Source organism: Agelaius phoeniceus, chromosome 25 (genome assembly GCF_051311805.1).
Source record: "Agelaius phoeniceus isolate bAgePho1 chromosome 25, bAgePho1.hap1, whole genome shotgun sequence".
Classification (NCBI taxonomy): Eukaryota; Metazoa; Chordata; class Aves; order Passeriformes; family Icteridae; genus Agelaius; species Agelaius phoeniceus.
In genome coordinates this window covers 4735922-4875990 of record NC_135289.1, presented here as the reverse complement: position 1 = coordinate 4875990, position 140069 = coordinate 4735922, and the positions used below count along the sequence as shown (strand labels likewise).

Here is a 140069-nt window from a genome sequence, read left to right as displayed (position 1 = left end):
AAGCAGAGCAATGCCACCCCCCAGCAGGGAAAGAGCTCTTGGTGTCAGCCCCTACAACCAAAACCAACAACTGATCTCCCTCTAAATCAATGTGGCTGGAAAAAATTTCACTAAAATATGGGTTCAATCTCTTTCCAGCAGTATTCTAAGCTGAATTTTCAGGGGATGTTCAAGACATTCTGGGTGATTTGGTGCCTAACTCCAGCTGCACAAACAACTCTGTTTTTAAGGGAAAAGGTTCTGCCTTCCATAGAAAACCCAGGGAATCTGTAAGTCACCGCTGTGCCACAAAGCATCCCTTGTGCAGGCTCAGAAGTTTATTTTTGAAACACGCCCTCTCCACCTTTTCCCCGCTCTTTAGCCAGTTATATTCAGAAAAAATAAATTGCATCAGAGAAATGAAGCATTTTTTCCCGTGTTGGGCAGCTGGGCTGGAGCCAGCCTCGACCCTCCTGTGCCTGTGAGCAATGAGATCCACGGGAGCTGGGCCAGGAGGGGACGTTTGGAGGGCAGGGAGCTGTCTCAGCTGAGCACAGATCCTGGTGACATCCATGGGGACGCCTGGCAGCCGTCAAGGACCTTCAAACCCTGTTTTGTCTCTTGGATTTTTCCGCCTTTCCGCAATCCTCCCAGTTTTTCTGTGATTTTTCGTTTGCTCGTTCAGTGAACATCGTGTTAGGAGGGAGTGAGATGGAATCTGGGGCTGCAGGGGTTTGACTGACACAGCCCAGGAGCAAACAGTGAGGGATGGGATGTGGTGCTGTTCACAGGGTCCCAGGAGGAGGGAAGAGATGAGGATCTTACTCCATGTTTCAGAAGGCTGATTTATTATTTTATGATATATATTATATTAAAAGAAAATTATATAATAAAACTATACTAAAAGAATAGAAAAAAAGAATTTCATCAGAAGGCTTATAAGGAATAGAAAAGAATGGAATGAAAACAAAATCTTGTGACTGACCAGAGAGTCTGAGACAGCTGGGCTGTGATTGGCCATTAATTAAAAACAACTACATGAGACCAATCAAAGATGCACCTGTTGTTGCATTCCACAGCAGCAGATAATTATTGTTTTTCTTTTCATTTCTGAGGCGTCTCAGCTTCTCAGGAGAAAAATCCTTAGCAAAAGGATTTTTCATAAAATGTGTCCATGACAGGAGGAGGCATTGCCATCATGGTGTGCTCCAGTGGGACGCTTGGTCCCTCAGTCAGGTCCTGATGGAAAGAGCCACCATTTATTAAATTATAGAATCCCAGAGTGGTTTGGGTAGAAAGGAGCCTTAAATCTCATCCCACTGCCATGGGTGGGGACACCTGCCACTATCCCAGGTTGCTCCAAGCACCCTCCTACCTGGCCTGGATGGGGCAGCCACAACTTCTCTGGGCAACCTGTGCATCAACACCTTGAGCTTGGGGCCAAACCAGCCCTTGGGGAGCAAGGCTTGTTCTTCAGAGCACCCCAGACCTCAAAGGACGAACAGGGTTGGGCAGCCCAACCCAGGTGTGGGTACCCCCAACCCCCCTGCAACTATGAAACCCAAAAACCCAAACTGAGGGACATCTGCCTGCACCAAAATCACACAGCAGGTGTTGCACCATGGTGGTTAAACTGCTGGTGGTTAAAGCAGGAAACACACAGGAAGAGGAAACCAAGAAGGGAGAGAAAATCCTCTTTTGGAGTTCACATTTTTGTTCCTTCTAACACACACAGGAGCAAAGTCACTGTGGTAGAATTGCCCTGAAGCCATCAGACTTCCATTAGAGTTTGATGAAATCGTGGAAGGAAACAGAGGGACTCTGCCTGGCTGCAATGAGAGCCACAACAGAGACCAGGATGCTCCTGAGGGCTGGATCCCCCAGCAATCCTGTCCTTGGCCTTTTGGGCTCAAAGGCAGTGACTAAACAGAAAATTCAAACCTGCACAGGTCACCAGGCCAAACACATTCGTGCAGCCCCAGCTTCCTGGCCTCTGTTCATTAGTTAATGTTTGGGCAGTGGTTTGAGAGAAAAGAAACCACACCCTGAATACAGGTCTGATATTGTCATCATTCAGCTGGAAATCCAGAGGAAATTCTCCTCTGCCTTCTCTTCTGCCTCAGGATCCGTCTGTCTGTCCTCCCCATCCTCAGGGCCAGCTTAACCCTTGATCACCAGTGCTGGGAACTGGTTTGTTATAAAAACCCCTCCCTCAGCTGCCAGGTTGTTATTGAAGGGTCATTTTGTGCAGGCAAGATGAATTTATTTGCAAGCACAGGTGGGGACTTCAGCTTTAGCTGCAACATCTGGGTGCTGGTAGAGCTGCAGAGCCTGCAGGTAAAGCTGGAACTCCCAAATGCTCCCAGAGGCTTCATTTCTAGCTGGAAAACCCAAACCAGAAAAAAAATGGAGCAAAGGAATTTGTCTGCAAAGGGCTCAGATACCTGAGCTCTGCAGCTCAAACCTGTGATTTGTTTTTAATCAGATTTCCTGCTTGTCAGCTGCAGCACTTCTGGGGAAAACCCCTGAAGCCCCAAGGCTGAAAATGCAAGGCTGAAAATGGGGTGCAGGGGAGCAGATGAGTAATTGTTCATGTTCCTAATCATCCTGTTGGGACTGGGGTGTGATGGGTGACAGTCCAGGCAGGAGGTGCCCCACAGGTACCACAGGCCAGGTTCTCTTTGCTGACCCATGTCCTTTCTAACAAGAGCCAGCAACAACAAATTCATTCTGAAACAATTACCACAAGATTCCCCCAAGTGACTTTTCTTACACAATCTCCAAACCACCATGTTCCTTTTTTTTTCCTTTTTTTTCTCTAAATGACAATATATCCCATTTGGGGGTGGGGGTTTTTTTTGGGGGGCGGAATGAAGGATTTCTGCAGCCTGGCCTTTTGGTTTGCTTTGATATATTCAGAAAACCATGTCCTGGCAGGGCTTGGGGACACCGGCAAGGCTGATCCGCTCTGTCACCTGTGACAGTCACCCCAGCAACAGCTCGGCTGCCAGCAGAGGCAGGAGAGGATGCTGACTCACTGCCTGCTTCTCTTGTGCAGCTCACCCTTCACAGAAAGCCTTGCTGAAGCCTTGCTCTTCCTTTCCTTTCACCCCTGCCCTTAAAAAAATGAATTGAGAAACCTTAATTATAAACGGAGACGCAAGGAAAGAAAAGCGGCAGCCGCTAGCAAAGAGAAGTGTTATTCCACTGTGAAATTCAGCTGGGTTCCAAAGGCAGGGCTCACTGCTCATGCACTGGAGTCACTGCACGCAGAAATTACTGTGAGATGGAAGGGTTTGCTGCAAATATAGATCACAGAATGATTAACAGCCTGGAGGCAGCAAGGGAGGGGAGGAAACTTGAGGGGCCTTCTTAAAACAGGAACTCTCCCCAAAATGACCAAGTCTCCTCTTCCCTTTAACCCTGTTTCTTTCTGCTGCTTCCTTTCCTTTTCAGTGTAAATCTGGTGATTTCAGCATAAATCTGGTGATTTCTCTGCTGCTTTGTTCCTCTTCTTCTCTTGGGGAAGCACAAAATGAGATCCAGAACAGCCTAGAGGAGTGAAAGTCACTTCACTTTGTCTTTTTCTCACAGTTTTTCCTCCTGGTAAAGTCATTTTGGCCGGTCAGTGATGTGAGCAGAGTGAAGGGAGAGGATGGAGATGCTGGTGGGAGCAGGACCAGGGGTGGTTGGGAGAGGGGATGTCATGGAATTCCCCACCAGGACATGCTTCTGCAGCTTCCCACTGGCCAGCAAAGCTCTATGACACCCCCTCCTCATCTCAACTGGGAGATTTTTTAATTGCCAGGATTTCTTTCTGCATTGGATTCCTGCATGTGGTCCCTCCTGAGGAGCATCCAGGTAGCCCAGACACACGGTGATGCTGCCCTTGCAGATGTGGCCAGGTGTGGGCTGGGTTCCCTCTGTGCTGCTCCCACCTCCTGTCACCCAGCAGGGATGGAAGATCTTCTGTTCCTCTCAGAGGGTGAATTCCCAGCCCTCATGCAGCACAGAGCAAGAGAAAACCCTGCACAAGATATTATCATTGTTAATATCTTCCAAACCCTCAGGAGGTGCCTGAAGGTGCCAGGGAGGGGGAGAAGCAGAGGATGAGTTGTGACTCACAGCTGGGAAATGCATGAGGGTGGCAGAGCCTGTTAGAGAAAATCAACCCAAAAAATCCCTCCTTGCTCAACAGTTGTCATAAGCCAGAATTCAAGAGGGAAATCCTGCTAAATCCTGCTGCTCCTCCAACACACAGAGCACCTTCAGCACTGAGAATGCAGCAGTGCCAGGGCCCAGGGCATGGGCAATGTAGGGCTGGGGAGATGCTGAGGGACTGAGGAAGCTCTGCTGGCCAGAGAGACCCCACACACACCCCACACACACCCCACACACACCTTTCCTCCCAATCCCCCCCTTGGAGGTGACAACCACCACCTGTAGACACCTTCCCAAAAGCCCCTGTGCCAAAAGGGAACAGGGAACCCTGCATTGGAGCCCCCCTGTCATCCCAGGCTCACCCTGAGGCTGCCCTTGTCCCGAGCCCAGAGCACTGAGTGCCACATTTAGGATTCACTGCACACTCCAGGGATGGGCATTCCAAACCTCCCTGGGCAGTTCCAAGGCCTGAGCCCCCTTTCCATGGGGAAATTCCTGCTGTGTCCACCCTGAGCCTGCCCTGGCCCAGCCTGAGGCTGTTCCCTCTCCTGTCCCTGTCCCTGTTCCCTGGGAGCAGAGCCTGACCCCCCTGGCTGTCCCCTCCTGTCACAGGCATCTTTTATGGAAAAGCCTTTCCTTAGGATTTTTCCTCCTAAGAAGCTGAGAGGCCTCAGGAACAAAATGTAACCAATGGTTATCTGCTGCTGTGGAATGCAACAGGTGCATCTGGGATTGGGCTCATGTGGATGTTTCTAATTAATGGCCAATCACAGGCAGCTGGCTCAGACTCTGGTCAGAGACAGAAGCCTTTGTTATGATTCCTTCTTTTTCTATTCTTAGCCAGCCTTCTGATGAATTCCTTTCTTCTATTCTTTTAGCATAGTTTTAATATAATATATATCATAAAATAATAAATCTATTATTATTATTTCTATTCTTAGCTAGCCTACTGATGAAATCCTTTCTTCTCTTCTTTTAGTATAGTTTTAATATAATATATATCATAAAATAATAAATCAAGCCTTCTGAAACATGGAGTCAGATCCTCATCTCTTCCCTCATCCTCAGACCCCTGTGAACACGGTCACACCCTCCTGTCAGGAGCTGTGCAGAGCCACAAGGGCCCCCTGAGCCTCCTTTGCTCCAGGCTGAGCCCCTTGCCCAGCTCCCTCAGCCACTCCTGGTGCTCCAGCCCCTTCCCTGGACACACTCCAGCCCCTCAATGTCTTTCTTGTCATCAGAAACCCAAAACTGAGCCCAGATTGGAGGTGAGGCCTCAGCAGTGCCAAGGGCAGAGGGACAATCAGTGCCCTGGGCCTGCTGGGCACACTGTGCCTGACCAGGTGCCTTTGGCCTTGTTGCATTTTATTAGAAATGAATGTGCTCCAGTGATGCTCTTTAGTACCACAGAATCCCAGAATCACTGAGGTTGGGGAAAACCTGCAAGGTCAACGACTCCAACCTGTGCCTGATCTCCCCCTTGTCACCCAGCCCACAGGACTGGGTACCACATGCAGTCATTTCATGGTCACCTCCAGGGATGGGGACTCCACCAGCTCCCTGGGCAGCCCCTTCCAATGCCCAAACACCCTTTCCATGAAGAAATTCCTCCTGATGTCCAGCCTGCACCTTCCCTGGCACAGCCTGAGGCTGTGCGCTCTCATCCCGTCGCTCATTGCCTGGAAGAAGCAGCCAACTCCCATCTTGCTACAGCCTCCTTTCAGGTGGAGAAATCATCTCCCTTCAGACTGAGATGCTGCTGGCAGATCCACCTCCTGCTCCTGCTCCTGGCACGGGCAATGACTCAGAGAATGTGTTTTTCACCTGCTGCCTCCTGCACAGGGCTGCAGCTGTACCTGCCTGTGCCCATGTCTGCTGCAGGCCTTCCACGGGGGTTTTTAATAGCTCTGCCATGGCAGCAAAGAGGGTGAGAAGTGTCTCTGCAGCTGAACTGGAAATGCTTTTTAATGAGGATGATTCATGGTAGCTGCCAGCCCTGGTGTCAGCCCCTGCACTGCTGCCCCTCACTGACATTTCATCACCAGGAGCTCGGCAGAAAAGCTCCCAGCTGCTGGAGTCTGCAGCATGGAGGAGGCAGGGAACTGGGACCTGAGACTGATGTCTGCTCATCTGAATCCAAAACAAAGAGTTATTGGATGGGTTGAGCTGCTAAGTTTGCAGGAATGGCCCAAAACTGATGTGAGCAATAATGCAACCTCCTCCTCCACCTGCCCAGCTCAAGGACAGGGATAAAGTCACAAAGTGGGGACAGGAAAAGTCCTGGACCTGGGTTTTGGAGGCTGCTTCACCATTTAAGGATACCTGAGCTGCAAATCAGGGAAAAGCCAGGAGGCTCAAGCCAGGGTGCCCAGAGCAGCTGTGGCTGCCCCTGGATCCCTGGCAGTGCCCAAGGCCAGGCTGGACAGGGCTCAGAGCACCTGGGACAGTGGAAGGTGTCCCTGCCATGGCTGGGGTGGGAGGAGATGGGCTTTGAGGTCCCTTCAGCCCAATCATTCCATGAATCAATGCCCACATCTGGTCCAGCCCATCATTCCTTAGCCCAGGAAATAGACTGATTCAACAGTCCATGAAACCATTCCTGAGTCCAGGAACAGAGAACTGGGACTGTTTCTCAAGGTGATGCAGAAAATCTGGGGGGAAAAGGACTAAACCAATGTTCCCCAATCCCTGTCACCAAGGCCCTGCAATGTCCTGTGGTGCCTCAGTTTCCCCATCTGTTTTTAAAAGGGTGGCAGGTATTGACATTCCTTCCTGGAGTACCCCGAAATCTAGAGATGTGTTTAGGGGTGGCAATTATAATTATTCACACCCTCCTAATGGATCTTTACAGCCCATCAGGGCTGTGTCTGGATTCTTACGTTTGTTAGAAAGAGATAAAAGCTTTCTTCGCTGATGGTGTGAAGACTTTCGGGCTCTCTTTGATGTGCTGTGGCTTAATAGCCCCTTCGTTTGATTAATTTTCATTTCTGCCGTCGGTCTGTGAGAGCTGCCACATTCACAGACTTTGTGAATGGATTGGAGGAGACGGAGCAGCGATTCCCCCGCCCGAGCTGCTCCCGTTCTCATTAATACCAATCCCTGCAGGGTGAGCTCCCAGCCCGGCGCTCGTGTGCGAGGCAGCCCAAAATAGCAGCGTTTATAAGAACAATAAATAACAATAAATGACAATAAATAACAATAAATAACGGGGCAGGCACTCGGAACCATGAAATGCCTCTGACGGATCTGGGGCGGGAGGGGTCGGGGTGTGGATGAGTGCGGGAAGGTCCCAAAACGCAAGTGACAGCAATAATCGAGGCTTTTGTCAGAGTGTGAGTGCTCACAGAAATTGAATCGCTGCCTTGTTACATACAGACCGATTTAGACCCTCATTATGCGTTTGGCAAGTACTTGGCATAACGAATCAATTTAAAACGGCACATGAGACACAAGTAATTCATAATGAAACTCCAAATCAAGATTACAAGGCAAGACTAAGCCTCCTCAGCAGAAATGAGCGGGATGGAGATGAGGGGAGGGTGGGAGGAGGCTGGAGGAAGCCTCTGCCACTGTCCCCCAGGTGGATTTGGGTCCAGCATTTCCCTCTGCTGGGGGCTCTGCACCCCAGAATTGCACACCTGGTGTTCCTATTTCCAGAAATATTTTACTCTCCTTTCACAGCCGAGGGAGGTGAGGTCTGGTCTGTGGTCACTGCTGGGTGTCCCTGGCTCTGTCACATCTTCATCTTTCTATTGAAGAAACAGCCAGCCTCAAATTCAACCAGCTCTTCTCCTCAGTACTCCCATAAAAGCCCCTGCTCCACATGGCCTAGGAGCTCTGTCATCCCCCTCTGCTGATCCCAAATATTTCCCCACCCCTCAAAAATGAAAAATCACAGTTCTACTGTGAGAAAAATCACAGTTTGTGCTGTTACAACAATCACAGTTTCTACTGTTCTACTGTTTACAGCAGTGAGATGGGGAAAGACATATCGAGGAGTCATGTGGGAGGGATGAGCTACCCACAGCAGGATTGGGGTGTAAATGAAGCCCAGAAAGGCTCCACAAACATCCCAAAATCATAAATCCATCCGAAAGGACAGGGAAGCAGTCCAAAGGACTTGGGGCAGGGCAGAGCCTGGCATAAACTGTGCTCAAGCCTGGCTTTACATGCCCGAGGCAGGCAAGGAATGAACCAGCACATTCTCAGAGCATCCGTCTGCTCAGGATTTACCTCCGTGCATTTTAGGAATTATCCAGCTGGGATTAAAAAATGCCTCCCACCCCTTATTATTTAAATACAGGTTTTCAGGCTAACAGGAAAAAAAAAATAGAAAGAAAGAAAGAAAGAAAGACAGAGACAAGGCTTTGCTCAAGTAGAGCTGAATAATTAGGGATGACTAACAAGATGTCCTGTGGGAAAGCAGAGAGGAGACTCTTGCCAGGATGCAGGCCCTGGCTGATAAAACCTGCTGCCTCTCCAGGATGGGTCACCTGGGGTTTCTGGGGCACTGCTGGCAGCCTCTGTCCTTCTGAGGTCCAACCTGGCTGCTCTGGCCCAGCCCTGGGGAGCTGCTGAGCCCAGGGGGCTGCGCTGGGCTGGCCCTGCCCTTTGCTCCTGCTCCTCTGGAGAGGCCCCAGACAAACAGAATCATGAAGGCATCACAGAATCATCCCATGGAATCATCCCATGGAATCATCACGGAATCATCCCATGGAATCATCCCCATGGAATCATCATGGAATCATCACAGAATCATCCCATTGAATCATCATGGAATCATCCCATGGAATCATCCCATGGAATCATCATGGAACCATCCCATGGCATCATCCCATGGAATTATCATGGAATCATCCCATGGAATCATCCCATGGAATCATCATGGAACCATCCCATGGAATCATCATGGAACCATCCCATGGAATCATCCCATGGCATCATCCCACGGAATCATCCCATGGAACCATCCCATGGAATCATCACAGAATCATCCCATGGAATCATCCCATGGAATCATCCCATGGAATCATCATGGAATCATCCCATGGAATCATCATGGAACCATCCCATGGAATCATCCCATGGAATCATCCTATGGAACCATCCCATGGAATCATCATGGAATCATCCCATGGAATCATCATGGAACCATCCCATGGAATCATCCCATGGAATCATCCCATGGAATCATCATGGAACCATCCCATGGAATCATCCCATGGAATCATCCCATGGAACCATCCCATGGAATCATCATGGAATCATCCCATGGAATCATGATTTGGGCTGAAAGGGACCTTAAAGCTCATCCCATTGTCGCCATGATATTTTATGAAAAATCCCTTTGCCGGGATTTTTCTCCTGAGAAGCTGAGAAGCCTCAGAGGAAAAGAAAAACAATCATTATCTGCTGCTGTGGAATGCAACAGGTGCATCCTTGCTTGGTCTCATGTGGTTGTTTTTAATTAATGGCCAATCACAGTCCAGCTGTCTCAGACTCTGGTCAGTCACAAGATTTTATTATCATTCTTTTCCTTTCCTTGCATGCCTTCTGATGAAATCCTTTCTTCTATTCTTTTAGTAAGTTCTAATATATAATTTTCTTTTAATATAATATATATCATAAAATAATAAATCAGCCTTCTGAAACATGGAGTCAAGATTCTCATCTCTTCCCTCCTCCTGGGACCCCTGTGAACACCACCACATCCCATCCCACCCCTGCCACAGGCAGGGACACCTTCCACTGTCCCAGGTTTGCTCCAAGCCCTGTCCAAACTGGAAATACACACCAGAGCCAAGTGGGTGCTGGGAGCATTGGGAATTCCAGCTTGCCTGAGACACTCGAGTTACTCAGGCTCATCCCAAAAGCTCATCCCAGCAGATTTACACCCAAGTGATGCTCCCTGCAGTAATTCCTGGTTAGAAGAATTAGAGCTGCTGTTATAGGGTGACAAAAGGATGGTGCTAAGCTCTTGAAAGGCAAGTGCAACCCTTAATCTGTGTTATAATGTAAATCAGACTATGAAAAATATTTGGGATCCTCTGATATTCGCACTGCTGCTGAAGCTGCTACCCAGTGTGGGTATTAGGGGGGTCTGCAGCAGCAGCTTCAATCTTTTTTTTTTTTTAAGATCTCAGAAAAAAATATAAAAATTAGAGCTTTGTGTGTCCAGAGCATTCAATGCATGAGACTGAAAAGAACAGTATCACATCCAGTGTCATTGTGGAATAATTTTGGCTGAAAGGCATTTCTGGAGGGATGTTGTGCACAGGAACACTTAAAACATGCAAGAATTGTACAGAAATATTAATAGAGACTTGTATGTTGTGATAAATCAATATTTATTGCATTAAGTTTCATGAAATAGATTTATTTTTTAAATTAACGCTGAAGTTCTTAGAGGTTCAGGATTTGTTCTGCAAAGTGAAGGTGTGAAGTTACAAGATCCTTTACGAAGTTATTTTGCTTATTTTCCAACATAAACACCTAAATATCCCCTGCTCAGTGTTGTATCGACAGTGCCATGGCCTATACAGGTGTTGTCTTGGACAATATAAAATTTTGGTGGGATGGGCTGTTCCTGAAGTCACAGCAATCTCCCAAAATTTTGGCAAAATTAAGGCTTCTCCTGCCCAGGTCCTGCCTACAACTCCCAGCTGGATCCATAAGGTTCTATACAACAAATGTGCACAATCAGCTCTTTCCTGTCCTCACATTTTCCCCAAATTATTCTTTTTTTGCTGAAAACACTTTGCTACATTTCTGTGCTCAAGGCAGGCTTTTTCTGCTTCTTCTAAAATCTGCTACAACTCAACAGAAGATGAGAGAAATTCATTCCCCAAAATGTGTTCACAATTCTTCTACCCAAAACACTTCCTAGAACTCAAAACTAGAATGAAGCACTCCAATTTTATCCAAGTCTGCCAATTCTTATAGATTTATTTACAAAGCTGCAATTCGCAGGAAACCACGAGAAAAATGGGGAAGAAAAAAAAATCAAAGGGGGAAATAATGGGAAATTACAAACTTGAGTCATGTCCTGCTCTAAGGGAACTTTGCAAATATGGAGTCTGGTTAAAAGTCTCAACTTAGAGCATCTCTGGTGAGATTGGAGTTGGGATAGAAAACAGGGGATTTGGTTAATTGAGCCAGCAAGGGAATGTGTGTGTGCACCCAGATGTGTTCACAGGGATAACTGTGTATTTTACCAGAAATTAATGTGCTCTGGTGATGTTCTTCATTAATATCACAGGATCCCAGGATGATCAAGGTTGGGAAAGACCTTTGGGATCATCAAATCTCACCTGTGCCCAATCCCCACCCTTTTCCCCAGCCCAGAGCACTGAGTGCCACATCCAGGCATTCACTGCACACTCCAGGGATGGGCATTCCAACCTCCCTGGGCAGTTCCAAGGCCTGAGCACCTTTTCCATGGGGAAATTCCTGCTGTGTCCACCCTGAGCCTGCCCTGGCCCAGCCTGAGGCTGTTCCCTCTCCTCCTGTCCCTGTTCCCTGGCTGTCCCCTCCTGTCAGGAGCTGTGCAGAGCCACAAGGGCCCCTCTGAGCCTCCTTTGCTCCAGGCTGAGCCCCTTGCCCAGCTCCCTCAGCCCCTCCTGGTGCTCCAGACCCTTCCCTGGACACACTCCAGCCCCTCAATGACTTTCTTGTCATCAGAAACCCAAAACTGAGCCCAGATTGGAGGTGAGGCCTCAGCAGTGCCAAGGGCAGAGGGACAATCAGTGCCCTGGGCCTGCTGGACACACTGTGCCTGACCCAAGCCAGGTGCCACTGGCCTCTTGGCCCCCTGGGCACACCTGGGCTCATGTCCAGCACCCCCAGGTCCTTTTCCAGCTTTCCAGCCCCTCTGCCCCTGGCCTGGAGTGTTCCAGTGGGGTTTTGTGAGCAGACTGTGAGCTCCTTGCTGTCACCATTCTGGAAGCTGCATCCAGGGGACACCACTGTCCCAGGCCCCAGGAGCTGGGTCCTCCACGGACACAGAGCTCAGTCCAGGGCCCTGTTATAAATAAGAAGCTTGACTAGGCCAATATTCAAGCAGCAATCAATTTATTAATTAATATGGTAAAGTATGAGCACTGCAGCGCTGGGTACAGTGGGGGAAGTTTTCCCTCCAACTGCACACCCATAGTTGAGGCTTACAGGTATTTATAGGGGTACTCATCAGCTTTTTCAGCAGTTTCTATTCCAATTCTTACTCATCAGCAGTTTCTATTCCCAATTTTTACATCACAATTCTATACACTATGGTGATTTAGTTTTTCTCAGGATGTATCCCAAAAGGAGCATCCCCAGATGGTGCTGGTCTGGTTTCCAAAAGAAGGAAGAAGAATCCCATGTGGTGAGGTCCAGCTCTCCAGATGTGGATCCACCTTTTAATTGCAAGGACTGTAAATCTCATAACAGTGATGTCCAGCTTCCCTTGGTTGAAACCATAAATCCTTGAGTTGATGTTCACCTTCCTTTCTCAAGCTGCTTTTCACTGTTTTGTTAAGGTGTAAGATAAGCATGTTTCCTTTATATATATTCCAAAGCTATAGTTTCAAGGATACAAGCAATTTTCTAAAATTATACTTCAAAAGGTTATTATTGCAGAACTCTTTAAGGCTTAGCTACAAGCAAAGAGCAACATCCTTAACACTTTAATTCCAATGCTCCTAAATCAACCAAGGTTAATTGCAAACAAAAGATGGGTTCAAAGGCCTTCTTCCATGCTTTACTTTCCTCAGTTTTTGTTAGAATTCACAACTGTCCCATGGTTGGTCTCCACACATATCACAATCACAAATACACACATTGCCTGTTTGTACCTGACACCAAACACAGCTTTGTATTTCACAGCCCTGGAGCCAACAGCAGCTGAAAGCCAAGGGCAGGCAGTGTGGGATGGGTGCCTCTGTGGCTGCAGCCCTGAGGAGAGCAGGTTTATGGGCTGTCACATAACCTCCTCCTGCCACTCCATGCCTATGTAGGACACACAGCCCCCGGGGAGGCTCCAGTGCTGATAAAGCATTCCTGATTTACTGAGTGCTGAGCTGCAACGTGTCCCTTGGCAGATGGGTAATCTGGGCCAAATTCTGCACTCAGGGGTAGCCTGCACACCTCTACAGCACTTCCCTGAGCCTCTGGATCCTGCTGAGCCAGGCAGGCAGCGTGGCCATGGAGCCTGTGCACTCTGGAATGGGCTCCTGTGTGTCCCAGGTGTCTGTGACAGGGCATGGGGACAGGGGGTGCAGCCACCACTGCACCCCCTCTTTGTGACAAGAAGCGTGTGGCCACGCCAGCACTGGGAAAGGCAGAAGGAAAAGGATGAGGGAAGTGTTCAGCAGCTCCCCAGTGGGTGGGTTTGGGGTTTTTGAGTTAAATGTTGGCTGTTAGAGGCAGATTTCAGTTCCTGCTTGTGGTACTGAGCATTTCTAGTGAATCCTCCTCAATTCCCTCTCCTTGAGGGGAGCCACTCCCAGCTGCACGTGTTCAGTGCAAATGAAGTGCAAATGATTAAAAACCCTTTTCTAAGGAATCAGAGAATCATTAGGGTTGGAAAAGACCCAAGATCATTGAGTCCAACTGTTAAAGGAGACCCTCCCCTTCCAGCCCCCACCATCTGCACCAATCGATGGCCTCTCCCTTGCTGGGCAAAGGAACTGACCTTATTGCCAGCTCTCCCTCCTGCAGAGCAAGGAGAGAAGGTGGCACAGCTTGGAGATCCAGCTGGGGCACAAGGCAGTGCCTTGGGCATTGTTAGAGCATCCTGGAAGATGCTCTAAACTGGGAGGGGTGACATTTTTGCCACTGTGTTCGGCAATGAGCTGCTCTAAAAATCTGACTTGCTATTAGAACAATAATAATAATAATTTATATATTTAAAAAAAAACCCAAAAAAACAAAAAAAAATCCTGCCCCTGGTAAAAGACTGCTCAGAAACACCAAGAGCCTTGGCTTTGCCATTTTTTGGGAAATGTCCCCCAGACTGTGACCACTAAGCACTGACTGAATCCATTCTCATTTGACAAAGAGTTCAAGGAAGTGTTCTGGGCTTCCCTGTCTGGTTGGGTGTTGGTACAACACAGATTTACCAGGAATGTTTCCTTTTGTGTTTAACATAAAAAAGCTTCTTGCCCTGTAATTCCTACATCAAGGCTGGCTTGCAGCAGAGCTGGAGGAGCCCTTCCATGTTACACCTCATCTCAGTGCAAAATTTCCATTACTTTTTCCATTCTCTCTTTATTCCCTGGCTGAGTTTATTTTGCTGCATCTTACAAATACTCCCATAGAGAGACACTCTTTGAACTGCAAATTTTAGGGCCTCAGCTCAAAACATGATGGAAACAGAGCCACAATTCAAAGGAGAGAAGAGGAGGAGCATCTCCCTGCCAAGTATTTTAGCACTTGAGCCTCCAGGATACAGAGACCCAGCTTAGCCCAGCCTCATATTAATTCTTTTTGAGATGCAGAGTTTGACTGAAAAATGCAATTTTGCTTAAGAAGAAAACTTTATCTCCATGAGCCAGCAAGGGAAAGGCTGTAGCAGAGCCATTGGCACGTCCTGGAGCAGACACAGCCATTCATCTCGGCCACCTGAGGACAAGGAGTTTGTCTTTTATCCTATTTTAACACCAGCTGGGCCCAAGTGGCAGAAAGACAGAACAAAGCTGTTGATTTAATTTCTATTTGTCTCTTTCAGTTTTGCTGGATGCTGAGCCCATTGCTTTGGACACATCCCATGAAGCTGCTGCTGCTCTTCTTGGGAACAGCTTCTGTGCATTATCCAAGCAGAGCAAGCTCAGCAGTGACCAAATCCTTTCTGGTTCTTTCACTAATCCCCCAATCTCTCAATTTTACCTAATAATCTCTATGTTCCCTATTTATACTGATCTGCTGACAGAATCTCCTGCTCTCCCTGTCTAGGAAAGCAGGGATTAGGTTGTGAATTTTTCAGTTGTGCAGGTGAGGTATTAAAAAAGCTGGCTTCACATTCACAATCTCATGTGTCCCTTTCTTTTGTTCTTCTTTTTGGAGACTGGCAGTTGTGTGAGCTCTGAGGTTTGGGGGCAAAACTGTCCCCTCAGCTCCCAGTCCCACGGGCAGAGGTGACACCCAGGAGCAACGCCAGGGATGAAGAGCTGAGGATCCCCTGCGTGACCATTTTGCTCCTCATCTCAGCCTGACCCAACCATAAATATATGAGGATCAAATAATAAGGAAAAAAAAAGGCAGTTTTTAGCTATTGCTAGGGGGTGGGAAGGTTTACACTGAGGATTGAAGAGCGATCTTTGCAGGTCCCTGGAGCTCAGCCAAGCATCACAAGCTCAGCCAGAAAACCTGCTGCCCTTGATTATTGGCTGTGCTGTAATACAGATGCTGCAGGATCTGGCTCTCTGCCTCACTGAACGGGAATTCTGTCCCTGGGGAGGCTGGGAAGGCACACAGCCACCCAACCCCACCCTTCACCTGCACTTCAGACACCCACACACAGCCCCTCCTCATCCTCCTGTGCCACATCCACAGCCTCAACACCACCCAGCTCCTGCTCCTGTGCTGGAAAGGGGTGACAAGCATGGAGGTGTTTTCCATAGGGCAGAAAACCTCCCAGATTCACCAAGTCTTCCCCCAGACACCTTCAGCTGCCAGCCAGACTCTCACAGAGCTGTGTGTATTAAAATCAGATGCAAATCTCTCTGCTGCAGAAATATTCGACAGATACAAGCCTTTGTTCTTTCCCAGGCATAATTGCAATTTGAGGAATGCTCTCATCTAAGAGAAATGTCTATTTAACCTCCGTGCTATCTAGAGCTGGTTAAACTCCACATGTCCATCTGCAGCAGCTGATAGGGAAACAATGAAGGAAGCTGATAACATCTTTCATTTCTCCTCAGTAACCCCACGGCCAGCCTGCTGCCAGCCAGCTCATTTGCCATTGTACAAGCACCAGCTGCATCCTTCCAAGCCCTAACAACCCACTTTTCTATCTATTCAAACCCTGTCATTTCCACCAACATCATTAACAACAAGATTTAGGACAAAATGTTTTGCACCTTGGTTTTTTTGTTCATTTTATAGTCACAGCTGGGAGAAGGAGGTTTGTTTTTTGCTTTGCAAAGGAAGCTGCTAAGAGAATGACAAGCCTTTGTTCTTCCTAGGGTGCTTGGAGAATTGGCACTTCCAGAATTTAAGTCCTTAGGAGGCCATTCAGACTCGGGGCTGTTAAGAAAATTGATTAGAAATTCCATTAAGCAAGTTGAATGAACTGAATCTGGCACCGTTGATTACCAGCCCTGCTTGCCTCAAACTGACATTTCCAAAAGCCTGACAGTTCCACGCTCCTTTTTTTTGTTGGTTTTTTTTTTTTTTTTTTTTTTTTGAGGAAAACCCTTTCTGCAAAGCTCAGCAAGGCAGCTGAAGAGCCCTGACACAGAAACCCAGGGCTGAGCCTCAGATCTGCTCCCCACAGCTGAGGTGTGTCTGTGACACTCAGGCAGTGTCAGGCTCTGGCTGTGGCAGAGCCTCCACCCAAAGCCAATCGCCCCTTGCCAGACTCACAGGACATCCTGCAAACTCTCCAGAAAGTGCTGGAAACGGAAGGGCAGCAAACAACCAAACCAACCCACCCTGCAACCCTCAGCAGAGACTGGCACCGGCATGGGGACAGGCCCTGAAGGGACAAACTGGCTCCAGCAGATATCCCAAGCTCCTGCCATGGATCCCACACCAAGGAGAGGCTGTTCCTCCTTGCCAGGGGTCCTGCTGAGCACAAGAGGTGCTCATAACTGCTGGAAGCTTCCCTGGAGAGCCTGGGATGCACTGCATCACCTCCAGCATCCAGCCTGTGTCCCTGAGGAGACACCTGGGGGCCTTTCCTCAGTCCTGCACACAATGGGACAAATCTGTGGGGTGATGCTGGTAACCCCCACCAGGACAGTGTCCTCTACTCAACACCCAAAAGCCCCACCAGGCTCTGCCCCCTCCTGTGTCAGGTCCTACACACCTACTGAAAGGCCATTTTTGTTCCAAAAAGCTCCAGCTGGAAGTGCTGACCCTGGGAAATGGAGACACAGGGTTTCCTGCAGCTCAGGAACTACAACCAGATCTCCCACATCTGACCTCAGTGTCCCTCAGTGACCACTAACCCACAGCCCCTCCCAGCCCCACAGGGCACACACGGCTGCTGGGACCTGACCACAACTCATTCTGGTTTCCTCAGCACAGGGATGGTAGAATTCTCCCCATTTCCATCCTGCAGCAGGATCTATTCCCAATTCCCAGCGCCAGGCCAACGCCTCTCACCAGGTGAGAGGTGATGAGGGAGGTGTGATCTCTATTTTAAGGTGCTGCTGTGAGACTGCTGTTTCTCTGTTTCTCCAGAAGCTCAGTGGTGTGAATGCAGTGTCAGGGAGAAGGTGGGGACGCTTCCTCCAGCCACACACTCAGCTGTGCAGGAGGAGCAGCGCTCTCATCTTCAGCTGAGTCACCACCGAAATGGGGAGAAAGCAGCCTTCCCTTCCCTTCCCTTCCCTTCCCTTCCCTTCCCTTCCCTTCCCTTCCCTTCCCTTCCCTTCCCTTCCCTTCCCTTCCCTTCCCTTCCCTTCCCTTCCCTTCCCTTCCCTTCCCTTCCCTTCCCTTCCCTTCCCTTCCCTTCCCTTCCCTTCCCTTCCCTTCCCTTCCCTTCCCTTCCCTTCCCCCCCATCCCTCTTCTCCTATCCCATCCCATCCCATCCCATCCTATTCTGTCTCCTCCTTTCCTTCCTTCCTTCCTTCCTTCCTTCCTTCCTTCCTTCCTTCCTTCCTTCCTTCCTTCCTTCCTTCCTTCCTTCCTTCCTTCCTTCCTTCCTTCCTTCCTTCCTTCCTTCCTTCCTTCCTTCCTTCCTTCCTTCCTTCCTTCCTTCCTTCCTTCCTTCCTTCCTTCCTTCCTTCCTTCCTTCCTTCCTTCCTTCCTTCCTTCCTTCCTTCCTCCCTCCCTCCCTCCCTCCCTCCCTCCCTCCCTCCCTCCCTCCCTCCCTCCTTTCCTCCCTCCCTCCCTCCCATTCCATGGTGTAGAGGAGAGGTTGGGATGGAGGAGGAGCTGATGATGTCCCAGGGCTGAGACATTTGAGTGCCCAGTACAACCTCCATGCCCTCTCCATGTTCACAGTGATTCCAGCACTCCCCTGTGCCCACCTGAGAGCACCACGTGCCAGGCCCAGTGCCCAGCTCAGAGGGGACAGCTCCCACCCCATTCCAGTTTGCCTTCCTGCCCACCCTTCCCAGTTCCACACCCAGAGGTGCAGCTGGACCATGGAGGGCAGCGATGTGGCCATGAACAGACACATTGTGCCAGCTCCTCCTGGCTGGCAGATATTTGGTGTTTGGGAGGGTTATTGGTACAGAGGCAAAGCTAAGCAGACAATGAACCTTCAGTGCTGCTTCAGGAAACTCCAAAATCCCATCCACAGGGCCTTGAGCCCAGCGGTGGCTGACGCCAGGCTGTTAAGCAGGCTTGTATTTATTTTTAATAACAATTCCTCCATTAAACCTGCAGTGATTTTTGAGGTTCCAGAGACAGGGATGTGAAAAAAGGGGATATTGAACCTGCAAGGCCAGGCAGCCATCTCCACTGTTTTCTTAACCCTCATCAAAATAATCCTAAAAACAAGGAAAAGCTTGTGTTCCTGACAGGGAGGGAACTACAAATGGCCCAGTACAGCAGTGGAGAAAGCCCTGCACACTGCCCTGCCCCTGGCTGCCAGGTAAAGCCACATTTATGGGATTAGATCAGCTAATCCCTGATAAATGCAGTTTTGCTGCACCATGTTTGGATTGAGAAAACAACCAAGCATAAAAACGTGGACAAAAAGCAGAGTTGAGGATATTTGAATCTCAACAGGGAGGGCAGGGAAAGGTAAACACTAAAATCCAGCAATTGATGGAAACAGAAAAACTGAGCCCAGGGGAGAATTCACGGTCGATGGAGGCAGTTGAGGGAAGGTTCCAGGGTTCCTGCTTTTACATTGGCTGTGATTTAATGCTCAGCTCCCTGACACCCTCCTAGGGAAAGAGAAAATGGTCTGAGGGCTTTGTTGGAGCTTGGGTTGGCCCCAAATCCTGGCAGAAATATGTTCAGATAAGGCTGTGGCACATATCAAGGGGTTTCCCCACCCCTACATGGAAAACTTGGATGGGGACACCCAGCAGTGCTCAGTCCCTGCTGCTGGTACTGAGAAGGAATTCAAGAACTTGTCCAATGCACCAGACACCCAGGGATGTCTCCAGTCCCCTCCACCACCTCCTGCTTTCTGCCATATCCCACCCTGTGCTTCCCCCATAGGGAAGCCCACAGCCAGGGATGTTCCTTCCCATCACAACACTGCAAATCTCAAACTGGAAAGAGCCTGACACTGCCCAGCACTGCCACAGCCACATGGAGAACACAAATCCCTTCTGCAGGCATGGCTGGACGTGTGTCAAACCCCACGAGACCTCACCAGACAGTGCTTTCCTCTCAGCCCTGCAGAGGCTGATTCTCTTGCTTTAATGGGACTTGACAGGGTTATTCCTTTCCCCAGGTACACTGTTGTGTCTTTTCCACTCTCTTCCTGCTTTTTGATGGTTGTGATGCTGTCAGCCTCATCCCTTTTCACAGCAGGGGCTGATGTTTGGAAGGGATGCCCTACAATACCAGGAACTGGGGAAAGGGGGAGGCGGGCAGGAATTACATATGAGATGCTGATTTCTTCCTTTTAATTGCAAAAGGGGGATCAGGTCCTGGCTCCCACCTTTCCCATAGGGCCAGTTCTTCATGAGGACTATGTATTCCCACAGATCCTTGCATAAGGACACCACGAATCACAATTACATCCACCAAAAATCCCAGACCCTCCAGATTTTAATGCAAACCAGGGTGCTGGGTGGTGGCAGGGGACCCTGTGACACTCACTGTTGTCACTGCAGAGTGGCATGGTTACACACAGCAGCCCAAGACCTGCGTGGCTTGAGATTTGCTTTGAGCAGAAACACCTCTGCCAGCTCCCATCCCCTTCTCCACGTCCCTTCTGAGCAGCAGCAGCCTGGTGAGCTCAGGCTGAGAGTGCCAGATGGAGGAGCTTCAGGCGAGCAAGCACGGTTGGATGGAATGTGCTGAACAATCCCATAGAAATCCTGGGCCCAGATCCTACATCTGCTCCCACAGCCCAGCAGTGCCTGGAGCCAGAGCCTCCGCGGGGTTCCCTGCGTGTGGGGAATCCCAGCCTGACACCGATACCAGGGTGGAGAGAGGAAACAGGAAATCGCACAATTCCTGTAAGAGCACCGTGAGATTGTACTCTGCTCGTGATGTAAACGACATGTGGAGCCACCAGAGACGTCAAGGCCATAAAACAGGGCTGGGCTGCTGCTCCCTGCTGGCAGAGGCTCCGTGTCACGCAGGGGACGCAGCTGGGCTCAGGTGTGGCTGCACAGCCTTACCCCATCTGCAGACCCCCAAACCACACCTGCAGCAGCAGGAGCACCCGAGGCACCCCCCTTTCTCTGTGTGTACGTTTTCTAGTCCACTGCAGCAGGGCAGGGAAGTCCCAGGAACTCCGGGCCTGGCGTCCTTCCAGCGCCGGGGGACCTGTCAGGGAGGGAGCTGCTGTGGATGCCGAGCGTGGCAGGATCCTTGGTGCAAACCCCAGCGTGCTATCTTTAGAAGGAGCACATGCTCTGCTCAATTCCTTCTGCTCTATTTGCCACGTGAAACCCTTCCCAGTGCACACTCACAGGATGTGGAGGGAGGAGGGGGCTCCCCGTGTCCTGCAGCCAGTGCTGACAAGTCCGGGAGCACCAAGCGGGTTGGCATTTAAGCTTTGACACCATAATGCATCTCCTCCTGCTGGGGACTTCGTTGTCACACATCAAGAGGCACAGGAGAAGGTCACTCCAGTGGGATGTGGAATAGAGGCACGTCCTGTACATCCCCTCCCATCACTTATGGTCAGCTCCAGGAGGGCTGGTGGAAGCCCTGGTGCAACAAGTGTCATGGAATCATGGAATGGTTTGAGTTAGAAGGGACTCAAAGATCATCCAGGCCCACCCCCTGACATGGGCAGGGACACCTTTCATTGTCCCAGGTGGCTCCAAGCCCCATCCAATGTGGTCTTGAACATTTCCAAGGATGGGGCAGCCACAGCTGCTCTGGGCAGCCTGTGCCAGGGCCTCATCATTCGCACATGGCAGAATTTTTTCTTAATATCTAATCTCACCTTACTCATTGTCAGTTTGAAGCCGTTCCCCCTTGTCCTGTCACTCCAGGCACCTGTAAATAGTCTCTCTCCGTGTTTCTTGTAGGTTCCCTTCAGGTACTGAAAGGCCACCATTAGGTCACCCCAAAGTGTTTTCTTCTCCAGGATAAATATATAGGATTTATCCTCAAATTCATGGTCCAGCATCCAGACCCATGCAAGTCTAGGAACTGAGGGTTTCCATGCCTTTACATACTCACATTTTTCAACCTTTTAATAACAGCTACACAAGTGTTCCCTATGGAAATCTGGAGGTCCCTGGAGGTAAGAACTACCTGGAAAAGCACCTCATCTTCTTGGGGTGGGTGCTGTTATAAGTGAGGTTCTTCCAGCAAGTTTCTCCATCCTTAATAGAGATTTTAACACCCTTTGGCTGGGGTCCAACCTCCACTTCCTGGTGGGTGGTTTTCACTGTTACACTCACCTAAAAATAGGTCAAAAGGTATTGCCTGATTAGAGTCTGCAGGAAAAGAGCTGATGGTTTCTGTGGGCTTGGGTGTGATCTCAGCCTTCTACCTCACAGTGCCTCAGACAGTGCCTGGGTTTGCAAACCTGGAAGAAATTATTGCAACAGAGAATTTCTGAGTTCAGACCAGCCAAAGGAGCATCATTATTCCCCCTAGACTTCAGGAACTGCCACACTTTATGGGAATCTGACCCCAAACCCCACATCAGGAATAAATAGCAATCATTTGCACCACTTGGGAAGGGGGACAGGGAAAGGAAATTCCTCTCTGGAGGGCCAAATTAAACCTTAGTGCAGCCACATATGAGAAATGGGAGTGAAGAGACACCCAGACTGTCCCCACATGCTCCCGTCTCTGAAAGCCTTCTCAGCCTGCCCCCACCTCTGGGGTTACAATCCAGCCAAACCACGTGAAGCAGAAAGAGAAAGAAATGTTTGGCAAGGAGTCGAGGCTGCTCTTCTGGGCTGCCAAACCTCATCAGAGCTGCCTGCGGGCAAAGCAGGGCTCTGCCACCTCCGCACAGCGCCGAGCACAGCCACCCACCAGCCTCACCGTGGCTCCAGGGCAGCAGGAAAATATGCTGCCAGCCGAGGTGAGGAGAAACTGCCTGATACTGCTGCCTTCAGGAGCCAGGAGGCTCTCCCAAGGCAGGATTCTGAACAGCAACACCATTCTCCATATTAAGACACCCCACCCTAAGTAGAGAGATGGTTCATTTATAGTTTCAGTGAATTAAAGTGCAACCGATACTGTGCTAGTGCGTGATTTCTCAGAGGGGTGACAAGGCTGTCACCCGTAATAACCTTGCCTGCTGTGTGTGACAGTCACCCAAGGCAGGAGAGCAGGGTTGGCCCTGCTTGGCAGGGCTGGCGAGACAGCTCCAGCTCCAGCTCTGGGCCATTGCATCAGCACGGGGATGCAATCACAGAGCTCAGTGCTTCTCAGTGCTGCTTATTGCTTCTCAGTGCTCCTCAGTGCTGCTCATTGCTCTTCAGTGCTCCTCGTTGCTGCTCAGTGCTTTGCATTGCTCCTCAGTGCTGCTCTGTGCTCCTCATTGCTCCCCATTCCTCGTTGCTGCTCCGTGCTCCTCAGTGCTACTCCCTGCTCCTCATTGCTCCTCAGTGCTGCTCATTGCTCCTCAGTGCTGCTCCATGCTCCTCAGTGCTACTCCCTGCTCCTCATTGCTCCTCAGTGCTCCTTAGTGCTCCTCATTGCTCCTCAGTGCTGCTCTGTGCTCCTCATTGCTCCTCAGTGCTACTCCGTGCTCCTCATTGCTCCTCAGTGCTGCTCTGTGCTCCTCATTGCTCCTCAGTGCTACTCCCTGCTCCTCATTGCTCCTCAGTGCTCCTCGTTCCTGCTCAGTGCTGCTCCGTGCTCCTCAGTGCTACTCCCTGCTCCTCATTGCTCCTCATTGCTCCTCAGTGCTCCTTAGTGCTCCTCATTGCTCCTCAGTGCTCCTCTGTGCTCCTCATTGCTCCTCAGTGCTGCTCTATGCTCCTCATTGCTCCTCATTGCTCCTCAGTGCTACTCTGTGCTCCTCATTGCTCCTCATTGCTCCTCATTGCTCCTCAGTGCTACTCCGTGCTCCTCATTGCTCCTCAGTGCTACTCCCTGCTCCTCATTGCTCCTCATTGCTCCTCATTGCTCCTCAGTGCTACTCTGTGCTCCTCATTGCTCCTCAGTGTTGTTCAGTGCAGCAAGAGATGCCCAGCAGAGTCCAAATCCCTCCTCTGCAAGACTCTGCTCCCTGCAAGGAGCCAGCCCCTGTTTGTTCTGTGGGGTTAAGCAAGGGAAGATGGGGATCCTAGGGGAGGAAGCAGCATCCATCCTCAGAGCTGGCAAAAAGAGAATTTGTGTCCTCTGATCCCCCAAGTTGCACAGAAAAGGAGTGCAGGGGGCTGAGTTGTTCTCCAAAATTGATACACTACATTTCTCACTGGGAGGGATAGGGGAAAGCACGGGGCTCTTTGCAGATATTTATTTTTATTTCCAAGAGGAAGAACAAAAGAGCCCCAGCAGGCTCCAGCAGCAGCCAGCCAGCAGAGCCACTGGCCAGGCAGGCAATTAACACATTGTCACTGAAGCAGGAGAACAGCCCTGATGGCTGGGACCGCCAGCAGCCTCTGGATTTTCTCTTTTGTTTGGGAGCCAAAGGAAAGCAGAGGAAGGAGCCTCCATCCTGCTGGCCAAGGGTCTGATTCCGCTTGGATCAGCACCCAGCCGCCCCATGCCCCCCGAGTGCCAGGCTGCTGCAGATGTCAGGTGGCAGAGGCCAGGCTGCCAGGGGCTGAAGGAAAGCAAGGAGCTCTCCTCTGCCTCTGCTTTGCCAGGGGATCTTAGAAAAGGCCACTGTCATCCCAAAATGTCCAGATGTGCCTCCAGCCAAGCGGGGTTGCCCTGACATTTCTTGCGGCTTCTTCCACCCACCACCAGAAATCCAAAGGGATAAAAATCAAAGTCTGGAGGAAGGAAGAGAAGAATTGTCTCTCGAGGCACTTCTACTAAAAATTGTTTAGGGAGTGCTGGTTTCCAATCTCTCCTGGCATTGAAAAGAGAAGCAGATCTGGGGTTCACCCAGTGCCAGCTGAACCTCTTCTCATAGAAGGCATCTCGACCCACTTTTTTGTTGGCCTTAATGCCACAATCCTGCTCCAACTGATAGAGAAACTCAGGCTGGGAGTGGGATTTCAAACAGTTATTTTCAGTCTCTGCAGGAATAAAGAGATTTTGGAGAGTCTCACAGTGCCTGAGCACCATGTGGAGGCAGCATCAGGAGCAGGATGGGGGAATTCTCACACCAGACTGGGAGCTGTGACAATTTGCACAATGGCAGCAATAAAAATCAAAGAATTAAGAGCCACTGAGGGAAGTGTGAAGCCCCTGAGATGGGGGAGGCCACAAGTCAGGGCTGTTTTTTTCAGATGGCACAGCAGTGAGTTTGGATCCTTCTGCCCAGAAGCCCTTTTGAACTTGGCTAAACCAAGCAGGAAAAGCTGAACAGGGGGAAGGGGATGCTTCATTAAATATTCATAGGAAAATGCATTTTTCTCCCTCATAAATAACAAAAATGTGTTCCTCCTCAATTAATATGCATCACTACTAACTTGTCTAATGAAGCCAAGCTCTGTCTGAGGAACTCAACGCTAATGCTTTCTGTCAGCTACATGCACCAGCACTCACAGATTATTTTTCAGTCATTTTTTTCCTGATTTTCCTCCCAAGGTGGGAGTTCCCAGCTTGTGTCTGCCCTAAAAAATGTGAGCCAAGGATCTAGAGAGACAATAAGAAAGAGCATCACGCTAGAGATACAATTGTGCTATACCAGGCAGTGCAACCCAGCCCTGGTGGGTTGGGGTTTTTCCTTAATTAGAAATATAAGAAATCCCTCTTGCAGGCCTATATTTGGACTAGGATATTTAAAGAGTTCCTCTTATGAAAAGAGGAAGACACGGAAATCCCCTGCAGAAGGAGGCTGACACCAGAAAATACAAAGATTATGGGGGGTAACATGTACTTCATATTTCCCATTTTGTCAGCCATGGGGTGGATGATGAGAGGAGGAGGATGCTGAAGTCCAGGTGCAAATCATCACAAGGCAGAGCTGAGATCCACCTGCATCACTTGAGACCTTCCCAGAGAGGGACCCAGACCTGAATTCAGATGGATTATGTGGATTACAGGGCTGCTTTCAAGAAAGATCAAGAAAAACATTTTACAAGGGCATATAATAAAATGACAGACCAAGAGGGAAAGGTTTCAAATTGAAAGAAAGTAGATCTAGATTAGATGATAGAAAGAAATTCTTCCCTGGGAAGGTGGTAAGGCACTGGCACATGTCTAACAGAGAAGCTGTGGCTTCCCATGCCTGGAAGTGTCCAAGGTCAGGTTGGAGCAATCTGGTCTAGTGGAGGGTGTCCCTGCCCAGATAGGGGCTGGAATTGGATGATCCTTAAGGTTCCTTCCAACCCAAACCATTCTGGGATTACAGGATTCCATGATTCTGTCTCTGATTCAGCTGAGACTCCACATCTCACTACAGGTCCTTCAGAAAGGCCTTTGAATCCTTGCTCTGCATCTTCCACATGAGCTCCCCTGTCTCTCCCGGAGTGTTTTCTGACTGTCTGGACCTGTCTTGTCACAAAAGGCCATCTGTCACTGCCATCCCTCGCCTCCTGAACGCTGCATGTCACTGCCTGGCTCCAGTCACTGTCACCCCAGCTGTGCTGCCGGGCCTGGCTGTGAACCCCGGCAGCGGGGTGCAGGCACGTGTGAGCACTGAGCTGTCCCTCCTGCTGGGACAGCCACCTCCAGGCAGCTGGGAAGGGAACTCCTGCCAGGGCAACACTCAGCAGAGCTGGGCTGGCAAAGGTGTTAAGCCCTGGAGATTCAGCTGCTCCACATGGGGCCACTCATGAGTCCTCAAAGCACCCCAAAACCTCCACGAGAGCAACGTGCAGGGACAACTGCAGTGTCCGTGTGGCATTCACACGCCCTGTGAACAGAGAGGAGCTGTGAGACAAGCAGAGAGAAGGAGAACACAATTCTTATGTCGCTTGCTGTGCCTGTGCTGTGCTAAAGTAGAATGCAATATGGAGATTGTTTACCCAAAGTGATGGTGTTTTGTTCCCTTGGCCTACCAGGGCCAGGTGTGTGTGTGTGTGGGACTGTCACGGGACAGTCAGGGGAGAATCAGGGATGAGTGCAGTTCTGAGCAAAAGTGAGTGCATGGCAGATTCAGTTGAGATGAAATGTATATAGTACAGTGTAATAAAGTAGCTCATTAGCCCTCTGATGAGGGAGTCAGATGCATCATTCTCTCTCCCCTTCATCAGAGTCGCCTTTGCTTTACAACATGTCCGTCCTGTCCTGCTGTCCCAGACTCCCTCTGCTTTGGCCACAGGCAGTGAGAGCACTTTGACAGAGATCCAGCTGCTGGCCATGCCCACCAGCACATCACCAGGGCCACTGCTGTCCCCTCCCATTGCTGCTCCACCCTCTCCAGCAGCCCCAAAGTGGTTGAGATGGGATTTTAATGACATCTTGCTTGCCCTTCTCTGTGCCCAGCTGCAGGCAAGAGGAAGAGAGCAAAATGCCAGCACCAGTTTCTTCCAAAGAGAAAATCTGGGGCCTTTGTAGTCAAAAAGCAGATGATGGACCACACACAGGCTGAAGCCCATGAGCAACTTCTGGAAATGCCATGCTGGTACCACCCTCCTCTTGTCTCCACTCCAGCCCCAGGGGGGAGAGTTATAAAAGGGGAGCAGAGAAATGCAGGAGCCAGTCCAGCACACAGCACCTCTAGAGATGAATATTTGAGTTGGTTTCCCAGTTTTTAGTTCAGGATGAAGAAAAGATGGCTTTGGGGATATCTCATTGCAGCCTTCCAGAGCCTGCAGGGCTTAAAGGAGTGAGAGAGAATTTTTAAATGGGCAGATAGTGACAGGACAAGGGGCAATTGTTTTAAACTGAGAGGACAGAGTTAGATTAGATATTACAAAGAAATTCTTTATTCAGAGGGTGGTGAGACCCTGGCACAGGGTGCCCAGAGAAGCTGTGGCTGTCCCATCCCTGGAAGTGTTCAAGACCAGGTTGGATGGGGCTTGCAGCACCCTGGGATAGTGGAAGGTGTCCTTGCTCATGGCAGGGGGGAGGCTGAAACTGGATGAGTCTTAAGGTCCTTTCCAAATCAAAACCCAAATCAATCTGGAATTTAACCCCTTAAAACCAGGCTTACACAGCAAAAGAGTGAAGTATAAATCTAATTCCCACCATCAGTTCACAGTACCCAATATTTGCAACACTACAGTGCCAGAGATTGACACATCAACAAAAAATAATTCCTGGTTTAAAATCACCTTACTCTCAGGATGACCTAGAATTGATGAATCACAAATTTTCTTTCACCAGCCCAGCCAAAACCTTGTATCTGCTTGAAAGAGCAGGCGATGCTACACAGGAGGAGAGCCAAGAGCAATACTTCTAATCCCGCGCTAACAAACATGACTCACCCATTTATTTTCACTGGTATGTTCATGGTTATTTTAAGCTTTGTCTAAAGAATGCCAGCTACTGTATAATAACTGCAATGAAAGATGGCAGTGTTTTTATTTTGCTTTACAACTAAAGATCTATTTTTAGCTCCTTTTAAATAATGCAAAGCGAAACTGGTTTGTAAATTATTTTAAAGACTTTGGCACCGATTTCCTAAAGCAGATCCACATGAGCAAGTCCCACCTCCAGACCAGAGTCCCCATGAGGGAAGACTGGTGGCCCAGGTGCCACAGGCTCTGCCCTTCCCTGGGAGTCAGCCTGGCTGCCAGGACACCCCAGGAAAATTCCACCTCACAGGTGAGGGTTTTTAAGAGGCAAAACTTTGCTTTGCAGAATGTTTTGTTCAAGTCTGAATCTAAACAGCTGCTGTTTTTCCCCAGGCTCTTCCCAGCACTTAGGAGGTGTAAGATTAATTCTTGGTGTGTTGGATCCATCCTTGCCCTGCTCCCTGTTGTGCTGGTTTGCAACCTGGAGCATTCCAGGGGGTCCTGTGGGGTTACACCATAAGCTCCCATCAGGCATCCATCTGCTCTGTGCTTCTCCATCTGCTCCCACAGCGAGGGGCTGGGTGTTGTCTGGGGGTTGCAGGCAGCAGGGAGGATGCAAGTCAGGACTCCTGGGCTCTGTTCCTACAGACAAATCAATGGAGGAGAGAAAAAATATCCACAGCCCGAGGCTGTCCTCCCTCTGTTAGAAATGGGGGAAAAGGAAAACAACATCCAACACCTATTCCAGCCCTGGAGAAACTTGGTACTTAGTAGTCAGAGCCCAAGGCTGAAAGAGCTTGTTGGGAAAAGGGGGAAATAGCACCTCCAGCTTCCTTCTCCTTGTCAAGATACAAAGACACTCACTTGACTCTCCCTGCTGGGAGAAGGGCTGCCTGGGGCTCAGCTGTGGAAAAGGACAAGCTGGGCCTGCTGGCTGCTCCTGCCTGTGGTGCCAGACACATGGCACATCTCCAAAGCCCCTGGGTACAGGAGCTGGGGAAGTGGGGGTTAAGTGCCTGTTCACATGGGTGATGAGTTTAATTTCACACATACAAATGCCTCTTATGGATTCCTTGGAGCTGGCAAACTCCGAGCTCCCCGGGGCCATGGCTGGTCGCTCTGACGTGGCCGTGGCAGGGTTCTCCCTAGGCCGGGTCTAAGCAAGCCACACTCAGGGTGATGGGTCTCCCTGGACACCCCCTTGCATGGCCAGTGGTTTGTCTGGCCCAGGGGGAGCTCCCTTCTCCCTCCAACACACCAATTTCCAGGGGTAAACCCAAATTCCTGTTTGCAAACAGGAGGAGAAGCATCTTTGAGACAAGAGGGGCTGAATTTCAGCTGAGTAAGGGAACAACCACACCCAACCACCCCTTCTCAAACCTTCCACAACCCTGAGTAAACACCATCCCATAGCTTCATTTCTCCTTCCCACAACTCCCCACAGTTGTATTTAGAATAAATCCCCTTTGCCATCACTAGGAGACAGAGGGATGGGGAAGGCTGTGACTGCTCACACGAAGGGCAGAGCTGTTCACACAGGGTGCTCTCAGCAGGGATGCTGCTCTTGGCTTTGCTCTCTGCTCCATGTTTATGCCAGCTCTGCTGGCAAATCTGCAATATGCTCCTGCCTCCAAGCAGACCCGAGCTTCCCTAAGAATTTTCCATCAGAAAGTCACTGTCAGGCTCCCAGAGCCACTCGCTCTTCTGCAGCTGTTTTCTGCCCTCTTGTGAAGCTCTGCAGAAATCCACAGCTACAGCTCTGCAGAAATCCACGATTCTGCTGAGCCACATTCCCTCATCTCCCAAGCAGAGACGTGAGGAGATGGTGACTGTCCCCAGCTCACATCACTAAGGATTTCCTGAGTGTGAACAAGGGCTTAAGGACCATCACCTCTCTCAAAGATGTGCATTGCTCCCATTTCAGCAATAACTCACACTGGGCTCAATCCTGTCTGAGCTGCAATCACCACTTTGAAATCCCTAAGCAGATCCCCCCTTGCACTACTGCCCTTGGCAGAGACAAAGCTCTCATTCTCTCCATCCAGCCCAGTGCTTCCCCAGGATCCTGTGGGATAAAGGCTCCACAATCCATGGATTCTAAAAGGCTGAGTGTCTCCACAGGCTGTTCCTACCAACAGCTCCTCAGGAGCACAGGCCAGCATTGCAGGGTTCATCCCTCCCTCCCCTGTTCCTGACTTTATTTTGGGAATTCTCTCCATGGGACACTGAACTTGGTGGTTTGTCTCAAGGGACAAGGCTGGGAAAGGACAGGGATGCAGTAAGCAACCTGAGGCTCAAAGTGTTCCTGCTCACCAGAGACAACAGTTATTTATCCAGGAGGAACCTTTGGCTCTGATCCACATTTGGTGCCAGTGTGGGCTGTACCACCTCAGCCCAAATTTCTATTTCAATCCTGTATCTCCCCTCTTGGCTCCACAGAGGGACAGACGGGATGTGACTCATGCAGACAGTGAGACAGAGCAGGGACAGAAGGGGAAGCAGTGCCTTGCTGGGCACATTGCCCTCCAAGCACAACCCCTCCATCTGAACCCCACCATCTGATCAACAAGTCATCTCCTTGTCCAGGGAAAGCAGGACAGGTCCAGCCAGCCAGGTCCCGCCACAAATCCATAGCTGCAATTCCCTTTGCCTAAAACCTGCAGTACTGCCCCCCAAAAGCAGCAGAACTGAGGCACAACAGGAGCTGTGACTCAAAAACCCCCAGCCCTGTTAGGGACCAGCAGATTCACCCACACGTCTTGGCCAAAAAAGCCCCCCAGGTCAAACCCCACACAGCATTCTGTGCTCTCCTCCTTCTCCAAAGTGCCAGTGACAGATGCCAAGGGCTCTCTGGGGTCCCCTTCATCTTGCCCAGGCATGTGATGCTCCCACACAGATTGTGACTGTTCCCATCAATTCCTTGACTCGGGCAGAATGACGCAGTACAAAGCACAGGCTGCACGGCCCCCTGCTCCTAAACCCCAGGGACAGCAGGAAAACAAACTCCATTTGGTCTGCTCCAGTCACTTGTCACAGCCATTGCAGGACTGCTCCTTAAACACAGCTTTCAGTCCAGATTATGATTGTATCCAACAGCACAACACCATCGCACTGAGCCTTTTTCCCTTCCAAGAGCTGCTTTTCAGCATCCAGGCTCTGAACCCCACAGGTGCTGCCAGGGATCTGCTTGTGTCGATGCCGGATCCATTCCCAAAGCTGCCAGTTGGATCCAGCACGTCCAGAGCCCCTTGCCAGATGGCACAGCCACCCTGCTCTGCTCCCAGACAAGCACTCAGCCACGCGCAGCCCAACCCGCTCCGACAAGTGAGACAGGAGGAAGGTCAAACCATCTGTTTGCCCAGGCTCAGTGCTGTATTTAAGGACAGAGTGTTTAAAGACTGGAAATTGGATCTTCGGTTTGTCCATTACACAAGTGCTTTTGTCTTGTTTCTGCACAGTCTCAGTGAGCTTGGAGTCCTTTGGGTGCTAAAGCTGATCAGAAATAGGAAAGCACCCAACAGCTACAGGAGCAGCACAGTTGTCCTCAAACTGATGCTCCTTCTCATGCCACATGACAGCCAGACTCAACTGTATTCCCACAACAGGAAAAAACATTCCGTTATTTTTTTTATATTTTAAGTTTCTGAAGCTCTTACTGCTAAAATATTTTGAATATTTTCAAATATTCAGTTGACATCAGTTTCCATCCCTTCCCAGAGCAGCAGCTGCTTCCTCTTACCACAAGCAGCTGGATTTCATGAGGCTGTAGCTATTGCCAAGAGTTTGGGGAGCTCTGACACACATGGACACATCCACTCAGGCTGATTAATTCCTTCTCCAATGAAGGAGATCTTTATTTTCCCTTGAAACATGTCACTTCTACACAGCTAAACCATATTATGAGTGCCCCAGTTTGAACTCCCAGTGCTTTGAACTGGAGAGCTGGACTACAAAACCTCCTTCTGTGCTCTCTCAAGCTGAGTTTTCATCAATTTCCCTGAGTACTCCAGCCACACTGGAGTTCCCAGCACTCGCAGCTGTGCCAGCATCCCACAGGGCTCCTGCTTGGCTCTGCTGTGTATTTATTTCAAGGCCAGGTTGGACAGGGCTTGGAGCAGCCTGGGATAGTGAAGATGTCCCTGCCATGGTAGGGGTGGAACAGGATGAGCTTTGAGGTCCTTTCCAAGCCAAACCATTCTGGGATTCTGTGATCTACTATTAAAGTGTTTTTCTGGTATTACAAGGTGATCCTAAGTGTTATAAATAACTATGTAGCTGTTGGCTTTTCCTATTATATATTGGCTTTTACAAATTATTTTGATATAGAACAAAATAATAATATAGATAGTATAATAATACAGATGGCAATAATAATATAGAACAAAATAATGATATAGAACAAAGTAATCTCTTTTTAACTGCTTTTAATATAGTATAATTTGTCAGCTTGTTATAGTTAATACCCTAATCTCTGTATAGATTTTATCTTTCACTATGATAAATATATTATAGTTCAGGCTTTCACAAAATATTAAAATAGAGGCTATGTGCTGTGTATTACAACATTAACTTTTGCAGAAGTAATTGTAGTTGTGAAATAATAAGTAATGCCTTTATTTTTGTAACTAACTGACAATAGTGAAATAGCTAATATTGATTGAAAGTACTTACAAAAATAGCTACAACATCTGTATGGTAAGATAATATTGAAAAGAACCAGGAAATAACACTGAAAGGGCAAAGAGGAATATACCACTAACCCTTCAGCTATCCATAACTCTCAAATCAGAGACCAGGGAGCCTTGTGAAGAAATAAAATACAAAATCACATCTACATTGTGGCACGTACTCTAAGAAGATGAGGTCAAGGGTGAAACTAAGCTAAAGAATTCCCAGAACATGTAAACTCAAAAGAATGTTTGGATAGGTATAATCTTCACAAATATGCATTTGACCAATGCAATGAAAAAGTGTATTAGAAGAAGTGTTATAGTTAACTGTGTGCATCTAGCTATGCACCCAGTGCTGTTACTTTTGCTTTATTCCTTATTATCCCTTATTAAACATTTAAAAATTTGAAAGAGCGAGCCTCATTTCTCACATAAGGGTCCACATAGGCTAAGGAATCTCTTCTAGGCTGAAATGAAGTTGTGCCTGCCCAAACACCTTCTAGCTGAAGGTGATCTGCTCAAACATCTCCTTATTGTGAGAAACGACCATTCACTTCAAAATTTCAAAGGTTTATTAAACCTCAACACTGAAAAAGGGAAAAGGGACAGCACTGAGTGCTTAACTGTCTATAAAAGGCTCTGCCTTTTATACCCCTGGTGTTGCAACAGCAAAATACATATTCATAAGTTCATTATACATATTCAAACATTTTCCTTATATATCTCTGGCCCCTCCCAAAGTCTGCCAGTTGAGTCTTCTTTGCCATCCATTTGGTGGAGACTTTCTTACTGATTAAAGGTGAGCTGCTGCCATGCCAAGTCTGCCCAGCAGCAAGGTTCACCCATTCCCAAGTGCCCTGTGCAAGGGCACATGCACACACCCTCCCTCCACATGCCCCTGACAACCAGGGTTGTGCCATGGCAACAACACATAGGGAGGAAAAGGGAACCATAAGGAAAACAGAGGGTGTCCAAAACCAACCTACAATAACAGAGTTACACATCAAAAGAACTTCAAATTTCAACAACACTTCCCTTAACACACACAATATTAATCCCTTAATTGCGAGAGCCAATCATCATTTTACCCATCCGTAACATCATCCTCAGCCTTTAGCAAAAAGTGGAATGAGATGAGCTTTAAGGCCCCTTCCCACACAAACCAGTCTGGGATTCTCTAAATCCTCCATTATTTTGGCTCCTAGCTGTGATCCTGCCTGCACAGCACCAGCCCCTCACTGCCCATGGAACTGTTAGTTGAGGTCTTGAGCAACGTGCCACTGCTTGAAGTCTGACAGCTACACGTTGGGTTCTGGGGCGATTCCTTGTCCCACAGAAACAAATTCCTCAGTCTTCCTCTTCAAAGGATTTGCACATCAGAAATATAAGTGGGTTAGCAACACACTGCATTCCCAGAACTGGGCAGCCCGGAGGTCACAGCTTTGTCATTGCAGCAGCTCCATGAGGGAAATGGTTTGGTGTCAGCTCAGTGTTCAATATTCCACCCTGAGGAGGCCAGAGAACTTCCTGGCAGGTGCCTGCCTGTCCCTGCTGTCTCCTGACTGAGCAGCTGAGGTGGCTCCTGCTTCATTTGAATCCCATAGGAGGAAGACCCTGCTTGGGCTATGGCCCTGGATTGTCAGGCACTCCAGTTGCTTTGTCTCATTTGCCTAATGGAGCTCCGAAGTGGCCCTCACTGGATGGTTTCTTTGCCCAAGCCCAAGCCTGGATTTGTCCCCAGTGCTGAGATGAAGAAATGAGGGACAGATGAGCAGGGTCCTGGGGCTCACAGTGGTTTCTGACCTGCTGATGGGGAAATACCAAATGCCACAAGGGTGTTTGGCCTGGTAAAACAACAGACTTAAAACACAGGGCAGCACTCAGGGACACACACAGCCTGTGTCCCATCCTGGGGCAGGGCAGAGAGGGGCCAAGAAACACCTTCTGCATTTCCACAGCACCATTTCCCAAGCGCTGTTTATGCCACCTGGCTCACTCCTACTCACATCACCTGCATTGCTTCTTTCCAAGCCCCACCTTTTTGGAGCCCTGGCTACCTCACTCTGACACAAACTGCACCCAAATACATTTTTCCTAACTCCTTGCTCCTTTCCAAAGACACCAGGGACAGTCCATGGCACTACCTGCTAGGAGGGAATAAGCAGCTGCACTCTTGGCTTCCCTCTGCTGTTCCACAATAAACACTGTTTACTTCTAGGTGCTGCAAGACTGGGTAAGAAGGTAAAACAAAGGGATTGACAAATGATCTCAATATTACACAGGTGCAATTAAGACTAAAACATGGCCTGTGTGGCGTGATCCATGGCTTTGGTTTGGGATTGGAATGCCAGAGCTCTCCAGCTGCATTTGGAAAGCAGTGCAGTAATGTGTCACATTTCTAGTTCCTTCTCATGCTGCTGACTGAGGGCAGGAGGCTTGAACCCAAGGCTTGAAGCACTGGCAATGCTGGTGCTCCTACAAGACCGCCTCTGGTATTTTCCCCAAGCCATGCAAGTGGGCATAAAGGTTGTCCTTAAGCTCAAGAGCTTTGTGTGCCTCACCCATGCTTTCCAAATGCCACTTCCCTCCTGCACCAGGAGCTACTTCTGAAGTTGACTCTTCTCTTTGCAGCCAATTCAGAGGGGATTCTTGCACTAAAGAGTAGCCAGGAAATTATTACCAGTGCATTTGTCCTCTTGATTAGGCATGGAATCTATTCCTTCCTCTTGTCTCCAGTCTTCAGTTTCATTTTTCTGCTCAGCAGCAGGACCTGCAAGGGGTGTGAAGGAGCTCAGTGCCTTGGCTCCTGGGTGCTGGCAGGCACTGCTGCCATGTGGAATTGGGGCTGCATTAACCCTGGGCTGATGCTTTGGGCTCAGTGGAGCCCACAGCCCTGCCAGCCCCAGCATGTCCAGCACAGCTGCTCTCTCATGCTCAGGGCTGTTTTGCAGCCCCCTCCCAGGGATCAGGGCTGCATCCAAATCCCTCCAGCACTGCCCCGGCACACGGCACGAGGGAGGGGAGCATCTCCTGGTGGCTTTGGAAGCATTTTGCCTGAAGATGTCGGGTAGATCTCCATGTATATCAAAGAGGAGAGTCCAGGTTGTTCTTGTCTGTGCTGGCCACTCGCCTCTGCCTTGCCCAGCTCTCAGCACTGCTTTTCCCACTAGCAGCTTCCCAATGGCTCACCCAGCTGCAAAGCTAAGAAGGCTTTGCCTTTCTACATGGATAACCAATACATGCCTTTGTCAGACTTTTCCCCCCCTTCTTTCCTTCTTTACTGACTTGTTGTTCTACTGTTACCTCAGCCATGTAGGAGGCAGGTGAAACCATGAGGTGTTACCTGGATTCTGTATTTTTACCCTTTTGTAAGCAAACTCAGGCCCTGAAATTGTGAAACAAGGAAAACAACTTAGGTTTTGATTTCTTTAGTAATCCAGCCACCTTCTCCAATCCCTGTGGTGGGGTTTGGCAACTTTGAAAATGGGGCAAGAGAGTTTTGAGCAGCAGCTTGCAAGACTCTTTTGTATGGGGGAATATTTGCAGGTTTCTACTGCCCAAGAGGCTGGAATTTTGTGCTGGAACTCCAGGGTATCCCTGAAGCAGTTCAGCACTTTGGGAAGCAGCTTTTCCCTCCCAAAGACCCAGTCCTGGGGCTCACCAGACCCCTGGGCTGCTCCCCCAACACATCAGTGTGACATGTGGCTGTCCCCATCGCCTGGGGCTGCCAGTGCTCACCTCAGGCACCTGCATTGCAGTAATCTCATTTTAATGAGCATTAGGACATCACATCATCCATTCTGCCCACTGCTGCCATGTCACTGGACCTTTGGCTCTGAGATTTATGCCAAACTGAGGCATATAAGACTGAGAGTGAGGTTGGAAAGAGAAACACAGCTGAGGTTTGGCTGGCCCTGGAAAACCCATTGAAGCTGTTGGGCAGCTCTTTTCTTATTGTTGGCGTGCTTGGAGTTAGCAGAGATGCTGAAAATAAGTGGAAAAGAGGGAAGACCTTACTCTATACTGTTTAGAGGATGTAGCTTCATGATTGTATACCAAGCTGGAGTGTTATCTGCTTTGCGGGAATTGTCTCCTGACATAATGAAATCTGCATACAGGATCTATGGAGCATCTTCAGGATCTATTGTAGCTACAGCAGGACTGTGTGGATGTGATGTGGGTAAGGGTGACAGATTTCTTTTTATTTTGTGTCTAAAGAGATGGAATACCTGGGAATTTTGGAGTTGCAGAATTTTTTGAATTATTATCAGTGGGTAATTCCTCAGATTTTTACTTTATTGGCTTCTTGAACAGTGGAAAACATGGGTAAATTAAGCAGCACAGAGAAAACAGTCATTGCATCTTATTAACTGGAATTCAAGGCAAGCATATCCAATAAAAGAAAGAGAGGTGCTCTCTGTAATAAAGCATTGGGACTGCTGGCAGATTCCCAAAAAAATGATGGGGAAAAAAATATATTAGCAGGGCATAGATGCAGAGCTAATAGGAGGAAATGTTATACAAAGGCTTCCTGTCTATTTTCTTCCATTGGTCCAACAACTTTTAAGATGCCTTGTGCAGAAAATGGGAAAAAATACGAAAACAGAACACCTTTCCCTCCTGTAATATTGGAAGTCCTTGGAAAAGCAGGGTCCATTCATGGGAGCTTCAGCCCTAATGAAACACCATGGCTCTAAATGAGCATTTAGCAGCCAGATAAAATCCCCCTTTCCCAGGTGGAAGTGTAGCTCAGAAAGCACATAAATAACTATATAAGGGATGTAGAATGATTGGTTTGCTTTGCTTTGGTTCAGATGAGTTAATGGAGTATTGCGTCAGCCGCTTGAAAACCTCTCTCTGGGGGCTGATCCCTGGAGGATCTGCAATTAGACTCTTACGGGAGACCTTAGACAAATTCCTGCCTCCAAATGCCCACGAGCTGGTGTCTGGAAAGCTGCACATTATCCTCACCCGCCTGCACGACTGGAGATGTGTGACAGTGTCCGAGTTTGCCTCAAAGGAGGAGCTGATTCAGGTGGGAGCAGCCACAGCCACCCCGTGAGGGAGGAGCTGGCTGACATTTGCTGCCTGGCCATGTCCCACAGCACAAAATCACAGAATGCTTTGGGTGGGATGGGACCTTAAGGCTCATCCAGTTCCACCCTGTCATGGCCAGGGACACCTTCCACTGTCCCAGGTTGGTCTCAAGCCCCATCCAACCTGGCCTTGGATGCTCCCAGGGATGGGGCAGCCACAGCTTCTCTGGGCACCCTGTGCAGGGCCTCAACACCCTCATGGTAAAGAATATCTTCCCAATACCTAAATCTCCCTGCTTCCAATTACAAATCATCACTCCTTGTCTTAATCTGACAGGCCTTGGTCCATTCTAGTCCATGCCATGATTTCTGTCCTTGCCACTCTCTGAATAAAGACAGGCTGAAATAATTATAAAATATCAGATATTTTGATGACTGTCTGAATTATCCTGAACATGCAGAGAGTGATTTGAGAAATTTCACAGGTTCCTTTTTCTAGTTCTCTGCCCTGGCTGTGGGTATCAGACAAGGTCTGGTGCCCATTAGTCAGTGGTGCCCAATAACCCAGCTGGAGGGCCCTGTTTTGGCACACACAGATGAGCCACCCCTCCCACAGGTGACAGTTTCTGTGGCTCTTTGCTCACCTCTGTCCTTCCCATCTCACCCACAGGCTATGACGTGCAGCTGCTTCGTCCCACTGTATTTTGGGCTTGTCCCTCCAACATTCCGTGGGGTGGTGAGTAGCTTTGTGGTCTGGAGACCCTGTCCCAGCTCAGTCCAGGGCCCCTCCAGCCTCTGTCCTTTCTCCACTGCTGGCATTAAGGATGTTTCTACCTGGGTTTGCCACCAACAGAGCTCAAGGATGGAGTCCCCCAGTGTCTGCAGAGAGAAGAACAGGGCCCCAAAATCTCACTGCAGACAGGACTGAGCTTCTCACTGAATTGCCCATTTCCCTTGTCCCTGGGCTTTCCTCAGCTCCTTTCTGCTGCACTTTGCTCCCAGGTTCATTGCAGTGGCTGTTTGGTATAAGGGAGTAGGGCGGGTGTGCACCTGGAGCAGGGGAGCAGCGGGTGGGGCAGTTCCCTGCAGGGGGATCTGTGGGGCCCCAGAACCTCAGCCTGGGGTGGGCCTGGCTGGGGAACAAGGCCCCCATTCTGCCCGTGTGAACAGCACTGGGAAGGCTCAGGGCTCCCTGTTCTGCCTCCCAGCGCTACGTGGACGGGGAGCTGGCCATGTGGAGAGCCGACTTCGTGTCCCGCAGCACCATCACCATCTCTGCCTTCGCCGGCGAATACGACATCTGCCCCAAGGACGGCCCCGCTGCCTTCCTGACCTTCCAGCTCTCTGACTGTATCCTACACATCTCAAAAATGAACATTTGCCGCTTACAGCACATCTTCCAGGTGCCCAAACGTCAGGTGAGCAGCTCCTCCAGGTAGCCAGAGCCATGAGCCCCCTGCCGCAGCCCAGCTGCCCTGACTGCCACCTCCCCTCACAGGTCATGGACCGCTTTTATATCCAGGGCTACAAGGACACCATCTCCTTCCTAAAACGACTGAGTAAGTGACTGCAAGTGGGGACAGTAGCTTGGGGGCTTCCCTTACATCCTTGGTTTGCTGACACAAGGAAAGAGATGCTGCCCCAGAGTGACTGGGGCAGAGAAATGCCTGCATTCCTGGCACTGCCAGGATTCCTTGGGTCCTGGTGGCTCCTGAAGCTGCCTCTGGAGCCACACTCCCTTTTTCTCTGCCACACTGGGCATGACAGAGCTTTCTCCCAGGGAACACAGGTCCCAGGTCCTCTAGACACAATGCAGGCTCAGGTGCCCTGTGTGGTGTTTGATAAGCCCCTGATGCACAGAGCAGCAGAGTTTGGTGATCCCTGAGCCCTGGGGTCATCGGGGTCCCTGATTTCCCCTCAGCCCAGGCCATGCCTCCCACGGCTGCAGAGCTGGCAGGTGAGCAACAAGCAGTGAGAGCTGGAATCTCTTCCCACCAGGGGATTTCCAGGTGAATTACTTTGAGGGCTTCACACTTTCCTTGGCCCGGGAGGAAACCCTGCACCTGAAAGCACGACTGAGGGGTCTTCACTCCAGAGCCAGAGATCATGAGGAGGACACCAGAAAGAATCCAGGGATCAACGAGGCAGCGGATGAAGAGGAATAGAAAGCCCCACACCACCTTCCCCACCCCAGGAAGGTAAAGAACCAGCACTTCCTTTACCCCATCACTTTTCACGTGACACTTGCCCAGGGCTGTCAGTGCCCAAAGAGGCTCTGGGGCAGGTGAGAACATCAGGAATGGGAGAAAGCTCCCTCTCTGGTCAGGGGTTACAAGTGAGGCCTCACACTGAGCCCTCACCCTTGATTTGGGTCAGCATTGAGGACTTCCCTGCTGGCTGCCTCAGAATGGCTCCGTGGAGAAGGAGCTCTTTCCATGCAGAAGGCCATGTATTCACTACCCAGTGAGGTAAGAACAGGTTCTGCCCACACCTCCCTTCATTAGGGGTGTCTCAAGGCTTCCAGCTGCCATTCCTGTGCCAGACAAATCCAAACTTCTCCTTAGGAACTCGGGATGCAGCCAAAGAAATACTTAATGCAAGGAAAGCATATTAGAGCTGCAGGTAAACCTCTTCCTATATCATCTTCGAGCAACACAAAGTTTAAATACAAAACTTCTAATTTTCTGCAATCATATTCCAAATAATGCCCGCTCCCTTTTTTTTGCTTGGAAAATCCGTGACTCCTCAGCATTTCAGTTTGCACTTTGTTGTTACTGAAAAATACAAAGAAGCATCTGATAAAATGCAATCTTTCTTTCAATTTTACTCTTTATTTTCTCTTTCCTTATGAATCTTTCAACATTTCAGAACTGATCAGATTAAGTACAATTACACAGCTTTTTCAACATGACAATTATTTTAAATGGAGACACATGAATTAAATGAAAAGTGATGAAAGACACAATGTGCTATATCTAGAAGGTCTAGAAGAAATGAGAAATATAAAGGGGAAAGACTGGGACCATTACCATTCCAGATCTGAAAAGAAAAGTTTGGAAAACATTACATGGAAGCAAGAAAGATACTTCCACTGAAAACAAACCAACTCTCAACCCACTGAGAAATACAGGACACAGTGTTAGGCTGGAGGAGGTGCTTCCCTGATGGCTTTTTTAAAGGCTCCATCAGTCTGAGCTATGAGCAGCTTGTGGAAGCAACAAGGTGGGAATGAGGTTTCTTTGGAAGCTGGGCAGCTCTGGGCTATCAGGAATCTCTGCCTCTGCTTTGCACCTGGGCTCCAACATTTTTGACCATGCTCAGGAGAAAAATTCCTCCTGTGGGAGGAGTCAAGATTCATTTGTTAGGCCAGAGAGCAAGCAAGGGGTGAGTCCAGGCTCTCCATCTCCAGAGCAGAAGCACATCAGCTTTTCCAGTTCTGGGAAGGAAAAGCCCTACTGATCAAGGCCAGGAAAAGGCTCTTGCACTCTTTCCCTGTGCAATGCCAGAACATCAGTGATGCTACCACAGCAGCAGGGGGATAAACTTGGGAACAACTTGTACTTGATTTCCTGGACAAGTGTCTGCAGCCTGCAATCCCACGAGGCTCAGGCTGCACTAGCAGCTTATCCACAAGCACCTGCAGGTTATCTGTGTGCCCAGCAGGACAATTGCACAAGGAATTGCACCCTCCTTGCTGCCCAGACTGGAAACAGAGGCTGGCATAAAGCATCTGCAGCCCCACAGCCAGAGCCACAGGCAGGACTCGCCACGGGCTTGGCTTTGCTGGGCTCAGTTTCACACATCAGACTCAAGGACTCTTCCCTCTAGACCTGCAGTGGGATCCAGCTCCAGAGGGAGCTCTGCTGTCTTGCCTTGTCTCCAGACTCTCATCCCATCCACCTCAGGCTTCACATTTCTGATGAGGTTGAAGCAGAATGAGACAAGCAACATGACAGGGCTACAGGGGTAATATTTTGAGGATACCAAAACCGGCTGCCCTGTAGACAAAAGGAGGAAGAGAAGCAGCTCTGAGCAGGCACTTGAATCCACTTTGTCCCACAGGAACTGCCAGAGGTGTCTGTCAGACTCACCAAGGTGGTTTTCTTCCCTTTAGGGCCAGGTTGAAGAGCATTTCTGAGCCCACTGCTGCCTTTGGCCCCAGTTTCTGCTTTCAAGAGGAAATGAGCAACTTGGAACCCAGCCTGAAGGCTGAGCCTGACCTGCCCCGAGGAGCACATGGACTGTGCCAGCAATGTCTCAGCAGCACAGGCAGGGCCACAGCTCCCACATGATTCCCATGATCCAGCCCTAGAGAAGGCATTCCAGGCTGCTTCTACCCCCACTGGGTGCACCTGGGCTTCCCACTTTGCTTCCTTGGGGTGAAAGAAGCTCCTGCACAAGATGATTCCAGTCAATGCCAAACTTTGCCTCTGGCCACTGCCTCTGGCAAAGCCTCCACTGCCATTAGCTCCAAGCTCATGTCTCCAAGAGGAGACAGCACCAGCTCTGCTTGCTTGAAAAGATGAGGGATTAATAAAGCAAAACCCAGCTGACTGGAATATGGAACTGTTAAAGACTTATTTCTTCCTCATTCCTGAAGGTTTGGAGAAGGAGGATTCTTTGCTGAAACCATTTTAGCTTTGTGATTCCTTGCAGATTGATTTTTCCTAAAGTTCTCAAAGTTTTACAATTGTTTATGATCAAGCACCCCATGGGGTAGGTGAGATACACTGGGCAGTTCAAACTGTGCTTCTGTTTGTGGCTGAGGTTTGTAGATGCTTGTAATGGATTTGGAGGTCCATTTCCTGGATGGGAATTTTCTTTGGGGGATTTCAATGCCCATTTCAGTAGGGTAACTGCCTCAGGCTGACTGAAATGGTAATATCCTGCCTGGAGGTGGGGATGGGGCTTGCAGCAGCGTGGAGAAGGAGCTGTTGGATAAGTGGGAGGGAGCAGAGGTGCAAAAGCAGATGATGGGCTGATTGTCCCTGCCTGGGGAGGCCTGAGTGTCTCTGAGCCTTCCACTTTGTCCTGTGCCAGGAACAGCTGCATTTGAGCAGCCTGCCTTAGGCTGCAGTGCTTGAGAGGTGTAAATCCATCCAGGACGGATGGAAGACAGGAGCACACAGGATCCAATGCAAACAGGATCCATCACAATGGGCCAGAAAATTACAGGGGGACTGGAGCACCTCCCCTATGCAGACAGGCTGAGACAGTTGGGGCTGTTCAGCCAGGAGAAGAGAAGGTTGGATGGAGACCTCACAGCCCCTTCCAGGAGCTGAAGGGGCAACAGAGAAGCTGGAGAAGGACCCCTCATCAGGAACTGCAGGGACAGGACAAGGGTCAGTGGCTGCCCACTGCCAGGGGACAGGGATGGATGGGATATTGGGAAGGAATTCTTCCCTGGGAGGGTGGGCAGGCCCTGGCACAGGTGCCCAGAGCAGCTGGGGCTGCCCCTGGATCCCTGGCAGCGTCCAAGGCCAGGCTTGAGGGGGCTTGGAGCAGCCTGGGACAGTGAAGGTGTCCCCGCCATGGCAGGGGGCAGATCTATGTGATCTTTAAGGTCCCTTTTAACCCAAACCATTTCATGAATTATGAAATAAGCATCTAGGTTTCTTTTAGGAAACCCATTCCAGGAAAGGAATTCCTAAGTCACTGATTTCAACCAAAGATGGCAGAAGACAGAATATTGCTCTTTTACACAGTTCTCCTAGTTAACTTTGAGTCTGATTACATCAAAGCTGCCTTCAGCTACTCCCCCCATTCATTTCTGCAGCCTCCCCAGCCCTTTGGATGAAACTTTCCTCTGTTCCATCAGGCTATTTACTCTAATAAACAGCTGCTGCTGTTGGGATCCATTTGTTGCCTGTTGGGAACCAACAAACAGGGGAGACACAGTTGGGCTAAAGCTGATTCACAGCTTCAGATATGCAGCACAGTTTTCAGATAATTAAGAGTGCTGCTAATTAATTCTGTGTGCAGACCAGTGCCACAGGGTGTGATTGCCTGGGCCATGCTCTGGGGTGGCCGTGGCTTACAGACAATTGCATGAGAAGAACTCACATATTTGTGAAATGTCAGGAGATGCAGCCTGCAGGACTCGGAAGCATGGGGAAGTTAATCTTTAGATTTCTCCATCCTTCTGCACAGCTGCAAGTTCCAGGGGAATCCAAATGCACTCCCACCTCCACAGGCAAGAGAAGCAGGGCTATGGGGAGGTGTGAAGCTCAAGAATTGATAATTGGTAAACAAAAAACGTAAGGGAACTGTAGAAAAATTAGTTCCTGCCCAGGATGATGCTCCCTAAGGCTTTTTTCTCTCTCTCTCTGAGGAATCTCTCCTGAAGTTTTTGAGTGGGAGGAAAACACTTAAAACATGGCATTTCCAGGCAACTGCCCGCCCTGTAATCTGCATTAAACAGGGAAGGGATGCTGCTGGTGGGGAGGAGATGGAGTGGGCAGGGAAAGGACTGGGCTGTGAGGTCTGCAGGTGAAGCTGCCCCTGGCCCCTTGCAGCCTGGGCTGGGTCCCAGGAGCAGCACCGGAGCTTTTCCTTGGCCATCATGGCAAAGCAGGTGAGGCCAGAGCAGGGGCACTGCAGTGGCAGCACTGCAGACAGAGCCAGACAGGTTCTGAAGAAGAAACACTCCCCAAAAATTCCCTCAAGACCCAGCAGCCGTGCTGGTGTTGCCCACCACGCTCCAAGGCAGCGCTTCAGACCCCCAGGGCACCGCTGGGACAATCCTTGTTACCTGTGGGAACAAGATGAGAGCTGAGGCAGGGTCGAGGTACTGACAGGGATAAGCAGCCCCAGGAATGTTTGACTCCAAAGGATTTTCTCACAGCTGAGGAGTTTGCAGCTGCCTCAGGGCAAAATCATTCTGAGGCTCTTGGGCAGCTGCACAGGAGGGAATTTGCACGTGGATTTTTGGGGGATATGCCTTAAATCCCTGAGAACTTAGTGCCAGAACATCTCTCAAGATCTTGGTGAATGTGCCCGGTGTCCTGCCAGGACAGAGCCCAGCAGATAAATATCTGGAACACAAATGTATTGCAGCAGGGAGGTGGCACTAAGCTGGTTTGTAGCTTCTTTGAAATATCAAAATAATATCACAGGGATAAAAAAATAGCTACTTTTAATGTGGGCTACTCCAGATTTGGAATTTTTAGCCACACTCACCATCAGTGACCCAATGGGTGAGATTCCCAAAGTCTCCCTGCTCTGCACCCTTCTCTCTTTTTGCTGAGGGTCTGCAGACCCCCAGCCCCTCACCTCCTGTCCACAGCTGTCTTAGGCAAACCAGGCACCAAGGTTTGGAGGAGCTTGTGGAGCCGTTGTACCAGGGACCTGACACCTTCCAGCAGCCCCCACACCTTCTTCACCCTGCAAAAGCAAAGTACAGGGGCTGAGTTTAACAATGGCTGAAGGCAGCAAAAGGGGAGGGTGTTCATGGTAAATGCACACTGTAGTAATCACACATTCATGGTAAATGCACACTGTAATAATCACACATTCATGGTAAATGCACACTATAATAATCTTTTCCATTAGCAAGAGATGCTGTGGCATTCCTGCCAGCCCCACCCGCTCTCCCTTGGGTCTTGCCTTCAGGAAACACCAAATCCCTCCATGTGTCCCTTCAGCTGCCCCAGCACTGCTAAAGGCACGGCCCCTGGTTTGTGTGCCATTCCCTGATGCCTCTGTTGGGATGTTCTTACCCCTTCCTGAACAAGGCTGGGAGCCTGTATGGCTGCAGCAGGACCCTCGCCAGTGGGTCCTGCAGTCCATTCACCTGCTCCTTCTTCCACAAGCCTGCACCCAGGAGGGACAGCACAGAAGGAAATAAAGACCAGTAATTACAAACAATTTAATAAATGCAATAACTCCTCTTGCCCAGCTCAGGTAGGTACTGAAGCCCAGGCCAAACTCCAGCTGGAGTCACTCTTACAAAGTGTCTTTGAAATAGAAATATTTAATAAATAACTCAGTAATGTCTTAAATATAACACTGCTGCTCTTGAAGGCTGCAGCAGCCCTAAAGCCAAGCTGAGCACCCCAAATCCTCTACCTGGCAGGAAGTAAGGGGTCAGGCACTGAGGGACCCTTTTGTACAGGCCGGGGTGTGTCCCATTGGATTTGCCAGAGTCATTCTTCCCACAGGTGCTGCCGAAGCGGAAATTGCCATCGAAGTAGTTAAAGCCAAAGGCATCTGGGAGACACAGAGAGAAGGGGTTGATGTTTGTCTGTGTCACACCAAGGTGCCCCTCGGGTCCTGGGGTGCCACTTACTGTTCCTGTACAGGAAAAGGGCCGTGTCCTGGTACCCCTGGGAGAAAATGTCATTCAAGACCTGCAAGGAAAAACACTTGAGGTCATTAGAGAGCCCTGATCCCAGTACTATAGGATCTATCCAAAGCTGTTTGACTGTGGAGGGTTGGGATGGCCCATTTGGGAAGGCAGCAAGCACTGGTGGGTTTCCAACCACTACAGCACCAGTCAGAGAAACACAGAAAGAGTTGGGTTGGAAGGGACCTAGAGATTGCCTGGTTTTGTCTGGTCCTTTGCAGGTTGTGGACTCCATCCCAAGCTGGCCACCCATCATCAGTGTCCCTTCCCCAAAATGTACTGCAAAAACAGTGGATGTTACCCTCTCCCTTTGAAATCCCATTAATTAACAGTGGACTTTGAGCTGAACCTTAAATCTTGAGCAGGCAGGAGCAGCATTAATCTTTTCACCAGAACTAAGCTGGGAGAAGTCCTGGTGGTCTCACCATGGTGCTGGGCGGAAAGAGAGCATAGCTGATCCTGCACAGGTTCTCTATGGAGATCTGGATGCTGCCGTTGAAGATCTGGAAGCAGAAGAAGATGGCGGGGCAGTCGCGGGGGCAGATGTCCAGCTCGCCGGTGAACGGGGACACGGTGATCACGGGCTCCTCCAGGCTGGACACGGGCTGCAGGCCCGTGAAGCCTCCGTCCACGTAGCGCTGGGGACGAGCAGAGGGATGCACAGACATCTTTTATGAAAAACCCTTTTGCTAGGATTTTCCTCCTGAGAAGCTGAGAGGCCTCAGAAATGAAATGTAAGCAATGGTTATCTGCTGCTGTGGAATGCAACAGGTGCATCTGTGATTGGTCTCATGGGGTTGTTTTTAATTAATGGCCAATCACAGCCCAGCTGGCTCAGACTCTCTGGTCAGTCACAAGATTATATTATCATTCCTTTCTTTTTCCTTGTTAGCCTTCTGATGAAATCTTTTCTTCTATTCTTTTGGTATAGTTTTTACACCAAAACTACATATATAATATAATATAATATAATATAATATAATATAATATAATATAATATAATATAATATAATATAATATAATATAATATAATATAATATAATATAATATAATATAATATAATATAATATAATATAATATAATATAATATAATATATAACATAACATAATGTAATGTAATATAGTATAATATAATATAATATAACATAACATAATATAATTTATATACATATTATATATTATATATTATATAATATATAATATATAATATATATTTTATATTATTATATATTGTATTTTTATATTTTTATATATGTATATATACACATCCTTTTCTTTTAATATAATATATATATCATAAAATAATAAATCAGCCTTCTGAAACATGGAGTCAAGATTCTCATCTCATCCTGCAAACACCACCACAGAGGGAGGGTTTGCTCTGGGGGCCTTTGCAGTGTCCCTGAGTTGGGAGCCAGCAGCTGCACAGGTGACACTCCTGTCGTGAGCCCATCCCAGCTTGTCCTCCCTTCCCACTTCCAACAGCGTCTTGTCCCACCTGTGCTCTTTATCCCTTTGCCAGCTCCTTCCCCTGCCCTGCCTGTGGCACCCAGCCAGCTCCTCGACCAGGTCTGTAATTCACAGCAGTTATTAAAATGGAAATATAATTATTTTCATTCACAATGATTTGTACAACAATTTTTGGCAGTCAAGAGCCAATTCAGACATCACTGAATGCACCGTGTTGTATAAGTTTCAAGTCCTGAGCTTGAGCAGCAGGACCCCCACGTTTAATAATTGCCTGCAGATTCATGAGGGATTACATACTGGGCAAGGAAAATGTCAATTGCTCTATTCCAAAAGGAATCTGGATTTACCACCTCCCTTAGTGGGATTGGAAGTCACAGCTGATGGAATTAAATGTTGCTGAAATAACTGTGCAGAGAGGCCTCAGAGAGCAATCACAGACCTGGAGATGGGTTGGGTTGGAAGGGACCTCAAAGCTCATTTCATTCCACCCCCTGCCAGGGACACCTTCCACCACCCCAGGTTGCTCCAAGCCACGTCCAACCTGGCCTTGGACATTTCCAGGCACCTTAGAGACCCCAAAGGGGCTGCAAGAGAGTTGGAGTGACAGGACAAGAGGCAATGGCTTTTCACTGCCATTAGGGTTAGATGGAATATTGTGAAGAAATCTTTTCCTGTGAGGATGGTGAGGCCCTGCACAGGTTGCCCAGAAAACACTGGAAAACACTGCCACTGGATAACACTGCCACTGGATAACACTGCCACTGGAAAACACTGCCACTGGAAAACACTGCCGAGCTCCTCCTTCCCCTCCCTCAGACAGGCAGAGCATGGAAATGCTCAGGGCTGGGGGAGGATCCTCTGGACTCTGGATGTCTCAGCTGTGCAAGTCAGCACCTGAGCCGAGGGATGAACCTGCCCTGCAGCCAAGCCCTGCCCAGGATAACTGGATTGTGTCTCAAAGTCCCCACTGTGGGCGTTCTCTTATCTCACTCAGAGATCTGCAAGGTCATCCACAGTCTGTCCATGGGCAAAGCAGGAAGGGGCTCTCCAGATGGCAATTCCACCCAGCTGTCATCTTAGGATGGAGTGAAGAATAAGCTGACGGGCTTCATGATCCTCCATCAACTAAAGGAAATGCCTGGACACACCTATCCCTCCCTGTCTGTACATTCCTCCTTTACAGAGGAATGTAAACTTCAAATCAAGAACACCCTGCTGGGAGTGTGTGTTTCAGTGGAAATATTACTCACCACTCCTCGGTAGGATGGAGGGATGAATCCACAGTAAATTGGAAGAAAGCAGCTGCAGAGGAGAGCCTGGGGAAGAGAGGGATTGCAGAAGTCAATGTTCCTGTGAGTGTTCTGCACAAAAGCTGTTGACATGGGGCCTGAAAATTCAGCCTTGACAAAGTCTGGACCCAGGCTGTTGGTGCCACCTGGACTTTGCTGGGGACTATGGCAAGAAAGGCTTCAAGAAAGGGAAAACATCTGATTTCACTGAAGTGGAAACACTTCTCTAGAGCAGGGCACAACACTGCATTTTTTCAATTTTATAGCTGCCAGAATTAATAGTTGTAAATCTACATGTCCGTGTCCAACACTGCCCTTTGATGGTGGCAAGCTGAAGCTTTGGGGCCAATTTCCATCTTTGCAGGTTTTTGGACAAAACCAAGACACCCTTACAAGGTATCCTCACCCTGCTGGGATTTGTCAGTGTTAAAGCCACTTCTGGAACATTTGGAATAATTTCCCACCCAATCTCATCAGCTGGGAATGAGCACCCCAGGCTCCTTGGGGCACCATTGGGTCAACTCCAACATCTCCATGGAGCTGCCATCCTCTGTCTCCCTGGGACAAGGGACCCAGGACCTCAGGGTCAGCTCTGTTAGGACTTTACCCTGGGATTCTCCCCCTCAGCAGATAATTTACTGGTAGATGAGCTGCTTGTTGTTCAGCAGCAGCTTTGTCCAGTTTTTTCCTCCCAGGAAGGTGCTGAGGCAACAAGAAAACCATTGCCAGATGGCTGAGGAGAGACCTGTAGGGAGAGCTGAGGGGTCACATCAGCACTGACAGGGCTCTTTGCAAAGTCACTATTAGAGCCCCAACATCAGCTCTATGAGGGTGGAAACAAACCTGCTGCTTTTTTTAGCATGATTTGTTCCACCTGATCCTGGAACTCAAACCTTCCTCCCCACTCCCAGGCTCATGGAGCCCATTGTGGTGGGACCATGGCTGTGGCAGAACCTCCCAACTCTCCCCGTCTCAGGTAGAAAAAGCTGAAGCCACCAGCACTTGGGACATGTCCATATTCAGGTCTGTGTACCTGAATGAGCTCCTCCTTGGAGCTGAACTCCGAGGCCATGACGTTCTGGCCGTCCACCACCCGTGTCAGTGAGATGTGCAGCCGTCCCGAGGCCAGCAGGTAGGAATCCTCCGGCAGCATCCGCTGCAGGACAGTCTTGAGATTGGCCAGCAAGCTGCACTTGGGAGAGAGGGGGCCCAGGATGGTTTTCCTGACTTCTGTTGCCAGTGCAAAGAAAAACTCCTTGATGTCATCTGAGAGAAGATGAGAAGGTCAATATGCCTGCTGCACTAACAGTTGTATTTTAAATCCTATTTTTAACACTCCTCACAAATAAAGCTTCTTGCAGCCCCTCTGTGTTACCCCAGGATGACACTGCTGCTACAGTGAGGTAGGGCAGAAAGTGGGGCACGATCCCCATAATGTCCTCAAAGGACACCATGTCTTTGTGTGACCCCACTGGTGAAATCCCCACCTGCACCAGAGATGGGGCCTCAAGAAGTTCCTGGTCAGGATTAGGGAAAGGCTCCAGAGAGCCCCAGGAAGGGGGACACTTATCCATGACAACCTGACTTGCACAACACATTCCTGCTTTCCACCTCCCATTTCCCACGTGGGCAGCCCCAGTTTTACAGGGAGCTGGGCCAGCTCCTGGGTGGGGATGAGGGGCACCTCTTCTGCTCAGGGCTTTCCTGCAAGCCAGGTGTCCTGGCTCCACATTGCTGGGATTCCTGGCTCACCTGAGCTCTGGGGAGGTGTTAATAGCCATGGCATGTGTCTGCACATCCCAGGAGCTGGGTTAAAGGAGCAGAGCCTTGGAGCCCTGGCTGAGGGCTCAGGAGACTCCAGGTTTTAAAGGTTTCACAGTGATGGGGAGGAGGAGGAGTGCAGCAAATCCTGCAGGCAGCCTGATACCATAGAGGGAATTTGGTGCCTTTGCTGGCATGGAGATCTGACCTGGGGGAACATCCCACCTGGAGGGTTAAACCCTTGCAGTGAAAGCTTATCCAGCACCAAAGCTGCAAAGAGCTGTCCTTGCACCCAGGGTGGGACCCTGCACCAGCACAAGGCTTTGCAGGGGCAGAGGTTTCTGTGCGGTCTCAGGGGATTGTGTGGACGGACAGACGGATTAGGTGCAGTGTCCTGAGGGCAACTGGAGCCACACAGGCGTTAAGAGGGGTTATGTGTGTTTGAGCAGATGCTGAGGCCACACGGGGCCACGATTAACACCGGGTGGGTTTGCACAGAGGGGATGCTGAAAGAGCCAGACCTCCAGGGAGGAGGGGCATGCCCAGGTCCCTGTCTGGCTGCTCTGTGTCCTGGAAATGGGGGAAAACATGGAAAAACTGCCCACAAGCTGCTGGGTAAGAGGTGAGAGCCGAGCGCAGCTTTGCAGAGCAAGTGAAGGATGAGCCTGGCAGCAACGTGACTGTCCCTGCCTGCTCCAGCCTGGTGACAAGCATGTCCCCACGAGGGGACTGGTGGGGTCACAGAGGACAGGCTGGCTCTGAGAGCCCAGAGCTCCTCAGCCAGCCTGGGGCAGGGGACAGGGACCTGACTGCAGCCACCCTGTGGGACACCAAACACACCTTTCACCTCCTTCCCGACCCAGTCATCCTCGTTATGACCATGACAGAGCTTGTGCCAAATTCATTTTCCTTGTTAGAAACCTGACCAGAGTTATCACTGTCCAAAGTGTCTTTTTCTTCCTCTGGGGAAGATATTTTGGGCACAAGATCATCTCAGCCCCTCTAAGTAGATGCTGCCTTCCACCTCCAGGGAAGCAGATGCCCAGTTCAGGACTGGTGCCCCTACCAAGAGCAGTTGCTGAATGTATTTTTACTGCTGGACAGCCCTAGCTCCATCCATTACAGCAGCAGGAGGAATCAGAAATTTTGGGGCCCTTGCTTATTTGTGGAGGAGTTCATCCCCATGTGGGCAGAAATGTTCCTTTCTGCCTTATCTAAACATATTTGCCAATGTTTTTAATTATTTTTAGCTGCAGAAGAACAGTTCCAGCATCCACCAGAGGTTTCAAGAACTGTATGTTTCCTCCCAGCTTCCTCCATCATTATTTGGTCCCCAAAACCTTCTGCTCCTCCTAAATGTCCCCATTGCTTGAAGCAGAATTTGGATCAGGCTTTAGAGTCTTAAGTCTTGTGTACACTTGTTTACACATGGGCACTAATTGGAAATATGGGAGGATGTGATTATTAAAAGTGGATTAACTACTCTGAATTAATTCTACACATGGAGGATCTTGTTGCTGGAGGGCCCTGTTTCCACATGGTTGAAAGAGGGTCAGAGGAAAACCCCTTTAGCAGCAATAAGAGAAATTCCAGCCCTGGGCTGGAGCAGGCTGCTGCTTTTCCAGGAATATCCTGCTGGAGCAACAGGGAAAGGTGCACCTGGAGTTGGGAATCTCCCATTGTTCTGGCAAGGCTGAGTGGGATCAGCCAAAGTGGCATGCAGACAAGGCTGCCAGCTCTATAGATACCTGTGTGGCAGCCACTCGTGTCCCTTCATAGCTACACATCCCAAGAAACCTGATCCACGGGGAAAAGAGGGCATTCCATGGGTGAATCCAGCCCCTGGCGCTGCACTGACTGCCTTTGGGACACACCTCAGCACCCCTCGGACCTCAGAGCAGAAGGGCAGGGGATCTGCTCCTCCAGCAGGAGCGGGAAAAGGAGCCAGTGGAGAATGGGATATGGAATGCCAGGTACATCCAGATCTGCCCCTGTGATTCCTGCCCACTGAGCCAGGGAACACGCGGGCTGTCAGAACCGGCTTTTTCAGCTTACACCTCCCAAAACTGCACCGTGCTGCCTGCCAAGGTGGCAACACCTTGGCTTTCTGTAATGCCTGGTGAGCCAGGAGAGTTCCACCAGCCCCAGCACCCCCCAGCACCCCGAGGCACCTCCCCAGGGCTCATGGAGCAGGAGAGCTCCTGGAAGGACTCGAGGCCGGGCTGTTCTTACCGAGGCCAACGCCGCACACGACGGCAGCAGCGATGATCGACCCGGCCGAGGAGCCGTAGACCTTGCAGGCAGACTTGAGGAGCTCAGGAGCCAACTCCAGCAGGGACTGCACCACCCCAACCTGGTACAGGGCCAGGAAGCCACTGCCCGAAAAGGAGAGAGAGAAAGGGGTGCTGGAAGCCCGGAGATCCTCCACAGCCATCTCGGGATCACAGCAGCAGATCTGGCTCGAGGTCTCGGGGTTGTCCTTTTTCACCAGGTGAACCTCAGGCTGTCTTCTCCTCTGCTGCCTCCAGGCTCATCTCTAGCTGCAGAGGAGTCCAGAAGACGGATTTTCTGCCTCCTTTTATGACAGCTCCCCGAGGCGTTGAGATTCGCGAGCTATTTTAATTGCTGCCTGTGCTAAAAACAGAAATTTTCCCCTGATCAAAACAGCTCTTATAATCCTCAACCACAGCCAGCTCAGATGCTCAGGGCTGATTCAGGGCTCCCCTCTCATGCCAATGGGTCTGCAGTGCCCCAGGAGTCCTCCCAGAGAGGGTCCTGGTGCTGTTGTGCCCGTCACACTTGGGAACATCCGTGCAAAAATTCCTCTTTGCTTTATCCTTTCTTCATCAAAGGGTGTTTTCCTAAATTGGATTCTCTATCAATCCCAGCTTAGGCACAGCTCAGTACTGACTGAGTAAAGGCTTGTATAAGACACTTAAAGCCAGAGGGTGTTACACAAGGGGTGGATACAGGGCGTTACGTTGGGTTAGGTTTGGAAATATTCCTTAAGTTTGCTCCCTGTTGGAAGTGTTTTGCCCTTGCCTGACCCTTGGATATTGTTTGCATCAGGAAAAAACCAAAGACCTGGATTTGCTTTTCTCTCCCCTCTCAATAAGGCCCTACAGCAGCACCACCCAAACCTGTGGTTATTGAACCAGAATCAAGCTGCCTTTGAACTGTCTGCATTGCCTTGGGGATAGTTATAAAACCAGGGAGAAATGCCATAGATTTCTTGTCTTTTCTAATGATCCAATGCTGCTGCCAACATACAGAACAAAAATTGCCATTTTAACAGATGTATTTATTAAGTACTGGTAAATATTGTGTCGTTTCTGTTGTCCAAATCCACAGGGCTGCACACTGAGAGGAAACATTCCGTGGGTTAGAATTAGGGCTGTGTATACAACACAACATGTGGGTAAAGAACAAGGCTCTCCTTCCCTGTGTCCATGCACCAGCCTGGCCAAAACAGCACAGCATGGTCCCAGCATCCTGATACCACCTTTGCAATGCTGTTTCATCCCAAATTTTCATACATTTTTCCCTGCCTTCCCCAGCCATGACCGCATCCCCAAGACAGGAATTGGAGCAGAGTCCCCACGCTGACATGCAAAATGTCCCTGGGTTGAAATGTCACCAGGAGCAGCAGGTGGACATGGCCTGGAACCCCCCAGGTAAATGTCACAGCATGGCCAGGGCTGGTCTCTGGTGCTCCCTGCATGTCAGGACACCCAGGAGGAGGTTGCCAGTTCCAGGATAGATTTAATTATGAATGGAATTATCCTGGAGGTGAACAAATGCCTGAATCAGGGCTTCTAGATCCACAGCCTTACTGGAACCCTTAATTTCTTGTCTTTCCAGTGTCTGGTGTTTCTCATGATCCCCTTGCTGGGTGAGTCTCCCACACACCCCAGCCTCTGCACCAGCCTCCTGGAGATATCAAAGCTTTGATCTGTGTGATTCATGCCACTGGCTCCTCCAGCCCTTGGGAAAGCAAATCCCTTCATTTAAAGGATTTTCTTCCAGCACTGGCAAGTTCATGAAGGACAAAACTATCACCTGTTGCTGTGACTGGTCCAGACACGCCAGGGCACTGGAAGTGCAGAGGGTTTGTGTGCTGGAGTGAGTTGTTCCCATGTTCCCTGGGCATTGACTGTTCCTATTGTTTGCCTCAGGCCCCCGGGGGCTCCATCAGGCTCTGCATAAAGAGCTGTAGGATGCTCCTGCTTCACTCCTTGCACCTCCTCAGCCCTGCCCAGCCCTGACTGCCGAGGTGTGACCGTGTTCACAGGGGTCCCAGGATGAGGGAAGAGACGAGGACCTGACTCCCATGTTTCAGGAGGTTTGATTTATTATTTTATGATATATATTATATTAAAACTATAGTGAAAGAATAGAAGAAAGGATTTCTACAGAAGGCTGGCTAAGAATAGAAAAAGAAGGAATGATAACAAAGGCTTGTGGCTCGGACTCTCTGTCTGAGCTATCTGGGCTGTGATTGGCCATTAATTAGAAACAACTAACATGGGCTAATCAAAGATCTACCTGTTGCATTCCATAGCAGCAGATAATCATTGTTTACATTTTGTTCTTGAGGCCTCTCAGCTTCTCAGGAGGAAAAATCCTAAGGAAAGGATTTTCCATAAAAGATGTCTGCACAGCCAAGGTTTAGGAAAGGTATAAATGATCCCATGGGAGCTGTGGGAACACACTCCCCTGTCCACACTCAGCTTTGTCCTGCACTCAGTCATGGGGGCTTCTCCAGCAGGGCCAAGGTGCCCAATCTCCCCTGCACCCTCCCCAGCTGCCAGCACCCCGGCCCAGGACAGCATCCAGGAGGCATCATCCTGCCTGGCTCAGTCCCATGCTCCCGTGAGATGAAACCTGGTCATCATCCTCTTAGTGACAGCAAATTTTGCATTAATTGGCTCATTAAGTGCCGGCTGATTGTCTAAGCTGCCCTCCCCGCCCAAGCGCTCCAAAGCAGGATTAGTGGGGCCTGACGGCTTTGGGGACACAGGATCCCCCAGCAGCCTGGGATGCTCTGGGGAGAAAGCCCCCGGCTCCCATGAGCCCTGGGTGGGCTGGGGGCTGTGCAGGGCTGTGTTTTGCCCGGGCAGGATCATCTGCATGCCCAGATGGCCGTGGCTGTGAGCTGGGGATTTCGTGCGAGGCGATTGTCATCGCTGAGGGAAGCCACCACGGGGTGTTTAGGGCAGGATGAAGGTAATGCCAAGAGCTGGAAACGGCTCAAACCCCCAGGACTAATAACTTGCCCTTCTTTAAAACCTTCTTAATATCTTCAGTGGTCACAGGCAGCCAGGTCCCAATTTTATAAGCAGGAGATTAAGCCAAGGTGCTGGAATTGCTCATGGGAAGGGACCTGGGCTCCAAAAGCCACCAGCCCTGGGGTGCTGCACTAAGGTAGCTGTGGCTGCTCCCAACTTCTTCCCACCATGCCCAGCTGGAGCAGCATCCCTGCACACTGGGTTGGGTTTTTTGGGAGCCTCTTGTGCAAGGGGCTGGGCAGGTTTGGCTCCTTGTTCCCCCAGCACAGCTGCCCCGCTGGGTGGGAAAAGGTCCAGTGAGCAGAGAAGGAGAGGGTTTGGTTCAGCTGTGGTATAGGGCACAGCACAGGAGAAGGGAATGGGAGTTTCCCTGTCTGATGTCTCACCTGGCAGGTGCATCCCACGTGCTGATGGAAGATGATAACCTCTGGGACAGACACTATTTGACTTTCCACTGGGAAGTCCATGAGGAGACAGAGACCTTTTCTGCTCCATGCAAATCCCAACCCATCCCTGACCCAGCAGGGGGGTCAGATGCAAAAGAGATTTGGATACAGGGGCATCCTGTGACCTTGTAACCACATCCCCAGCAGCAGCTCACCCGGGCCTGCTCCCAGCCCAGCAGAGCCCCACGGGTGTGGGCAGGGAACGGGAATGTCGGGGCTGTTGCAAACAGACGAGGGCGGTTTCAGTCTCTCCCACAGTAAAATCTCCTGGGTTGGTTCCCAGCCAAAAGGAATCACAGTGCTGATGCTGCACTCATTGCTGGCAGGAGCCAGGAGTGGGATTTAAGGTTTTCCACACTCTAATTACCCCAGGCTGAATTAGATGGAGCCCTGCAAGGTGTCCCCCTTCCCTCAGCAGCTGGTGACTCAATGCTGTGGCTGTCAAACAGCCCTGAAGGCTCTGGGGACATTGGGGTGGGGAAGGGCTGCTTCTGTCCTGTGAGGGCTCTGCTTCCCCTTTTTCATTTACTTTGGGTTTTACAAGGACCAAGGAGGTCAGATCCTCCAGGAGAGGAGGTGCTGGGCAAAGCTGGGCTGTCACCAGCGGCCCATGGGGGATTGTCACCCCAAACGTGGCAGTGACACACACCCACACGTTTGTTTGCCACCACCATCACCTTCAACCCACCAGAGCATCCCCCCTGCACATTGCAAACCCCAAAACTTCATCTCCTTCACCCCAGGCCAGCTCCACCCTTGCAGAGGAGATGCTCCACACCGAGCCCTGGCAACCCCCCAGCCCAGCCCAGAGCTGCCCTAATCCATGGCCCTGCTTAGGGGTTCTGGGCCAAGATTAGCTGGAAACATTCCCAGTGATTAGGGCTTAAATCGCTTTGGCATTTCACATCTTCTTAGAGTCATAGGTGAGACCCCAGCAGCTGTAAATCCCCTCAGCCCCTGAGGATGTCACAGCTCCTGCACCACTTGGGAATGAGCTTTACCCAGTTCTTGGTGTCAGATCAAGCTGCTCTGGGTAGTAAATCTCCTTCTGCTGGAAAGGGAAGGCCTATAAATTGTAAAAATGGCAGGACAACACTGTGTATCTGCTCTCAGAGTCCCTTGTGCCACTTGGAATTTGGCTGGAAAGGAGCAGCCCACAGCAGCTGGAGCAAAGCAAACATTATTCCATCTATAACACAACTCCCAGGAGACAAGCCTGGCTGGCATTTAAGCACCAATTTATTTGAGTTTTAGAATTTTTTTTCAAACTGAATCCTTGGCTGGTAGAAGAAACTACAAAAATTATGTTGTACATTCACAAAAACATTTAGAAAAGCAGGTAAATAAATACATATGCACAAACAGCAACAACCCCTGAGGTTCAACACAAGCACTTGGCAGGAGCTAAAATACAAATACAGGGTGAAATGTGGGCTCTGTTTGATTTACTGACTTTTCACCCCCAGCCGGGTGGGGTTCAAGCATTTCACAGTGCTGGTTCTCCTGAAAAGATTTTAAATCCACAGCTCAGAAGGTTACCCCACATCCAGGTCACCATCAGGGATTGTCCTCCCACCACAAATGTTCATCCTTGGCTTCCCAGGCACCACAGTGCCCGCTGTCAGTCTGGGCTGTCACAGTGGTCTGTCCTGAGCTTTTCTCTCTTCTGCTGAGACAGAAGGAAACATTCTTAGGATCATGGAATACTTTGGGAGGGACTGTCACAGTTGAGACAGCCACAATACACAGAGTATCACCATACAATGCCAGAAGGCTTCAAGCATCAACTCTGCTTGTTCTTTAGCCCAGCCTTTTACACCCTCATGTTTATGCATTGCACTGTGTGCCCTGGGTTCCCTCTGTGGTTGCTCAGCACACCTGGGCACTCCATGGCTCAGTGCTGTCAGTGCTGCTCACCTGCTTCTCACAGCTGCACCCACTGGGGATGGGGCTGGGCCAGCCCCACTCCCAATCACCCCAAACTCTGCCTACAAGGGACCTTTAAAGCTCATCCATTCCCACCCTGCCGTGGGCAGGGGCACCTTCCACTACCCCAGGTTGCTCCAAGCCTTGTCCTGGAACACTTCCACAGATGGGCAGCCATGGCTTCCTGGGGCACTTGCCCAAACTTGCTGCTGGGAGCTCAGCCCCAGGCTCACCCTCCTCCTCCTCCTCCTCCTCCTCACCTGCAGAATTTTGCCGTAGGGTGCAAAGGAATCGTCCAGGTAGCGGGTGCCGAAGCCCATGATCCTGTTCACTGCCTGGCTGCAGATCCCCGCCACCGTGGCCGTGAGATGGACCGTGTAGGCAAACTGGATCTCCTGGAGGTCCACGTTGGGCCTGCTGGCTGTCAGCTCCCTCTGCACGTAGGCATCAGCCAGGTTCTTGAAGGAGCTGTAGGACATGTCCCTGAAGAAGAGCTGCAGCCGCGCGTCCTCCCTCACCTGGGGGGGAGACAGGCACGTGGTGAGGGAAGGGCTCTGTGTGCCACCCTCATGGGGACACCTTCAGCTGGCAGAGTGTGGGAATGCACAAAATCAGAGGGGTTTGGGAAAGCTGCAAAAGGCCTCAGAGACAGCAGAACTGGGATTGGAGCTGAGCAGCAGCCATGAGATTGGTCAGCAGAAAAAGAATTTGAAAAGTAGAAAAGCAAGGACAAATAGAACAATGGTCTGTGTATTAACACTTGTCTAGAATAACTCCCTAAGCTACAGAGAAGTTATCTATTGAGATATTAGGAAGTTTGAAGCTTAATCATGGAGCTCTGTGCATTGTGTTTTAAGGCTCACAAGCAGGTATTATATTCAAAATAGGCAAGCATTGTTTTAACCAAAGGGATGTATGCTTATAGTGGTGGATAGAACTGCTGTCAATGTGCTTTTGCTTTGTGGGATTGGTCAAAAAACTTATAAAGTGAATTGTAACATTGAGTTCTTGGTCTGCTGCCTGGGATGGGAGCTGGTGGCATCTTCCCATTGTCATAACCATAGAATGAGGCTGATGCTGGAAAATAAAACAGCTCAAGGCACGTTCCTAACAGTCCCATCCCATTTGTGATTTGTACACAGCCCCCAGCTGGCAATAGCAGAGGACAGGCAGCCAGGCACAATCACACCCAGGCAAGGAATTAAAAGTTGGCATTTTCTGATTTTTCTGAGTGTTTTCCTGCTCCAGGGAAATCAGTGGTGTTGCTGTATTTATTTTACAGCAGTGCAGAGCTTGGCCCAGATCCCTCAGCCCCATCCAGCTGCCCACAGCTCTCTCACCTCCCTGTCCAGCTCATCTCCTGCACTCCGGAGCAGAGCAACAATTCTCTTGATGGCTTCATCTGTAGAGACAGACACCAGCTTATCTCCAGCCCTTTCTCCAAGCCTCATCCAGATGTTTTAGTCCCCACGAAAAATTCCTTGAACGATGTTTATCCACGTCCATCCTTCCAAAACCCATTTCAGCCTATTGCCACATGCCTTGTTACCCTAGTTACCCTCAGTCAGCAAAAATACTCTCTTACCCCTGAATTTTGTCTTTTTTGTGGTCTAGTGGAAGGTGTCTCTGCCCATGGCAGGGGGGCTGGAATGGGGTGTTCTTTAAAGTCCTTTCCAACCCAAAACCCATTCTGGGATTCTGTGAATCTCCCTCTCCCCCAACCAAACCCTGATGCAGAAAACCTCCCACATCCAGCTCTTGGGGTCACAAAAGCCCCAGGACCAGGCCTGAGGCAGGGGTGGATGCCATGCAGGCTCTGCAGGGAACAAGCCTTGCCCACATTGTTTCCAACACTCACCAACCCCGTCGGTGCTGGGGGGCTCTGGGGGCTCCCCACACCCTCCTGCGGTGTCCCCCTGGCTCTCTCTGCCCTGCACGACCTCCTGGGACACCTGGGTGTAGCATCCATCGGGCTGCTCTGCCTCTGCTGGGACACAAACACAGAGCCAGCAGTGAGGGTTGGTTCTGACGGGGCAAAGGCACCATGGGAGCGGGGCCCACCCCGGATCAGCGCATTCCAAAGGTGGAGGAAGCAGCTGTGACCTGCCCTGAATCCACCAGAGCTCCTCAGGAATCCCCTGGGCAGGGTTTTGGCACAGGAAGGGCTGGGCTGGGGATGGTGTCCCGCGGGCTTTGCCTGCACCCAGCCCCAAGGCAAACCTCAAGCAGCTTCACGTTGGCCTTAGAGTGGCTTGGGATCTAATCTCAGGTCTCAGATGCAGGTTTTAACTAAACCACCGTGACCCCTGGTTGTCAGAGGAGGAAAGCTCATGCTTGGTTGATAACTGCCCACAGCTGACTTGGGGTGACTGTGCTCAAAGAAGCATGGGCAGAACAACCCTTCCTGGGGCAGCAGGTTGGGGTTGGAGCCTCCAAAACCCATCCCAGGCCCCAGAAAACCCTGGGAGGGGATTAGGAACCAGCACTGAACACCATGGCAGGCCCCAGAGAAGCCCAGCAGGGTCCTGCTGGCAGCAGGGCTGGGTCAGGGCTGGGCTGGGTCAGGTTGGGTTGGGGTCAGGGTTGGGTTGGGGTCCCACTGGCAGCAGGGCTGGGTCAGGGCTGGGTCAGGGCTGGGTCAGGGCTGGGGTCCCACTGGCAGCAGGGCTGGGTCAGGGTTGGGTTTGGGTCAGGTTGGGCTGGGGTCCCACTGGCAGCAGGGGTGGGTCAGGGCAGGGCTGGGTCAGGTTGGGCTGGGGTCAGGTTGGGCTGGGGTCAGGTTGGGCTGGGGTCAGGCTGGGCTGGGGTCCCACCTGGCTGGGCTGGGGCCAGCACGTGCCGCAGGGGAAGGCAGCTGGGCCGTTTGCTCCTGGGCCCAGATCCCGGCTCCTCCTCCCCGTGCTTCTTCAGGGAGAAAACCTTCTTGAGGCTGGGTTTCTTCTTCAGGGCTCTGCCCAGCGCTGGGGACGTGCTGGAGTCCACTTTGTGTTTTTTGGCTCCATCTGGTTTGGAGCCCTGAGGAGCTTTGACATCTTTCTCCTTTGCTTTTTGCCCTGTGTTTTCCTTCTGGTCCTCAGGGCTCTTCTTCACAAAGAGGTTTAGGAAACCTTTCAGCCAGGCTGGTTTTGAGCCCGAGCGCTGTGGTTTGCCCTGGGAAGAGTTTTTTCTGCTTTTCCTCTTGGCTTTCAGCCCCTCTTTAGGCACCTCCTGGGGAGCTTTGCTGTCATCACCCAAAGTCTCCTCCAGGTCTGGTGCTTTGAGTCTCTCCTCCTGGTCCTTCCTGGGGCTGGGTTTGGCACATGAGTAGGTGTAGAAATCACTTTCTGACCGTTGTAGCCCGTCTGTTTTCCTCCCTCGCCCTCTGTCCTTCTCCTGAAGGGGTTTTTTGGCCACCAGTGAGTTTTCATGGCAGCTCAGTGAACGCTTGACATAAATCTCCAGCACTTTCTTGGCCTCTCTCCTGTCCAGAGAGAGGATCTTGCCCAACGGCTGCCCCCCTACATCCCACTGGGACATCTCCTCAGCTGGAGCCCGAGTGTTGCTGTGGAGAAAAACAACATTTTCAGTCTGGTTTTTGCCTTCCCCAGTTGGGTTGGGAACCTCCGGATGGGAACCTCCCCCATGCTGGCACGCAGGGTGCTGCGGGTGTCTGGGGTTGTTAACGCTCCTGGTTAATGATCAGTCAGTTTTATGGTCATTATCTGAGTGCTCCTGATGCAGATGGCCCACATGGGGTTTTATAAACACAGACTCATTGGTAAAGGAACCGAAACTGTGGAGAGGGGGGAGATGGGCTGGGCATGTCCTAGAGGAGGAGCCTGGTCATCACCCAGGGGGCTTTATCCAGCAAGGACATCACCCAGACACCTCCCGTTATCCCATGGCAACATGTTCCCACAGGAACATGAAAACCACACCCCAGGAGCACCCAGTGAGCCACAGAACCCAGAATTTAGGGCATTTCCCCTTAAAGTATTGGCTGATAAAAATCATTCCAGCCCCTGGAGAGGCCAAGGGATGTGGGCTCCTGCGGGTGGCCTTGGTCACTTTGTGATGACACCGCACTTCTGTGAGCTCCCACCAGTGCAGGGCTGGGAAAGGAGCTCAGAGCACCAATCCCTGCCTTTCCCACCACCCTTTTTCTCTACATTTATAAGCAAAATTCAACCAAAGACACTGCTCTTGGAAAACCAGAGAGCCAGGATGGTGCCTTGTGCTGGTTTTACCTCTATAACCAATTTTACCCTTCAAAGAACCAGACCCAAACCAGACTTCTCCAGCCCTGAACAGCACACGGGGAACCAGCACCAAAATCTGGCACCCTTGGCTGTACAAAGCACCCTGGAGTTGGGAATCAGCCTCTGCTCAGACCCAAAGATCATCACCACAACACACAGCACACCCACCCACCCCACCTCACCCTGCTTTTGGGATCAGAAAATCAGCTCCCTTCATCCAAGCCAACACCAAAGCCCACCAAACCCTCAATAAAAAACCATCCCCACTAAATTTAATCACAGCAAAGCCACAACCCCCATCCTACTTTGATTGATTCCAGTACCTTGACCACAACATTGGTGATTTGCTGGGTTGGTTTTTACCTTTCCATCATTATTTCTGCTCCTTTGGACACCGCTCAAGACGAGCTCCTGGGCCACGGGTGCTGAGGGATCCCAGGCTCTCCTGGGAGGTGCCTTTTTATACCCTGGTGGTGAGTTCAGTCCTATTTTTAGCAGCCATTCAGGTAGGAGAGCAGCCAAGGCTTCCCTGCTATCACCGCCCTCGTGGTGCAGATCAACGGGCGTGAGTTTCGCTGGAGGAGAAAGCAACTTCCTTATGACAAGTAGCAGCAAAACAACACAGGATCACCTGCCAGCTGGTGTAAGCACTGCCCTTTGAGACCAGCTATCTCAGGCAGCTGTTTGCCTTTGGGTTTGGTTTGGTTTGTTGTTTTGTACTGGGTGTGATGCCCGAAATGGGCTCCTCTGGGTTGTGTCTGTGAGGGGAACTCACAACTTTCTCAGACGAGCAGGGTTTCAGTGCAGGAAGCAAAGTGCCCTGGTCGCAGCTCCTGGGGGCCACAGGCGCTCTGGGACACGGCAATGTCAGGCTCCTGCACAGCCCTGAAACCCCCCCTGGGCTCCTTCAGACAGCCCATCCTTCCACCCTAAAACACGAACCAGCCCTTGCCCCAAATCCTTCCCACTCAGCCTCACCCAGGGATAGAAAATCTCCCACCAGGCAGATCTGCCCGGCCCAACGCCCACAAACTGCGCCCAGAGCGAGCAAATCTGACCCCAAAGCTCCGTTTGGCCAGCCCAGTGCCCCCTGCCGTGGCTGTGGCATCCTCCGGCAGGTGCTTCCCACTGTTCCCCATCGCTGCTTTGCCATCTGATGGCAAAATTCCGCACTGCAGCTCGCAGGGATGGGGCGGCAGACACGCAGGCTTTGGAAATCCCCTTTTTGGAAAACCCCTGGGGAATGTTTCCGCCGGAGCAGCGCTGTTGTCAGCTGGAATTGATGTTCAGCCTTGTGTTTCCTGCATAAAAATTTTCTTTTCCTGATACAGAGTTCAGCTTGCACTCAGGACTGTTTTATTTCTCTTTCTATAAACTCTCTGTGCTGTAATTTCCTGTGGCTGGGAGAGACCCAGACCATGTCCCTTCATTTCTCCTGAGCCCACACGGCTGAATCAGAGTCTGGTATTGATCAGGAATTACCTGGCTCAGTTTCTCAGCACCCCCATTGACTGATAAATGGGTGAGGAGCTTCCAGGCTGCTTCCCAGCTCCTGCCCACATCCTTCCACAAGCAGGTGGATTCCAGGGATTGAGGAGGAGTTTCACAACCTATTTCGTTGCATAAAACAAAAAGCCACATCCACTCTGGCCATGGGGGTCAGTTTGGAGATCTTTCTTCTGGAGATTCCCCAAGGCTGAGTCCAAACACCATCCCTGCTCATGATTCCACTGGGAATCAGAATTGATGTAGGGCCTCTTCCAGACACAGCCAGAAGATAGGAGAGCCAAACTCCAGGAAAAATCTTCACCTGAAATGTGATTCAGGACCGAGACCTTTATCCAAGCTCAGATCACTCCTGGGATTTGGGACATGTTCAAACCTAATGGGAGAGAGGCACAAGAAAAAGATGCAGGGAGGCTGAGATAAACCAAAATCCTATTACCAGAGTGGGGGCAAGAGATCTGCACCCAAACTTTTCATCCACTTTTCTTATCAGTGCTGGGAGAGAAGGAGGAAGCTGGCAGGAAATTGTGCTGTGAGGGGGGAGCACCAGTGCTGGGCTTGGCATCTGACACTGGGGGAAAAGCAGAACTAAAGCCATGGGAACACAGCAGGGGAGAAGCGGCTTCTGTGCCGGAAATTGCTTCAGAAGACAGAAAAAAACCAAGGGAGAGGAATAGGAATTCCCCACACGGAGCTGCAAGGTGCAGAGGGCAACAACAGGTTCAGAAGGCAGAGCTCAAAGCACCTGAATTCCTTGGGAAGACACAGGCTGAGATTGGACATCAGGAAATCTCCCCTGTGCAGGAGGCTGGGGCAGCCTCAAATGGGTGTCTGGAGGGGCTGGGAATCACCGCCCTTGGGGCCTTCTGGGCTTGGCCAGCCAAAGCCACAGCCAGCCTAACCTGGTGTAGGAGGCCACTGTGTTTTATGGTGATCACAAAGATCCCTTTGAGCCAACAGCCAAACATGAGCCACCAACCAGGCACCAGCCATCAACCAGGTACAAACCATCAACCAGGCATGAACCATGAACAAGGCATGAACCATCAACCAGGCAGGAACCATCAACCAGGCATGAACCATCAACCAGGCATGAACCATCAACCAGGCATGAACCATCAACCAGGCATGAACCTTCAACCAGGCATGAACCATTAACCAGGCATGAACCATCAACCAGGCATGAACCATCAACCCGGCACCAGCCATCAACCAGGCATGAACCATCAACCAGGCATGAACCATTAACCAGGCACCAGCCATCAGCCAGGCATGAACCATCAACCAGGCATGAACCATCAACCAGGCAGGAACCTTCAACCTGGCATGAACCATCAACCAGGCATGAACCATCAACCAGGCATGAACCATTAACCAGGCATGAACCATTAACCAGGCACCAGCCACCAACCAGGCATGAACCATCAAACAGGCATGAACCATCAACCAGGCATGAACCATCAACCTGGCATGAACCATCAACCAGGCAGGAACCATCAACCAGGTACAAACCATCAACCAGGCAGGAACCTTCAACCAGGCATGAACCATCAACCAGGCATGAACCATCAACCAGGTACGAACCATCAAACAGGCATGAACCATCAACCAGGCAGGAACCATCAACCTGGCACCAGCCACCAACCAGGTACAAACCATCAAACAGGCATGAACCATCAACCAGGTACAAACCATCAACCAGGCATGAACCATTAACCAGGCACCAGCCATCAACCAGGCATGAACCATCAACCAGGTACAAACCATCAACCAGGCACCAGCCATCAACCTGGCACCAGCCATCAACCAGGTACAAACCATCTACCAGGCATGAACCATCTACCAGGCATGAACCATCAACCAGGCACGAACCATCAGCCTGGCACCAGCCATCAACCAGGCACCTGGGCACAGCAGCTGCAGATCTGATCCATGGTGGTGGTGTGGAGAGAAGAATCTGAACCATGGTGGGGGTGTGGAGGGGAACACCTGGACCATGGTGGGGGTGTTGAAGGGAACACCTGGACCATGGTGGGTGTGGAGGGAACACCTGGACCATGGTGGGGTGTTGAAGGGAACACCTGGACCATGGTGGGTGTTGAAGGGAACACCTGGACCATGGTGGGGTGTTGAGGGCAGCCACTGCTCCCTGCCCCAGCCAACACGTGGCCTCAGTGGAAACCTCTCAGTCCAGTTCTGCAGTTCCTGTGATCCAAGAGGGTGATGGGCACCAGCCCCCAAAGCAAATCCTCTTTTCCTCCTGCCCTGGGCGTGGTTTTAGCTGCTTCCCCCAGCAGATGAGCAACGTGCAATGCCCTGCCCCAAACACCAGCAGATGTGGGGCTGCTGAAGGGTGGCTGATGTTCTCCAGGGAATGAAGCCCCTGGAAACCTCTGGGAAAGCCCACATGAGGCACCTGTCTGTGTTTCACAGCCCCTGAACCCCAGAAGTTACCAACAACCGTGTGCTGTCCCTCCCCACACCCCCACACCCCCACACCAAACTCCCTGGCACAAGCAGTGGTTATTTCGTTGTTTACTGACAGGGATGGGTTCCTGTTCCAGGAAAGCTGCAGGTTTACAGCCCTCCTGCCTCTGTTTGGCACAGGGGAAAACAGGTATTGCTCCAGGAGGTGCATGAAAGCTTCCTAGGAGCATGGACAAAGCTCATCCTTCCAACCCATCCCTGCAAAGGTGACCTTGGATTGTCACCCCCCAAAACCCCTCTGGAGCTGCTCAGGGAGGCACAAGGGGGGGTTGAGGGCTTTTGGCAGCTTCCCAGCGAGGAAAGGAAATCCCCAGCCAAGCCCAGAGTGATCTTTGGTCATCATGGGAAAAGCAGGTGAAGAGAGGTCACCTCACACACTCCCTGTGGGCACAGCGCAAGAGCCAGGGCCACCAACTCTCACCTGCCCCAACAAACCAAACACAGGTGGACAAAGGGATCCTCAGGAGCCATCAGGACTGGTTCTGTTGCAAGAAAGTGGAGTGGAAAGAGGAGATCAGGAGAGAGGCACCCATGGGTGCCTGTCCCAGGAGTGGCACAGGGCCTGGATGTTACAGCTCCCAAGGAAGGAGATCTGCTCTCCCACCAAAGCCGAAGGATTTCACCCCGAAAAAGGTTTGGTTTGACTCTTCCCTGGGACAAAAAGCATCCTTTGGGGAGGGAAGGACGAGGTTTGGGTGCTTCACTGCCCCTTCCTGCTGTGGAGCATCCCCAGGCTGCAGCTGGCCGGGTGCTGGGAACCTTCAGCCCCTCTCTCAGCAGGGACTGTGGCCTCCCTTCCCAGCCAGGATCTCCCCCAGGCTGTGACCTCACACTCATTTCCCCACTAGAGCTCCTCATTTCCTCCTCCTCCACCACTCAAATTCTCAAGCCCCTCTGTTCTGCCACTGAGCTGGTGGATTTTTTCTGGAAGTGAAATATTTTCAGAGAAGCTGAAGCTTTGCCATCCAGCCACCACCCATCCCACCACTGTCTCTTACTGGCTACTGCCCACCTACCATCTCCAGGATGCAGGTGTGAAGTAGTTCTGCAGGACCAAGACCAGTTACAGCCAAAGGAGCTGTAGTTTCAGGTTGGCAGAAACCAGTTTTGGTGGAAACCTCATGGTGTTTGTGCTGGGGTCACCCTTCAGCTGCTGAGCAGCTGCCAAAAGATGTTGGGGAGGAGATCTGGGTGCCCACAGGAGCTGTTTTAAATGAGGAAAGCTTGGATTTCCCAGTTTCAGACCTTCAGCAAGAAGTGAGATTTTCAACCTTACGGTCACAGCATTTTATTTCCTCTGTGGAAAGCAAAGTGAAAATAGTAGTGGGTATTTTCTGTTTTCACACACTCACATACAGACACTCTGTTCACTTCAGCTATTCCTGCTTCAAACTCAAAACAAATAATCACATATCTGACCACGGGTGGGGTCATATTTGTTACTGGCTTTGTTTCTTTTCACATTATTTAATCACAAAATTGATTACAAAAGTCATTAGCTGGAGAGAAAGGATTTAAAGTGAATACCAGCTATGGGCAACCACGGAGCTTCAGCCAGGCCTGATCCAGGCAGGTATTTCAGCACACTCCAAACCTTAATCCCAGGAGCAGAGATTCCAGCACGCACCAGGTTTGCAAGGTGCCCTCGCTCACAGCTCCCACTGCCTGAGCAGAGCAGCAGGTGCTCAGCCCAAACTCCTGCTCTGTTCATCTCCCTGGAAGAACAGAGGGATCTTTGCCACAGGTTTGGACCTTAAAGACAAGCATCAAAATTTCAGAGCAAAAATATCCCATTCCCTCCCAAAGAGCAGGAGAGGAACCAGCAGAAGACCAGCCCACACATCCCCCTGTGCCTTGGGGCTGGGGGACACCTTCTGGGTGTGCTTTGCCAAAGAAGCCCCAGAGATGGCCCAGCTTTGGCTCACAGCAGGCTTTGAAATCCAGGCCAGCTCTGTCCTTCTGTCCAGGAGAGGCAAGAGACACCAGCCCTGCCCAGCAAAGCTCAAGGGTCCCTGTGATGCACTCAAGTGAAGCCTCCAAAGATTTACTGTGGTGAAACCTCCACTGGGTCTTCCTTCACATCTTCATGGTCCTCATTCTCCAGCTGCTCCAGTTTGCTGGATTTCTCATGGACAGCCTCCCCAGGAGTCCTCAAAAACCTGAAATACATTTTTGTGGTGACTTTCAGGGCATGTCCAAAGCCAGCCCCAAACCAGGCTGTAAATGCTGGAGCCTTTGCCTTCAATAAGGCCAGGTTGGATGGGGCTTGGAGCAACCTGGGAGAGTGGAAAGTGTCCCTGGCCATGGCAGGGGATGGAATGAGATGAGTTTTAAGGTCCCTTCTAACACAATCCCTTCCATGAGTCTGTGATCAGCTGAGCTCTGGAGCTCAGAGGGGATTTGCCATCCCTGGGCTTTGCTGAGGATCCCAGAAGCACTGAGGTCCCAGCTGGCACAGGACAGAAACCCACGGGGGGAGGATGTTCTTGGATGAAGCAGCTGCCAACATCTGGAGCTCATCACCTTCCCGTGCCCCATCCATGCCATTTCTCTGCTCTGCTTCACCTCACCTGAACAACAGCTTCTGCCCTGGCTCCTTTTTGATGATGTTGAGTTTGTAGTAGTGTCTGAGAGCTCGTGACATCTTCTCATAGGTCATGTTCATCCGGTTCTGGAAGGAGAAGAGGGTTGTGGGGTGTTGAGCAGAAGTGAGCAACAAGTCCTGCTCTGGGTCTGTGTGCAGCAGGGCCACCCATGGGACACTGGAGGAGGTTTGGGGCATTGAGGGTCCCTACCCCAGACTGGCTCCATGGTTTGGTTTGCAAGAGGTGAGAAAGTTCCACTTTAACCAGCAGGCTGGCATCTCCCACTAACCTGTCAGGACCCAGCACATCCCTCTGGCTGTCCTGGATGGCCAAGACTCCTGCCAAGGGGCTCAGAGACCCTGGCACAGAGCCCAAAATGCCTGATTATGACCCGTGGAGCAAATTACCAACCTTACATGAAGATCTGCAAACCACAATAGTTTAAGTAGAATAATAGTGAATTTATCACAAGCTGAAAAAGTAGATTTTAGGGTTTCTGGTATGGGGGTTCAGGAGGCAAGATGGAGGAACCTGGGTGTGCCCAGCCTTTCTCCTTCTTCTTCTTGGCCTCCATCTTCTGCTGTGATGTTGGCTCTTTTAGATTGGTTTAGAGTAGAAGCTCAGTGTCTAACACAGGTGATAGGTATTGGAAAGCAATTGTAAACATTGTACAGGTAGTTTTTAGTATAAAGACATAACCCTGCCCTGGGGGCAGGCAGAGTGCCTGGAACTGCCCTGCTGGACGGACCTTGGCTGGACAGGAGAAAGAAAATTTTATAGATAAGATGTGACCGTGTTCACAGGGGTCCCAGGATGAGGGAAGAGATGAGGATCTGACTCCATGTTTCAGAAGGCTGATTCATTATTTTATGATATATATTATATTAAAACTATACTGAAAGAATAGAAGAAAGGATTTCATCAGAAGGCTGGCTAAGAATAGAGAGAGAAAGAATGAATAACAATGGCTCTCTGTCCAAGCCAGCTGGGCTGTGATTGGCCATTAATTAGAAATAACCACATGAGCCCAATCCCAGATGCACCTGTTGCATTCCACAGCAGCAGATAACCATTGCTTGCATTTTGTTCCTGAGGCCTCTCAGCTTCTCAGGAGGAAAAATCCCTAAGGAAAGGATTTTCCATGGAACATGTCTGTGACAATAAGATACAATAAACAACCTTGAGACCGAGAAATGAAGAGCTCTGACCCTTTCTTCAAACACCAGGCTGGGAAAAGAGACTTTCTAACTTTTCTCAGGGTCACTCTGACATGCCAGAGATCCTGACACTAACCCTGCACCCCCCATGTCCCCCTCCCCAGCCCTGGGCCACGAGCTCTAGGGAACAGCTCACGAAAGGGGACAAATTCCTTCTCAGGGATGCCAAATTCCTTCTCAGAGATGCCAGACTCCCTCTCAGTTGCACTCACCTTGTGGCTGCCCCAGAGCTGGGCCAGCCCGTTGGGGTTGACGACGCGGAACACCTTGGCCTCCCTGTCCTCCCACCGGATGTAGGGCTCGTAGCGGCGGTCGGCCAGCAGCCGGTACACGAACTCCCAGAGCAGCCTGCAGTCTGAGCAGAGGCAGCTGCTGGGCACAGAGCTGCAGTCTGAGCAGGGGCAGCTGCTGGGCACAGAGCTGCCACCCTGCCAGGCTGCCCCAGCAGCACAATTGCACACGTAGCAGCAGCAATGTCAGAACCCAGGTGTTGGAACTCAGTGCATCCCCCTGGGTGTCCAGAGCTGCCAGGACCCTGCTGGGGGCTCAGAGACCCTGGCACACAGCCCAGGGCACCTGGGGATTTGATTGTGGAACAAATTGCCAGCTTTGTATGAGGACCTGAACATCACAAAAGTTTGAATAGTACAATAATAAAATTATCACAGGGTGAAAATGTAGATTTTAGGATTTTTGATATGGAGGTTGTGGGGACAAGATGGAGGAACTTGGGCGTGTCCAGCCTTTCTTCTTCTTCTTCTTGGTCTCCATTTTCTGCAGTGATGTTGGCACTTTGGGATTGGTTTAGAGTAGAAGTGCACTGTCTAACATGGGTGATGGGTATTGGGAATTAAGTGTAAATATGTTCTATGTAGTTTGTAGTATAAAAGGACAACACACCCCAAGGGCGGTCAGAGTGCCTGTGGCTGCCCTGCTGAGCAGACCTCGGCTGGGCAGAAAGAAAATTTTATAGATAAGAATTAATAAACAACCTCAAGACCAAAATTGAAGAGCTCTGACTCGTTCTTCAGACGTGGGGGCCAAAACAGAGACACCCTGCACATCTCAGGGCTGCGATTAACAACCAAAACCCAAGACCCAGGAAATTCCTCTGCTGCCCTGGAGGGCTCCAGCCCCTGCCCAGGGGGCTCAGAGACCTTGGCACAGAGCCCAAGACCCCTGTGCCTTTGATTGAGCCCTTGGAAAAAACAATTACCAACCTTTATATGAAGAATTACAAGCCAAGAGAGTTTAAGTAGAATGATAGTTGGTCACAGGGTGTTGCCCTGATTTTTTAAGATTTTCTAAGCCTTCTGATGTTTACATTCTGGTAGCAAACTTTCTCACACACTTTCTGTAAATAACTTATTGTTTTGCATTCTTTTATAGAAGAAGAGAAATTTGATGGACTGTTGGTTTGCCCAGTGTCATTGGAGAGGTGGCACTTTCACCCTCCAGTCCACAGTCTCTTTTAGAAAACTATAAATGTTGGAGTCAGAAAATAAACTTCCCTTTTCTTCACCTTGAGAGCAGCAGTGTGTGAGCTCGTGTTGTTTCATGTCCTGTAGCGACATCAGGGTGAAAAACAGATTTTTGGGGTTTTTAGAATGGGGGTTCAGGAGGCAAGATGGAGGAATCTGGGTGTGTCCAGCCTTCTTCTTGGTCTCCATCTTCTGGGTGATGTTGGCATTTTTGGCTTGGTTTAAGGTAGGAGCTCACTGTCTAACATGGGTGATAGGTATTGGGAAGTTATTGTAAATAATGTACAGGTAGTTTTAATATAAAAAGATAACACCAGTGTGCCTCAACCTGACCTGCCAGACAGACCTCGGTGGGTCAGAGAAAGAATTTTAGAGATAAGAAACAATAAACAACCTTGAGAAGGAGAATAGAAGAGTTCTGACCCCTTCAACTGCCAGGCTGGGAAAAGAGACTTTCTAATGTATCCTGGGGTCCCTGTGACCAGCAGAGACTCTGAGATGACAATTGTCACTACAGTCACTGTCACTATGACAATTGTCACTAAATAAAATGCCATGGACACAAAGGTGAAAAGAGAGTTCTTAATTGCTGACTTGAACATTTATAGATTTCTAAAAGTGACAGTGCCACCTCTCCAATGACACTGGACAAACTAACACTTTATTATATTTTTCTTCCTCCATAAAAGAATGCAAAACAATCAGTTATTTACGTAAAGTGTGTGAGAAAGTTTTTTACCAGAATGTAAACATCAGAAGGCTTAGAAAATCTTAAAAAAGCAGGGCAACAGACAATAAATATGAGAAGAGCACAGAGCTCAGGCACAGCACTTTTTCTGCAAGATCTCAGAGCAATTACAATTTTTCAGGTGGAAACTGAGGTGGAAAAGCACGGAATGAGGGGAAGGGAGACAGATGGGCAGACAGGACAAAGCACCATCTCACTTCCCCAAGGAACAAGGCCATAAATTCATAATTACCTGCAATTTTCCCATCCACTGGGGCTGACAGGGTAGCAGGAAAGGAGCAGATGGCACCTGGCCTGCAGCTACTCTCTGAGCTGTGTGGGGAGAGGTTCAGTGGCTGCGTGTGGCTGTGGAGCAGGGGCTGCTCTGCACAGCCCAGCCACGAGGAAACAGCTGGGGCAGCCTCAGCACTGCAGTCTGCACCTGCAAAAAAACCCCCTCATAATCACCCTGGGGTTCATTAGGGTCCCAGACCTTGCAAAGCCCTGAAACAGGAGGGGAGGGACAGCCTGGGGTGGTCATCAGGTGGGACCAGCCCAGCAGAGGAGGAGGATGCTGAGGAAAGCCTGGGATTTTCCTAAGGCTGGTGCAGCACAAAGTCCAGGGAGGGTTAGAGGAGATGTCAGGTAGGGTAAGGGTCAGATACAGAAAAACTGGCATAGGAAAATGCCCCAGAGCAGAGGCATCCCCTGGTAAACTGTTGTGGGGACTTAATATGTTAATTACCTTGCATAGGAACCAGTAGGAGAGCCCAGGAAAGTGCTCCCAGGTCCACCTCCACACACATCCAGCCTCTGAGACCAATCCAGCCCCACCCTAACTCCTACCTGGGTCCCCCAAGGGCACAAAGAAGCCTCACTGGCCCCCACCAACCTCACCTGGACCCTCTCCCCACCCCATCCCCTGACCCAGCAGCTCTGTGTAAGCTCAGCCCCAGCTCCTCAGCCCTTTCTATGCTGCAGGATTAATCTCCAGCAGGGCTGTGCCTCTGCCTGGCTTTGACCCTCCCTGATCCAAACCTCAGTCTGCAGGCAGATTTCTTAGGGAAGTCACAGCATTGCCAGTTTGCCACAGACCCCCACAGCACTGGTTCTGAGCTGCTGCATCTCTGCAAATTCCCAGCTGGCCTGGACTTTGCTGGGCCTGGTTGCCTCTCTCAGGATGGTTCCAGCAGGCTGAGCTCCAAGCCCCAGGTGTGTGCAGCCAGGCTGGTTCTGCCTGCTGGACACTGCTGCTCTCCCAGGATATTTTCCCCCATCATACCTTCCTCTGTGCTCCTGGCTTTCCTGAAGGGTGAGTTCAGCAAGGGGCTGCACACCAGAGCTCTTCTCTGAGTTTTAATGAACTGGAGTATTTCATAAAGCACATCCCCTGCAGGGAGGGAAACTCTGCTCAGATGCCTTTGGATAATGGTTTGAGTAATGTTGCTGAGATTCTGAACTACAGTGTGGGGTTACTCCCCATCCCAAAGTGTTGGAATGTTGGGGGACACAAGACAGAGGATGCACTTTGGAGCTGGTTAACAAAAGAGATTTGATAACAGGGTGCCTTGGCAAAAGCAAATGGAACTTTGAAAATTGGACCTGGATTGCAAGAAGATTCAATCAAACGGGTTACCAGAAAAAGAAAATCCCATTAAACTCTGCAAGCAAGAGATGTTGTTATATGCATAAGTTTGTGTATGTGATTTTAACCTAATCATTGCAGGACACATTACTATTCTCCCTGAAATAGTACATAAGTGCTTGTATCCCACAATAAAATTGGATTCTGATCACCGAGTCAGTCTCCCTGTCTCTCTCCATCACTGACACCAAAGTATTTGCAGTTCAGATGGACCAGAGAAAGGAAGAGCTGTCCTCATCTCCAGCACAAAACCTGCTCTGCTGGGACCCACTGAGCCCTGTCAGCAGAGTGCTCCTTGTGCTGGGATGGTGCTCACAAACCCCTGGGTCCAACCTGAGCTGGGAGCTCGGTGTCTGAAGTCCTCCTTGGTGAGGATACACAAGGCTTTGCCGTTCATTTCAAACTTAATAACCCATGGATATCCTCTTTTCAAGGTATCAAGTAACAAAGAGCCTTATAGAGTAAACAAGAGGATCAAACACCTATAGTGCTTGCAACACATTAGAGAAAATCAAATAAAAAAATTAACTTCTATCTGTTTTTAAGTTACCCATTAACTTGACCACTGTAAGATTATTAAAGTTTCTGTGGCTTCCTGGAATGTGCACCACGTGTACTTTGCATGATGGAAAGACAGTGAACAAGCAGAGACCTGTGCTCCTGCTGCCCAGTGCAGCACTCCCTGGACTTCCCTGATCCCCACCTTGTGCTGGGATGGTGCTCACAAGCCCCTGGGTCTCACCTGAGCTGGGGGCTCGGTGTCTGAAGTCCTCCTTGGTGAGGATGCACAAGGCTTTGCCGTTCATTTCGAAGCTGCTCTGCTCAGTGGGCCGCAGGGAATATTCCCTCTCAGCCCATCGCAGCCAGTGCATCACATCATCCTTGCTCCACAGCGAGGGCTGGATTCCTGAAACCAGGAAAACACCTCTGGTCTCAAACTGCTGAGTGGCAGGGTGGGGTTTCTTCTCCATCACCAAACTTTCCCTCTATATTAAACACTCATGGGTCAAAAACACCACAAAGAGAGAAAATGAACCCTGAGGAAGCCTTGTCCCCCTTGCCAGCAGGGAATGGTCCCTGGGTGGGACACCATGGCTGTACCCACCCTGTCCCACCCCATGGCAACTCCTTTTTGAGCAGCACTGACTTGCTTGGCCTCTACTCACTCAGCCTCCCTGGAAGCCTGAAGATCTGCCCAGTGCTGATGGGTGAGGGTCTGGCCTGGGGTGGGGGCGGTACTGACACGGCCACCACGGGGCTGGAGGAGCTGATGGTCACTTTGCCCTGGGGAAGAGATCAGATACATCAGGGAGAGAAATTCTGGTACTGCCTTTGCTTTGGAGGTGCCTCCATGTCCTGCAATGCCAAGCAGACTGTACTCTATTTGCCATCTGGATGCCAGTTGTCTTCTGTTCATGGGCATTTTCCTTATCTCTCCCACATCCACTCCTCCCTCCAGGGACACATCTGCTGATAACAGCCATTGAATGTCCCTGCATGGCTGATAAGAGCTACAGCATCCCATTGGGAGATGTGAGCCCAGGGGGAGGAGCCAAGCATTCCTACCTGGATATAATCTGGAGATTCTGGAACACCAGCCAAGCATTCCTACCTGGATATAATCTGGAGATTCTGGAACACCAGCCAAGCATTCCTGCCTGGATATAATCTGGAGATTCTGGAACACCAGCCAAGCATTCCTGCCTGGATATAATCTGGAGATTCTGGAACACCAGCACAGCTTCTGCGCTGGATTGCCCAGAGGAACAGCAGCTGCCTCTGCCCCTGGATCTTCAGAGGCAGAGACTGCACCTTTCTCCAGGATCCCTGCTCCAGCAGAACCAGCCCTGGCACTGCAGGAGGGCTGAGCCACAATTCCAATGGTTCTGCTGCCAACAGCCTGACCCACAGGGTGTCAGGCTGGGTTCTGACTCTGGCAGTGTTGGTTTGGTTCACTGCATTGTTTATTTTATCATTTTATTTTCTTCCCTAGTAAAGAACTGTTATTCCTGTTCCCACATTTTTACCTGAGAGCCCCTTAATCTAAAATTTATAGCAATTCAGAGGGAGGTGGTTTACATTTTCCATTTCAGGGGAGGCTCCTGCCTTCCTTAGCAGACACCTAGCTTTCCAAACCAAGACACTCCACCTGCTCCAGCATTTCCTGACTGCTTTCTCATAGCAGTGTGATGTGATGTGTGTTATTTTTGTATTAATGATGGATGAATGAAGTGACCAAAACCCTTAGGTTTTTAGAAGGTAAATGTAAATTTTATTAGACACTATGTATTCTTTTGTAGATAGTTATGATAAAGTTGGACTTGATTGGTCTTTAATTAATACGCTTTATACTATTGGTTAATTAGGAATAACACCCTTATTGTAAATATTTTATAAGTAAACAATATGTTTAAAACACTAGTTGTAAAGATTAAGGATTATTTTAATTCTTTCCCTGAGAATTCTTTCCCTCAAGAATTACTTTTTCAAACTTCCCAGAGTAATGCTTGGGAAAGTTTTTCTGATTCTTTCTCTGACCAGACTTTCAGCAACCACGGATGTGATGTTTTGTCTACAGCTCTTCCTCACACTTTTCCAGTCCCTGGTTGCCAAGAGATCCCTTTCTCCAGCTCTTTAGCAGAGGAACCTGCCCTCATTCAGGCTTTGGATGGGGGTTATCCATCCCCACTCCCCATGGCTGCAGGGAAATGGGAGATGGAGCTAAGGCAGGCAGAGCCTGCAGTGCCTGTGCTCCTGCAGGACTCTCTGATGCTCAATGGATGCTCAAGGTTTTAGGAGAGCACTTCAGTTCTTTAGAGCTGTTAAAATAAACCTGGCAGTGCTTTGATTTTGTCTTGAAAACACCATATGGAGAGAGATCTCTCACTCTGTCCCCAGGGATCATTTGGGCATAAATGGAAATGGCCATCCCATGGTTTAGGGAGGTGCAAGCTCCTCTTGTTCACTCTCCATGGAGTTCTGGCCCCCTCAAGAATTTCTTTCCCTCTCAGCCAGGGCATGTGAGCCAGAAGGGAGCTCAGATCCTGCTTCCAGCCACATCTAGATCTTGAAATATTACTGGCAGCCAAGCAGATAATGTTTCCCCTTAAAAACCTATTAATGTGGATCCCAGCAATTTCTCAGCTTCGCTCACTGGAAAATTAACAATTTTGCTGTCAAATGGTATTTTCTGAAGCAGTTACCAACTCTGAGCACTTCAGGCTCAGGCAGGCTTTTGCAGATGATTTAGAGCAGCCAACCCCTGACTGTGTGCAGGCAGAGGAGTTGAGCCCTCTGAAAATGAGGGTGAGGAGATGGGAGCTGGACACATCTTAAATGCAAAGCTGAAGCTCCCAAAATCAGGAGAAGAGGAGCCAGGAGCAATACAGTGCATCAGTCCAGGGAAAATGCTTCCCTGGGTGTTACAGCAGGAGGAAGGCAGGAGGTGGTGGGAGGATTTCTGAATTCTGAAAATTCTGAAAATTCTGAAAATTTCAGAATTTCCCTTCTGAAAAAGAAGGACAATTTGGTGGTCACTGGACTGGATTTAAAAAGCAGGCAGCTACATGACACTACATGAAGTGAGACCCCAGAATAAACTCTAAGCAAGTTTGGCAGCAACACAAACTGTCTTTCAGATTCACTCTAAGCAATAAGCCATGGGGAAAATAAAAGTGAAAGAAATCAGCCGTGTATTTTATCTAGAACTCTCTAAAAGTTATTTTAATTTTCTCCCATCGCCGTGACTCCCTTACAAACAAGATTTACAGTAAAACCAGAACAAATCTGGTATTTTTCTTGCTCCTAAAGATTTCTAGGCCTTGGGATACATTCTGAATTTTTATTATGTTGTACTAATTTTATGTTCTTGCTTTTATCCCTGCTTAGCTGCTTTCACTCTTTTCTGAGATGTTTGGGGGGTTTTTTTGCTTCAAGAGGAAATACTGTCCTTGGGGGTGTTCGAGTAGGAAAGTGAGAAAAAGCAGGGTGAAAAGGAACCCCCAGATGTGTGAGAGGAGCTTTTTGCTCAGAACTCAATGTAGTAGGAAAGGCTCCCAGCTGCTCTGGGCTTTGTGAGGTCGTTTGGAGGTGGGGTAGGGGGCCACCCCCCAGGGCATGAACTTCCAGCAAATTTTGTCCTGGTTTGGGGCAAATTTGTGAGAAATGAGCACCATGAGCCAACATATACAGCATCCTTATTGCCACTTGTACTTCCATAAATTGTGTACTCTGCCAGTTGTGGAGTGCAGCGTTAAAAACTCCGCGGACAGATGCCAACAGTAATTCTGGTGAGACCTGAGCAAGTCTGTCCAGCAACAGTTTCAACTGTTTTCTGTACTCCACAAACACTGCTTCATCTTCACCCTCATTTTCAAAATTATATTCTTCATCGTAGATCAACTTCTTCATAGCACCCAACATGATTTGCCTATTTGAATTAGCTTTCTGTTGGTCTGCCAGTCCTGAAGGCACAGAACATCACACCCAGCATAAACAGAACACACGAGCGGGGATACAAGCATCATAACGAGCCCGAAGCGAGGAGGAGAAATCCCGAGAGGGGCCGGGGAGGAGGGAGGACAAGGACCGGGGCCGGCTCCTACCTGCATGGCCGGTGGCCGGCCCGGTGCGAGCGGAGCCCGCAGCGCTCCGCTCCCGTCCCCGCGCCGCGATCCCGGCGAAAAACGAAATCGAAACGAGCGGGAGTCCCGGGAGAGAGCCGGGGGCAGAGCCCGGGGCCGGGTCCTGCTCCCCCCGCCCCCGCCGGGGCCCCGCGGCTCGTCCCGCTCCGCCCGGCACCGGGACAGCACCGGGAACCTCCTGCTCCCGGAGCCCCGCTCCGCCCGGTACCGGTACCGGGAACCTCCTGCTCCCGGGGCCCCGCTCCGCCCGGTACCGGGACAGCACCGGGAACCTGCTGCTCCTGGGGCTCCGCTCCGCCCGGTACCGGGAACCTCCTGCTCCCGGGGCCCCGCTCCGCCCGGTACCGGGAAACCACCGGGAACCTCCTGCTCCCGGGGCCCCGCTCCGCCCGGTACCGGGACAGCACCGGGAACCTCCTGCTCCCGGGGCTCCGCTCCGCCCGGTACCGGGACAGCACCGGGAACCTCCTGCTCCCGGGGCCCCGCTCCGCCCGGTACCGGGAACCTCCTGCTCCCGGGGCCCCGATCCGCCGCTACCGGCACCGGGAACCTCCTGCTCCCGGGGCCCCGCTCCGCCCGGTACCGGGAAAGCACCGGGAACCTCCTGCTCCCGGAGCCCCGCTCCGCCCGGTACCGGTACCGGGGAACCTCCTGCTCCCGGGGCCCCGCTCCGCCCGGTACCGGGAAAGCACCGGGAACCTCCTGCTCCTGGGGCTCCGCTCCGCCCGGTACCGGCATCGGGAACCTCCTGCTCCCGGGGCCCCGCTCCGCCCGGTACCGGTACCGGGAACCTCCTGCTCCTGGGGCTCCGCTCCGCCCGGTACCGGCATCGGGAACCTCCTGCTCCCGGGGCCCCGCTCCGCCCGGTACCGGCACCGGGAACCTCCTGCTCCCGGGGCCCCGCTCCGCCCGGTACCGGGAACCTCCTGGTCCCGGGGCCCCGCTCCGCCCGGTACCGGGACAGCACCGGGAACCTGCTGCTCCCGGGGCTCCGCTCCGCCCGGTACCGGGAACCTCCTGCTCCCGGGGCCCCGCTCCGCCCGGTACCGGGAACCTCCTGCTCCCGGGGCCCCGCTCCGCCCGGTACCGGGAAACCACCGGGAACCTCCTGCTCCTCGGGCTCCGCTCCGCCCGGTACCGGCACCGCACCGGAGAACCTCCTGCTCCCGGGGCCCCGCTCCGCCCGGTACCGGCACCGGGAACCTCCTGCTCCCGGGGCCCCGCTCCGCCCGGTACCGGGAAAGCACCGGGAACCTCCTGCTCCCGGGGCCCCGCTCCGCCCGGTACCGGTACCGGGGAACCTCCTGCTCCCGGGGCCCCGCGGGCCGACACACTCCTCCTCCTCCTCCTCCTCCTCCTCTTTCGGGAGGACGGAACGATCCCGGGACACGCCGGGAGCAGCCCCAGGAGCGGGGTTCGTCCTTTCTCTCCCCCAGGGGGAAAGGGGGAAAGCGGCGCAGCGGTCCCGGAGCAGCGGGAGGTGGGAGCACACCGGGAGGTGCCCACCGGCCCCCGAGCACACCCGGGGATGTGTGGGCACACACGATGTGGGGTTCTACGGGTAATTGGGAGGGGCTGGGATGGGCTTTGAAGGGACTGGGAGGGACAAAAAATACACTTTTAGGAACAAAAAGGGCACTGGGAGGCCACGGGGATGTAATGGGATAGAGTGGGATGGACTGGGAGTGACTGGAATAGATTTGGAGGGCACTGGGATAGACTGGGATGGACTGGGAGTGACTGGGATAGACTTGAAGGGGATTGAATGGGATTTGGGAGGGATCGGACAGGACTGGGAAGGACTGTGAGGCATTTTTAGTGACAAAAAGGGCACTGGGAGTGGACTGTTAAGGCACTGGGATAAACTGGGAGGGACAAGAAGAGGACTTTTAGGAACAAAAGGGGCACTAGAAGGGCTCTGGAACCACCGGGGGGCACCGGCATAGACTGGGATATACGGGGACAGACTTGGAGGGGGGTGGATGGAACTGGGAGGCGCTTTTAGGGACAAAAAGGGGCTGTGGGAGGGGACTGGCATAGACTTAGAGCGGAGTGGATGGGACTGGGAGGCGTTTTAAGGACAGAAAGGGGCTGTGGGAGGGAACTGGGAAGGAACTGGGAGGGGACTGGGCTGGACTGGGCGGGCTCCGCTCCCCGCGGGCACCGCCCCCTCTCGCCCCGCCCCCTCCTGCTCTCTCGGTTCCCATTGGCCAATTGGGGAAGCCAATCACGGAACTTATCCAATCAGATGGCGGCGTGGGCGGCGGGCGGGGCTCAGAGGCGGGGCCCCGCCTACCGCCCGCCTGAGGGAGCGGCCGCGGCAGGGACGGGGTGAGTGAGGCCTCGGGGGGCGCGGGGGGCAGTCGCGGACTCCGCGGGGCTTTGGGGGCCCCTTCTCGCTCTCCTCTGACCTTCTGGGGGTCTTCTCCGTGCTCTCGGTGCTTTGAGGGCGGTTACGGGCCTGGGGGCGCCCGCAGTGCGCTCTGTGTCCGGAAAAGGGGGTTGGGGGGGGGCTTTCCTGGCCCGGCGGGCACAGAGGATAGTGCGGGGCCAAGAGGGGCCTGGGGGTCACAGGAGACAGGGGGAGAGGGCTTGAGGGGCTCGCTGGGGGTCACAGGGGGCTCTGTTGTTGTGAATGGGCTTTGGAGGAGGTTCGGGGGTATCTGGGGATCACAGGGGACATGGATGAGGAGTCTGGGGGTGTCTGGCTATCTCAGGGGATGTGGGGCTGAGGGAGTGTCTGGGGGTCACACGGGATATGCTGGAGTGGGATGTGGGGCTGAGGGGGTGTCTGGGGGTCACAGCAGACTCTGTTGTTGTGAATGTGCTTTGGAGGGGCTGGGAGAGCTTTGGGGGCTGCTCTGAGGGTGTTTGGGGACAGAGCATTGTGTGCACTGACAGAGGCCATCTGTGAGGATGGGGGTGCTGCCACCCTTGTGGTGTTCACTTACAAAGGGGTCTTTGGAGCGTCTCCTACCCTCTGTGTTTGGTGGGGGGCTGGGGCTGTTATCCCTGGGTTAGCACAGCATAACACGAGCATACCTCGTGTTCCTGAGGTGTTCACGTTTTCCTGGGCTGTGTGCGAGGCTGGGGCTGTGCCCGGTGCCCTGTGCTGTGTCCACCACCCCCCGAATGGAGCCAGCCTCCCCTTGGGGTACTGGCTGGACACACACCACCCTCCTACACATATTCTGGGGCTCTAGGCTGGTGCAGTGTTGTTCTTAAACGTGTTTTTAGGCTTGGATTAACCTCCTTTTCATCCCTCTTTTCTGGCCCCACTGTGCTTTGAAAGGAGCAGGAATTTCTTAGGGGTTTTCCCCTAAATGGGTGAGGGGAAATGAGTGGGTGAAACCTCAGTCCACCTCTGCTCATAGGCACATTTTTGTGTCAGCTGTGATCCTGCGTGTCTCTGTTCTGCCATCTCAGTGACCCGAGGCTCTTCAGGGAAGGGGTGATAAAAATGCAGTCTTGGCTATGAGGTTTAATAAGACCAAGGTCCAGGTGCTGCATCAGGGCCAGGTCAACCTCCAGTATTAATCCAGGCTGTTGCCTCAATCCATGAGTTGCTTGGACATGCCCTGGTCAGGTGTGTTGGACCCAGAACCCCCAGAGCCCTGGGCTGCTCCCCCAGTGTGGGCAGCAGAGGAAGGGGGGTTCTCCTTCTCTGCCCTGCTCAGGTTGGATTCCACCTGCAGAGCTGCCTGCAGTGCAGCCCTGGGGTCCAGTACAGGAAGGACATGAAGCTGTTGGAGGAGACCACTGAGATGATCAAAGGGATGGAGCAGCTCTGCTGTGAGTAAAGGCTGAGATTTGGGGTTGTTCAAGCTGGAAAAGAGAAGGTTTGGGGTGACTCTACTGTGGCCTTCCAGGAGCTGAAAGGTGTCTGCAGAAAGATGGAGAGAAACTGTTTACAAGGGCCTGGAGTGGCAGGACAAGGGGGAAGGGCTTCACCCTGACAGTAGATTTAGATGGGATATTGGGAAAAAAATCTTCCCTGTGAGGGTGGTGAGGCCCTGGCAAAGGTTGCCCAGAGCAGCTGTGGCTGCCCCAGGCCTGGAAGTGTCCAAGGCCAGGCTGGACAGGGCTTGGAACAGCTTGGGACAGTGGAAAGTGCCCCTGCCCATGGCAGGAGCTGAAACAGGATGAGCTTTGGGGTCTCTTCCCACCCAAACCATCCTGGGATTCTGTAACCCTGGGAGATTGAGAACCTCTGTAGGGAGAGTGTTCTGAATTGTTTTGCCAGGGTTCCTGCACCCCAAATCGTGTTGTAGCTGTAGATTATGGCAGAAAGTTCACCTGTGATCCCTTGAGAGCCTCATCCTCAGCTCAGTGCAGTCCTTCCTGCTGGCATTAGCAGCAGTCACAAAGAGCTCATGGCAAGGAAGTTGTGTCTGGGATCAACAGGAACCCTGAGCTTTCCCTGTTCAGGTGTGTCCTTGTTTACCCCGTGCAGGGGCTGTGGGGCTGCACTGCTCACAGTCACCTGCCTTGGAGGGTTGTAAATACCTCAGGGCTCAGTTCTCAGAAGTGTTTTCAGTGATCTGAGCATCAAAACATGAATTATTTGGGTCAGGAACTGTGGGTTAATGTGTAGGCAAAGCTGCTTGTGAGAGTTATTATTCTCCAGACTGGATTTCCATGTGCCTTTATTATTATTCTGTTTAGGGAAGCAGCCTCCTTCTGCTAAAATAAATACACTGTTTATAGCATAACTCTGTACTTACATCACTAACAAATGCTCTTTTGCAGAGCAGCCTGTACAACAATTGTCTTTATTTTCCATAATAACATCCATGTTCTGATCTTATGGCTGAAATGCAGCAGCTTATGTAAACCAAGGGAAGCCTGTGCAGAAGATTGTCTAGACTCACTTCAACTTATCTTCAAGCCATTAAGGACAGGTTAAAGTAAGTTCTGCTGTCATGGAAATAGGCATGTGCTGATTTTTTGGTGTTTGTTTCAAGACAGACTAATTTGCAGCACATGAAATGCTTTTTGATCTCTTTTGATGCTGTCTCGTGCTGCCAGAATTAAAGAGGATGAGTTTTATGTTTGATTTGGGCTTGAAAGGAATGATCTTTCTGGTAGGAGTTCATTACATCATTTTATTTTGGGGGAGCTGTCTGTCTGTTTTGTAGTTGCTCTCTATAAATGAGTGGAGTTCAGTGAGCTCAGTCAAGCTGCAGGGGCAGCTGGAAGAAGTTGTAGGTGAAAGAACCCAACTGGTTATTTCTCTATAAATGAGTGGAGTTCAGTGAGCTCAGTCAAGCTGCAGGGGCAGCTGAAGTTGTAGGTGAAAGAACCCAACTGGTTATTTCTCTATAAATGAGTGGAGTTCAGTGAGCTCAGTCAAGCTGCAGGGGCAGCTGGAAGTTGTAGGTGAAAGAACCCAACTGGTTATTTCTATCCTTCTAACAGTGCTGAGAACCAAGTAGCAAAGTCATTTGAGCTGTTGGATGTGAAGTGCCTGTACCTGCAGACAGAGAAAGTGAATGTGGGGTTTTCTTGGGCTTGTTTATTTTCTGGAAGGGTTTGGAGGCAGTTCTTGAAGTGGCAGATAAGAGTAATTCCAGAAGCCTCATCACTGGCTGTGCTAACAGAAATGTACATCTGAGATCCATCTAGAGCTGCTGGATGTGTCCAGTATAAAATCACTCCAGGTTACACTTTGCTTTCTGTCCAGCCGTCTGTCTTTGTCTTTGTTTTCTGTCCTGCCGTCTGTCTTTGTTTTCTGTGTCTGTCCGGCCGTCTGTCTGTCTGTGCCCAGACACAGGTAGGGTGGTTCTGGGGCAGCCCACACTTCAAAGGACGAGTCTGGACTCTTCAGTTTCTCGCTCTTCAGATTGTTTATTGTTTCTTATCTCCAGAATTTTCTTTCTGACCTGCAAGGCAGCCAAGGGCACTCTGCCCACCCATGGGGTGGTCATGTCTTTTTATACTAAAAACTACATATATCATATTTACCTTTATTTCCCAATACCTTCCACCCATGTTAGCAAGTGCACCTTCACCATGGACCAATCCCCAAGTGCCAACATCACCACAGAAAATGGATGACAAGAAGAAGAAAGAAGGACAAGACACACCCTGATCCCTCCATCTTGTCTCCATAACCCCCCTGTACCAAAAACCCTAAAATCTCTATTTCACCCTGTAAATGCATCATTCCTGCACCAGTCACTCCCAAGTGACTCTCATGTCCCCAAACAGGTGGCACATCCCTAGAGGGATGGAAATCAAGCCACCAGACGCTCCTGGCAGCATTCCAGGATTTCTGAGCCCCCCCAAGGGTTCTGTGGGTAGCTCTGGCCATCCAGAGTGATGTGCTGAGTTCCCACAGCTTTCCTGTGCTCCAGAGGTGTCCTTACCTGAGCTCTGCACACCAGTCATCAATATTTGCATCCCCAAAGTATTTTTAACCATCAGGCTTGAGGAACTCTCTTACTTCAGCTGATTGGATCATAAATCTGATCTTACCTCAGTCTCTTTGAAGTACCTTCATGTTTTGGCATGCTCAGTCCTGCCTTCTCAGAGTCCAGGAGCTTTCATAACCACTTGCCTGGAGTTTTCTGTTCAGGATATTGTAACATTTTTTGTGTGGTGACTCAGTCTGTCTTTACAGGTCATGAGGAGTAAGAATCATCATCTCATTTTATCAGTTGATACTTTCAGCCCTTTCAGAGTTTGGGCCATGCCAGGGTGTGTTTGTCACTCGACCTCATCTTGAACTCGTTCCATGTGCCCACGACAGGCAGCCAAGTGTTCAGTTCACTGTGTAGCAGTACATTCAGAAGAATCAAAGTATAATATTGCTTAAAACTCTTGCTGTTCATTCTACTTAAACTCCTGAACACCCAGAAGCAGATAATTTGGGTGTAGAGATAAGTAAATAACATTTCACCCTGTGTAATGAATTTGCTGTAAGGCTCCAGTGCTGTAGTTCACAACACCTTTGTCCCCCTTTGCCAAAAGCTGTCATCACCAAGGGACATTGGCCAGGCAGTGGGACTGGATTAATAATTGCATCACAGAGCTGCAGAGGCTGTTTGGAAAGGCACTGCACAATGAAAGGCCAACTCAGCAGCCAGATGTGGGGGAAGGAGCCTTGCAGCACTCCTGAAATAGCACCTGTGAGCTCTCTCTTTGGTGCCTGTGCTTGCCAAAGCCACTGTCGAAAATTCTTCCTCCTCCTAGAAAGTCCCATCCTGCCTAATTAATGCAAAGTGAGTCTTCTGAAAGCTTCAGCTTGGGATGGACGCTGGAACTGCTGTGTTCTGCTTGGAGATCCCAGAGGAGTGTGTGGATAATGAGCTCTTCTTTACAAGAAAAGTGCTGAGTTGGTGCCTGCTGATAAAAGTCACTTGAGCTGTCTAAAAGATCTGATTTTTAAATGAGTTTCTTAATAAAAAGTGAATTTAGCCAGAGGATCAGTGCATTACTGGCTAATTTAACCCACATCTAGACAAGCAGCACAACAAACATCTTTTCTGTGGGGGAAAATCTAAAAGAATGGGGAACCATCAGCATTTTTTTCTTCATTTATTCATAAATAGCATAACTAAAGCTAAGTAAAGTTTAGAAATTACCAATTTGGTGTCATTAATATTGTTGTAGAAACAGTTTGATTGCAATATCTGGTTTTGGGGGAGACCTGACCAGGCTGCTGATGAAAGCCACTCTGATTTCAGGTTTCTCATCCTAATATCCCCTCCAATTCATGACAGTGGGGTAGCACTGCTGGACCATCTTTGCCAAGGTTGGTGCAGTTTTGGGTCTGTGGCTTTTGCATGGCCTTGCCATGTGAATTGTTCACTGAACAACCTCCTGTTCTGAGCCATGAGAGTGCAGAGAAGCTGGGACTTGTAATCCAGGTAGTGGGGAGGGGATGTGTACTGGGAGTGTTACAATAATCACAGGTGCTGACGTCCTGGGACCTGCCTTCCTTCCCTGTGTTATTCCATCACTTTTCACACCCATTTCTCCCCCTGTGTCTTGCTGCAGTTCTAATTTGCAGTCACAATGTGTCCTCCAGCCTCTTCACTGGCCCCTGTGGGTTTGGATCCACTTTTTGGAGCACAAAAGAGCACTAAGGACTTTTGAAGGGCAGCAGGCCCATAAGCACAGGTCTGAAATTGAGAAGGAAAATCGATGTCTGTTAGTCTTGGAGGCAGCATTGGACATGGGCTGTAGCTGCTGAAGCTCAACATTCAGTAATTTCTTCTACAATTTATGATTGTTTTTTTCTTCTTGCCCTCAGAACAACCTCCAATGTGTTGTGTGCAGCTGTTAAAAATTGTGTTAATCCATGGATTGCTCCTGGGAGCAGGAATGTTCAGCCATTGCTTTGGTTTTACTACTGAACACACAAATACACAAATACCCTTGTGAACCATAAAATGGAGCAGTCATATGGATCCCACTGTCAGAGTGCTGAGGATTACTCAGCTTTTTACTGCAAGAATAAAAAGCTGCCCGAGAATCAATTCAGAAGTAGCCAAAAGAAGCAATAAAAAGAGGTGATAGAAATGGATTAAAGATAGAGAAATGAGAGTACAGCTCTGTGTCAGGTCTGCCTCTGCCATCTGTGGACAAATAGTCTAGATTAGAGTGTATTAGTCAGTCCTGCTTTCAGTGGCAGCAGCATTTCCAAGAACTGGGAAATGAATGCATTTCCAGCTCCCATACAACAGTGCTGTGTCCCTGACCTGTGCTGGGTGTCAGAGTTCAGTCCATTGAATCAGGAAGTTTTCAGAAGGAGGCAGAGCTTGGCAGCCACAGAAACAGGAGAAGTGACCCTTGTGACAGCAGTGGAAGTGGTGTGTAACAGTTAATGATTGCTGCTGCCACCTGGGTTGCATGCAAAGCTTTGGCTACGTAGCTTTGCAAAACAGATGAGGAAGATGTAAACAACAAGGCCAATGTCGGGTCCGTCTGTCTGTCTGTCTGTCTGTCTGTCTGTGCCCCGACACGGGTAGGGTGGTTCTTGGGTGGCACGCGATGCAAAGGACGAGTCTGGACTCTTCAGCTTTTTGATCTTCAGGTTGTTTATTATTTCTTATCTACAAAATTTTCTGTCTGCCCAGCACAGGTCTGATCTGCAAGCAGTCACAGGCACTCTCTGCCCACCCACGGGGCGGTCGTGTCTTTTTATACTAAAATCTACATACACAATATTTACCTTTATTTCCCAATGCTTTTCACCCGTGTTAGCAAGTGCACCTTCACCATAAACCAATCCCCAAGTGCCAACATCACCACAGAAGATGGAAGACAAGAAGAAGAAAGAAGAAGGACGAGACACGCCCTGATCCCTCCATCTTGTCTCCATAACCCCCCTGTACCAAAAACCTTAAAGTCTATATCTCACCATCTAAATGTGTCTCTTTTACACCTTGTACTCTAAAGTGATTCTCTTGTCCTCAAACTCTTGTTACTTCTGTGGATGGGTCAAAATCAAGCCACCAAACACTCTTGGCAACATTCCAGGATTTCCGAGACCCCCAAAGGTTCTCCTGGCATCTCTGGACATGGGGAACGATGTGCTGAGATCCCACAGCCATGTTTAATAAAAGAAGGGTTTTCAAGCAATGTCATTGCTGGGCTAGAAGGCATAGCTGAGTCCCTTGGAGCCCAGCTCTGGCTCGCTGTGCTGGGACAGCAGCTGGTCACATCTCCCGAAATGAATCTGGGAGCCCACCTGATGCCACTGCATGTCCTGTAAACTGTCAGGATTAAGCATCTGCTCCACTTGGAGCTCTATGCTCAGTTTAATAACCATTCACATGAATTTTTTTCTAAGTGGTGCCTGGTTTGTAACTGAATGACTGCAATTCTCAGGTTTTTCTGGTAGCTCAGATGAACTGGAGTGAGAGGTCCACAAAAGATGGAAAAGGCAGGAAGAGAGAAAGTGATGGCAGCAGCAGAGTTTCTGGATGGACTGGAGATGAGCACAGTGGATTTTCTCAGTCTCTCAGTTCATGTACTCACTATCATCTGCTAGTTCAACATGACTGGAACAAATAATGGAGAAAAATAGAGTAAGGAAGCTTTAACCTCCATGAAAGTGAGCTCATTTCTTCTTCCTCTGGGCAAGTGGATTAAAAATCGTGGTGTTACATAATCTCTACCCACAGAAAAGCTTCTGTCTGCCTGGAATGTTATCTGCTGTGGCAGTTGGTGCTTATGAATGAGTTCCCTAATCCATTGACACAAACGTTCCAGCAGGCACTTGCAGGCTTCCCTGTGGTCTAATGCTTGCTGAGGAGCCCTTAGTCAGGTGTCAGGGCTGATCCAGCCTCAGGAGATGGATGTTACATAGGAAAGGCCTTTAAACTGATAGGGGTTTTGGAAAAAAAGACTTTACTGCCTGTCCTGGGAAAGGAATCCAACTAAGGAATGGAAAAGAAATAGAGATTATTCAAATCTCAGGTTTTGATTGCAGTTAAAATTTGATTTCTTAAATCCATGGAGTTTCACATACATGAGCATAACCTGGCCTTTTTCTATAGGATCCAATTTTTCTTTTTCCTTTCAGACTGACCAAGTTACAAATATGAAAAATCATAAGATGGTTCAGTTGTGTGCAAATGAGGTGATTCAGGTATATTTGGGAAGTGGTTCAGCTTTAATGTAAAGCACCCAAAGAGCACAAGGTTTTGCCCATATCCAGGCTTTGCTGAGATGCATCCTGAGCATGTGTAAATCAGCTAATGTTGGGCTCTCTGGGGACAGGCAGGTTTTAGCTTTTATTGTAAATGCTGGCATCTCTGCACTCAGCTGGGCTGATTTCAGAGCTCCCTTTGAGTGCAGTCAAACCCATCGATTGGGATGCTGCACTAATGGAGAGAAATATTGATCATGAGCATTTCTTGGGCATGGAGGAGAGGGGAGGAGAGGAGAGGAGAGGAGAGGAGAGGAGAGGAGAGGAGAGGAGAGGAGAGGAGAGGAGAGGAGAGGAGAGGAGAGGAGAGGAGAGGAGAGGAGAGGAGAGGAGAGGAGAGGAGAGGAGAGGAGAGGAGCTTTCTCATTCCTAGCATTGTCTCCTGTTTCACATCCAGCAATGGGGCTGCAGCATCTCTGCCCCTGTCCCAGCTCAGGGTGAGGCTGTAGCAAAGTCATTTGAGCTGTTGGATGTGAAGTGCATGTGCCTACAGACAGAGAAAGTGAATATGGGGTTTTCTTGGGGTTGTTTGTTTTCTGGAAGGGTTTGGAGACAGTTCTTGGAGTGGCAGATATGATAGTGTCAGCAGATTAGTAGGAAGGATATGATTCCAACTCCTTCTCAGCCAATGAATAGGACAAATAAGTTGTTGGTGATGATTAGGATGAGTAGAGCAATTAGGAAGAATAGTAGGTAGGTGGAAAATTTTGTGATATAGGGGTCTGAAGCTATAGATCATGTTGCAAATGGTAGGATAGATCATGATACAAACAGTGCAATGCAGTTCTTGGAGTGGGAGATAAGATAAGTAATTCCAGAAGCCTCATCACTGAGAGTGATCACTGTCTCCAAACCCCTCCAGAAAACAAACAACCCCAAGAAAACCCCATATTCTCTTTGTCTGTAGGCACATGCACTTCACATCCAGCAGCTCAGATGACTTTGCTGCAGCCTCCCCTGAGCTGGGACAGGGGCAGAGGTGCTGCAGCCCCATTGCTGATGTGAAACAGGAGACAGTGCTGGCAATGAGATGTGCTGGCTGGGGAGGGCACTGTGCCAGCTCTGCCACTGCTCCTGCTGCTCTGGCACTGGAGGTGCCCCCACAGGGCTGAACAAGGTGGCTTCAGGAAGGCCAGAGTGAGTTCATTTGATGCAAGGAGCTGATGTGCAGTTTGGCTGTCAGGCCCAAGGAGTGATAAACAGCTGGGTTGGAGGAGGTCAGCTGGGGTTGCTGTGCACAAGATACTGAAGTGAAACCAGTCGAAGGATTTCTGTTAGCTTGTGCTGGCTGAGCAAGGGGGAAGCTGGGTTTGTTTATTGATAATTATGAAGCTGTGGAGAGCTTTGTGCATTAGCACTGGGCTATATTTAAACAGTATCCTGTCTGTCAGATGTCCCTGTCGCAGACATCTTTCATGAAAAATCCTTTCTTAGGATTTTTCCTTGTGAGAAGCTGCAGTTTTCAGCAACCAAAGTAAACAATGGTTATCTGCTGTTGTGGAATGCAACAGGTGATTGGTCTCCTGTGGGTGTTTAGATTTCTTGACCACTCATGGCAGAGCTGGCTCTTGCTCTGTCTGAGACACAGATCTTTGTTATTCATTCCTTTTCTATTCTTAGCTTAGCTAACTGCTAAAGAAACCTTTCCTTTCTATTGCTTTTTAGTATAGTCTTAATGTAACCTATATCATAAAATAATAAATCAAACCTTCTGATCATAGAGTCAACATTCTCGTCTCTTCTTCACCCTGAAAACCCTTGTGACCACAGTCACATGTCCCTATTACAAAATGTTCTTTGCCAAGATCATGGGCCTCTCTTTTTTAAAGTTGGATTTGAAAATCAATTGTTTTCAGAAAATTGGTTAATATGCCATGGCTGTGGCACCTCTGTGTGTCATTCCAAGAGCATTTTAAAGGTATTATGAACAGCTATGGGAAATGCCACTTCACCACTTGGAGAGTAGAATGATTGCATTTCTGAGAGGTGAACTAATTCTTAGTGCAGAAAATAGAGTGTTCTCCAGCCTCTCACCCTGTGTGCTGCAGAAACTTAGTGCTGTCTTGAATTAGAAAGCTGTCACAGCTGAAGTAAAAATAACAACTCAAAACAAAACCTCCTGTGAACCAGACTGAGAGCTGTGAGCCCTAAAGCTTTACTTGTGGAGCAGCTGAGCCCTGACAGGAGCATCCCAGCCCCTCTGCTGCCCAGGCCGTGTCTGGCACACAGGGCAGGAGGAAATGTTCCCCTGCTGGGACCTCTGCTTATGGGAGAGGTGCTCAGGTTCAGCAGGAGCAGGACATTGATGGCTTGTGTCTTCACAAAAAGCCACCTGGTTTCATGCAGGTCATGTGAAGAGCTCTAAAATGTCCCAGTGTGGTCAGGACTGAGTTGGAATCCTCAGGTTGGAGGGAGCTGCTTTGGGGACATTTATAGACCCTTTAATTAGCAGGCTCTGCAGGAAAACCTTTCTTCTTGTTAATCTTTATTAAAATCACACATTTCAGCTCTGCTGCTGAAAGATGCTCATGAATTTGAGATTCTCTTGGATTATTCAGCAGAAGAGGGAATATCCCTCACAAGGACAGGCTTTGAGACCATTTCCTTGAAATAAGTAACTTTTAAAAATTCCTGGAATTTCTTTTGCTCGTTATCTTCGAGATAGACACAAAACCAGCTACAGTTTTGGCTTGAATATTGCTGGGTTCTCTCTTGTCAAGGTAAAAACAAGCCAGAGAGGCCTTTTCTGGAGTACACTTCAATTTTAGAACTTTCCCCTTTCAAGAGTGACCTTACCCAGTCCCCAAATGGACACCTTCCATCAGCACCAACACCTCATTATGTGTGTTGAAATAGGCATCTTCTCTGCTTTTTCAATTTTGTATATTTTTTTGTGGTATTTCCCTTTTTTTTTACTCCCTCAAAATAATGCTCCAGTTCCTGACTAATTTTGCTGTAATGCTGCACTAGCCAAATATTTTTGTGGAAGAATTATTAGTCATAGAAGAAAGAATGTAATGAAATATTCTTAGAAAGTGTTCTAACTATGCTTGACATGTAAAATATTTATCCAGGCGTGTAAACAAAGCAAGAGGTGTCTTGCCAATGTCCCCTTGTAAACCTTGGCTGGTTTGAAATCATGAACTGTTTTGCAGTTCTTGAAAATAAGGTATCAGGTTCTGTGCTGACATGAATTGGCACAGTGCTAATGGTTGGCCTCACCTAGATGAAATTGTAGCCCCTGCTCTTGCCTTCCTCTAAATAAAATCAGGAGGTGTTTTCCAAAGAGCTGCAATTGTGCTAAATAAAACTCCTGGGTTTATTTTGGTTTTGGATTACTCAGTATTACTTGCAGTTACCGTGAAAGGAGCCTCGTGTTTGTTTTGCTTTTTCTTATTGTCTGTATCTTAATGAGAATGAAACATGTGTCTGATTCAGAGAACTCTGCTCTTTCTAAGGACAGCACTGATAATGTCCCCTCTGTGCCTCAGCTCAGAGGAGCCTCTCTGCCCTTGCACAGGAAAATCCAGCTGTGCTTTACCTGAACAAGCTTCCAGCAGCTCTTTGGTGAGGTAGGGCAGTGCCCATGGGCATGGCACATAATGCCCCTGCCAGGGCCCTGTGCCAGCCTGAACCAGCCCAGACTGGGGGCAATCCCAGGGCTGGGGACATCCCAGTCAGTGGGGGACACCCCAGTCAGTGGGGGCAATCCCAGTCAGTGGGGGACATCCCAGTCAGTGGGGACATCCCAGTCAGTGGGGACACCCCAGTCAATTGGGGACACCCCAGTCAGTGGGGGCAATCCCAGTCAGTGGGGGACACCCCAGTCAGTGGGGACATCCCAGTCAATGGGGGACACCCCAGTCAGTGGGGACACCCCAGTCAGTGGGGGCAATCCCAGTCAGTGGGGGACAGCCCAGTCAATGGGGGACACCCCAGTCAGTGGGGACACCCCAGTCAGTGGGGGACACCCCAGTCAGTGGGGGACACCCCAGGGCTGGGGGACATCCCAGTCAGTGGGGACACCCCAGTCAGTGAGGGACATCCCAGTCAGTGGGGACACCCCAGGACATCCCAGTCAGTGGGGACAATCCCAGTCAGTGGGGACAATCCCAGGGCTGGGGACATCCCAGTCAGTGGGGGACACCCCAGTCAGTGGGGACACCCCAGTCAGTGGAGGACACCCCAGTCAGTGAGGGACATCCCAGTCAGTGGGGGACACCCCAGTCAGTGGAGGACACCCCAGTCAATGGGGGACATCCCAGTCAGTGGGGGACATCCCAGGGCTGGGGGAGACCCCAGTCAGTGGGGACACCCCAGTCAGTGGGGGCAATCCCAGTCAGTGAGGGACATCCCAGTCAGTGGGGACACCCCAGGACATCCCAGTCAGTGGGGACAATCCCAGGGCTGGGGACATCCCAGTCAGTGGGGGACATCCCAGTCAGTGGGGGACACCCCAGGACATCCCAGTCAGTGAGGGACACCCCAGTCAATGGGGGACACCCCAGTCAGTGAGGGACACCCCAGTCAGTGGGGGACATCCCAGTCAATGGGGACATCCCAGTCAGTGGGGGACAGCCCAGTCAGTGAGGGACACCCCAGTCAGTGGGGGACATCCCAGTCAATTGGGGACACCCCAGGACACCCCAGTCAGTGGGGGACACCCCAGTCAGTGGGGACAGTCCCAGGGCTGGGGGACACCCCAGTCAATGGGGACACCCCAGTCAGTGGGGACACCCCAGGACACCCCAGTCAGTGGGGGACACCCCAGTCAGTGAGGGACACCCCACCCCAGTCAGTGGGGCACACCTGGCTGTGCTATTCCTGCTTCTGCCCTTGACACTGGGCACCAGCTGGAGTCTGAGCCCCCTGCTCAACGTGGCAATATTTCCTTGCAGATTTCATTGCCTGCCATTGCATCCCTGCCTTTGTTTCTTGGCTTTGCTTTGAGTTTTTTCACTGTTATTATTTTGAAAGCTGCCCTGACTGCGTCCAACTTTCAAAAATGTGCCAGCTATTGTTAGTTAGCTGAGGTGCTGCTGTGTAATTGGTCAGAAATGAATGGCAGTCGGGGTTGTAGAGATGAGCTGGGAATGAGTGAGCAGTTACTTGTTGGGATCCCTTCCAGAGAAGGAAAGGTGGAGTTCTGAGCTGCTCACAGCCTTTCTAAAATAAGAGTCCGACCAAGTAGGTGCTTTTCACTGTGGGTAAAATGTCAGATAAGTTTTTGTAGCAAGCAAAAATGTTAATGATGAGAGGAATTTTGGTTTAGGGTATTGGCTGTGCTGAATTTGGAATTTTTGCTTCAATTAATTAAAACTTGTGTAGCTCACACTGATAGTAGAGCAATGCTGAGATCCACAGTGGACAGTTGCTGTCCTAAAAACAAATAGGGTAATTATAAAAGCTAATTTATGAATTATACATTCACAAATAATGTCAATTATATATAAAAAGATATCAATCTATTCTTTCTCCTGATGATGGCCACCAGCCTCACCTGGTGTGGGACAACCCCTCTTGGTGTTTAGAGATTCTTGCTGTTTACATTCCCCCAGCCTATTGCACCTGTGTCTGGACGATGAGATGAGAGAATTGGGCATTAAAGAAATAAAATCTTGCCCCCAAACCAAAAGTAATAACAAGTTTTTGCATACTAAAGTTAGTAAATTAGTGACTTGGGTTTTTGGTTTTTTTTATTTTCTATGCTGTATTGCTTGGTTTGCTTTTAATTAAGAGCTCTCTAAAGGCATCTTTTATTCCAACTTGCCAGGACACATGGGCTTTATCACTGGCATGAGTCAGGAGGAAAATAGTTTCCTGCCTGTTTAGACTCTCTTTGCATTAAAAATTATATTTTCCTGATGATATGTGATATATTTAACTCTGCTGTTTTGTGAACCTGTGTTTGGAGCAGCCTCTGAGCAATCCAGCTGTATCTTAGGGGAAAGCAGTAAGAGTCAGAATGGATGGATTTAATATTTGAGCTGACAGAGGGGAACATTTCCAGGTGACATAAACCATGTACTGCAGTGGTTCTTACTGAGGCTCTTCAGCAATGCACTGATGTGTTAAAATAACTCATTTTATCCTCACTTGCTGTGCATTTGTTTGGGCCCAAGTCCTGGGCTCTTGGGAATCCATGTGCACATCCTTATGTACATAACCAAAATTTCAGGTGCTTTATTCCTCTCTGCCTGCTGAAGGGCTGTGTGGCAGGAGGCTGTTTTACCAAATAGTATCAAGGGTTTAATTTGAGATTCTCTTGGATTATTTAGCAGAAAAGTGAATATTCCTCACAAGGACAGGCTTTGAAGACCATTTCCTTGAAATAAGTAACTTTTAAAAATTCCTGGAATTTCTTTGGCTCGTTATCTTCGAGATAGACACAAAACCAGCTGGGCTAGAATATTGCTGGGTTCTTGCTTGTCAAGGTAAAAACAAGCCAGAGAGGCCTGTTCTGAAATACACTTCAATTTTAGAACTTTCCCCTTTCAAGAGTGACCTTACCCAGTCCCTAAATGGACACCTTCCATCAGCACCAACTCCTCATTATGTGTGTTGAAATAGGCATCTTCTCTGCTTTTTCAATTTTGTATATATTTTTTTTGTGGTATTTCCCTTTTTTTTTTTACTCCCTCAAAATATGGCCTTTTCCACCCCACAACTGAGCCTTTTCTCCCCCACAATTCCTGTCTGAATAAAGAATCTGGGAGGCTTTTACTGAAAACAGGAGACTTTAAGCTGTCACCACACGCACAGCTTATATTCAAACTTTCCACCAATCAGCTGGAGGGACTTTTAACCTGAAATATTTACATGAATCAGCTTTGGGGGAGTGACCAGTGCTGCTGGAGGAGTTTAAACTGCGGAGCTTTGCTGTGCCCGGTGCTTCCCTGTGCTCCGCGAGGATTTCGGGGTCGTGGTGCAGGGAGCGCCCAGCACGGATGAGCCGGCAGTAAGTGAGGGGTGCTGGGCACAGGCTTTGCTCCACAGCAGATGTGGGTGAGCAGAACTTCTGGTGCTTGCAGGTGGATCAGATTCTCTCTTAGAACTCTCTCAGAAATACTCCTGTCCTCATGCAGTTTGTAGTTTATAATGGAAAAACTGCATAATACAAATGAGAGGACAGGTTCTCTGTTAGTGCTGCCTCAGAAATACTCCTGTCCTTATGCAGTTTGTAGTTTTTAATGGAAAAACTGCATAATACAGATGAGAGGACAGATTCTCTCAGAAATACTCCTGTCCTTATGCTGCTTGCTGCAGTTTATAATTGAAAAACTGGACTTTGCATAATACAAATGAGAGGACAGATTCTCTGTTAGTGCTCCCTCAAAAATACTCCTGTCCTTATGCAGTTTGTAGTTTTTAATGGAAAAACTGGACTTTGCATAATACAGATGAGAGGACAGATTCTCTCAAAAATACTCCTGTCCTTATGCAGTTTGTAGTTTATAATTGAAAAACTGCATAATACAAATGAGAGGACAGATTTTCTCAAAAATACTCCTGTCCTTATGCAGTTTGTAGTTTATACTTGAAAAACTGGACTTTGCATAATACAAATGAGAGGACAGATTCTCTGTTAGTGCTACCTCAGAAATACTCCTGTCCTTATGCTGCTTGCTGCAGTTTATAATTGAAAAATTGGACTTCTCCTAATACAAATGAGAGGACAGATTCTCTCAAAAATACTCCTGTCCTTATGCAGTTTGTAGTTTATAATTGAAAAACTGGATAATACAGATAAGAGGACAGATTCTCTCAAAAATACTCCTGTCCTTATGCAGTTTGTAGTTTATAATGGAAAAACTGGACTTTGCATAATACAAATGAGAGGACAGATTCTCTCAAAAATACTCCTGTCCTTATGCAGTTTGTAGTTTATAATTGAAAAACTGCATAATACAAATGAGAGGACAGATTCTCTCAAAAATACTCCTGTCCTTATGCAGTTTGTAGTTTATACTTGAAAAACTGGACTTTGTATAATACAGATGAGAGGACAGATTCTCTGTTAGTGCTGCCTCAGAAATACTCCTGTCCTTATGCTTTGCTGCAGTTTATAATTGAAAAATTGGACTTCTCCTAATACAAATGAGAGGACAGATTCTCTCAGAAATACTCCTGTCCTTATGCTGCTTGTAGTTTTTAATGGAAAAACTGGACTTTGCATAATACACATGAGAGGACAGATTCTCTCAGAAATGCTCCTGTCCTTATGCAGTTTGTAGTTTATACTTGAAAAACTGGACTTTGCATACTACAAATGAGAGGACAGATTCTCTCAAAAATACTCCTGTCCTTATGCAGTTTGTAGTTTATTATTGAAAAACTGGACTTTGTATAATACAAATGAGAGGACAGATTCTCTCAAAAATACTCCTGTCCTTATGCTGCTTGCTGCAGTTTATAATTGAAAAATTGGACTTCTCATAATACAAATGCACCAATTGAAATCAAGGGAGTTTGGAACCAGCTTTGATTTAACTGCCTAAGAACAAAAGCTGAGAAATAAAAGGTTTTCGAAATCCAAAGGGATAAGGCAGCTTTTTTATGCTTTGCTGAAGTGTGTGGGGTTTTCTGAAATCTTTATAAAAGCTTTTGCAGCAAATGGTAGAACAGAGAGCACAGCCAAACTCTGTTATCTGCAGCACTTCCTCCTGTTGCAGGCTCTCACCTCAGTATTTGTAGCTGAATTTAACACAGGTGAAGAGAAAGTGTAACTCACAGGTGTCACCTGCCTTAAAACTTTATTTAGCTCAGTATTGTTTATTTTAGCAGGGAACATTTGTTTTTCCTGTCTCTAGGTAAAAATATCCTGCTTATATTTGCAAGAGCTCATCTTTTGCCACAGTTTTTTTCCCTTTTCCCTGATCATATCTGCACAATCCAACCTTCTGCCAAGGAAGGAGGTGTGTATTCTTTATGGGCATGGCCAGCTTTATGAAAAATGCTGAATTTAATCAGATAGCACTGGCAAAGCTGCCATTGCCATAGGGGTAAGAAGCTCTTTTGGAGGATCAAATATCATTTTTCAGGTGCCTGTTTTTATTCCAGTATTGTGAGGAAATACCCATTACAGTTCACTAGGGTTTGCTCTCTAACATGAATACCTTGGCCCTCAGAGGGAGGCAAATCCAAAAGCAGTAAGTTGTTGCTGTGTGAGGAATTTTGCTGGATGTATTTCATCTCTTCTGTTGGTGAGGCTGCCACTCTGTGACCTTCCTATTTTGGGAAAGTCTGTAAAAGGTTACATCCAGTTAATAAATATCCATTATTTTTCTACAGGCTTCAGTCTTGCTGTGTAGATTGGCAAAAGAAAAGCAGCTGTGAATGTGGGGCACTGCTGAGGGGTCAGTTCAGTGCATAAACTGAGCACTGGTGGTGACAGAGGGACCTGGTTCCCCCAGGTCTTAAATCAAGGTGTGCAAATGCAGTGTTAAACCCTTAAACCCTTATTGCCAACTGTAGTTTTGAATTACATTTGTAGAAACAGTGGATTTTTGTTGAGCCTCAATTAAATGAGTAAGTCAGTAAACTTTGCTAACAGTGTAGCACTATGCACAGAATGGGAGAAACAATCAAGCATTTCATCAGCCTCCTTGCTGTCTCTTGCCAACATTTTCAGGCTGTCCTGCATTGCATCAGACCTGCTGGACATTATTTTCCATCTATCCTTTGAAACCAGATGGAAAATGAATCCTCTGTATATTGATAGAGTTACTTCATAACAAGGGAAAAGCTTTTTGTCATGTGCCTGTGCTGGTTCAACCTATAAATCAGCTTTTATTGCCTGCTTGTGTTTGTGTTGGGAGAATGAAGTGAGGGTCAGTAGGGGGTTTGTGAGGAGCCTGTGAAGGTGCAGTTGGATGTTTTCCTCTCTGGTACAGCCCAGCTGAGTGCCTGGACCCTGTTGTGCTCCAGGTGCTTCCACAGCTGCCAGGGAGTGGCAACCCCAGCCCTGCCAGGTCTCACCTTGCCCTGAGCATCTGCCCTGGTTCAGGTGCACGGGGCAGTGCTTGGGGCTCAGCCTGGTTGGGAGGGTGTGACTGTGGTCACAGGGGTTTCAGGATGAAGAAGAGATGAGAATGTTGACTCCATGATCAGAAGGCTTGATTTATTGTTTTATGATATATGTTACATTAAGACTATACTAAAAAGAAATAGAAAGGAGAAGGTTTCTTCAGCAGCTAGCTAAGCTAAGAATAGACAAGAATGAATAACAAAGATCTGTCTCAGACAGAGAGCAAGAGCCAGCTCTGCCATGAGTGGTCAGGAAATCCAAACACCCACAGGAGACCAATCCCAGGTCTACCTGTTGCATTCCACAGCAGCAGATAACCATTGTTTATTTTGGTTGCTGAAACTGCAGCTTCTCACAAGGAAGAATCTTAAGAAAGGATTTTTCATGAAAGATGTCTGCAACAGGAGGGACCTGAGGAGCCAGGCTGGCAGGGCTGGGGATGTCCAGCCTGGATGGGAGAAGGCTCCAGGGAAACCTTAGAGCCCCTTCCAGGGCCTAAAGGGACTCAGAGAGCTGGGGAGGGGCTTGGGACAAGAGCCTGGAGTGACAGGAGCCAGGGAATGGCTGCCAGGGGGCAGGGATGGATGGGATGGTGGGAAGGAATTGGTGCTGAGGCCCTGGCACAGGTGCCCAGAGCAGCTGGGGCTGCTCCATCCTGGCAGTGCCCAAGGCTTGGAGCAGCCTGGGACAGTGCAAGGTGTCCCTGCCATGCCAGGGGGTGGCACTGGGGGGCTTTAGGATCCTTCAGAGTTCCAGAATGAGCCATCAGGTCAGCTCTAATTTTCTAATAGAGGAGAATATTTCACTTCTTGCCTTTCTTTCTGCTGGGTGAGTTCCTGTCACCCTGCACAGCCCTCTGGAATGCCTCCCTGCCACTGGGAAGGTTTTACTGCAGCTGAACTGAGCTGACAGGCAGAATCATTTGGTTTTTCTCTTTCTCTGGGAAAGTCTTCATCTGATTATCAGAAGCAAATAGTTATTATGAAAATTAGAAGTTAGATTGCTGCCTTCATGCCAATATTAGAATTTTTCAGATCAAGATTGCTGGCTGCTTTTATATTTAACCAATGCTACCCAGGCCAGGGGAGATCCATGATCTCTGTGCTGCATTCTCTGCTGTGGTTTATACCTTACAGTGATTCCCCTAATCCTTATGTACAGGAAACACTTCTTATTTATCTTAAACCCATGAGATTGCCCTTTTCCCCTCCAAAGTAGAAAGCCAATCATTGCTCATTTCTCTGCTTTTATGTTTAGAGAAACTTTTGGAATATTCTAAGGAGACCTTTGAAGATGTTATGCTTGTTTTATCTGATATAAAGTTCATTTTCTTCCTAGTAGCTTATGGGGGGCTGTGGTTTGGAATTTAGCTGGAAAAAGCAGGTTGATAACACAGAGGGGTTTTATTTATTGCTGAGCAGGGCTCACACAGAGCCAAGGCCTTTTTGCTGCCCACCCCCCAATGGGCTGGGGGTGCAGAGGAGCTGGGGGGCACAGCCAGGCCAGCTGACCCAGGGCTGGATATTCCACTCCTTGTGGCATCATGCTCAGCATCCAGAGCTGGGGGAAGCAGGAACAGGGGGGATGTTAGGAGGGATGGTGTTTTTCTTCCCTGGTGATGGAGCCCTGCTCTCCTGGGCATGGTTGAACACCTTCCTGCCCATGGAAAGCAGGGAATGAATTCCTTTTTTGCTTTACTTGCATAGACAGCTTTTATAGAGTCATAGAATGCCAGATTGGCTTGGGTTAGAAGGAACTTTAAAATTCATCACAGAGACACCTTCCACTGTCCCAGGCTGCTCCCAGCTCTGTCCAGCCTGACCTTGGGCACTGCCAGGGATCCAGGGGCAGCCCCAGCTGTGCCAGGGCCTGCCCACTCTCCTAGGGAACAATTCCTGCCCAATATCCCATCCATCCCTGCTCTCTGGCAGTGGGCAGCCATTCCCTGTGTCCTGTCCCTCCAGCTCATTATGAGCAGCCCCTCTCTGGCTTCCTTGTAGCCCCTCCATATCCTGGAAGGTGCTGTGAGATCTCTCCACAACCTTCTCTTTTCCCTCTTTTCCTTTACCTATAAAATGTCTGGCTCTCAACCCACAAATTTCTCTTCCAGTTCTTTCCCCATCCCAGCAGGGAGCAGTGAGCAGTGGCTGTTTGGGGCTCAGTTGCCATCTGGGGTTAAAGCAGGACACAAATGAGAGCCAGGACGTGCAGCTCCATCAGATCCATCCTGTCCTCAGAGCAGGGCTGTGGAATGAGGTCAGGCACGCCCTGCGCGCGCGCCTTTCCTGCTTGCTCATATTTCTGACAATAATTGGACATGGGAATGTTTTTGTAGACTTAAAGGAGCGTTGTCACCTTAAAAAGGAGTTGTTTGGAGTTTTATTTCTGTCGTGATGGTTAGGCTGTGGTTTAGGAAGAGGGGAGGATTGTTCACCAGCTGAGTCACTCGCTGCTGCTGCTTCCTCACCGGTTGCAAACCAAGTGGTGAAGTAGAGCCACTCATTTCTACTGTTCTTACTCTCTTACACCTTCTCTCTTGCCATGCCAAATGACAGTGAGACCCTGTATAAGCTGTCAGGGCTTTACTCCTCAATGGATTTTGGCAGCTAGGCTTTTCATGATTTTTCTATGAAGTTTTTAATACCTAAAATACTCTATAATGGCTCTTTAAAAAAAAATTCCAATGAGTATATCTTTATAAATATAGTAAAATATTGTATTTATGTAATACAATAAATAAAAAGTAGAAACCAGCACATTTGTAGTGATGCTTTTGTTTTTTCTTGCTTAATAACTGCTGTATCTAAATGGGTTTTCTCTGCTGGCCACGTTGCAGTATTTGAGTTTCTTTTCACCTTGTTCATGGTGCTCTGTGCAGGTGAAGCCATTCAGCTCTTGCAGTAATGGGGTGAGAGCTGCATGCATTGGGAAGTGGCTTTGGATGTGCTTTAGATGCCTTAGGGTGGGGAAGGATAATGTACTGGAGATGTCACAGCCTCTTTACATTCCAGAACACTTCCTTAAGGATTGCAGAGAACAGGGATCAGCCTCTTTATCTCTGCAAAACATTTGCAGCATGAATTGTTTGTACCGATGGTGCATTGCAAAATTGAAATGTTTCCACTTTGTGATTAAAAACAACTTAAATATGACTTCCATGTTTTTCCCTCAACAAAAGACAAGGCTCTAGACAAGTTCAAATAGAGATGATTTCAGTGGGACCACCAGCACAGGCTCTGGAGAGCAGAGATGTTTGTGCAGTTGCACAGCTCATTCTTGACCTTGTTCTGTTCCAGAGGAAGGAGGGGCCCACGTGCTCCATCTATGGCCAGAGCCAGATGGGAATTTTGGGTTTTGATTCTGATAGTGATTCCATTTTAAAAATTAAAATCCCAGCCTTCCTCTGGCTGGAGGAGCTTTTTCTGTGATCTTTAGTGCTGAATGTGACCTGGGGCTTTTGCTGCTCCTGCGTGCCCAGCTCCCACAGTCCAGCTGTGAGGCTTCAGCTCCTCTGTGCACTGGTCCTTACCTGCTCCTTCAGGATCTGAGCCTGCAAACAAGTCCCAGAGAAGTGAGAAAAGACATCAGGGTGCCTGTTCACTGCTCCTGAGCCATCCTGAGCCAATTTACACTTCCCAGAGGGTGCAAATGTGCATGGAAGGAGCCCTCTAAGGAGGGTGGGACCTGGCAGTGTTTGTCCTGCCAGCACAGGGGAGCTGCTGGTGCAGGGCCAGGAGCTGAGGAGTGAACGTGCTCCGAGTCAGTGACACCTGAGCAGGCAGAGGCCCTGCTGCTCTGAGCCTGAGGATCAGCTCTCTGCCTCTGTGTCCCTGTTTTCTCTCATAAAACACTCCCTGCAGTGCTTCCCAGGGCTCTTAGGAGCAATGAGCAGTTCATATTTGTAAAAAGCTTTGAAGCTGAATGGTGCTAATTATTATTTATAGGCATTTGTTCTCACCATGGGTAGTTCTCCTTGATCCTGGGCATGAAAGGAAACCAGGACATTTGTAAGCTGGTCAGGCAGGAGTTTGGCCTTGAAGTCTTTATGTACTTGTTTCCCCACTGGGTTCTGGGTGTGTTTGTAATATATTTGTCACATTAAATGACCAGTTTGGGGATTTATTGCACCAGCCAGATGTGCCAAAAGATCTTTACTCATTTCCCTCAGTTCTGCTGACACACGACCTGCAGGATTTTGGCATGCCAGGAGACAGGGAAATGCCATCAGCCTGAGCTGGGTTGGATGATCAGCAGGACTGGATGTTCCACTTCCAGGAAAGAGGAAAGTCAGATCTTCTGCTTGGGAGAGCCACCACATTGCAAAGAGCAGCTGTTTGCAGCAGGTTTTGTTGGTGCTCAACTTTGGTGAAGAAAACAGAAAAGAAGGAGGAGAAAGATGTCAAACAGCTGGGCCATTTTATCCCTGACAGTCCTGCTTAGCAGATGAAGCAGCAGAAGGGGGGGAACAACAAGGGAGAATTGGTGAATTGTAGTGCCTGTGTAACTGGTGATAGTTCTGTAAATCATTTCTGAGCTGCTGTAGTTAAGGACTCTGCTGAAGGGTGTGCAGGGTCTCTGCATTTAATTCAGAGCTTGAGGTGATGAACAAAGATTTCAACATTGACCCAACCCAGTTTGGTTGTTGTGAAATTCACTTGGTGTTTTGTGCTGTTTGACATCACTTAAATGGGGCTTGTAAGGCCCAAAGAGCTCTGGGGGAGTTATGGAGTCTGAGTGGCCCTGAATAACTCTGCTCTTTGCCCTCATATACTCTACTTATTGATCTGATTTCCTGCCTGATTTCTCCTCTCTGCTGAGTAATGCATTAAATAGTCAAGAGATTGTTCAGGCACCGCAAGGGGAAGTTGTTGGCAGAGCTGCAGCAATTCATCACTCCTGGAAGAAAGAGGCCCAAGAAGTAAATTTGATGCTTATCTTGTTTTCTTAATGGAGTTCTTGTCAGCTCACAGAGCAAATCCTGGTCCCTGGTGAGTGTGGTGGCATCAGCTTTGTCAGGGATATGGTTTGTTTCAGTGTAGGGAAGTTAGTGCTGGGGGAAAAGAGTTCCTGAGCACAGCCCAGTGTGGTGTCTGTTCTCTGAGCCACCTGGGCTGGTGGAACATTGGCCTTGAGAGGCTTGAAGGTCCCTCCAGCCCAGAGCATTCTGGGGCTCCTCGTGACAGCCAGCAGCTCTCAAGAATGACTCCCTTTGAGGGCTTTAGGGTTAGGGTTATGATTATATATCTGCTCAACAAGGCTGTTCTTCTCCCCAGCTCAAAATGCTTTTCCCTGAGTAAATCAAACTGCATTTTAAAAACAGGGTTTGGCTTTCAGTGCAGTTAGCAAATTTTAAAGCATTTTGGTTCAGATTACAGATTGCAGAATGGTCTGAGTTGAAAGGGACCCACAAGGATCATTAAGTCCAAATCTTCAGTGAATGGCCCATGCAGGGATTGAATGTGCAACCTTGGTTTTATCAGCATCATGCTCCAGCCAACTGAGCTAATCTCAGGGTCAAAACAGACAATGTAATAATTCAGTGGATCTGTTTGAAATCACATTATTAGTGGTATAAATACTTTAACATTTGCAGTCTTGAAAAATTCCATTTCCTCATAACAACTGCAGTGCTATGAAGCAGGGGAATAGTTGACTTTTTGTTCCAGTTGTCAGTTCTGGAATTGATTTAAAGGCTTCTGGGGGGGAAGAGGTAGGGATGGGCTTTTTTTTCCCTCCAGGGTGTTTTAGAGTATGTGACTTTTCATATTTAGATTTCCCTCCACACCCCTGTGTCCCACTGCCTGGCACTGCTGGATGTTCTCCCCCCCTTTGCTGCTCTGGCACACAAGAGAAGAGGGCAGAGAGTTGCTCAGGTTGTTCACATGGAGTTTGTGTTACTTTTGTTCAGGTAAAAGATTTGTTCATGTGTGACCACATCCATCCCTCCTAAGATGTTAGGAAAGCTTCTTACCCCAGAAGGTGCTGGGCACTGACCAGGCTCTCCAGGCTATGGGCACAGCCCCAAAGCTGCCTGAGCTCCAGGCATTGTTGGGCTCTCTGTGCAGGGCCAGGAGCTGGACTGGATGATCCCTGTGGGTCCCTTCCAGCCCAGGATATTCCAGGATTCTCCCTGGAGGATGCTTGGTCACACAGTTCAGTTTTAGGTGGCCCTGCAAGCAGCAGGGAGGTGGACTCTCATACTGATGTTCTCTCCTAACTCAGGATACTCCAGGAGTCTATTCCCAGGTACAAGGCAGCATTCACAGGGGTTTCTTCACAGGCAGCCAGGACAGGAAAGCAGCCTGGAGGGTGTGGGGACAGGGAGTTCTCCCACACTGGGTGAGAGCAGAGGGCAGGGCAGTGCTCTGGGTGCTGTTCAGGTTGCTGGGACTGAGGTGACCCTTGGGGGCTCCTTGTGTCACTGTGCTGCCAGCCAGAGCCTTGAATAAAAGAAATGGTTTTGTTGTTGCCAAAAATCTTCCTTTGGATGACCATCACATGATGTGCAAGCAGCAGATTTTCTAAAAATATACAGATATAATAATGCTGGCAACTTAGAATTAGGTTTACAGAACAAAAGGAACGAATTGTTACTCCTTTTTAAAATTCTCATTAGGAATAAAATGCTTAATTCAGACTGCCAGTAACAATGGGCTTGAAACCCACCACTGAACTGCTCATTAAGGCCTTCACCCTCAGCAGGTGCTGGCCAGAAATCTCAGCAACTCTGACTTGGCATTTTGCTGTTTTATTAGTGCTGTGTTTTATCTGCTTTGTCTCTGCCAGGCATCAGAGATGGCACCCACAGGCCCTGCAGTCATCATTCAGCCAAGGGAAAGACACAGGACAATTGTTCTGCAGGGGGGAAATTGGAAAAATTCATTAATGAGAAAATTGGTGGTTTATGTTTGAGAGAGGGAAAGGAAAACACTTGAAGCCAAGAAAGGAGAGCTGGTTCTTGTCCAGAGCAAAGCAAATGCCAGAGAGAGTGAGGGAAAGAGACAGCAAAGAGATCTGATCTGCTAGGAGATAGAAAGGAGTGAAGTGAGCCTTAAAGATAGGAGGAAGGAATTTTACTAGGAAAAAAAATGAAGCTGTGTCTCTGCATATGCTGGAAGAGCATTCCAGATGTGAGTGGCAGTGGTTAAAGCTTCCTGTGTGGGGCTGCTCCAGCCACGGCTGCTCTGCACCATCCAGGGGTTTGTTGTGGGACTGTAGTGGGTTAAATGCTGGGGGAGCACTGTGTGACAGCACAGCATAAATCAGGAAGAAAGAACCAAAACCAAGCAATGATTGGGAGCAGGGAATCTCCTGGTCAAACCTCAGAGTGGTTAAGAGGCAATGCCTGAGCTGGTAACTGGGAAAATGTTACATTTTAGGCTGTAACCATGGTATAGAGCTCATTTGGCCAGGACTGAGAGTCAAGAATATAAACATTTTTACAGGAGGAGTTGCCAGGAAGGTATTTGCAGGAACACACATGTGATCTAAATACATTAGTGGCTTTAGACTAAGCTTTAAAAAAGTGAAGGTCTATAAATTAATTAAATAGATTTAATAGACCCCTGATTACTTTAAAATCTTTTTTCCCCTCTTTCCACATGAGAGTAGGGGCATAACTACCACCATAAGCCTCTGAAACACAGTTCAATACCTGAAGAAATGCCTTTTGAGCCTGAGGGACCTCGTTTGTGGTACCAGCTACAGAGATTTGAACTTCCTTGCTTGGGAGCTTCTTCCAGAACTAACAACCTGGATTCTCTCTCCAGCTCTTCTCTTAGGAAACGCCACCAACTCCTCGCAGCACGGAGGCCCAGCATGAATGGGAACTGTGCTGGGGGCACAGACTGGTTGAGAAATCTGGACTCCAGTTGTCCTGTGGAAAACAGAACTCCAGCAGCCCATGAGTCAGAAGAAAGTTCTGTGGTGTTAGGAGGTCACAGCCCTGCAGTTCCCAGGACTGAGGGTAAGCATAATGCTCTCAACATTGTAATCTTTGAGGGAGATTTTTGTTTGGGCTTTAAGGGGTGTAATGGTGTTGAAAATGTTCCAGTATCCCAGGGCAGTTTGCACTGGGCAGTATGTGCCCTGCCTGTGCCAGGCTGCTCCAAAGGTCAGGAGTTCAGAGCAGAGTTCAGCACCTTGGCAAGAGCTTCCCCAGGGCTGTCCTGGCCAGGCTGGAGCTGGCCCTGAGCAGGTTCACTGCAGGCATCTGGGCAGTCCTGTGTGCCCACCACAGACTGGCACTGGGCACTGCTGCCCTACAGCACTCTGCTGAGCTGTGTGCTGCTGCTCAGCTTCCTGTGGGAGTCCTGCCAGCAGGCTGGCTCTGTGTTTCTGGCCTTGTTTGATTCCTGTGCTCCTGCCCTTTTCAGCTGAATCCATCTTGCTTTAACAGGGAACATTAAGCACCATGGCTCACCAAAACATCCAGCTGCTGGTGCAGTTCAATAACAGCCAAGTTTTATGTCATATAACATCACCCTGACAGTTATGGCATCCTTAATTATTGCATGACTCAGTTTTCTCATTTCAGTAGCAAGTGTTACTATGAAAATTATGTTTTTCAATAAATTCTCTCCTCCCCTTGCAATGTTTGTTTGTGTCCCTCAGGTTTGGATTCTGAATGCCGACACAACACTTGCCCAGTAAATCCCCAGATCTGTAGCATGCTGTCTGCTCCTGAAGAACCTCACAGCTGCCATATCCCAGATGGAAATAAGAGACAGCTGGAATATTTTAATACCCAGGAACGCCATGGATGCTGTGCATTGTCTTCAAGCAGCAATTCCCAGACAGTAGCTCCAGAGAAAGTGACCCTGGTGGTGGATGGCACCCGCTTTGCAGTGAACCCCCAGATCTTCACTGCTCACCCTGACACCATGCTGGGAAGGTGGGTCACTTCTGTTACCTTCAAGGTACATCAGGACAGTCTAAAATATTTTTTAATTGAATAAACATGTAATGTTTGTTTTGTGATCTCGTCTGTACACACGGTGACCTCAGTCACAATTTGGCTGTGAGTGAGGCCCAGAAGACCTGACCAGATGGAGAGTTGGTGGTTCTCTAGATAAGTCTCCATGTCCATCAAAACATGCACACTTTTAGCCAAAGGTGATCTCCTTTTCCTTCTCCCCAAGTGTTTGCCTGGTCTGTCAGCTGTACATCTGTCCCCAACTGATAACCTTCCTCCTGAATGGGGAATGTGATAATGCTCCATCCCTTCCTGCTGGCACCTCTTGATACTCTCTCAAAAGAGAAGTTACTCAGCTCCTTCTGAGAAGTTGGAGCCTGTTGCTGCACCAAGAAATCCTCATGTGCTGTATTGCCAGGGGTGCTGTATTGCCATCACTTCCACCTCTCTGCCCAAAGGGTTCTGGTGGGTCACTGACCCTTGCATGGATCACTGTGTAAAACAAGGCATCTAAAGTCATGTGGAGTTATCTGGTGTAGCTCAGTGCAAGGGCTTTATGGCCAGGGGATTTTCTGCCCCAGGACTGAATGATCTGTTCCTTTGGCTTGTTCCTTAGAGTGCAGTAGCCAGAGTAACAGAGGCCTCCCTGAGCCAAGTCTTGTCCTTGTTTACTAAGGAAGAGATTGCAGTGGAGGTTTAAGTTACTGTATCTCTGTGTCACTGCTGGGCTTCATCACAGGATCATGGAATGGCCTCAGCTGCAAGGGACCTTGAAGCTCAGTTCATTTCACCCTGCCATGGGCAGGGACAGCTTCCACTAGCCCAGGTTACTCCAAGCCCCATCCAGCCTGGCCTTGGACACTTCCAGGGCTGGGGCAGCCGCAGCTTCTCTGGGCAGCCTCTGCCAGGCCCTCCTTGCCCACACAGGAAAGAATTTTCTAACCCCAGTGCACCTGTTTGTCTCTGGAATAAATGCATTTCCATGTCCTTGTGCACTCACACACTTCTTCACCTCTTTCAGGATGTTTGGGCCAGGCAGAGAATACAATTTCACCCGGCCGAACGAGAAGGGCGAGTACGAGATCGCAGAAGGGATCAGCTCAGCCGTGTTCCGCACCGTGCTGGTAAGGGCAGCTCTGCAGGGGGGGAGAAAAGAAACAGATGCCATAATCTGTTTGTCACACAGCTCAGCCATCTCCAGGCACTCCCTGGGACATTCTGGTTTTAGGTTTTGCATTGTGATTTCTAAAGAAAAAATGTAACTTTGGTATAAGTCTGCATTTCAGATATTTGCTTGTGTTGCCTTTTACCTTTTCTATGTCCTGCTGTTGTAATTCCTGAGCTGTATCCTGACCTTGTGGTTGTATATAAATACATATTGCATATGAGATGTTATGAAACCCTGTGCCATGGAAAGGTTTTAACTGGAGCTCATAATTTATCAGACCCTAGAGGATCTGCAAAAAGATCGGACAAGCAGGGCTGTTTTATAAATCATTTCAGTATCTCTCCAATATTAGTAAACAAAATAAAGAACTAATTAGGAATTATCATAGTCCAAGATGTTCATAGTTTTTCTCTCCAAAAACTGTCCTTTTATTCACAGGATTATTACAAAACCGGAATCATTAACTGCCCTGATGGGATTTCCATCCCAGACCTTCGAGACACATGTGATTACCTCTGCATAAACTTTGATTTCAACACAATCAAATGTCAAGATTTAAGTAAGTACAAAGAGAAATCAGCTCTTAGGAGATCATCTGCAGGGCATTGAGCACTCTGATCCTGATTCAGTGTAGTTCTTAATCTTGAGCTTTAGTTTAAGCGTGAACACATGGATTTCACTGGGGCTCAAGTTGCATTTAAACAGCTTCCTTTTGGCTGCTTCAATCCAAAGTGACCAAATCCTTCAGGACACAGGCACTTTGCTCCAAAAGCAAATTTTAACATTTTAGTCTCTTTTTCTAACAGAGGCTGAGCAGAGCTTGCTGTTACTGCCAACAAAATGAAGGCTAAAAGCAGGATTATAACCCCTATCCAAAATGTACCAAAGAATCATGAATAATTTAAGCTAAAGGCTGATGGGCAGAGCAGGAACCAAGAATACCAAATCTGGAGAGCAGTAGAATTCCTGGTCATGAAGGGATTTGATTTGGAGCAGCTTTTTGGTGGGCATGCTGGCAAAAAGAAGTACTTTTAACACAGGCAGGTCTGTGAAAGGCACTTTACTGAAATGGGGTGTGTGGTATCATAACACAGGCTGTGGGTGGAATTTCCTGCCCTGTTCTCTGGTGAGTGATCACAGAGAAAGCAGCAAAATGTACTTTCAAGGGCAGAGGTTGTTGCTGGAAATTCAAGTTAAGTATCATAATGAATTAATTATTCAGTCTATTACTGTTTCACTGTATTGATTGGAGCTTGGTGGGTTTTTAATGGGAATGGAATGGTTCTGCAGTGCAATTTGCATCCCATTTGAAATGCAGTCTGCACTTCTGACTTTGCCAGTTCTGGATCTGAAGGCTGTTGATGTGTCTGAACATATGTTGAGCATTTTGTCTGAAGAAGAGCTCTGGCTGTGCTCTTGGATGGATCTGGGAAGTGCAGAGCTGAGATATTTTCATGCTGCAGCAAAGCTGCTGCGCTCTGTATCTCCTCAGGTGCTCTGTTACACGAGCTCTCCAACGATGGGGCTCACAAGCAGTTTGACAGCTACCTGGAGGAGCTGATCCTGCCCATCATGGTGGACAGCGCGCGGAAGGGCGAGCGCGAGTGTCACATCGTGGTGCTGACCGATGAGGACACCGTGGACTGGGATGAGGATCATCCACCTCCCATGGGAGAGGAGTATTCACAGAGTAAGGGCTCTGCTCTCTGTTCCACACACACCCAGCCATAAGAAAAGGGCACATTCCCAATCTGGCTTCCTCCGGGAGGAGGTGCTGGCACGTGGAGCCCTGATTTGTGTGCTCTGTATGAGCTGGTGCTGCTGGAGGCAGGATGGCTGGCTGGTTAAAACTGATCCCAGCATTCACTGCACCTTTCCTCCTGTTTCTGCCTCCCCTTAGCCTTTTCCAGGCTCCTTAATGAGGGAATATTCTTTGCTTTACACTCCCATCACCACCCAGTCTATCGAGACTGTGATTTGCATCTCTGCCCTCCCAAAAGGAAGTGCAATTAATCCCAGTGAGGAAAACAGACACCTGCAATAATCCTTGGAATCCACACCTGGCTTTTGGCACAGCAGGGCATGCCAGAAGCAGGGAGGAGGTTCCTCTTTGTTGATTCTAATCACCCCTTTTATTTCTCAAGTCCTTTACAGTTCCAAGCTGTACAGATTCTTCAAGTACATTGAGAACCGGGATGTGGCAAAAGCCGTGTTGAAGGAACGGGGCCTGAAGAACATTCGCATTGGCATTGAAGGTAACGTGCTGCTTCAGAAGGTGAAATGCACATTCAGGTCACTCCACAGTCAGCAAAGCCTGATTTCTTCTGAAATCCAGGCATTTCTTTGTTTACTCTGTGTTTTACATTTATTTTTACAAAGCCAGTTAAAACTCAGCATGTTTTTCCTTTACCTCTGCCGTGTTTCACTGAATTTGGCCAGGGGGCTTAAAAGTTAAAGGGAAGTGAAAGGTACATAACATGTAGGAGAAAGACTTGTCTCCTTAGGAATGAGTAAACAGGAAACAGGAGTCAAATGTTTCCACCTGCTGATCCAAGCTTTCCCTTAGGGAGCTTAGAGAATGCTGGGCTCTGTCCTGGGAGACTTATTTTTGTAGTAGCTGTGTTTGCTCACGGGATGGCTGGTGCTGTGCAGCACCTGCAGGCTGACTACACACAGTGCTGTGTGTGATTCTCTTGTCAGAGAATCATGGAATTGTTTAGGTTGGAAAAACCCTCTAAGATGATTGAATCCAACCATCAACCCAGCACTGCTAAGCCCACCACATCCCCAAGGGCCACATCCACATGTCTTTTAAATCCCTCCATGCAGGGTGACTCCACCACTGCCCTGGACAACCTTCACCAGGCTGGACCTGGTGAAGACATTTTCCATAATGCCCAATTTAAGCCCTTCCAGCACAGCTTGAGGCCATTTCCTCTCATCCTGTCCCTGTCCCTGGGAGCAGAGCCTGACCCCCCCCCAGCTGTCCCCTCCTGTCACGGAGTTGTGCAGAGCCACAAGGTCCCCCCTGAGCCTCCTTTGCTCCAGGCTGAGCCCCTTTCCCAGCTCCCTCAGCCAGTCTGGGTGCTCCAGACCCTTTCCCAGCTCCATTTCCTTCTCTGGACACACTCCAGCCCCTCAATGTCTGTCGTCTTGTGAGGGGCCCAAAACTGAATGCAGTACTCAAGGTGGCTCAGCAGTGCCCAGTACAGGGGGACAGTCACTGCCCTGGGCCTGCTGGACAGACCATGGCTGCTACAGCCCAGGTGCCCATGGCCTTGTTGCCCACCTGGGCTCCTGTTCTGCCTTGACTCCTCATTTTCTCCCCACATAACCTCAGGATATCTTCATAGTCCTCTTGATTTATGTGGCCCTTTTTCCTTCTCATCCTCACTGGCTCATCTTTTGGCACATGGCTCCTCAAACTTTAAGTTTTCCTTCTTGGAGGATGCCCAGCCTTACAGGACTCTTTTTCAGGGGAAAAGAGAACAGTCTTTTGCAAGCCAGTAATGCTAAATGTGGAATGTGAGCATTTGTCTGGAATCTGAGCATTTGTCTGCTCAGTTGTGCGTGTGTCCCACCCTGACCCCACAGTCACTCCTAGAGTAGAGGAAATGTATTGTACTTGAATATCTGTATGGAGGCTTTGCCCCAGGAGGTCTTGGTTGTCCTTGATGGGCTGCAGCTGCAATGTCTTTAATTGGGCTGCAGCTGTGACCAATGAAGATAACTGGGATAAAAGGGGGCGGGTTAGCCAGTCAGGGAGAGCCTTGGAGGAGCCCTGAACTGAGAGAGAACAGCATGCAGAAGAAAGAGTTTGTGCTGTGAAGGTCTGCAGCCATAAGAGCACAACAAGGAGGTATAGACTTTAGAAATCTGACAACAACAATAAGAGACTCTAGAAATAGAACAACACCACACTCCTACCTGGATGTTCTGGAATCCTGTTGTCCCTTTGTGAATCTGAGAGGTGCAGTGGAACTGAGTGGCTGTCTGTGTTTCCAGGGTACCCCACATGCAAGGAGAAGGTGAAGAGGAGGCCTGGAGGCCGCTCTGAGGTGATCTACAACTATGTGCAGCGGCCCTTCATCCAGATGTCCTGGGAGAAGGAGGAGGGCAAGAGCCGCCACGTGGATTTCCAGTGCGTTCGCAGCAAATCCCTGACAAACCTGGTCACGGTGGGGGACGATGTCTCAGAGGACCACGAGGTGATCATGCATCACCCCCCACAAGTGGATGAATTGGACAGGCTGAACGCCCCCTTCTCCCAAATGGTTGTTAATGATCTACCGGATTAGTGTGGCTCAGGGTGGAGAATCCTGCTGGAGGTGGGGAACTCTCACCACTTTCATCCCAGGTGATGGGACACAGACTCCTGCCAGGTGCTTTGTCCTCGTTCATGCTCTTACTACGTTGTCATATTTCAAGCATGTTAATAAAGAGCCACACTCCATAGTCTTAATTGTGCAATCAAAAGCAACATCTGCTCAGACAAAAAGAAATGACCTGTTGTTTCTACTACAAAGGCTTCTGGATTGTGGGTGCTGAATATTTTATCTAAACTTCTGCAAGAAGAGCACAAGTATGGAAATATCTTGTGGGACATGAGAGAGGAAATTCTGGGCCTGTCAAGACAAAGCTTTCCTTTGCCATTAGGCACAGCTTTGTTTTTGTGAGTTACAGAGGAGTGAACATCAAAGCAGGACAGATGATATTCTATATCAACCAGCAGAAATGTAGCACAGTGTGACAGCAAAGCCTGAGCATGGAGGAATCTGTTTGCACTGCCACCTGGCTTTGGATCCAGCGTGGTGTACTGCTGCCCTAGGAAGGAGGAACCAGTTCCATAGGAAGCATATTCACAGGAATTCCCCATCTGTACTTCTCTGTGAGATGGAATCATTGTTTTTAGGGATGTTTTCTGTTCAGTTCAGTAAAATGAGTAGATCATGCTGAAGGAAAACCCAAAAAAGACTGTAGCTGATATTTTACCAATAAAATAAATCTGTTAATAGCCACATAGATGTAAGAAGCTTTCTAGAGGTGACTGTGCATACTGAAGACTTTGCATTGTCTTTCCATCCCCCTAAGACAAACAAAGCCAGTGGAGGAGCTCCCAGTTTACTACCTGAGTAAAATCCTTGTTCTCATCAACCTTAGTCAGAATTGCTGTAGACTCTCCAAGGAGCTGCTGCAGCAGCTTTAAAAAGCCAGCTTTTCTTCCCAATTTGGAACTGACTGGGCCATTTTTCTGTCAGGCAGGTAAGAAATACCAATAGTAAACCAGCCCTAAGAAGAGAAAAATGGACATACCTGGGAACAAGTCCTTTGCTGCTCTGAGTGTATTATCCTGATCTATGTCAGCTCTGGGAATTGGGGTTCAGGGCCAGCAAAGCTGTGACTGTAAGAACAGGCACACTCCAGGCTGGTTTAACTCAGGTGCATTGGAGCCTCACTGGTCCTGCTCCTGCAGCACTGAGTTCCCTGTGGGAGTTCCATGTAGGAATTCCATGTAGGAATTCCCTGTGGGAGCTGGTTTAACCCCTGATGAGCACACAGTGAGTTCTGCACTGCCCCAGCTGAGCTGAGGGCACCCAGAGCTGGGCTGCCTCCCAAAGCCATCCCTTCTGAGGCTGTGTAAAGGCTCTGTGTACCCAAACCAGAGTTTTAGAACATGGTGCTGGTGCAAAGAAAAGCTGAAACCATTCAAGAAGGAGAGGGACAGAGCTCCTCACAAAGCTGGGCAGGTCAGTGCTGCTCTGGCAAAGGTGTTGAAACCTGCATTTCATGAGTGTTATCTGGTCAGACTTGGCAAAACTGAGGTGTAGGTATCAGTCTGGCCCTAGAAAGTTTAATCCTTTTTTGCCAGGCTGCAACATCAAGCAAATTTGTATTGTTCTCCTTCTGCCTGCCAAGTGCATGGTGAATTGAGCAGTGAAATTTGCTGCTGGTTGCTGCCAAGGTGTTTGTGGTTTTCAGTGCAAGTAACATAACAAGATCAAGCAGAAATTTTTAGTTGCAAGTAACAAATCTCTGCCAAGGCACATTATAATTTCCATTAGTATGGATACAAGTTCCATTCTCTCAGTGTTTCCATTCTTAGTGCAGCAAATAGATTTCTTCTAAAAAGAAGTGCCTATGGGAAGATTTCAGGACCTCCTAAGAGTCCCAGGTGTTCAGATGCCTAAATTTCCCTTGACTACTTTTGAAAACTCCTCCCTGTGTGTCATTGGGTGGGTAGAGAGAATGTCCTCTGGTGCCTGCACAGGGCTGGGGGATGTGCAGACACTCCAGTATTGCTCCAGATGAGTTGTTATTGATGTGGTAGAGAAAAGAAGACACATGGACCATGAACCTCCACCAGGGGCCAGAGCAGCCCCAGTCCTTGCCTTGTGATGAGCTGTTCCTCAGGACAACAGAAGCAGTGCTGGAACTTGTCCCTAGGCCCTGAGTGCCCAGCAGTGATGGCCCCCAGGCTCTGTGATTGTTTGTGTGGATTTATTTCCTCAGCAGTGTCAGGTGTAGGTAAATGAGTGTTGGTATTGCCCAGCTGAGCTGGAATTGGAGGTTCCACACATTCCTGCTCTAAGGACTGGAGTGTGGGTGTTGTTCAGAGCTCCTCCTCAGGGCTCTGTCAAGGCACCAGGTGCTGAGGATTGTAGCTCAGCAGCACCTTTTGGGATCTGACACTGAAGGACCATATCCAGCCAAACCAAATCCCAATCCCACCCAGTGTGTCCCTGAGGGCAGGGGCAGCTCGGCCTCTGGAAGGATTCAGGCATTGATTAAACTGCACCAGGCCCTCCTGGGAGTTCCAGACTGTCAGTGCCTGTAGGAGTTCATGGTTCCCTGTGCAATCAGCTGCACCTTCAGCATGGGATGGATGCACGTTATCCAGCTCCCATGGTTTCCATGCAGTTTTTACCACTTACCCACTGTGGTTTATTGGCTTTCCTAAGTAATTATTCATTCTGGATTTTAAATTTTGTTAGTAGAGTGATTCCATTGGAACACTGAATCAAATTTTAAAAGTGTTTGCTTTTCCTCCTCGCACAGTCACCTACTTCAAGTACAAGGTCAACTTTTGTCTTACTCTGGATGTACTGAAGTGCTCCTGTGCTGTCTATGAATCCCAGATGTATGGTTTCTTTTCTGTATTAAAATATAAATTATATGTGACTTGTTTGGCTCCTTTAAAAATTGTTTTCAATGTGGAGTAGAACAGGCAGGGCATAGAGAGCTACAAGGTTTTGTTTCTTTGCTTCATTAAATAAGTGGGGGTGGTGATTCCAAAGTCTTAGGAGTAGTTTGGCATCAGAGCCTGGTTTGCAGGGAGGTGTTCCCACCATTTGTGCTGAGAGGACCCCTGAGTTTACTTCATCCCTACACCTCATTGCAATGATGTTCTAAAGGCAGCACAGACAACACTCCCTGACCCACAAACTGCAGCATCTCTAACAAACCCCAGTGGTTTTGTTCAGTGCTGTGAAAAGTGTTCTTCACTTTTACCTGCTTCAGAAGAAAACAGCTTTGGAGCAGTCTGGATTTGATTTCCATCTTCAGCCTTGGATGTACTTCAGGCTTCTCCTGATGAAGGTTGGGAAGGCACTGAGTAAACCCCATAGATTTAGGAAAAGCACCATGGAGAATATGAACAATAGGAATGCTGAAACAGCAAAAGAAAATTCCTGTTTTTCTGTCCTCCACCCCTTAACCTACCTCTGTAACCCTATAAGGCAATGTCATGTTAACCCCTTACCCATTGGTCAAGCTTGGATCCTTTCCAACCCTATAAAAGAAGCATACTGTACCCCATTAGGGGAGAAAGAAGAAGAGCAGAGACCCTTCACGGACCTCCCCAAACAAAGCCATCTCTGTGGAACAGCCTGCGCCTTCTCCTTCTCCTCTCTCTCCGTCTGCTGCAGCCTCCAGCCCAGGGCACCACTACCTAGCAAGCAGAGCTGAAATCCTGAGAGCTTGCAATCACTACAGAGCTGATAATCACCATGCTTGCTAGATGGCAGCCCCATGGCCTTGGCATGAGCAAGTGAGCTTCGGGCACCCGGTCCCTACCCAGGGACTGAGCTCCTGAGCCCTAGTGCTCTGCTTTATGATAAGGCCAAATAAGAGGCTTTATTAACTAACAGTTCAAACAAGGTGGGACTTGTGTGAAGACCTCACAGCACCTTCCACTACCTGGAGAGGCTGCAAGCAAAGTGGAGGACTCTTCATCAGGACAAGGGTCAGTGGCTTCCCATTGCCAGAGGGCAGGGATGGATGGGATATTGGGCAGGAATTGTTCCCTGGGAGGGTGGGCAGGCCCTGGCACAGGTGCCCAGAGCAGCTGGGGCTGTCCCTGGATCCCTGGAGGTGTCCAAGGCCAGGCTGGGGCTTGGAGCAGCCTGGGATGGTGGAAGGTGTCCCTGTCATGGCAGGATGTTGGAATGGATAAGCTTTAAAGTCCCTTCCAACCCAAGCCATTCCAGGATTTCCTGATACCTGTTTGTAAAACACAACATAGCAACAAGAGTGTGTTTACTAAGAGGATTTTATTTACACAACACAATGAGATCGCTCCATAAAAAGTTGACTACACCTGCCAAATTGTACAGTGCAATTTTGTAACAGCTTTTAAATATTTACAGAACTTTTTCAACTTCGAGGTTAAGGCAGAGTCAGGGCACAGTGATAAGAAACACTTAGTGCAGCTTTGTGCTAGGCATGAAACAGAGATGTACTGGCAGCATAAGGTGTTCAGATCCATTGGAAACTCAGATTGGAATTACTTCTACAAATCCAGCAACTGCAGCTTAAAAAAAAAAAAAAAGAGGTAAAAGATACTAAGAACTTCAAAACACAAAAAATTGCAAAAAATGTTTGGCTACCATGGGAGATGTAACAGGCATACAAAAACCTTACTGTTAAGCAGTGAAGTACGGATCCTGGAAGGAGATACTGCAGGAGACACTTTTTCCCCTAATGTTGGTAAAAAACTGGGACAGGATGCAGGCTTACAGTGCACCTGGGATACAGAACCTCCCACTGCAAAGGTGTGTCCAGCAGGACTGGATTCAAGGACATCCAACTTTTGCTGGAAGACAACAGGAATGAGGTACCCAACTGCTCCTCGTGCCTTGAAAACTTCACCTTGGGCTCCAGTGACACACCTGAGGGGTTCCCCTTCAAACACAGCACTAAAAATGCACAATACACAGTACTAGAGAGTTGGTTTTTCACAGCAACTTATCACAACTTAAAATTGTTTAGCTTCTTCATCTTTGGTATTTATAAATAAAAATGCTGGTCCCTTTCAGTAAAGGGCTAAGAATGCAGCTATTATCTCAAAATCATTTGTTCCTAATCCACAGCAGCTTCAAAGGATTTTGATTTTTGTTTTTATTTTAAGGCAGTAACTAAGCTGTTAAGAATTGACAAAAAAAATGATCTTACATTAATTCCAATAGTTTATAAGGCAACATTGTCAAATGGCTAGAAGAAACTGCAGGATGAGGATGGAACAGTTTGAGAAGCTGGTATCAGTCCTTCATGCAAAGTCAAAAGGGAGCAGAATGTGATGTAGGGAGGAGCTGATGAAAGCCTGATCCTGTAAGTCATTCCTTCCATTGGCCCTTACCCATCCCTTGTGAGCCCTTCTGACTACAGACACCCTGGGACTTGTATTAAGGCTGCTTTTGCATTTCAGCTTGCTGGGATCCAACTGCTGTCTGAACTGCTTATGGCAAGTCATGAACTCGTAGGACACGTACAAAAAGCACAGGGGTGGTGAGGGGAGGACCCTGATGAGTTCTGTACAGTACTGGCAGTCCCCCACCAGTCCTTGGGGATGGCACTGGAGTCATGATCTAGGTAAACATTCCCTAAAAGCACCTATATAAAAAAAAAGTTACACTACAAATCCATTTTGTTTCATTTTCTAATCAAGAAAGTCAGGACTAAACAGACCTGGAAGCCTTTTTTTTTTTTTTCTGTGAGACATCACTGGAGCTTTGTCTTGTCTGTACTCCAGAGTTAGTGTTCAGCACCAAGAGAAGTTTGCAGGAATCCAAGACAATTTGAATTGAGACACGCTTTTAGAAAACTCACTGAGTTGTATTTTTAATATCTGATGGTAAATTCCAGAGTGGAACCATGTAGGCCCATGGGTTAATGGCACCTGCCCCTGCAAGTGCAGAGTTAACTACAAATGGGCACCATGTGGAGCTTGTGGTTAGAAAAACAAATTAGGAAAAGTTCAGCTGAGGAAGAATCCTCCCTCCCAAAATGCTGTTGTGTTCTGAGAGAGGCTTAGGCAAGGAAAGGCACTTTGGGGCTCTCCTGGAGAGACCCTGATCAGAACTGAATGTACTATTATAATTAGAGTGGGCAACAATCAATGAGTGGACATGGTGGGTTCCAGTGCCCCAAAAGTGACCCCATGAGCACCATCCATGGAACACTCTGGCTACAGAAGGTACAGCCAGGGCAGCAAGAGCAGCTCTGTGAGGGAACACCAGGCAGGCTCCACCAGCAACATTCTGATCCTGCTCTGCTCAAAACCAACAGCAAAAAGGCCACAGAAGTTGGGTTTTGGCCTTTAAACCACTGAAGATGCAGCAGAGCTCAGAGGTGGCTGAGAAACAGCAGCAGCTGGGCTGGGGAGCCTCAGGGCTGGCCCAGCTGTGCACAACTTGCCCACCAAGGATCAGGTTCCTGGAATTGCCTCGCTCTGCTCTAATTCCAGACCCACTTATGTGATCAGCTGTAGTTTATCTGCATTGTTTATGGATCCATCCTGACATACAGGAACCAAAAACTCGGCGCTCGGGGGAGGAAATGGCCCATTTCTCCTCTATTTAGGAAAGAAAAAGTGTTGCAAAATTTTTTAATTTAGAAAAAATATTAAATGGCTTGAGGGTCACTTAGTACCAAAAGTAAAGTGCACCAGAACTGGGGGCCACAGTGACAGAGCTGAGAAATGCTATTGAAGAGGCTTCCAGGGAGCATTATAAAAACAGCACTACAAAGTAAGGTTAAGGCAATCTGAGTTTTGTCCTTCTACTAGACAGTTTCCTGGAGAGTTGTCTGTCTCAAGCTTCAATTATTGCTTTGATTCCTCTGTCCTGGAGTCCTCAACTGCTGGGCAAACAGTGCTGGCAGAATTGGCAGAGTGAGTTTGTCACTTAATGCAGGACTGGACACAGTCCTATAGAATCCCGTGCTTTGCAATGCCAAAGGGAAAGCTTGCTCTCATCTCCCAATGGACTGGACAGTCTGGCAAAGAATATAAAAAAAACTCTTGCTCCTGAAGCAGCAAAAGGTGCTGGCAGCAGAGATGATGCAAACGTGGAATTTTTCAATGGCGCAGGGAAAAAAAAAATCCTTAGTAACAACCAGGTGTGTAACAAAACAGGGTCCTGAAGTCTTCTCCAAGAGTTGATAGCCCTCAAGTTTTCTTTTAAAAAAAAGAACAAGTTCTTTTATGGGTATAAACCCAAAGTACAGCAACAGAATTCCACAGCTCAGAAGTCCCAGGTAAAGCTGTGTTACTTCCCTCCCTTCATATAGGAGGGAATTGCTCCTCGGGCTGTCAGGCCCTCAAAACGTTTATAGGTGTAATTGATAAAAACCCAGTCTTTGTTCTTGTAGTCTGTCTCTGGGTGGTTGCTTGTTGCCACTGGGAAGACATAGAAGAAATGGAATTAATTATCCTTTGGAACTGCAGAGTTTATTTTTTCATACAAAACACTGGATGAATGTTTCTAAAGGAAAAGTCCTAAATGTAGATACAGCTTTGTGCTTCAACCCCAGGAAAGAACTGCTGGGACACAGGACATGGCACAAGCATTGTAAGCTAGAACAGGGAAGATTCAGATCACATAGAAAGAAGCAATTTTTTACAATGTGAGCTGTGAAACACTGGCACAGGTTGCCCAGAGAGGTGGTGGTGGATGCCCCAATCGCTGGGAGTGTTCCAGGACAGGTTGGACAGGGCTTGGAGCAGCCTGGGATAGTGAAGGTGTCCCTGCCCATGGCAGGGGGTGGGATGGGATGAGCTTTAAGGTCCCTTCCAACCCAAACCAGTCTGGGATTCTGTTTTTAAACTCACTGAGCAAATGTGTGACTATGCTGTGATCCTTCAGAGATTCACAGCAAAAATCCCCTTGAGTTCCACCCTTCCCCACCCTACTCCAAGTGCCAGCAGGAATCAGCACCGAGGGGAACTGGCAGCATTGGGCTCTCAGGCCCTACTGAGATCTGAACTTTCTGGAAGCTCTGCTGCCTCTGAGAGCTGCCCTTTCTCAGGCAACTTCCACATCATTTACAAGACAGCATCTCCTGGAACCCAAATTCCAGCTTGCACCCCCTGCACCACGAGGTTTCCAAGCTATTTGGTGATGATAAAAAACAAAATCAGCATCTAGTAAGATCTGGCTAACAGGAAGGATTATTCTACAGGAAAAGGCTTACAAAGAGAATCAAACAATCATTTACCTGTTGGTTTAAGGATATCAGACTCTGGAAATTCATCAAAGTTTGAGGTATCATCAATGCTTTTAATTTCTATTGAAATCGCAGCAGGTCTCTCTCTGCCAAGAAGAGCAGATGAAGCATTGAGATTCCAAAGGCAGACAAAACAGAATTCAGCCACCTTTCATGTCTTAACAGAATCAAGACTGAAGGTACCTAAAGCTCAGCAAGCATCAGGTAGAGAACAAAATGTTCTCACCCACAGCTGGATGTGATAAATGCCAGTCAGCTGCTCCCTGCTGCAGACCAGGGCTGGCCTGAGCAGTCCCTAGAGAAGAGCAGCTGCTTTTCTGCAAAGCATCTTACCTGATGTGCTCCCAATCAACCCCTTCAAAGAATGGGTTACTCTTTATTTCCTCCACACCAGATGCACCAATTCTGTGCTCCCATTCACAGCAAAATCTGGGATGGAAGGAAGAATGAAAATGAAGGGAGGGTGAAAACGAAAGCATTCCATCCAGAAATGGAACAGCTTTCTGAACTGATACTGCTGCAGTTTCTTAACATATACATGGAGCAGACTAAGAACTTCCACAGCAAAACCAGCACACAAAGTTATGTACAGGAATGTCATGTCCAATGCCACAGTTAAGATGTGCTACTCCTTCACAACAGGATAATGTGACCTTTCTATTTCAGGACCAGAGTAGAGGAGAAGAACATATAAAGCCTAAAAAACCAGACATTTATATTTCTGTCCTGAGAATAGATACTGAAGTACAAATGAGTCAGCAAGCACTGGGATACATTTGTATGCTCCAGTGCATACAAAGGTAAAATCATTGCTGTTGCAAGAAGTCAGCTCTGTCAAAAGGACTGAAATTGTGTCCTTCCATGAGAAGGCTGCAGGCAAAATAAGGAGCAGAAATATTTTGCCAGAGTAGTAGCACTTCCATGGAGACTCCTTTTTAGCACAGTTTAGTCAGGGAACCACTAAATGGCCTGAGAGACAAAAAGTGTTTGACAAGGGAGTTCAGCATTTAATGCATGTGTGTAACAGTTTGTAGCATCAGGGTTTTCCATGTGAAACAAGCCATGAGAGGCACAGAATACAGGGACAAGACAAGAAAATTAGTGCTGTATTAACTGGCAAACCATGGGGCTGGCACCTTAAAATAAGATCCTTGGCTTTATCAGAGATTGGAACCTCTGGAGGAAATGTCAGGGTCTCCTTCCAGTTCATCACTTTCTTATAGGTCTCTTGAGGAGTCTCAGAACAGAATGGTGGATAACCTGAAAAGAAACAAAAATATCATCTTGGATCAAGCAAAATTAAAATCCAAAACACACCACAGAGACCAGGCAAGGAGTGGATGCTCTGAGAACTTGACCCCAAGCACAGAAATTGGCTGCCCAGAGCAGCTGTGGCTGCTCCATCCCTGGAAATGTCCAAGGCCAGGTTGGATGGGGCTTGGAGCCACCTGGGATAGTGAAGGTGTCCCTGCCATGGCAGGGGGTGACAGGGATGAGCTTTAAGGTCCCCTCCAACCCAAACCAATCTGGGATTCTATGAATATATGAATTCAGCTGATGTCCTGCTCCACCATTCCCACCTCCAGCCTGCCCTGCCTGCTCCTTACCAATCAACATCTCGTACATGATGACCCCCAGGGACCACCAGTCACACAGCTTGTTGTATCCAGTCTGCATGAAGACCTCAGGAGCAATGTAATCTGGAGTTCCCACTGTAGAAAAAGCCTAGAACAAACACCATCAGTTATGCATCTGCAGGGAAAACTGCCTGACATGGACATGGGAACTTATACAACAGTGGTTATTTTGAGAAGACACCAGATTGTCCCTGAGATCCTTTAGCAAAGGTGTTTAAAGCCTTTCTTCCAAGATATGTAGAGACAAAATTAACATCTTCACGTGAAAGAGTCTTAAAATAGCACCAGGAAAACAGGGGAGGGGATCAGTGTCACCTTGGAATGGGTCAGCAGCCCTTTGTGAGATTGGAAGTGGCAAGCACTGATAGTTTTGGCTGGGAGACTTCAGATATGCATGTAAATAATTATGGCAGTGCTATCTCTGCACATATGTCACCAGCTGTTCAGCAGATGGACAAAGGACAAACTAGAGTCATTCCTCTTCTTTTTAAAAAAAAAATGCCTGAATCTTTTCCTTTCAGGATTGTCCAGAACTCAGATGCATTAAAAACTTCCATGTAAATCCATGTTCCATGTGGATGCAACAGCTCAGCAAGAACATCTCCAAGCAGGTGGAACCTACTCACCAGCTGCCGGCGATTCCTCTTCCAAGTCTCTGCTTTCCTCTTGGAATTCATGTTCTGGAAAGCTGAAGGAGATTCAATAGCTGTGACTGAATCCTACTGGTCACCCAATATGTTATTTTTACCCCCAAAATATCTTTACCACTAAAGATCTCATTTAAGATGTGTGTCAATACCCCAAACCTAAACCTCTCAGCAACTTCCAAACCTATGAAATATGGGCAACATTTAATTGAGCCTTTCATTAGCAGACCATGTTTTCAGGGTTGATGTAACTCCATGATCCGAGTTCTTCCCTTCCAGAATAATCCTGGATACTCAGAGACTGTGCTGGTTTATTCATTTCAGTAATGAGATGCAGTCAGCAGCTACCAACTCACTGAGTTCTCATTTTATTACACATGCAAAAAGCTACAGCAGAGTCTGTTTCAGAGACAAACATCTGAAATGAAAATGGGTTTAAAGTAACTGAAATGATTTTACAGAAAATGAAAATCTACCTCAAGATGTAAAGTTGATTATTAGACTCCCCACTGCAGCCACGCCCTGACACTGAAATGAGTTTTGTCAGGACCCAAGAGCAACCAACCAGACACCCTTTGGAGCCAAAGAACTTACTGAAGTCACTGGGAAGACTGTGATTCAAGTTCCTGTAAAATTCTGTCCTGTGGGCTTTCTTCAGTCCAGTACACAGACCAAAATCTGAGAGTTTCACGTGGCCCTAGAAATAAACAGAACAAAACAAAACAAACACCCAGTGTAAGGCATTATCATAGTAAATCACAGCATCAGCAAGGCTGGAAGAAAACCCAACACCACCCTCAACACCTCTAAATTATGTCCCCAAGTGCCACATCCAGATGCCTCTTGAACACTTCCAGATTGTGACTCCACCACCTCCCTGGGCAATTTATTCCAATGCCTGACCACTCCTGCAGTGAAAAAAAAAAACAATAACTAAACTGAACCTCCCCAGCACAACTTCCTCTCCTTCTTTCACTTGAGACATGGCAGAAGAGCCTGACCCCCACCTGGCTGCACCTTCCTGTCAGGGAGAGCAAAAAGGTCCCCCCTGAGCCTCTTTTTCTCCAGGATGAGCCCCCTCAGGTCTCTCAGCTGCTCCAGACTTTCTCCCAACTCCATTCCCTTCTCTGGACACGCTCCAGCCCCTCAATGTCCTTGGCTTTCCTTATTTAAACCCAACACTGGATGGGTACAGGGAATGAAACCATCAATACTCCCATAGCTACTCCACAGAGAAAACCCAGTGACAATTTTCTTCAGGAAACCTCTGCTCTGCAAGTTCCCAACCCCTGCAGGGTGAAAGGAAACCTCTCCAGAGACAGCTGCAGTCCCTGGGTTGTGTATTGGCCCCAGGAGATAAAAATCACCCTCAATTCAGTGATTGAATCTGTCCTGGTGGATAACATGACCACACTGACTACAAGCAATTTTTAGAGGTGTATCTATAAAATATACCTCCTTTTCAAAGTCCTAAATGTAGGCATGTCTAGAGGTGAACATTCTGAATTGGGCACGCTTGCTTGGAGAAGCTGTGGCTGCCCCAGCCCTGGAAGTGTCCAAGGCCAGGTTGGATGGGGCTTGGAGCACCCTGGGACACCATAAAGGTGGAACAGGATGAGTTTCAAGGTCCCTTCCAACCCAAACCATTCTGGGATTCTGCAGTAAATCCAACAGTGCATTACACAGCAGTGGGAAACTCATTATTTACTGCTCATTATTTACTTTCCAAGAAATCTTAATTTTAGGCAAACTTGGAGCAATAGGAGGACACTGAAATAACTGGGATTTCTGCAAAGTGCCTGCAATAACCAGGTAGCCTGGGCAGCTCTCAGGGGTACACCCTGATCCTGAGGGAGGTTCTCCACTCTCAGCCTGGAACAGCCACGTCCTTCACATTTGGTAAGACCAGAGCTGGCAAGGGGGAGTGGAACAGATGTGAGAGAAAAGGGAAACAGTTTTGCCTAAGAGGGAACTGAAACCACGTGCTTTAAACTGCATCTGAAATAGCCAAAAATAGTTTAAACAGCTGAAATAGTTTAAACAGCTGTCAGAAGAGCTCAAGGTCTGAGTGGAGGTGGGGTCTTTCCTGGCTTTTGGGGATTTATTTTCCCTGGCAATTTGGCAGATATGTCCCTCAAAAGCTGGAAGGAACAGGGCTAAATAAAGAAGCACCATCTTCTTCCACAACTGCCAACACCCCTTCAGGTCAATATGAGCAATCACAAGGCCTCTTTGCTCCTCCCCAGCCCATACCTTGCTGTCCAGGAGGAGGTTGTCTGGTTTTATGTCACGATGGATGAATCCCAGCTGGTGGATGGAGTCAATGGCCAGCACAGTCTCAGCGATGTAGAACTGTGTCTCCTCCTCTGTCAGAGTGTCCTTCTTCATCAACAATGTCATCATGTCACCTGGAAACCCCCCAGAGGTGAACACACAGGCTCCACTCTCACTGAGTTTGAAGACATTTATAGGAAATGCTGCTGCATTCAGCTCAAACCAGCAGAGATTGCCAAAGCTGGATATGCTCTGGCCCTATAGACAGCCAGGGCATAGCAAGGGTAGGAATGAGAAGAATATTAAAGCCAAGTATATATATTTTTAAATAGAAAAATATTAAAGCCAAGTTTAAATAGAAAAATATTAAAGCCAAGTTTAAATAGAAAAATATTAAAGCCAAGTTTAAATAGAAAAATATTAAAGCCAAGTTTAAATACCTGCAGCTTGAAGACCCAAACAGGAAACCTCAAGCTTGCCTAAACACCTCAGTACCCTAAAAAGCAGAAATCTTGTTCCCTCCCAGATGTACAGTGCAAACACCACATGCACTCTAGTCCCAGACTGCATTTGTAATGAAGGAATTAGCAATCCCCAAACAAAAGGAGAGCAGTCCTTGCATTCCAGAGTTACCTCCAGGCAGGAACTCCATGATCAGGTAGAGGTTTAGCTTGTCCTGGAAACTGTAGAACATCTTCACAACCCACAAGCTGTCTGCCTCCACCAGGATGTCCCTTTCTGCACGGATGTGGCCAACCTGGACACACACAGTGCATTGGATAAGTTTTATTAAATGCAATTATTTCACAGGCAATTCAATTATTATTCTGAACAGCATGAAATATTGAGAAGACAAAAGTCAAATTTCTGCACAAGGGCAGAAACACTATCAGAACATTCAACATGTGGTTGATTATATACATATAATTTATACCTATTATATATACACCTATATATAATATATATATAACTCTATATATAGTAAACCTATACATTTATATAATCTTATAAACAAAAATCTCAATTTTTTACAAACACACCTAATCATTAGATCTCTTTCTAAAAACACAAGAGCTGCATCCCAGTGCTGTCATGCTGGGACATGACTGTCCCAGATCATTATATATCCAGAAGTACTGGAAAGCAAAGGAAAGCCTTAAATATATTAGATGCTGCTGCTTTATGTCTCTGAGTCTGAATTCCAGGAATTGTATCTCTGATATTTATATCTGATCCTGCAAGTCAGAAGTGCAGTAAAACACTGGCCTTGAAGCCTGCACTGAATCATTTGCACAGGACTTTGTGTTGAAAAGAAGTCCTTGAGAATTCAGAGATTTTTCTGACTTATTTCCTCTATAAGAAAAGACACCAAAAAATCCCCAGAATTTTTAGCTACTGAAGCACAGAAGCCCATTCCTCCTCTGCACACAGCACAGAGTGATCCATGGCACAGCTCCTGCAGTTCCTGCAGTTGTATCTCTTATATTTATATCCAATCCTGTAAGTCAGAAGTGCAGTAAAACATGGAATCATTTGCACCGAACTTTGTGTTGAAAGAGCCCACTAGAAAAGAAGTCCTTGAGAATTCAGAGATTTTTCTGACTTATTTCCTCTATAAGAAAAGACACAAAAACCCCAGAATTTTTAGCTGCTAAAGCACAGAAGCCCATTCCTGCTCTGCACACAGCACAGAGTGATCCATGGCCCAGCTCCTGCAGTTGTATCTCTTATATTTATAAGTCTCTTATATTTGTAAGTCAGAAGTGCAGTAAAACACAGAATCATTTGCACAGGACTTTGTGTTGGAAAGAACTCCTTGAGAATTCAGGTTTTTCTGACTTATTTCCTCTATAAGAAAAGACACCAAAAACCCCAGAATTTTTAGCTGCTGAAGCACAGAAGCCCATTCCTGCTCTGCACACAGCACAGAGTGATCCATGGCACAGCTCCTGCAGTTCCTGCAGTTGTATCTTATAATTATATCCAATCCTGTAAGTCAGAAGTGCAGTAAAACACAATCATTTGCACAGGACTTTGTGTTGAAAGAGCCCACTAGAAAAGAACTCCTTGAGAATTCAGAGGTTTTTCTGACTTATTTCCTCTATAAGAAAAGACACCAAAAAATCCCCAGAATTTTTAGCTGCTAAAGCACAGAAGCCCATTCCTGCTCTGCACACAGAGTGATCCATGGCCCAGCTCCTGCTCAGAGTGTTCCTCACCTGCTCCTTCTCAAGCATGTCAGCTTTGCGTAGGATCTTCATGGCATAAACGTGCCCCGTGTCCTTCTTCTGCACCAGGCGCACCTGGGGGCACGGAAAGACTGAGCAAACCCAGCACTGCTCTTGCCAAGGTTGGGTATCAAGCCCTTGGCTTCCAGCTCATCAAATCATCTCAGATTGTAAAACACAAGAAGCATTAGACAGTGCACAGCAATGGCAGAAAGTCCTGTTAATGCTAAGAGCTGCAGTTATTTTAACACAGGACCATGAGAGATTTTTATTTTAACACAGGACCTGTAGGAAATAGATTTCTAGAGAATTCTTGAAGTTTAATAGAAAGTTCATATAGTATACATTGGTATGGAAACTTTGAGATAAGAAATATTAACTTAGAAATATTATAGAATAGGATAAACATTGTTGAGAGAAAAATAGAAACAAGTTTTAAAAGAAATATATTGTAAATATATATAAATAAATATAATATGAACTTTTATATTATTTTTTATATAATTATATATAATATATGATATAAAATAATATATTTATATATTATATATAAAATATATTATTTTATATATGTACAATTTATTTATATGATTATTGTATAAATGTTTATATTTAAATAATAATATATAAATACATTGGTGTATATATATTATATATATAAAAATAATATATATAATATATATAAATAATATATAATAATATATATATATATAATATATATAATAATATATATTAAAAAAAATACTCACCAAGAGTAATTTTAGATAACTAGCTTTAAAGCATTTACAACATAGGGTAACAAAAACTGATAGACCAAGAAACACTTAAAATTTACACCATCACATCATCTTAATTAAGGTAATTAAGAAGTAGTTAACTTCTGATTGTGATGGTGTAAATTATAATATCTGTATTGTCTCACCCTTCACACGAGATTAAAATAGAATAAAAGTTTTTAAAACACCTCTCAATTACCCCATCTCTAAATCAGAAAAAACAAAGACCTAAAGCAGGTGGTCCAAAGCCCCTTCTCTGAAGGCCACCAGAAGAGCCTTTGCAAGGGCTCTCCATTTCTCCCTAAGTCCAGCCCCAGAAGTTCACCTTTAAAACCCACTGCAAACCTGAATTTAGCTGTCCATCAGATCATTTTCAACATCATTCTGTTTCCTTTAAAGCACAGGATGTCTTGAACCAGCATTTATTAGGTAAAAACAGCTGCACGTGACTGTTCAGCTCAAGTCTATCTGTGGTTGTTCCTTTTGCTTATATAAACTGAGCAAGTCTTTAACAAACAGCAGAGCCAGTTAAAAACATGTGTAACCATTTTTTCTGGACTCACCTCTCCAAATGCTCCTCTGCCTATTACTTTGAGAGACTCAAAGTCCTCCAGTCCAAGCCTGGTTCTCTTCAGGCGAAGGAACTCCGTCTCCTTCTGTGCATGTGCCGACCTCCTGATCCTTTTCTAGAGTTTAAGAGACCCCAGTGAGAGCTCTGCAGGTGGCTTCCACAGGGACCACAGCAATTCCAAGGAAAGATCCCAGATCTCCATTTAGAAAAAGCAAATTTCTTGTATTTAACCATTAAGATAGTGTTTCCATATTCATTACCTCTTCGTCTTTTAGGCCTTCTTCTTCCATCATTTGTTCTAGTTTCTTTTGTCTAGAGCAGAGACAAATTAGAAAAATAAAAGTTGAATCATTAACCTTGTTTTTTAAATTAAATTAGAAAAAAACCCAGGTTGAATCATTAACTTTGTTTCTTAACAAGGTGCACATATCCACAACATCTGGTCTGTGCCAGCAAGTTATGAGGGTAAAGATGTACAAGAGACTCAGACAGGAAATTAATTCTGAAGAATCTACTATGCAGTTTTAAAATTCCAACCCTGTCCTCTCTGGTTTTATTAAACTAAACCTGCGTTGAGTTCCACAAGTTATTCAAGTGTATATTTTTGCTGTACACAAATACAAATTGAGAGATCTGGGTTCTGTTCTTATCTCTCTCTGACAGCTGGGCAAGTCACTTCAGGCCAGAGCCACAAGAAGCATTTCAACACCAAAATTTCACTTATTCTAGGAAGAATTGGTATTCAAACACATTTAAAATTTCTCTGCATCTCAAACTATTCACATGCAAGATGACAAAAGTTATTTTAGATCTCCTAATCCCTGAAATACTCAAAATATTTGGGAAGCGGAAAGTTGTCTGTACATGTTCTCCTCCTTAAAGAATCAGAAATATTTAGTCTTAGTACAAAGGGATTATTTGGGAGAAAAGAAAGGAGGAAGCAAGACTTTAGAAGGGGAATGACTTCAGGGGACATTTGTAATGATTATCCTCTGGAACTTTTTCCCAATGCCAGTCAGATTAACAGCTGGCTGAACAGGGCCTGGTGGTTTGGGACATTACAAATATACTAAAAAATTCCTTCACTTCTGCAAGTCATTCTTTGCAAGATCCTCTTCCTGTCTCCTGGGGCTCTCTGCAGCTGCTGTGATGTGATAATATTTGGGGTTATCACTTCAGAATCAAGCACAATGAAAATGCTCTTGCTCAAGTACCAGTGAGCCCTGCCCAGTGACCCCAACCCACACTCAAACCAGCAACTCCAGTAGCAAAGTTTGAATTTCACAGAATTAAACAGCTCAGCAAGACTGAGTGATGCCAAAGCCATGCTGAAATTCCCCCAAATATCCCTAATAGGGTCAATCTGCACTTCAGGGTACAGTGTCAACATCATTTAAACTCCAAATTACACACCCACAGACTTCTGTTGCTACAAAAAACATGTCACTTATAAAGGCCAGTCTGTTTGTTCAGACAAGGTCTTGATCTTAAAGAGAAAAAAAAAAAATGAGATTTTGGGAATACACAACAGTGCTCATAAGAAGTAAATAAATTTTAAAGGCAAGAGCTTTGTGAGGAGAATGAAACTAATTAAATCAGTGATATTTTCTGCCTGAATTGGACCTCAGTCTCTCTTTACTCATCAGAAGCTTTGAAGCAAATATCTTTGCACATTACTATTTATTTCTAGATTGCTTCCTCGTCTCTGCAGCTCTTGCAGTGAGCAGGCATTGGGCAGCTCCTCAGGGAGCTTGTTAAGCAGCAAAGCCAAACCAACACTGAACCATTTTCCAAATTCTGGTTAAAGACTCCATGGCAAGCTGGGAGAACAGCACAAGTCCCAGTGCTACAATTGAGGATATTCAGCAAATTCAGAGGGTTCCAGCCAAAGTTAAGGCACAGCTCAGTGCAGTCCATTGCTGGATTGGACTTAAAGAGGTGCCCCAGGTTCAGGACAGTCCCAGCAGTGAGTGACTCCTCACAACAGCCCCTCCTTGCTCCCTGCATTGTCCTCCTGCACATCTGCACATGGCTCAGGGCAATCGCAGCAAAATCCAGAGAATGGACTGGGAGCAGCCCTGGCACGAGGATCTGGGGGTGCTGCTGAGGCAGAGCTGGACGTGAGGCAGAGCTGGACGTGCCCCAGTGCAGACCCCACAGAGCCCTGGGCTGTGAGACCCCACCTGCAGCCGTAACTCCAACCCTGGGGCCAGCACAGGAGGGAGCTGGAGCTGCTGGAGAGAGCCCAGAGGAGGCCACAGAGATGCTCCAAGGGCTGAAGCCAGGCTGGGAGAGCTGGGGAGAGAGCTGGCTGCTCAGCCTGGAGACAAGAAGGCTCCAGGGAGAGCTCAGAGCCCCCTCCAGGGCCTAAAGGGGCTCCAGGAGAGCTGGAGAGGAGCTGGGGACAAGAGCCTGGAAGGACAGAACACAGGGAATGGCTTCCCACTGCCCCAGGACAGGGTTAGGTGGGATAGTGGGAAGGAATTCTTGGCTGTGAGGGTGGTGAGGCCCTGGCACAGGGTGCCCAGAGCAGCTGTGGCTGCCCCTGGATCCCTGGAAGTGCCCAAGGCCAGGCTGGACAGGGCTGGGAGCAGCCTGGGACAGTGAAGGTGTCCCTGCCATGGCAGGGGGTGGAACTGGGTGAGCTTTGAGGTCCCTTCCAACACAACCAGAAGATTTTATTATTTTTGCTTTGAAAACAAAATTCATTCAATTTAACTTTGGGCTGTTATCCAGTATGGAAGGGAAACAAGAAGGATTTTTACCTCATCTCTCGCTCCTCATGCTGAGCTATGAGGTTGCTGTAGAAGTTTTCCAATGTCACCTTTGTCATTGTGACTCTCTCCTTGGTGTGGTTACTCATGGATGAGCACGGTGTAGGGCCTGTCATGGCCATGGCTGGTGGGAAAGGAGAAGGGAGGAACATCAAACATTATAAAAGACAAATAATCTTCAAACAAGAATTCATACCCATTAAGTGATGCTTAATCACAGAGTTCAGATTTTAACAACAAATATCACCAGTCTAAGCTAAGCAGGGAAAAGTCTTACAAAATAAAAGGTACAAGTCTAACTTCCTGTTTTGAACATTTTTTGATCTGAAATTAGAGGGAAGGAAACTTAAGAAACTTTGAGCCTCAAAAACCGCAATTTCAGCCAGCACTGCAAATGTTTATTGCTGCCACCACATTCTATCTTTAATGACTGCTCAAAATTCAGGAATATCACACTGAAACATCTAATCCAGAAGTTATTCTTCCCCTAACCCTTGCAGAAATAACTCCACCAGTTGCCTACTGGCTCCTCTGCTGTGAAATTTATCTAAATCCTGAAAATCCCAATAAGAGAGCAACTGAGGAAATTAATAAAGGGCATTTAGTTGCCCTTAAGCACTTTTACTAGATGTTTTCTCACAGAAATTTGACCAAATCCAGAGGATCACTGCCTTTGAGCAAGTTGTAGTTTAAAAAATAGCCAAAAACCCAAACCCTAGTGTAAGTATCTGACATATTTCTTTCTAAGAAAGATACATGTATTTTAATACCCTTTCTATTTCTGAGAATACAGTATATAAATACTGGAATGTAGCAGCTTCAGTGTATCTGACAACCCAGCTCTATTTCCTGATATGCATTAAAAAACCCCAAAGATTTCAAATGTACAACTACACCTTACCCCGCTTCTCCTGCACCATGTAACTCACAGTAAGGTAACAGAGTTTTGCAACTATTACTAGAAGTTGCAGACAAAAGAGGTGAGACACTTCCCATTTTTATAACCCTGGGTGCTGCCAACACGCTCAAATGACTCTTTTTGTTCACTTTTTGCAGATCTTTACGAGGCAGGGCCCTGCAAACCACCTCCTTCCCAGACAGCAGCTACGTGTGTGCTGTCTTCACAGGCTCCTCGTGGGACAGGAGCTGGTGACCATCTCCAGCTGGTGGCTTTTGAGATGGAATTACGTCTTTTTATGAGGTGGAATCACGGCTTTATGCAAGAGCAGCTCAAGTAGCAAACACAAGTGGAAGGGGTCACTCTCTTACAAGTACCCCTGGATATGGGGTTACAGCTCCAGAGGTGAGTGCTTACACCCAGAAACGGGGGCTGTACCCCGGAATTGGGGCCAGACACTCTGTGGCTGCAAGTGGGAGCTGTAAAAGCCATGGGCGGTTTTCGCTTCCTAGAGAACAAACCAGGAAAATTCTCTGGCAGAAAGGGCTGCAGGGGAAATAAAAAGGGAAGGGGAACAAAAGAGAAAGTATCGGTGCCAAACCACCTGTTGGTGCTCGGGGCCCCTTCGAGGGGATGGGCGCCCAGAGCCCACGGACCAGCGGGACGGAGTGGGGCTGGACGCCCCCGCAGCGGGGCTCGGCGGGGCGGTGACACCGGCGGGGCCCGACCGGCGGAGGGGCCCGGCAGCATCCCCGGAGCGGACAAAGGGAGCCCGAGCCACCAACACAGGAGGAGCAGGGGACCCCCGCCGGCCCCGGGCCCGCAGCGCGGCCGCCCCCAGCCCCACTGAGCGCTCCGGGCGGCCGCCCCCGCTCCCCGGGAGAGGCGAAGGGCCCGCGGGGACGGAGGGACAGAGGAGGGCGGGGAGAGGATGCGGAGCGCTGGGTGGGGGGCGCCCGTAGGAACCAGGCGGGAGCGGCTTACCCGGAGCCCCCGGGAGGGGCGGCAGCAGCTGCAGGCGAGGCGGGGTCCCGGCGAGGCGGGTGGGGGGCTCGGGACGGGGGCCACCGCCGCCCCCCGCTCCGACAGCGACCCGGCCGGGACGGGCGGCCCAGGGACCGCTACGGCAGCGCAGGCGCCCCGCGCCCGGCCCGCCCCGCCCGGGCGGAGCCCCGCGCCCGGCCCGCCCCCGCCCGCAGCGCCTGCGCACGGGCCCCGAACAGCCCCGCGCGGCTGAGGCGCTGCTGCGGACCCGGGGCGGCCGCTGCTGCCCGCTGGGCAGGGCAGGGCAGAGCTGCCGGGCCGCCTGCGGTGCCCCAGCGCATGGCACAGCTGAGACGCCCACGGTACGCGGAGTGCCGCCGTGCAGCCTCAGAAGGCTTTAAGCGTTCGCCCGTACGGAGTAACACCATGCCACAGTAGAGGTCTTCAAGCCCATACAGAGTAACATCATGTCACTTCAGAAGGCTGCGAGAGTCTGCCCTTTCCTGTTCTTCAGCACAACCTTTTACACCCTTATCGTACATGCACCGCACCTGTGTGCCCCATAGATCCCCTGTGCCCCATTGATCCTGAAATCCTGCCTCACAGATTCCTTCTGCCCCATAGATCCTGCCCCATAGATCCCCTGTACCTCATAGATCCTATCTTCCCCATAGATCCTGAAATCCTGCCTCACAGATTCCTTCTGCCCCATAAATCCTGAAATTCCACCTCACAGATTCCTTCTGCCCCATAGATCCTGCCCTATAGATGATCCTCTGTGCCCCATAGATTCCTTCTGCCCCACAGATCCTGCCCTATGGATGCTCTGTGCCCCATAGATCCTGTCTGCCCCAGAGATTCCTTCCCTTTGTGGTTGGTCAGTACACCTGGGCATTCCCTGGCTCATTACCTTCAGTGCTGTTCACCTGACCCACACAGCTGTAGCTGCCCCATAGATCCTGTCTGCCCCATAGATTCCTTCCCTTGTGTGGTTGTCAGTACACCTGGGCATTCCCTGGTTCATTACCTTCAGTGCTGCTCACCTGGCCTGCACAGCTGTAGCCTGTTGGGGATGAGGCTGCAGCCCCTCTCCCAGTGTGTGACCACAAGCTGTGTACCTACAGTGCCGTGCCTTGAGGATGCTCCTGGGTGCTCCTCCCAGCCTGGGAAGTCCTGGCTGCCTTTCCAACTTCCCTCCTTCCCACACGGTGCTGTGGCCTGCAGCCTCCCAGCACATAGCCCGGGCTCACCCTGGAGGGGAGGTTGGTTTTTCCCATCCCCATAGGGGTGATACACATCACCCAATGGCCACAGGAGCAAGGTGTGCCAGGGACAGAGGCCACCAAGCCACCTCTGCCTCTCAGGGATCAAGGAAACAACGCCTCAGTCCCTGAGGAAACTGCATCTACAAGGATGGAGAGGCTGATCCACAGTGTGCTGGGCAGGACAGGAGCTTTGAGCTGTCAGGTCCCCAGGGCTCCATGCTCTGACTCTGATGAGGAAGAGCTCCCACATCCCAGCTCAGCAAACTCATTGTACAGCCTGGGGGGCACAACCCATTTTCATCCCTAACCCTCCCAGCTCATCTGAAATACCTGAAACCATCAGCTTCAGGAATGGTTTGACTGGCCTTGGGAACCTAATAGGGAGCTGTGAGGAATGACATAACAAATATTCATCCCAGATATGTGGAGACATTGGGAAAATGTTGTTGTGCTTCATTTTATTTCCATTTCTACCAAAGAAAAAATAAAAAAAAAACAGGTGCAATTAAGAGGGTGAAAAGGATTCTTATTATTGACATTTTAATCACTGAGAACTGCATTCAGCACAGTTGAAGTCTATCAGCAACAGAGGAAATTTTTCAGGATTTAAAACAGTGTCCCAACACAATGGAAAAGCTGATATATTTGTTACACACATGACAGATTTAACTTCTGAAAGACTGACTGTGCTTAGACAAAGATGATCTGATGGACCTTGCTTTGCTTAGACAAAGATGATCTGTTTGTTATCAAAGGTGAACAGCAAAATCCAGTGGTACCTCTCAGGAAACACAAGTGGCCTCATGAATCTGTTTTCCTGCTGCTGTGGGAGCTCTTGGAGAGGATTTCACTTGAGGAAAGAAAAGGAAGTGTGGAACAAAAGGCTCAAAGAGGAACCCTGAGAGCTCATTCTCATCTCCTCCACCAGCAGAACAAGGTGGGTGTCTGGGGCTTTGGCTGAATGGGGATCACTGCCAACTTCTACGTGAAAAAATGAAGGAAAACCTCAGGGTCTGAGATGCCTAAAACTGTCTGCATGTTGAAGGAGCAGGGAAAATCCTTTGTAACTATAAGAAAAGTGATTACTGGAGCAGAGTGTGACATTCCTGCAGGCAGGTGTGAATGGAAGAGAGCCTGTATTCAGAGTTCTTGGTCCAAACACTGGGCTGTGAATGTGCAGATTAATGATCCAAACCTCCACTGGTGTGAGCTCCAGGAGCTCCAGCTGGCTGCAGCATCCCTAGGACATCCCAAAGAGATGATGGGATGGGATGGATGGAATGGGTGGGGTGGGGTGGGATGGGATGGGATGGGATGGGTGGGATGGGATGGGATGGGATGGATGGAATGGGTGGGTTGGGTTGGGTTGGGATGGGATGGGATGGGATGGGATGGGATGGGATGGGATGGGATGGGATGGGATGGGTGGGATGGGATGGATGGAATGGGTGGGGTGGGTGGGATGAATGGGATGGATTGGATGGATGGATTGGATGGATGGAGGGCCCTGGCAGGGGAAGAGAAGGGAGCTGTTAGAGTTCTCTCTCACATTGCCCAGATGGGAGAGGCCCCTGACCCTAACCCTGGCCCTCTGTGGAAGGGTCTCTGTGAACACCTGGAGGAGTGAGTGCCCTTAAGGGTTTTCATTTTGCTGTTCCCCTTTGTTCTGGAGCCGTTCCCTCCAGCGGTGCGCGTGTAAAGCCAGGGACAGAGGCTGGGCTGACACTGCTGGGAGCATCAGAGGGACTTGAAAAGGTGCTGTGGGTTCCAGTTACCCTCCGGGATCCTCCCATCCAGCTGCTTTAGTGGGAGGAGGCCCTGAGCTTCCATCTGTTCCAGCAGCTGGCTGGAAGCTGGCATCCTCAGCGGGCTGGACGCCTCCTCTCCACGGCTGCTGTTGGGATCGGAGGGATCGTGGCTCTCCGGCGAGTCGCAGCTGGCGCTGGGGAGCGCGGTGTCCCTGCTGCTGGCCGTGTGCACGGCGCCCAGGGCGTGCTGCAGCCACAGCAGCCGCTTCAGCCCTTGCACCGCCCTCCCCTTGTCGTGCAGGAGCTGGTGCTCGGTCAGTGCCCTCCGGCTGCGGGGGAAGGAACGCGGGGTCAGGGACGGGAGATGCTGATGAGCATCCATGGATCTGAGCGAGGGAGGAGCGCTGGAGGTGCCTCAGGCTCCAGCAGCCTGTCAGGAAGCCTAAAGATTCCTGCAGATGGGAGGCTTGTGGGGTTTGGAAGGAATTTTGAATTAATTTAGAGATGGGATTTTTGAGTTGTTTTAGATTGTGTGGTTTTATTTTTTTTTCATCTTCTACATAGGCAGGAAGGGTGAGTTTGGCTCACATCTTCACTGCATGGCTCAGATCGTCTCAAGACCTCTAGTTAAAGGCCTTTAAAAGGATTTATTAACTAATAAAACACTATCAACAAGGATGTTTATGTTTTTTTACTTAATCTTTAAATATTTCATCTTAAGGACTCATGCTACAGTGTAAGCTTTCTTAGCCAATCATGTCATGACACACAAAGAGTACTGTACTCTAAAACTCTCAACTTTTTTCTACTCACTTTAGTATGTCTCTGCTTTAAACTATAAATCCACATTCTTGCTTCTAGCACCTAAGTTTGGAAGCCTTTTCTAAAGTCTCAGATCAAATCCTGTGTTTAATTCTAAGCTTTGGCTTGCAGGCCCAAAGTTCTGAGAGTTCCCTGCATTTCAGATTCCAGCAAAGCTGAAATGCTGTGCTCTTCCCAAAGGTGTGCCTTGAATCTCCTCTTTCTTAGGAAAGGTAAACTGGGGAGACTGACAATTTGGTCTTTCCCAAATTTAGATTCTTTTCAGAGGTTTCAATAGCAGAATAAGGTTCCTTTCCATCACCCCAGTGTTACAGAACTCTTGGGTTTGATTCTTTCCTTCCAGAGTTGTAACTCGGGAGTAATTTACCTGAAATCACTGATATCCATGAAATAAAACCAAATTTTCTACAGATACACCAAAAGTTTTGAGTCAACTGTTGACTGAGAAGGGCAGGCTAAATCTCAGATGCAAATATTTCAGCATTCCAGGCTGCTTAGATAAGATCTCCCTGCAGCTATAGGTTCCTACTGCAGATTTGGATCTGAATGGGAACCTAAATATGGAATTTCAGCATGTGCCATCTCCATGGCTTCTGCTGAACATCCTTATGTGATTTGCCACACTGTGTTTAAAAGTGACAGCTGAAATGTGGTCCATGTTACACAGCTAAAAATGCAATTGGTCTAATTTTATACTGCAGAGAGGGTGAGGTAAAATGGTGCTGTATCAAATACATCAAATTTTTCTTCTGCCATGCCTGGAGTATCTAAGAGCAGTGCAGAACACAGCCCATGAAATCAAAAGTGAACAGTTTTCTAATGATATCAATGAAGAAAAAAGGTTAAATTGCTTACTTTTCAAGGTCTTGGCCCATTGCAGAACAGGCAAAAAAAAGAATTGCCAAAAATGTAACTGTCTGCAGAGATCTCTGGGGCAGGAACATTTTCTCTCTTCTTTAAATCAGCTCCACAGGACCAGAAGCTGATGGTGTGACCAGAAATCTTTTCCTCTGTTCTTGCTTTCACCTGACAAAATGAATTTCAGCCTTTAAGCAGGGCTGAGAGTGGAGCACTGTGCTGTGGTGAAACACCCCAGGGCCTCCCACACCATCCCAGACCCACGGATTTGTAACATACACAGGAAAGGATGGACAGGATTCACAGAATATGTCTGCATTTCATTGCTTTAAATCTCCTTCCCCACTGTTGCCTCTCAATATAACATTTTGTCTTGTGCATTTGTAAGCACAGAAAATTATTTTAGGACTTGGAAGAAACCCTCCTGATCAAAAACCTTCACAGCAATTTGACACAAAGATCACAATTGCTGAAAATCATGAAACCCAGAAGGTATTTAAGGTGGAGCAGGAATATCAAGTTAAAACATGTTCACAGCCCTGTGGTTTGGGCCTTCAATAACACAACCCTTTCCATGAGCAAGACAAGTGCTGACACCCAAATATCCAGGATTATATTAGACTGATGCTGGATTTCTTTT

The 140069-nt window shown here is 48.8% G+C and overlaps 5 protein-coding genes and 2 long non-coding RNA genes across 14 annotated transcripts; 3 read left to right on the top strand and 4 right to left on the bottom strand.

Annotated features, from left to right (window-relative positions):
* Positions 1–40423: 40423 nt before the first annotated feature.
* Positions 40424–53415, bottom strand: PNPLA1 (patatin like domain 1, omega-hydroxyceramide transacylase). Its single transcript, XM_077190684.1, has 9 exons — positions 52721–53415; positions 49761–49993; positions 48689–48754; positions 46394–46606; positions 45912–45972; positions 45692–45832; positions 45343–45436; positions 44897–45007; positions 40424–44375 (listed from the first exon to the last, which is right to left on the bottom strand). The coding sequence occupies exons 1-9, from the start codon at positions 52920–52922 to the stop codon at positions 44372–44374; spliced, it is 1125 nt and encodes a 374-aa protein (XP_077046799.1). The 5' UTR covers positions 52923–53415; the 3' UTR covers positions 40424–44371.
* A 4028-nt stretch (positions 53416–57443) lies between these two features.
* On the bottom strand, positions 57444–67522 carry LOC129130382 (uncharacterized). 4 transcript variants are annotated; one of them, XM_054648796.2, is made up of 8 exons: positions 67396–67522; positions 63869–64268; positions 62710–62961; positions 60962–61689; positions 60007–60135; positions 59489–59550; positions 58409–58666; positions 57444–57891 (listed from the first exon to the last, which is right to left on the bottom strand). In XM_054648796.2, the coding sequence occupies exons 3-8, from the start codon at positions 62721–62723 to the stop codon at positions 57844–57846; spliced, it is 1239 nt and encodes a 412-aa protein (XP_054504771.2). In that variant the 5' UTR covers positions 62724–62961; positions 63869–64268; positions 67396–67522; the 3' UTR covers positions 57444–57843. The 4 variants fall into 4 exon arrangements, with proteins under 4 accessions (XP_054504771.2, XP_054504773.2, XP_054504775.2 ...); XM_054648798.2 differs by having other exon boundaries at positions 57444–57888; XM_054648800.2 differs by having other exon boundaries at positions 60007–60132.
* Positions 67523–67651: 129 nt separating this feature from the next.
* Positions 67652–79485, bottom strand: ETV7 (ETS variant transcription factor 7). 3 transcript variants are annotated; one of them, XM_077190664.1, is made up of 8 exons: positions 78639–79480; positions 75201–75318; positions 74777–74941; positions 73672–73779; positions 72643–72831; positions 70394–70572; positions 68950–69050; positions 67652–68538 (listed from the first exon to the last, which is right to left on the bottom strand). In XM_077190664.1, exons 1-8 carry the CDS (start codon positions 79413–79415, stop codon positions 68424–68426), a joined length of 1752 nt encoding a protein of 583 aa, XP_077046779.1. In that variant the 5' UTR covers positions 79416–79480; the 3' UTR covers positions 67652–68423. The 3 variants fall into 3 exon arrangements, 2 of the variants coding, with proteins under 2 accessions (XP_077046779.1, XP_054504776.2); XM_054648801.2 differs by having other exon boundaries at positions 70394–70536; positions 78639–79477; XR_013185215.1 differs by having other exon boundaries at positions 68519–68538; positions 70394–70550; positions 78639–79485.
* A 1374-nt stretch (positions 79486–80859) lies between these two features.
* On the top strand, positions 80860–116625 carry KCTD20 (potassium channel tetramerization domain containing 20). 3 transcript variants are annotated; one of them, XM_054648787.2, is made up of 8 exons: positions 80860–81008; positions 107134–107330; positions 107978–108257; positions 109300–109402; positions 109885–110005; positions 110939–111136; positions 111591–111701; positions 113452–116625. In XM_054648787.2, the coding sequence occupies exons 1-8, from the start codon at positions 80926–80928 to the stop codon at positions 113742–113744; spliced, it is 1386 nt and encodes a 461-aa protein (XP_054504762.2). In that variant the 5' UTR covers positions 80860–80925; the 3' UTR covers positions 113745–116625. The 3 variants fall into 3 exon arrangements, with proteins under 3 accessions (XP_054504762.2, XP_054504767.2, XP_054504763.2); XM_054648792.2 differs by lacking the exon at positions 80860–81008 and adding an exon at positions 96211–96295; XM_054648788.2 differs by lacking the exon at positions 80860–81008 and adding an exon at positions 104297–104352.
* LOC129130389 (uncharacterized) lies at positions 83596–86102 on the top strand. Its single transcript, XR_008535531.2, has 2 exons — positions 83596–84165; positions 85300–86102. It is a non-coding gene; the product is annotated as an uncharacterized LOC129130389 (long non-coding RNA).
* Positions 116626–117976: 1351 nt separating the features above from the next.
* STK38 (serine/threonine kinase 38) lies at positions 117977–134896 on the bottom strand. Its single transcript, XM_054648795.2, has 14 exons — positions 134737–134896; positions 132846–132978; positions 130341–130392; positions 130073–130195; positions 128725–128808; positions 127139–127262; positions 126485–126639; positions 124826–124928; positions 124211–124272; positions 123555–123672; positions 123084–123207; positions 122281–122376; positions 121939–122033; positions 117977–121120 (listed from the first exon to the last, which is right to left on the bottom strand). Exons 2-14 carry the CDS (start codon positions 132974–132976, stop codon positions 120990–120992), a joined length of 1398 nt encoding a protein of 465 aa, XP_054504770.1. The 5' UTR covers positions 132977–132978; positions 134737–134896; the 3' UTR covers positions 117977–120989.
* A 166-nt stretch (positions 134897–135062) lies between these two features.
* LOC143695719 (uncharacterized) lies at positions 135063–138361 on the top strand. Its single transcript, XR_013185234.1, has 3 exons — positions 135063–136938; positions 137674–137756; positions 137844–138361. It is a non-coding gene; the product is annotated as an uncharacterized LOC143695719 (long non-coding RNA).
* The last annotated feature ends 1708 nt before the right edge of the window (positions 138362–140069 follow it).

Coding starts and splice junctions, on each gene's coding strand:
- ETV7 (XM_077190664.1), bottom strand. CDS start 79,415: ATGCCGGTACCGGGCGGAGCGGAGCCCCAGGAGCAGGAGGTTCCCGGT. Junction 73,780..74,776: donor ACACCGAGCCCCCAGCTCAG/GTGAGACCCAGG, acceptor CCCTCCCTGCAG/GGGATGTGCTTTATGAAATA. Junction 72,832..73,671: donor AGCCAGGAGCACAGAGGAAG/GTATGATGGGGG, acceptor GTTTTTTTGCAG/GTGCAGACTGCAGTGCTGAG.
- STK38 (XM_054648795.2), bottom strand. CDS start 132,976: ATGGCCATGACAGGCCCTACACCGTGCTCATCCATGAGTAACCACACC. Junction 124,929..126,484: donor ACCTCCTCCTGGACAGCAAG/GTATGGGCTGGG, acceptor GTTTATTTCTAG/GGCCACGTGAAACTCTCAGA. Junction 121,121..121,938: donor TGATATCCTTAAACCAACAG/GTAAATGATTGT, acceptor ATGTCTTCCCAG/TGGCAACAAGCAACCACCCA.
- PNPLA1 (XM_077190684.1), bottom strand. CDS start 52,922: ATGGCTGTGGAGGATCTCCGGGCTTCCAGCACCCCTTTCTCTCTCTCC. Junction 49,994..52,720: donor CGTGTGCGGCGTTGGCCTCG/GTAAGAACAGCC, acceptor ATCTTCTCTCAG/ATGACATCAAGGAGTTTTTC. Junction 45,008..45,342: donor CCAGCCTTGTTCAGGAAGGG/GTAAGAACATCC, acceptor TTGCTTTTGCAG/GGTGAAGAAGGTGTGGGGGC.
- LOC129130382 (XM_054648796.2), bottom strand. Junction 59,551..60,006: donor CCCCAGCACCGACGGGGTTG/GTGAGTGTTGGA, acceptor CTGTCTCTACAG/ATGAAGCCATCAAGAGAATT. Junction 57,892..58,408: donor CCTACGGCAAAATTCTGCAG/GTGAGGAGGAGG, acceptor CTTCTGTCTCAG/CAGAAGAGAGAAAAGCTCAG.
- KCTD20 (XM_054648787.2), top strand. CDS start 80,926: ATGGCGGCGTGGGCGGCGGGCGGGGCTCAGAGGCGGGGCCCCGCCTAC. Junction 108,258..109,299: donor CCTGACACCATGCTGGGAAG/GTGGGTCACTTC, acceptor CACCTCTTTCAG/GATGTTTGGGCCAGGCAGAG. Junction 110,006..110,938: donor AATCAAATGTCAAGATTTAA/GTAAGTACAAAG, acceptor GTATCTCCTCAG/GTGCTCTGTTACACGAGCTC.